At 41.0% G+C, this 144179-nt stretch overlaps 1 protein-coding gene across 1 annotated transcript; it reads right to left on the minus strand.

The window, feature by feature from the left end:
- Positions 1-4553: 4553 nt before the first annotated feature.
- Positions 4554-97064, minus strand: LOC308118763 (interleukin-1 receptor accessory protein-like 1-A). The gene is made up of 5 exons (XM_080478301.1): positions 96504-97064; positions 65621-65722; positions 15252-15537; positions 8288-8474; positions 4554-4801 (listed from the first exon to the last, which is right to left on the minus strand). The coding sequence occupies exons 2-5, from the start codon at positions 65700-65702 to the stop codon at positions 4565-4567; spliced, it is 792 nt and encodes a 263-aa protein (XP_080334427.1). The 5' UTR covers positions 65703-65722; positions 96504-97064; the 3' UTR covers positions 4554-4564.
- Between the last annotated feature and the right edge of the window lie 47115 nt (positions 97065-144179).

Here is a 144179-nt window from a genome sequence, read left to right on the forward strand (position 1 = left end):
AACCTCTATTACGAGATCGACCTCAGTTCAGATATCAGCCTCTCCACTCCCTCCAATGGAGGATGTTATATGGTGGAGCATGCTGGGAACAGAGGACACATATACGCACAATCTGCAGCAAGGCAGGGTCAAAGCAAAGGCCAGTGTCTGTCTATTGCACTATATTTAAGATCAGTTAAACTTAATGACCTCCTTCATCCCCTTGGCCTATCAAATAAACTACATTAGCCCTGGGATCTTACACATAGTTTGGCCTTTTATGCCTGCTGTCCAGGCTATGTAGGTTTTAACAGGGTGTGATAAAATGTGGATAATCGCACGCCCACTTGAGGGGATGATGGTGTAGGTTTATTAAAGAAAATGAGCCCACGGTGAGAACGAGCTCATTTGAATTCTAGTAGGATATTGCAAATTCAAGGAGGAGGTACCTTTTGATTGTATAGCCATATTTTCATAGCAAAAGCAGCAAAAAAGGAACAACAAAAAAAAGGATGGTTAGTTTTCAACATCTGTTCTGGTGTCTATGTTTTTACTGAGCGATAAAATGTGGCTGCATGAGATTTGGGTATATAAAACGTGATAGTCGATGAGAGCTTTACCTGAGTCCTCGTTTAAATGGCTTCATTGCTGTAGTTGAGATCACATTAAACAGAGATGAAATATGAATAAATATATTCGAAAATCCTTTTTACTTTCTCCTTTTAACATCGAACAGACTGTCCAAACCTTTTTTTTTTTTTCACTCCACACACACCCATGAGTCAGAGGCATGGAAGAAACTAAAGTTGGTTTCAAGACGACAGAACACAGAGAATAGGTTAGAAAAGGTTCAGTGAGACAGAAAATCAAACGGAAATGTATTGCTTTCTTTCCTTTTTGCTTAGTGTCTGAAGCACGTTCGGTTGTTGCTGCCAACAGTTTGACGTTCTGGCTCTGGCGTTATAACACATGACACAGGGATTGTAATGAGGGCTCACATGGGGAAAGAAAATGACAGTTTAAAACATACATTTCGCATCGCTTGTGTTTTTTTCCCCCACACCCTATCCGCCTCTGAACGTCTCTCCCTCTCTATCCATTCTCCCCTCTGTATCATTGATGTAGACTGTGTATATTTATTATGCAATAAAGTTTTTATTATCGTCGTCATTATAGAACATTAAGGTCACGCTGACAGGCAAGCACGTACACACAAAGATGCAGCCAAAGGACTCTGAGCATACAGCCAACATGGGATTCACTCACCAAACGTACACACTGTCTGACACACAGTATTAAACATTTAATCATAGCAGCAATAGTAACGGTCCGGACAGAGAAGATTGTGATTTTCAAGAAACCATCAACTGTTTTTCCCGTAACAATGATTTTGTGGCCCACCTTTGCATCCTCACAACTTAAAAATCAAAACACAAAAAATCTGAATCAAAAATGGAGAAAATATATCGGAATGAGGTGTTATTTCGATAATCTGATGTAGAGAAAAAAGAAAAAGAAAACTGGCCTCTTTTGGAAACAAAGCTGAAAAGCTTAACTTTTAATACTTTATATCAATGAACAACTCAGGGGTCTTGATACTGAACATTCACTTCTATTTATTCACCATTTTATGGACGATAGAGTAAATAATCTCTATTGCATATGGTTCATATGCTTTAAAATGTGTTTGGAAGGGGAACGCTTTTCAAATCCAGATTTTTTGTAAAATAAATCAAGTGTGGATAAATGTTTTATTGGCTGCTATATGTTATGGTTGACCTACAAACTGTCCAAAAAGGGTGATAAATATCATTTATGAAATAGATACTATCCCTTACATTAGCTTTATGTGCACAGTGAATAAAATCAACCACAGTTTTGTATATTACTTCAATCACGTCAAGATCGACCGGCCACAAATGACAAAACACCTTACTGTTCCAGAAAAAGTAACACTGTGGTCATGGATTCTGGGACTCAACAACAGTGATCCCAATTCTTACAGCAGGTATATAAGCATTTGATTAAATGTAATAGAACAAGAAGGTTGGATTACATTGCTCAAGGGTGTCGCTAAAGTCTTCTGGTCACACATTGTAAGATGTAAGGAGCTGAGATGTTTCAAAACCAAAGCAAATACAACACAACCAGCAAAAAACAGCACAAGGTTTGTGTGGAAAATATATTCCCTGTCAAACTGTGTGCAGTGACCTTTTAAACTGTAGCGTCACACCCACACGGGTCTTGGACCTAATGGACCCACATATTCAGACCTCTGACATATTTATGCTTCTCCTATTGTGACCCAAATTTAATTAAAACTTCGGTCTTTTTTTTTTGGGAAGTTAAACGCTGACCTCCTGGAGAAGTGTGATAGTAATGGTGATAAAACCAAATCTAGTGTATCTACTTCATTGAACTCTGCTGTGGATAAAATGCAGGACCATCAATCACAACAGGAGCAATCTCAAAGCCACGCCTCCAGGATTTCATCCTATCCTTCCTGACATCAGAGTGCTCAGGGTGATAGAAGTATATATAAATATCCTGTGGATGTTTCACTGTTAATGAAGATTTTACCCTCCTGCCACACGAGTACGATCATCCAAACAAACACCACTTCAGGTCGCAATTGAAAGCAAACAAGCTTTCAGTGTGATAAACACACATTTAGTCTCTGTTTAAATAGAAGATTCCAGTGAGTCCAGTTCATTATGATTAAAGCCTCCATATCACCACGGGTCATATTGTCGAATGATTGTTTAAATTCAAGCTTTGAACCACATGATCAATATTCAAGAGGTGCAGCGATGAGCGGATTTCAATGTGGACACATTACAAAGCTCTGAACTTTAAACACGATGATCTGAAGTATAAGAACAGATAATACACACCAGAAAAGTACAGCAAGGACAGTCCAGAAATGAAATATACATTACTACTTTCCATATTGGTGGTAGCTGAACACTGAGGCTTGGTATGGATGTGCTACTTACAAAACAAGACAGAAATCGAGAGCGAATAACCTCAGTTACTGTGAATAAGATTACTATAGTGAAGGCTGACTAAAACTGCAGATTTAAAATAAATTGTAGTCAGTATAAACAGATTGTACACATTTTGTGTGCACAATTAGTCTAAAAGCAAAACTAAATCTGGATGTTTTTCAGGATTCTAGTGTGAAATTGATCATACTTTGTATGAGTATTTCTTTATCGGTCGATACAGATGATGTGCGATTAATCTTGCTCATCCCAGCCAGAGGTGGCAAGTAATAAAAGTATTTCTACATCTGAAGTTAGGAAGCTTTCTGAGGTATTTGTACGACTGTACCTTGCTCCTTTAAAGTGCCTCGTTCTTTCTTTTAACTTCTGAGGAAGATTCAGAGTTTCAGTGAAAGGATCAAGACGGCTGACGGGAACATTTATCCATGAAGCTGCAGAAGGTGACAGATTTAAGGGTGCTCAATCTACAAAGAATGATGACGATGAATGAATTCATAATGTTTTATACAAAGTTCCTTCAGGTTATTAACAGTTTTTCTTACATGTAAAATAATTTACTTTTTTGACTTGAAACTATGTGATCCTGATCTGTGTCTTTGCTCATTATTAATCGGCTCTATCTGAACTGAAAAACTGAAAATTTTACCATAAAGATGGTGCACATGTGCATGATATACAGTCCATAATCACGAGGCCTACCGCAAAACTAAAAGAAAGCATTGTGGATCAAAAATGTGTTTATTACTTTTGTATTTGAATCTGTACTTTCTGCTTTTACTTTAGTAAATGAGTTAAACAAGTCTTGTCTCACACAAATATCCTGGACCTGGCCACATTGACCACTTCAGTGTACTTTAAATCACAGTAAAACTTGCCTACATTTGACGACCACAATGATTTCTAACTCACTTGCATTGCGAGACGATAATGTTCATCAGAAATCGTCACTTGGAGAGGCAATGTACTGCGAATAGAATCCTACAGTAAAATAAGAGTGACTGACCACAGAAATAAAGCTAAAAGTTACTCCTTCCTAGTTTGCCCTCGCAATACTTGAGCTTGACCATTATTCACTGTCACAATAACATTTAAAGAACATTCCATTAGGTTGGAGTGGATAGCGGTTTGAGGGAAACAAAATGGCCAGCAAAAAAATAAAAAAATAAAAAATGAATTCATCGGAGCACTTGACCTGGCAGACACATGAGCTCGGATCACACGTTTCCCAGGTCCCAGCACATGAATGCATTTATTTGTCATGCGCTCACCTTGCAGGCTACACACAGTGAGAGAAAGTGAGGGAGGGAGAGATGAATAGAGCCACGGTGCAAGTGTACCGTAAATCTCCTGACCTTGGTCCGAGCTCTTTACCTCTCTGTGTGAAGGGGTTTAGCCTATAGCCTTAAATATTTCAACACTGCTTGGCTGACCGGAAAGTGCTGAGTTAGAAGAAAGGATAGAGGCCAGGCCTCAGTGTTCAGCCTCCCCCAACAATTAACACAGCAGCAGGACATCAGTGCAGTGCTTGCAAGTGTGTTTGTTATAGTCCAGTGTCTTTTTTTTTTTTTTGTCTGGTAAAATTACAGAGTGGCGGGAGATTGTAAATTGCCCCTCCACAGATAGATTAAAAAAGAAAAAGACTTTAAACATGAAATGTTCTTACCAGTTACTGTGAGTTCAGTTGTCCTTCTGACCACGAAGCCACCAAACTGGACTTCGCAGGTGTAATTCCCAATGTCATCTTCCTTTACCTCTTGGATGGACAGAATGTCTCTCTTCTGGATGATACTGGCACGCCATTGTTTGGGACGGCACTCCTGCACATCGGACAGGGACAGACGTTAGAACAGCTCTTTCAGCAAAACAGGTGAAAGAGGCTCTTGGTAGTGCAAGTGTCTTCGTAATTCAAAAAAAATGGGAGGAGACAGAGAAGAATATGTCGTTTCCCAACAAATTCCAGTCCTGGAAAAATTTACAAATTCAAACAAAAACTTTGTTGTTGATGTAGAGCATTGTTCTTTCAAATGGTGGTGCAGGCCTCCCCTTTTCCCAGCGTTATTTCTTTCGTTTAGCACCCCAACATAGACAACATTCCAAGTGAAATTTTTTTGCCATATTAATTCAGAAAAGTTTTGAGTTTACACGTCAAGGTTTTGAAAACGATATCCGTTTCCATGGAAATGACGGAAACAGTGAAACTGTCATTTTCACGTTGGGCCAATAGTGGGTGCTGTTGTTTGTTTTCGTAAAGACACCATGCACAGAGAACTATATGCGAGAAGCATTAACACCAGCGAGTAGACAGACATGCACATGGATTGGCTGACCCTCAACTATAAAACTACCAAAGTCCCAGGAGAATACGGACTGGGAGTCATGACACTCTGCAGGCAAACAGTTTTGCTATTGTCCGTCTACTCAAGCATGTGTAGGGGAACTATTTAGTACGGTTGTGGTGTGCATGCAGAGTAGCAGCTTTTTAGAAAGGGTGCGTTTTGTGGCGTCCACACTGAGACAGATTCAGATCATTTTCAAAAAGTTCCACCTTGGGAGCTGTCTTCATAAAAGTTGCATTTTCAGTGGCTCCGAGCATGAGGCCTACGTCTAATACATGTGTAATATTTCAGGAAAACATGCATGTTAATAATTGTGTCAAACCATAAATGTGATAACTTTGACAGTTTCAGACTACATATATTGAAATTGGCCTTTGAATCATTTTTTTTCTCTCCATTTGTTTCATCTAATTTTAATCGTTCCTTCATTCAAAATAAATAAATAAATCAAATCAAATCAAAATTCAGTATGTGCGGTTGATTTATAGCAACTGGCTTACAGGTAGAATGAAGCAAGCATGGCAATAAATAACAACATTGGAAGCTTTAGTATTCTCACTCCACTTAATAAGAAATAAACATCATGATATTTCAAGAGCTTCAGATAAAAGCAATCAAAAGCTATCACTGAATGTTGGATAAAGAAGGAGAGACAGGATAAAGTGGAAGAAATACATATCTTGGCATTCTGACATAATAATTCCATAAGATAAAATGATAAGCCTTCACCATTATTCTACTTATCTGATCAGGATTTATTGCTCTGAACTGAATATTCTCCATTCAATATAATACTGAGGCCACAAAGGACACAGAATTTTATTTGCCGTGGTCTCTGCTGGCAGAATAAGTGTGTTTGTGCTGCGTCGGTATGAATGTGTGAGGATATGTGCACCGGCACGATGAGTGACTTCATGACATGATCCTCCCTCCAGCTCGTAGGTGCTCTGGCAACGACAACGATGGCTCGGCGGATTCGATTCCACTCTTGCTCCCGGCAACCTTCGAATTCAATCAGAGTGGCTCCGCAGTGGTCCAAATAACTCTGGGTTCCAGCACTCCCAGTCATTACCCAGACTGTAATTGAATTCTGGAAAAACCTAGAGGTCGAGCCCGGCCAGCTAATCTACTGCTGATCTGCCTGTGATTAGTCTGGCCTGAGCCCTTCTCCGGGATTCACTCTGTTGTCCGCAGGCCGTGCCTGACCTGGGAAAGGCGAGAACCCAGGTAGACGAGGAGGCGCATGCTGAATAAAGAGCAGGGAACAGGAGCATTTGGAGGGCATCGACTCCTTCCGCAGGGCACAGAGTGACATTAAACAATTTTACTCTCACAGAAGTTTTCTGTTAATTATGAAATCGATCTGCCCGCCATATAGTCATTCTGTCTCAAGGAGAGTGCAAATATTCACTGGACAAAAATATAAACACAACATTTTTTATTTTCTTTTGCGCCCGTTTTTAATGAGGTGAACTCAAAGATGTCAGACTTTTTCTAAGTGCACTACAATTCCTATTTCTTTTAAATATTGCTCACAAGTTTGTCTAAATCTGTGTTGGTGAGCGCTTCCTCATCCACCTCACAGCTGTGGCATATCAAGATGCTGAATAGACCGCAGGATTATTGTACAGGTGTGTCTTGGGCTGGCCACAATGAAAGGAAGGACACTCTAAAATGTGCAGCTTTATCAGACAGTGCAGTGCTACAGATACAGCAGATTTTGAGGGAGCGTGTAGTTTGCGGGCTGACTGCAGGTATGTCCGGCAGGACTATTGCCCATGAATTGAATGTCCATTTCTCAACCATAAGTCGTCTCCAAAGACTGGCCTCAGAACCGCAGACCCCGTAGAACCATACCAGCCCAGGATCTCCACATCCAGCATCTTCAAATCCAAGAGCCTCAGAAACCATCTCACAGGTCATCTGCATGCTTCTCATCGGGTCTCGACCTGACTGCAGTTCCTCGTTTTAACAGACTTCAGTGGGAAAATGCTCCCATTCGATGGCGTCTGGCAGTTTGGAGAGGTGTTCTCTTCACGGATGAATCCTACTTTTCACTCTACAGGGCTGATGGCATCATACTCGCCGGATATTTCACCCACTGAGTATGTTTGGGGCGCTCTGGTTCGGCGTATGCGACGTTCCAGTTCCTGCCAATATCCAGCAACTTGGCACAACTATTAAAGAGGAATGGACCAACATTCCACAGGCCATAATCAACAACCTGATCGACTCTATGCGACTGTGTGAGTATAATCGTGGTCACATCGGACACTGACTGGCTTACTGACACCCCCGGACCCCTCAATACAGTAAAACTGCACATTTTAGAGTGGCTTTTTATTATGGCCCATATAAGACACACTTCCACAAATATCCTGCTGCAAATTTGTACACCGTACTTGAAAGAAATAGGCCTTTTGTGTTTATAGAAAAAACCTTAAATCTTTGAGTTCAGCTCACGAAAAAGAGGAACAAAAACAAAAGTGTTGCATTTATACTTAAATTTATTGTAGCTCAAGTCTCTCAAAGTCATCAACTGCTTTTACACATATTGTGCCTAATAAGTAATCAGGACCCATATTTTTTAACAAGGCTTTCTAACAGCAACAAAAATGAATGAAAACAAACCAATGAAGCACTGAAGCATATTTTTCAGTTATATAATGACAAAAGCAGACAGGGGCAACAAACATCGCATCGTCTTTGCCAGAGGGCCAAATTGTAGCAGATTATTTAATGATGTATGAAAAGTGGAGCTACTAATTTAACCTAAAATGCTTGGATTTGATCATATCCAGCTTAAAAAGCATTTAGTGTCACAATATTTAAGGAATAATTGCATCTGATTTAATTTCGCTGTCTTCCGTGCATCACCATTTTTGAAAATTGTCTCGTTGCCCATGTCTGTTGAAAACCACTGATAAGGGCTCACACACTAATAAACAACTCAGCAAGCAGGCCCACCTTGTACCAGGTGATGTCCGGCTCTTTGCCGGGTTCAACGTAGTCATCGATGTCAGGACAGGCGATGTCTTTACTCTTGCTGAGCTCAGCCTTCTCGGTCAGTCTCATGTTGGAGTTGTAGCACAGGTTGGTGTCATTCTCCGCCACAGTCAGAGACATGGACACCTTCATGCAGTACGTGGAGTTCCTGTTGGGAGAGAAAAACACCACAAAGGGGTTGAGGATCCACCTCATTTATTATAATTGTACCAGTTAATCCTAATTTCTCTTTATTTGAATGGGAGCGCAGTGAAAACATATCATCATGTGCCACTTTGCTGCATTAGCAGTGTTGATGCTACATTATACAAATAATGACAAAAAGAGCTCTCTAATTAGGATGTTTCACAAACAGAATAACGCTGATCCTCTAACACGTGGTTAAACAAGCAGAAATTTATGATTACTCCCATTGATACCCTTTTAGTTATTCCTATTGTTCGCCACATCTTCTCCTCCACCTCCTGTGTGTTTGTGGGGCTTGCAATAATGACGTGTTCAGCAGCTTTGCAGAGTCAATGCCGAACGCTCATGACCACTATTGAATTTATGGGGGGAGCCGGAGAATGCTAATCAGAAAATAGACAAATGTGGAGATGGTCTCACAACAAGGAGGAGAAAGCTGCTTGGTCATCACAAGCAGTCACTCCCCACACCACCTACACCTCAACTCCACCTCCCCCAGCATCCCCGAGTCCCAGCAAGCGGCAACACATACATCTATCTACCCGGCTTTACTCTCGCCCTTTCTCTCTCTCTCTCTCTCTCTCTCTCTCTCTCTCTCTCTCTCTCTCTCTCTCTCTCTCTGTGCTGTAAAAAAACACCTTCATTACAACATGCCCTCACCACATTGCTGTCCCACAGCATCCACCTCCGTAGAAGTGAAGGTCAGTGTGCTCTGCATAAAGCCTATGCTATAAGACCCAAAGTATGCAGACACTTTTTCTTTATTAGCTGCTGCACTTTTGGAGAGTCCTTCCACAGAGTTTGGAAACTAGCTGCAGGAATTGGCAATAGCTCATGTTCTTTTTTTTTTTTTTTTTTTAATTCCAGCTCAAAGGATTTCTACAAAGCAACAGAAGAAAAAAAAAAAAAAGAGAAAGCTTTCAACACAAAAGGGCCTGATCTAATAAAAGTTTGGAAGTATAAAAATTGATTTTACAAACACACACGTGTGGAAGCTCATCATCTGGGATGTACTGTAAAAAATGCAACTTTTATGAAATGCTCCTCCTGCACATGCGCACAACCAAAGTAAACAGTTAACTAATCCTGACAATCATCCAGTCCATGTTCTCCTGGGACTGGGTAGTTTGATAGTTTGAGAGTCACTGTAATAACGATCCAACTTGTCCATACGAATGTCTGTGCACTCATCATTTTTTAATGTTGATAGTGTATTGTCCTACGCGTGCATGTGTGTGTGGTTTCATTACAAACGGCACCAGCGAGTGGCCCAACATGCTAACGACATCGTTTTTAGCGTTTCTGACATTTCGATCTAAACGGACATGGTTTTCAAAATGCTGTGTAATGCAAAACCTTTCTGAAACGAAAACGCCAAAACATGCATTTTCACCGTGTGAATGGGCGCTTAGGTAATCACCCGCAAAATAGCATGCTAACGTTACATAGTAAGATTTGTCTTGATTCCATCAGAAGCAGGCTTCATGAAGCAGACTGAAGCACTGTAGGCTCGGTGCATGTTCCTAAATGGTGGGGACAGAAGGTTTTTGTCAGAGTGATGAGGGAGGGATGTTGGAGGGAGTATGAGGATGGACAGGATGAGCGATGTGGAAAGGGGCCTGGTTATGCAGGGCTCTGTGATTGAGGAGATGTCGATACAAACGAACAGTGACACAGGGGAGGTGCTTTAAGATGAGGTTTTGTGTGTACGAGAGAGTAAGTGAGTGAGCAGGTGAACAGCAGACTTCAGGATGTAACGGGGGTTTGTTAGGGACTATGGACGATGTACCATGAGAAATGCTACTGCAGTAATTGAGTCTGGAGGTAATGACAGCATGGATCAGAGTGTCAGCAGCAGAAGCCTGGTTCCAAAACATGAAGAAGCGCCCCACTTTTCTAATGTATATCTGTCTGTGCCTCCATGCTCCACTGAGTGGCTCAGCCTGGCTGCGATCTGACTCGGTCAGTCACGCGGTCGGAAGGCTGTGAGTACAGCCATATGGGCTTTCATTTCATTTCATTACATTACATTTACGGCTGGCCAGATGCTCCCATTCACTGTAAATGACAGGGTTTCATATGATCTACTCAGGTTATGGAAGCAATAAGGGAGTCACCTCTCTCATATAAACACCTCTGACCCCCTCGGGCCATAAAACATGGTTGCAGACATATACACACAAATGCACACACACATGGCCAAAAGACAAATGTGGCTACACGCAGCTGGGGAGGGCTGGATAGAGATAGTGTGGAGACGAGGATGAAGAGAATAGTTGCTTGGAAGGAGAATAAATACTGTATACTTCTATAACATAGAGCATGACTAAAAGGGCATCTGGAAAATGCTGTTGGAAGCAAAACTAAGATGCAAGATATTGCAACACCGCTGTGCCCTCTTGGTGCTGAAATCCAACATTATCGACTCAGTACCTCCTATCTAGAGGGAATAGAGTGGGAAGATGTGATGTTGTAGGCTTACAGAGTACACTTGGACAATATATTTGTCCAAAGAACAAATAAAGCCGTGCAAACAAAACACTCGGCGGCACACACTTGCACACACCCATGTAGGCAAATTAGCACACCTACGGAGTGGACACCTCCCGGTTTGTTGACATAATGGGGAGATGATCAGAGATGACCTCTCACAGTCATGCACCTGAGCCATTAAGTTCCCCGGGGAGCCAACAGAAGACATGGTTACAAGTTAAATATGCACAGCAGGCACCCTGCGGCATTGTGGGAAGGTGTCGGTGGCGGCGCTTGATTGATGGACAGCCCGGGGTCGATGCACAGTCCGGTGGTGTCTTTCACGTCTGTCACATTCTATTTGAGTGGAGCTGCTTTGGATATTAGTCTGCAGCTCACGGTGGCCGTAATTCTCCACACATTATTATCCCACATGTTGGATAATGTAATCATCGGGAGGAAATGCACATGGTTTCAACCACTTCAGAACACAGACTCATTACGAGAAGTATTATAAAATAATTTATCAGGCAAAACGCAGAGGGACCGTGGAGGTGACGGAGAGAGAGAGAGAGAGAGAGAGAGGGCGAGCGGGGGAAGGATTGATGGATCTGAATCAGCGGTACGGACCACACGTGTGATGATATGCAGAGGAAAGTGAGGCAGGGGGGAAAAAACTGATGAAAAAAGAGAGGAAAGCGTCATAGAGAGCACATGGAGAGTGCAATGTAAACGAAGTCACCTTCACTTTGAAACTGACAATTAGACCTAAACTTCCAGACAGAGAAGGACAAAGATCACTCATCATTAGAGGCAGTCACGATGCACCGATCAGCCCCAACGTTATGATCAGACCTCTGGAGTTGTCTCTGGCACTGAGATGTTAAAAGAAGCTCCTTCCAGGCCCGAAAGTCCAGAAGTGAAGCTTCCATGAGGCCTTATACATCAATAAGCCTGTGTCCACTCCTGACCAGGTTACCATTCAGGGCTTTTAGACCTCTTTGAGTTGATACTGACCACTGCAGATCCCCCAAAAAAGCTCCGCTCATCATCACAATCTGACCCTTGTCAAATTTGTTCAGGTGCTTATGCTCGCCCAGGCTTCCTGGTTCCAACACAACAACTTTGAAGAGCAAATGTTCATTTGCTGCCTGATGTCCTCGCCCCCCCCCCCCCCCCCCCCCCCCACACACACACACACACACACACTAACAGCTGCCACAGTGAAGAGATAATCGGTATTTTTCACTTCACCTGTCAGCGGTTGTTACCTTAGAGCTGATCAGTGTGCATGTGTGTGTGGCAAAAACACACCATTGAATTGAATTGATGACCTTCATACATCTTTCTCAGAAAAACATCTGGAGGGTTTCAGTGAAAACAGATTTGCTCACAGAGTGTATAACACACCCAAAACGGTGTAGAATATAGGATACCATATGCACAAGGATATTTATATATTTTTTGGTTGTTGCTTTTAGCACAATACACAATGATTTTATAGGAGTATAATCTCTGATGTGTGTTCATATGTAGTCAAATATAAAAATATTTGCACATCTCTAGTGATTTTGTTACAACTCATAAAAGTATTTCAAATACACACTTTTTACATACATAACGATCTCCAATATAACCTGAACAACATCCAAAGAGGGAAAGAAAAGACTCCTCTCTTTGCCAGCAGGGAGTTTTAGGGGAGAGTGCTTGGGTCATATGTACTGCAATGTGTGACTCAAACGCTCGCTCTCTAACAAAAAGACAATTGATTTCAGCTCAGAGGCAAATCTCTAACAGTGTTGTGATTAGGTTATCTGAGAAGTTTGAAATCCCCTCAGCTCAACACCGACAAGACTGGGAAACACAAAGCTGGGGGCACTTCTTTTACAGAATTATAGTATTTACTGAATTTCAAACACAACATTTAGATGTGAGCAAAGACTCTTTAGAAGAAACTGTCAATATTCGAAGACAATATTGAATCAGAGTGAGACAACAGAGGAGCGTGTTCGCACTAGATTAGTGGCACCGAGTGTTGTAATGAAACACAGTGGAGGTCGGGCTATCAATGCACATAAACACACTCCCCACAGTCACACTCAATGTATCCCGCCTCTTTGGGTCTCTAGCTGGGTTTATTAAAGTCTCTCTGAAATGAAGAACCGCAATGAGCCGTTCATTGAGGGATGTTCTTCACTGTAAAGGTTAATAAGTTACTGCCACACGATTATGCATCTTGTATCACACGCCCCACGACAGTGTGTGTGTGTGTGTGTGTGTAGGGAGATTGTGTATTTTCTTCTTGTGGCTGTACACACTTGTAGCCCAGTGCCCCTTTGCATTTTTAATGCAGCCAAATCACATGCTTTTTAAAATATTTGTGGCGTACAAACCGCCAGCATCCAACAGCTTGCAGATGCTGCTTTTACACTTCCAAACACATCTTAAGTTACTGGACCAAAAAAAAAAAAAAAAAAGCTGGACTTTAACTTCATCTGACCCAGATCTTGTTCCCAAAAGAGACTGTGGCTCGTCCAGATGTTGCTTTGCATATTTCATGTGTTCACATTTTTGATGAGGGTGCAGGTAAGTTAGTCCTACTCCTGCTTGCAGTTTCCCAATTAGGATGAATTTTGTAAATCAGGAGATGAGAGGATATATCATGCACACTCTTCTTAGGACTGACTAACATTTGACTTTTAAACCTCTGCTTGGCCGCAGACTATTTATCAGAGCTGTTACACCCTTACAGACCTGTGAGCAAACTGCTGACAGTCGCCTCTGCACGAACAGAAACAAAAAGAAGACAGAGCTTCCTTTTTTGTTTTTTTTAATTAAAGAGCCACAGTCTGTCTGAGGAGCTCCGGCTCGCACCACCATCTTCTTTAAATCACTTTTACAAACTCTTTTTTATGGGAAAGCTAATCGTTTATTAGATGTGATCTACTGTTTTACTCTGTGTTGCAGTTTCTTTACTTGCTTTTTAGAAAATCTTATATGTTTTTATATATTTCTTTTCATTTGATACATAAATTAAACTTAATTATTTTGCTTTATTCTTGCTATATGTTTGCTTCTAACATTTTTCTTGGAGTTTTGCTATTTTACACGCATGTTACTGTACAGGAATCTGTAACAACTTTCGAAAAGTAGTGAATACATTTAATTTATTACTGAGCTATTTCCTTGCACTGAGTATGCATGTGTAACAGTGGTGGTGTGCAGATCCATTAAACCCAACATTTCCATTCCATTACCGATTGACGATAAACTAATAGTGGAAGCACCTGGGTTAAATATGTTTTCATGTCTATTTGTTTCAGCATACAGAAACACATTTTTTGCAAATTAATGACAAATGTCCACTTGGTTGTTTACGGCATAAAAATGCAGTTTTTATTTTGCCAAGTTTTGTTTCAAGATAAATCTTATTCAAGAGCCTGTGTTTTGATTTCTACCTTCATGAGAGTTTTGTTTTCAGTATTTTGAGGCAGTTTTTAATAAGCTCAGAGTGTTTTAGGTATACTTAGGGTTATTATTAAAAAAAAAGAGGCTGTTTTCGTCTAACCTTTACAGGTTATATAAATGTTTGAGTCTGAAGAAACATGTTGCATTGTGGGAAAGACTGAGTGTTTTAGGGTCATCAGACACTATGCAGGTACATGTAAAGAGATCGAGAAACAGAAGCAGAGGTAATCAAAATGTGTTTATCAAATCGTTGAAAAGTGATTATCGGCATCTGTTTAAGCTTCATTTTGCGCATTCATGCTCGCTGTGGGAGTCCCCACGTTAATCAAACCACCGAATGCCATTTCATAGATAGATCAGTAGCAGAATGAATGACTGTAGGGATGACGAAGTAATGAATTCACCCAATGCCACAATATACAGTGATGAAAAGACCAGTTTGGAGAGAGTTTGTGTCCCTGAGATAACCTCACCTTATTTCAAAAACCGTGTCTCTTTATTTCAAAGCCTTGGATCCTGCAATGGCTGTTTATTGCAAAAATCCAGCAAGTTTAAACCACAGCTGTGCAATCGTTTCAAATTATTTACATGTGTCAGGTTTATGAGTATCCAGTGATGTTCAATGACCCTGCCTCCTTTGTCGGACTGTGGTACTTAAACTGGAATCGACTGTACTGAAGGACAATTTCCTGGAACACACTAACATATGTCCAGGCAAATGTTTGAGAAGACCAGACTGTCAGAAGGAGGAGGTTCAATTAGGCGACATGTTAGAGTAGATCTATTCTCTCAAACCTACCGTAACACGCAGGAGTAGAGGCCCACATCTTGAAGGTCAGCAGGCCTGAACCAGATGGCGTCCTCCTCTTTGCTCATGCGAATGCCGTCAAAAGAGATTGGCTCCTCAAAGTCGCTGTGGCCGAGGCCAGAGCTGCGGTACCACATGAGGCTGAGGCCCACACTCTGCGCCTGGCTGTAGTTGGCCCGGATGTAACCATAGAACAGAGCACACTTCAGCCGCACCGGCTCGCCCTGAAGCACTCTGTATTTCAGGTAGTCCACTGACCAGTCTGTACAGCCATCCACTGCAGAGAAACACACAGGGGAAAGAAGAGTTTTATCAACACATTGCCAGGGTTTAGAATAAGTGATCATCCCGTAGTAATATATGTATGAGAACAAATTAATCTGATTGTTGGTAATTAGTGCACATACAACTAAATACTCTAGTTTCAGAATAACAATACAGCAATAATATGCACATTACTTTATGAAGGGAGTTAAGATTTGTGGGTTATAAACTATCCACAGTAATCCCCTCTCTATTTATTAGAAAACCACTCCCTAAAATAGCCGTATCAACAATGAAACACTAAGCTATACTCATTATGTACAATTATTATTGTTTCATTGAGTGTACTAAATAATCTGAATGTACTTCACAGCTATTTGCTTCATATTCTGTGAGGGCTTCTAGAAGATTGCAATTTTACTGCGTAAAGCCTGTTCTAAACACACCATCTCCCCTCTCCTGCTATACTGACATTACTCACACATTCGGAGCATGTGTGCCACTTTGGCCTCTGCAGAGGCAGCTCAGATATTCTTGTGCAATATCTACATGCGTAGCCACTTTGGCATTTGGGAATTAACTCTAAAATATCTCCATAAATGATGTCAGGTACTTTCAAATGCTGTAGGTGCACCACATCACCGGGCCATGAGAGTGTACGGCTTGTTCATTGAGCCCGGCAATTTTTCCACAAGCACTCTAAGCCATGTATTTCTTTTTCTTTTTTTACCACATGACATGGCCTCCATGTGTGACTGGGTTTGTGAGCATACCACAGTGAGGATGGGGGGGCGGGTGCTCTTTCCTACATTTAACGCAAGCAATTCAGATGACGACTGCTTGCGTGTGTGTGTGTGTGTGTGTGTGTGTGTGTGTGTGTGTGTGTGTGTGTGTGTGTGTGTGTGTGTGTGTGTGTGTGTGTGTGTGTGTGTGTGTGCGTGTGTGAGACAACTGACAAAAATCAAAGACAATGGTGCAGCCCCTCAGGCACATCTCTTCTTCTGCTATACTTGTAGCAAGAAACTCTCTCCCAGTTCCCGAGCTTCGCGATTTTAACCTATGGCCATCGATCAGTCTCTGACTAAACAGCTAACATTTGTTTATCCAGCAGGTGTATATTTGAGAAGGCAAGTGTGCATGAGCAGAGAGTGTAAGAGACAAAGAGAGAGACAGAGAGAGAGAGAGAGAGAGAGAGAGGAAGAGAGACAGAGACAGAGAGAGAGAAATCGTGATGGTGTGGTGAGATAAAGCAATAAGAACCCTGCTGTGTGCCAGTCTGTGAGTGATACAGAGCCTCACAGGGACAGCTATGCTTGTAATTAATACTCTTAATTACCAGGGAAGTAATGTGTGTGTGTGTGTGTGTGTGTGTGTGTGTGTGTGTGTGTGTGTGTGTGTGTGTGTGTGTGTGTGTGTGTGTGCGTGCGTGCGTGCGTGCGTGCGTGCGTACGTGCACGTGTGCGCGTGTGCGCGTGTGCACGTATTCCCTATACGAATGGTTGTCTGCCTAATTATGTCAGTAATTACCAGCAGGCTAAGCCACAAATGTGTGTGCGCTTACATGCAGAAACAGAAACAGAAAATGTGTGCATGTGCATGCAAAATGTGTGAAACCTTGTCTAATTATCATCCCTAATATTGAGAGCAGGGCGCCTATAGATGCAAACAGGCATGCATGTACTCTCATATGTGTTCAGTCCTCATGGCTTCCAACTTGATTACTGTAATAATGTGTTCCATTAATAGTCTCGATACAACAGACAGGTCTTTTTTGTTCACAACCAAAAAAATGGCACGCTATTATTATTTGAGGAAAAATCAAAAGAATATCATCCAAAGAGAAACATTACATCACAAGCGAGAATCTCTCCTCTGACATTGTGGTGAATTTCTCCTGAAAGCAGGAGGTAAAAGGCCCCTGCCCTCTTTGCATATCAATCTGCTAATCAGCAGGGACAGCAGAGGCTTCATTCATCTTTTTCTTTATTCACTCTCTACACCCTTAATAGATATGACCTCTGCATCTCTCTCACAATCTCCATCCCTGTCCTCTCTGGCACGACAAAAGCTGTTTCTTATAACAAGCTTCAAGCCTGATGCACAATAAAGAAAAAAAAAAGAAAAAAAGCATTTTACCCTGCAGCAGCATGCCTGTCATTCGCTTTCACCGTGCTGACGTGCAGACAGGTCTGTCCGAGAGAGAAACTCCACATGCATAAAAGTGTGTGCATGTAAACAGACAAATGCACAACAAGGAGGCCTTTCATTCCTCACAGACATCCCGATGGGAGTTGTCTAATGCGGTGGCCTTTTGTGGGGGAAACCATATTTACGTCTGAGACTCAAAACGGTTTTATCAACTCAATTAGAGGCTGACATTTCCCACATCCCCACGCTGGGCCGGAAAATCAATGTCTCCCGCTGGAGGAATACTGCAGTCCCCACCTCTCACTCTCTCTCCTGACAGCACGTAAGGCTCGTGCACGTGCACACGCCGACGCACGTTGGTGTGTACACACATGTACAGGATGTCTCCCTGCACCTCTGGGACTTTACACATTTGTACCGATTCTCCTCCTCCGCTCTTACACGAGCCCATACTGCGAAGGATGCTTCCATACGGACACACTCCCACATGGCTGTCAGTCTGAGGGAAACCGGCCTCTGCTCCTCTGAATCTTACTGCAGTACTGTAAGCTGCAGCACTCCTCCTGTATAGGGTGTGGGTATAGCTGGAGCAAGAAAATGGCAAGGGGATAATGTCAAGCTGCGGGAGTGTGTGTGTTTCTCACTGAGACCTTATTACATTCTGCATCCAGGCAGGCCTGTCCGTCTTCGCGTGACACTAAACCAAGGCAATAAATACGGACCCCCAAGCTAGAATAAATTTATCCCACATTCGTGCATACACACTCGCGCCGGCCCAACCTGGGAGAACACAATCACAGAGTGGGCTGCATGTCACCTGAGTCAACTCCTGCTTTTCTTAACCCCATAATCACATTCCCATGCGACTTCCACAGCATGATATTACTCCCGTGCTACTTACACAACCCTCACTCATGTCACTCTCACAAGTTTTCTTCTCTCATCACTACCTGCTCCCCTAATGAAGTGTAATTATCAGATGTTGGGTGGGCGGCAGGGTTTTTTTGCAGGCCATGGAAGTCGCTCAGTGATCTACATGTGGATAAGGACACTTAATAACTTTCCGTCTCTCCCATCTCTTCTGCTCCTTCCTCAATTTACACCCACTCCAAACACAAGGCTCCGTCTCTATTTCCCAGTCCAGTCAACTCATCCCTCCAGCTTGACGTTTTGGTTATAATCATCTTGAATTGCGTATTTAACTCATTTTAGTGCACATACAGCTCAATTTGACCTTGGAAAACTCATATCGCTTCCCCTTGTTAGTGTGACTCGATCATTATTATTCAAAAGTTTACATTTAATAAACACAATTTGATTACACTTTAGGAAGTTATAGGGTAGCTCGAGTACCATGATCCATCAGCTTGAGTCTCAGCGTTATCTCACTGAAACACAAAACACTTTATTAGAAAAATACCCAGTCAGTTTCTTCTTAGTCAATTTAAAACATTAAAAGGTCATCAAGTGGGCCAGATTGAACCGTCACACCGGTCACTTTCAGAGCCCCAAGCCATACATTTGTCACCTCTCATTTAAGGATTGTGTAACTGATGTTCAACATCCATCCCTCTTTGAGAGTTGCTTGTACGTTATCCATCACAGCGAAACACAGAGAGACAAACAGTCTCTAACACACTCACATTCACACATACGGTCAATTTGAGTCGCTAATTACAGTTGGAGTACCCGGTGAAGACTCTCAATCAATCCAAACAAACTCAACAGAGAAGAGAATAGAACCAGATATATTCTAGCCACTTCATCCGCTGCATTTTATCTTTATTCGTTTTTGAATAGAACTCCGTTTCCATATGAATTGGACGCTGTCTTCCCGATAGGAAACAATTTGTATAAAAGGCAACAATCAAATTACCATCACTATCTGTTTATAGAAAGTCATTGATGTATTCTCGTCAAAGCCTAATTATGAACTATAGCTCTCCCTGGTTTTCTGGCTCAACAAGTGTAGGCTAAGAGACATGTCCACCACTCAGGATAATTGTACATAATGTATTGTAATTAGCTCAATACACTAGGTAGTAAACCCTATGATGAGATAAAAACACCTGCCATTATCTATTTGCAAATTACTCCATCGTGCTGTGCTGCACACATGACTAGAAGTACTCTGTAGTGTAGTGTAGTGCAATAATTGGAACAGAAAACAGTTTCAAATAAACAGATAAATGTTCTCCCAGTACGTTATAAAATAAGTCCAGGTACCAGTCGTAACTTGCTTCTTGCCCATTACACCACGTCGCTCTCTATCTCTCTCTACTTTATCCCCCCATTTTTTTTAATCAAGGATTAATGCAGTTGACTGCAATCTGAGCGTTAACCTGTGTTGGCTAAATCCAGCTGCCTCTGCACATCCCCGGCTTTGTCATTTTAGCCAAAACTTCCACCGCGTGTCCCTGCGTGTGTGCGCTGAATTTGAATGATTCCTCCGGGTTGTTGTCCTCAAAACAGAGGTCGATGTTTCAAGGATCCAACCTGGGTGAAGCCTGTGCTACTGTCGCTGCAACTCAACCCGCTTGTTTCCAAAATGTAGTTGGAACAGGCATAGTGAATAAATCATGATGTACATGACGATGATGTGATTTAACAACCAAAACTGTGCCCACATACAGTCGTACAATAGCACTCGACACCCAACTGTTTATCCTCACACACCCTATAACTTCTTGTACTCGCATGATAGTATTGGATGGAAATGCACAGTAATTGGCACATTATTATTTCGTATTATTCACTGCAGCCAGATGGAGACTTGAGTGATTTCGGAGCCACTTAATGTATGTCAAATAATTACTATTTAGTAAGTGGTGAGGTTTGGCAAAAAAAAGAGCTTTTACTTAAGAAGGAGTAAAGCAGCCAAGCAACACAACACTGGATGAGTGTATATCTATCTATCTATCTATCTATCTATCTATCTATCTATCTATCTATCTATCTATCTATCTATCTATCTATCTATCTATCTATCTATCTATCTATCTATCTATCTATCTATCTATCTATCTATCTATCTATCTATCTATCTATCTATCTATCTATCTATCTATCTATCTATCTATCTATCCATCTAAACTTCAAAGTTTTTCTTTGATGTTACTACTGAAAAAAAACAACCAAAAAAAACATAAATGTTAAATGGATTTCATTTAAATAGTGCTTTTCAACTGCTTGGGGAGTCCCAAAGCGCTTTACTTTACCATTTATCACATTCACCCATTCACCCACCAATGGAGGCGGTTCCCATGCAAGGCACTCAGTCCAGCCATTGTGAGTGATTTGGGGTTGAGTGTCTTGCTCAAGGGCACTTCAACATGTGGACAGCTAGAGAATTGGGTGAGAAATATGATTTAGAGTCGACCGCTCTACCAACAGAGCCACAGCCGCCCCATAAATCTAATATACATACATGAAGCCAATTTTAATGAAACCTTCTAGTGCAAAATACAGTGAAATCTCCAAAAAACACTTCGTCCTATAAATGTTGCATTATGCATGTTTTTACAAAGTCACCCTGACGTCAAGGCTTTGAGGCCAGTTTGGTCGCAATGAGGAAGCTATTTTTTTAATGGCAGCATCACTGATATCTCAGCTCAGGTCGCAGTGTTGTGTTGTGTTCACTACTCTTTAAGAAATATTTAAAAAATCGATGTATTCTTTAACAGTTTTACAAGTTACTTGCTGGTTTGACCAGATTGGAGTGTCTCGTGAACCTGCTTTGGCTCACGGGCCTTATGTTTGACAGCCCTCACCTAGAGGGAGAACAAGAAAATATAAATGGTAAATAGTCTGTATCTTGTGTCTGTTTCATTGTTTTTCCTTTTTCATTGATAAGTCTTGAGGTGAACAAATTTCAAATATAATGAGGCTTGGTATGAGTGGCTTGAAATTATGTTTAATTGTAGTTTTTTCAGTCATTTAACTTTGAATACATGCTGTATCGTTCACTGCACTTATGCCACCTAAACTTTCTTCAAAGTTTGCGAACAGTGTCTTTACAGTAATTGTGTATGAACATCTCATTTCATTTAACTGGAACTGAAGAATTAGAGACATATGAAGCGGAAACATCATGTATATATTCCTGCTGCCACACTGCTATGACGTTACTGCCATACTCCACTAAATTCAGATGCATGTGCTGATCGTTCGATGAGATATTAATTGAATAATTCATTTTTTTTTGTTCTTTTAAAGTCTCATCATTTTCACTTGTCAAAAGTTCCCTCTCCTCCAAATTGTAGTGAATGACAGGTTATTTCGCTCTGCAGCTTCAATGGAATACAAATAGAGCCGAGAATATTTTACAACATCAGTTTTCACAGTGTGAGACGCGTCTCCCCCTGGGCGCTGACAGGGGGGCAAATCAGGTAAAGATCCTGGCTGAGGTGAAACTGAGAGGTGCAAGCTGATGTGCAAGAAAAGTGATTCTCACAGATGGCAAAAAGTGCTCACATTCTTCACTCAAGCGGAAGTGAGTAAAACAATACTTTGGTTAAAGTAAAGTGGTTATTTATATTCCTTTATCTAATAGCAAGAAAGTACTAACTCTAAAATGTACTCAAGTGCAAAAGTAAAAATGAATTATTAACCTTCATTGTACAAGACGCCTCCTTTAAAGTACAGATGCTCTGCTGTTATCTTTATCTTTTCCAGACAGCTCTGAGGATTTACAGTTTATATATATATATATATAAATTAAAATTGTCGTGACAAAAGGATCAACTCATGAGTCGTGAGACATAAAGTCACTTAAGGTGGCTGTAACGCGAGGGTCTGATGTGTGGAGGTTGGATCACTCCTATGAGGACGACACTGCAGGAAGGAGACGAAGACTTTCTGGAAAAATTTTTACATTAGTCTGTATTTCCTCTTTTCATTCCATTGAGATCAACCACATGTCTCAACTACCTAATGAAAACTTTCTGAGGTAAATATAGACTTTGAAAGAAACTCAAACAGGCCGATATGATGACTGTCGTTTCTGTTGTGCATTACGTGAAGTGCTGTGCTTGTCTATATTAAAAACTGCCATTATTGCTATATTTGTTAGAAAATGTATTCCCTTTAATACATTTTCTTTTCTTTTCTAATTTAGTTTTTTTCCCCTTTTTTATTGTGCTGAGCAATGTTATTGAGATGTTGGTTTTGTTTTTGTAAAAATGTAAAAATAAAGAAAAATATTTGAAAAAAAAAACCCCCAATCCAGTGAGCTCTATAAAGAATACTTATACTCTAAATATTTTTTCATCCAAAAAAGTCAGATCACGAATGTGAAAATAATTGTAAAGGCACTATACATGTGTTTAGCCATTTACTTTCATGGCAGTAGCACCGACATCTCAGTTCAGGCCTCAGTGTTGTGTTTTGTACGCCACTCTTAAGAAATCTGTTTAAAAGGAATTAAGAATTGCATTGAAATGTACAATTTGGTGAAGATATTGAAGCCCCCAGCGACATCACAACATCACTTTGCAGAAACATTAATAACCAAGTCAAGGTGCACTATAAAGAAAAAAATCCTGACTTTGCTGATTTTACAGGATTTTACAGCTGCAAAAGAGCTTTTTACGATTTTGAGATTTACAATTTAATACTTGAAATAAGATTTTATCAGCATTTTTTCCCCCCTGACAAACTAAGTGAATGATACCGTAACATTTGTAACTACATTATCTAAAAAGATGTGATGTCTATGATGGTAAGAATTTCAGTGCAGCATGTCGGATAGTGAAGAAGATAAAATGCAGAAGAGCAGATTCAGAGCAGCAACACGTCCTCGGTCCGCGGCCTTATTTAAAGGAGGTGTTTGAAGTTGCCGGCTCAAAGAGCAGAAACAACCAGTTGAGATGTCCTTCAAAGGCCTTTGCTTCACTTTAATATTTTAAGTACACATTTCGGAGCTTGTACTTTCTCATTTTCATTTTAAGAAGGAAGTTGGATCAGTATGTTTACTTTTTTCAGTCCTTTGGTGTAACTATCTGTACCGCTGTCCGTATTCCTAATCATGGAAGAACGAGTGTATGTTGCTCTTGTCAAAATGTGCGAACGTAGAAGGTAAGAAACAAGGGAGGGAATCAGTAGAAAACATGCATTTATGTTTGAGGGACCACAAACGGGACTGAAGTTTTGTCAATCCAAAAAAAGGACAATGAAAATTCATTGACATTAACTTGAAACCGAATAACATTGAGAAGACAACGGAGAAAATCCTGTTTCATTTCACTGTGTCGGGAAATAATTACCGACACAGTGAATCAACAAAATCTACTAAATCAACTGTAAATATGTTTCATACATGATCAACTAAAGGTTTGCGTGCATCAAAAAAAAGGATGCGAACCTGATATTGTTTGTAGGCACGCCAAAGCTCATCTACGAAGAGGATTGTGTCACAGAAACAGACAATAACAAACATTTTCCTTCATGAATGTTGATTATCTGGTACAAACCGGCTCGGGCTTCAGCTGAGAACCTGCTGGTATTGTGGTGAGGTTTTTGTTTTTACCTCCGGTGGCTCCTTACAACTTGTACTTGTAGATATTACTATAAGATATTTCATGTTGTTTCCTGCTTGAGTCATGAGTCTTTACTGGGTAACTGTTATTTTTCTCATAAGCAATAATGCGCTCTGAACCTTAATTTGAATGTTTCCTGTTTGCTTTGACTCTAAGATATTTCCCATTTCTAATTGCTTGATAAATATGCGACGGAATGATTTTTCTTTCTTTTATTTATTTTTTTAATCTAAATGCATTTAAATTATTTTATCGCTTTACATTTCAGACAAACATGGTTTGACTTCTGTGAACTGAGTTACTACAGTTGAACAAAGGACACCAGATGACTGCAACAAAATGGACTAAAATGGCAAAATAAACCTCCATGATCCCTACTGGTTTGCTGTAATGGTTGTATTTCATTATCTTCCTCTTTTCTTTTTGCTTTATATTGATTTTGGTTGTTTTTTCTGGCTAGTTTAGATTATTACTGCTGTGCCTTCTGCATTCGAAATGCACAGAAAGCAAAATACTAATTACTACAGAAATAACAAAAAAGACAAATAGTCAATCGCTTCCAATATATTCCTTATAATCTGAGGCGATCTAATCTTAGACGATAGTAGAATGCAATACCCTGACTGTACCTATGTGTAAGTTATGTGTAAGTGTGTCTCCACATAAGTAGAAAGTGCTCATCATATACTGCTCTGCATGGATTCAATTGAATCTCCCATTCCTTTTCCTTTTTTCTGATATTGTTTGTGCACTGTAAATTGCACTGTAATGCACAACAGTCTAACATTAAACTACTGAACCTGCACCTGAGGACCGGAGAGAGAATATGGGAACAATAGGGAAATGAAATAAATCTAATTTCTGGCAGTACATGCTGACATTTGCATACATATTGGCAGAGTAATTTCAAAGGCAACATTAAGCTTGGAGAGATAAACCCCAAAATAATACCTAAACTGAGGCAAATCCTCAAAAATTAGATTTACTTCGGCGAATCTATGCAGGTGTTCTGAAAGCATCAGAAGCCGAATGTATTTGAGATGAAGAGGAGTGCGAGAAGAAAAATAGGAGGCGTACAGTACGGCATAAAAGTGTTTCAGGAACAAATGGTACAAACTTTCAAGTTTGCCTCAAGGTGACAGTCCTGTTTCTATTGTTTCATATGGAAACCAGGATGGGTTTGTTGCCCTTGACCAAGTTCAGCATAGCTCAGTCAGATCCTTTTAATAACTCTCCAATTGACTTCAAATTAACCAGAACCCGTTTTAGAACAGAAATTTCCCCTGTTGTGTGAGAAAGGGTGTCACTGAGACATTAGCTTTTTGACTTTGCTCTCTCTCTCTCTCTCTCTCTCTCTCTCTCTCTCTCTCTCTCTCTCTCTCTCTCTCTCTCTCTCTCTCTCTCTCTCTCTCTCTCTCTCTCTCTCTCTCACTCTCTCTCTCTCTCACTCTCTCTCTCTCTCTCTCTCTCTCTGACTCTATCTCTGTCCCTCGCTCATCTTTTCTTCCTTTCTCTTGATGATAAAGGGGCTCTTTTTAAGGAGAACAGAAAGCTTGTCAGGATTTGGCCAGCTGGAGAAAGTCATTTGAGGCCCAAATTGATGTGCCCAGGACTCTCAATAGTATCTCTCCAATAGCGGGGGCAGGATAGAGGGAGATGTGGTGGCTGCGACATTGTCCCTCGTAAATGGCTCTTTATTTCATAGACGAAGTTGCGAAACGAGCAGGAGCACTCATGGCGTCTGCTATGCGGGGGGAAGACGGCCATGCGTAAAATGGAACACTAAGAAACAGGAGCCCTTAATATGTTAACAACCGAAAAGTCTGGGGCTCTCCGGCATCATGTGAAGTTTTACTGGCAATGAGAACACATGCAAATAAACTCCCTATAAGTTATAAAGTCAAGGCTGTGCGTGAACACCATCCATCATGGTGACAGGGTGTGGGCAGGATACATGGACATGAATCCATGCACAGACTGACTGGCTGCGCCAGGTTCCCTGGACCATGACTAGGTGGAGAGGCCTGGAAGGAGAAGCAAATCAAATCTCAGGAACTCTGAATGTAAAATGTGTGTGTGTGCACATTTTCACTATTTTTTTTTTCTGTGAAGAAATCTTTGTTTGGTTACGCAGGTGTCAGGCTGCATTGTTATATTAAAATGCCGTCTCACGCTGTCCCTCGCTGTGTATGCGACTGCTGGTGCTCTCCATTGTGCAGCTGTGATCCATGAGATTCAGGCTGAGCTGTCACTCTGCTAATCTCCCCCAGTAGAAATACAGCTTGGAAAATGTCATCTGAACATTCAGAATTGTGTTTACACTCGCTGCAGGTTCCATCGCTTCTAATTTGACAAGTCATTATCACCCATGCTCCTCTCTCTCTTCCCTCTCACGGCCTGAGACACAAACACAAAGAGGGGGAGGAGGAAGAACCAGGGAGACAAAACAAGGGCATTAAATTCCGCTCAGAGACACACAACAGCACTTTCAATACTCAGGTAATCCAAACACCTCGGGATTATTTGTATTTGCAATACTTTACATAGGCTATTCTGCATCAGATGTCTCTGTAAACGTCACATCTTTTGAAAAAAAGAAAAGAGTAATTCCCTACGGCATGCTTATATTTTAAAAATGCAGGAACGAGACAGAAAGCCCTCATGGAGAAGTTTCCTGGCTTCGCTGGTAAAAAGTAGCAGCTGGTGGCTATGTGTGATGGGAAAAAACACAGACTCTGGCTCACAGCAGAGCTAATGGTGGCAGGGACTGAAACACAAAGGAAGTTCTGCATCAATAAAGGCAAACCTCTTCATATGAATAAATAAAGTAAAAAGTATTTTGTTTGTCGATGCCCGAGGCCAATTTGGCATCTCTTGATTTGACACCTGAAACGGGACATTACTTCTGACAGGGGCTCAGATCCGACACAGACACCATTTAGAAATAGAAGTATGCATTATTGTAATGTAAATATTGTTTGGGAGGATTTAGAAAACTTATCTCATATTATTTGTGACTGTATACAGTATGATTGTGATCTCACGCTGTTATCGCACAACCGATGGCAATGTCTAATATGATCTGCTGCCGGAATCAAATTTCAGATTAACAAATGCAGACAAAAGTAAAGTCCTCCTTCGACAAAACTTTCTGAAACAGAGTTATCTCATCTGAAGTCTCATAGGTCATTGGATTTTGTATCCTCGGGGTGAGTGAATGAGCATTTCTCATGACCTCTATTACCGCGCGTACAACTGATAGCCTGCGGGCCGACTCCAAAATGCGCAATGTAACTGCAGACAGGGACATGCAGTGAAAATGGGGTCTTAAGTAGACGCAGCCAGTAATGGTCCAGACCAGCTAACTGTGCCGATCGCTGGAGATAAGCCCGTCAATTCAGATTTGTTCTCTATTGTGACTGTGTCCACAGAGCTATCCATGGTGCTGAACCCATGAGCGCATGAGTTATCGTGAAACAGACCACCGAGTGCAATATTCATGGTTACTTTGCTGGTCGGCCTTGGTTGTCAGGTTGATTGGGGATAAACTTTCATGTTGGTCATATATGTGTATGTCTTTAAATATTTACAATGATTCATAAAACATTGGGATGATTTATTCATCTGAAACATTAAACAGCTAAGTATCTCCTCATAGCTGATGCATTTTTCTTCTGTCTGTGTCATTTATCAGGCTGGAAAATGTGTGTGTTTGTAATTTGGTGGTGTTACTACAGTTTTGAGGCGAAGGATGTTGGTGCAAAGCCGATCTATGTCTCTAAGAATACAACCAAAAAATAAATGCTGGCCATGGTTGAATAAGAAATGTGATGGTAAATCAAGGTGATAGCAGAGGAATTGAGGTTGGTCGAGGGTGGGGGAGAGATGGAAGCAATGACCCATCCATCCATCCGCTCATTAAACAGATATTTCCAGTGAGAGCTAGCACTCTGGGCCAGAGAGTTAATGACACACCGCCCGGAGCCTGGACTCAGGCACCATTCCCATGATAAATATAACCAAACAAGGAGCTCAAGTTATTTTAATTTAAACTTGTAGTTTTCACCATCAAGCCCCCTGAAGACAGACAAGTGTCAAGGTAGACCACTTCATCTTTCAGCGAGGCCCATCCATCATCTTCCAGCAGCAGCTGAAGCCGGTTATTGACTCTTAGCACAAAGTTACAACAGATCAGTAACGTTTTATTGATATACATCACACTGCTGGTGCTCCGCTGCCACATCCTCTTACATGTTGTCCACTGTGTTATCTTCCTACCTTTAGCCACAACCCATTCTCTGTGATGAAACTGTAGATTCTCACTCCGTTCTGACCGTATGAGCTTCTTCCACCTATATCTTCAAGATTTCATCACACACTGATCAATCTTCAGTCAACAATGTGTTCCTGCACATTTGCAAAGTTGTGAACATCAATTGTTATTTCACTCTACCACAGCTGTTCGCATCCATATGTCCCCAACCAATATTCATTCCTTATCAAATGAACTCGTGTTGGAAACTGAAAGAGCATAGCATAAAAACTGAGTCATTGTACAGAGCCAGTGGAAAGCCTTGAGAGATAAAAAAGGCTGCGTTGGAAGCTGAAAAACAGAAGAATAAAGACACTGAGCATATACAGGATGTGCTATCTACAGTTTAGGACTTAAACCACTTGTATGAAGACAGAGAATAAATGAGCATGTGCTGAAGATAAAAGGACATTTTCAATTAAGATGAGTATGAAGCTTAGTTCATTAATAATGCAAAAATCATTACCCCAATTACGATAGCGTCCCAGTTTAAAGACACTGTATATGTGCACGTGTGTTTGCCTGCCAGCTTCTGCTCAGTAGCATATGTCTGGTGTGTAAGTAAAATGGATTTCTTAGTGATTTAGGGGCAATAATTCATTCCTCCTAATGGCTGAAGGAGAAATGTATTACATCTTTAAAGGAGCAGTTTGTGTATGTACAGGGAAAAACAAACGATGCAGATGCACCTGTAAGCAAGCACAGCAGCGAGTAACAGAAAGAGACAAAAATACAGAGAGCTGTAAGATGGGCAGAGTTGTCCAATGCGTTCTGCTAAAATATTCATGTGGCTGGAGATTTCTGTCCCCGATTCGGAGTCCAACCGAAGCGTTTTTCTCTAAATGAATGTGCTCGTGCGAGAGACGGGAGAAGAAGCATCAGCACGCAGCAATACAGTACGGCAAGACTAAATACACAGACATGACACTTTTGTCCACAAATGCAGCACAATAACACAAATTCATGCCCTTGTTTGTGGCTCTCACTGATTGCCCTGACAATATAAATTACTGCGCGCATTTAGCACAACAGACTACCAACATTAACCTGCGAGACCAGAATTAAAGCAATCCCATTTACGTCTGAAACCTCTGAATTATTCAGCAGCTCGCCAATAAGGACCGGCGCAAGAGAGGACGGGGCTTTTTGGTGGCCACTGTGCTGGTACACAGACCGTTCTCCAGTGGGAGATAAATTCATCTCATGAAGTCACATCATAATCGTCCAGATGGGGATTGGAGAGAATATGATGTATGAAGACGTAACATATGAGAGAGGCTTTTATCAGGAATTCTGCTAACTGTAAAAACATGGATTCCTCCATGCTGTGCCTCTCGGCTTCCTGCTCTCCCTCGGCCTGGAGTGCAGGGAGGGCAGTGCCTATGTTGCAGCTTTAAATAGGAATTAGCAGAGTTTCATTGTGATAGTTATTGAGTATGGGTCTCTGGGGTGGGTCTGCTCATTGTTACCAGGCCTTGTAAATCTACAATAATCCTCCCAGTGCAGACTAGAAACACACAAACACACATAAATATTGCAAATGTACACAAAAAAAATGTGCATGTATGCATGATTATTCCTTTAAAAGAAGAAAGAAGCAGGTGAACTGAGCACACACAGCTGGGAAGAATTAAAGAACTCGTGATTTTGTAATGTCTTACAAAATCAGAGTAATGTATGCAAGTTTTTTTTTTTCTCTTGTGGTCTTTGTGAATATTATTAAAATAACTTTGTTACTCAGACTTTGGTTTCTTTTACTAACGACTGTCCATACTGCTTATTCCTTAACATTTGGCCTCCACCCACTCTTCAGCCCACACAGGCATGCAGACACATGGTTGGTAAGTTACAGTGAGAGTACAAAACTATCATAAAGCCTGCTGAGTGCATTTTCTTGCAAGCTTCCCTCGTGGTCAGGGTTCACCTGTGTCTTCACTTTCCAGATTTGAAACCCTGCACTAGTTTGTGAACTTCTCTGAGCTACAAGACCAGTGAAAAAGCTTAATCAGGCAAGATTATTAAACACTTCAACCTGAACTGGCAAGAAGAAAAGAGGCAGCTGTGTATTTATTCAGTACCCACATAACCATAAAAAAAGACTGCATTCCACTAAACTCAGTTTACTCACGAAACTGCACAAGTTCTCCAACATACATTTATATTGTAACTTGAGTTGTAAAAAAGATAGGCTAAAATGGCTGAGCTGAAAAACAAATAGTTTTGAATTTCACATTAAAAACTCTCATTAGAACGAAGCAAATTTGTATAGATAGGGATTTTTATGAAATGATATCCATTTGCAAAGATAGAACTTGAAAAATAAAATTAATACAACATTGTCGGATTCAAATTAATCCTTTTCTTGGCAGTAAAACATACAGATAGGCAATTAAAAGTGACAGGCAATGAAACTTTAGTTAAGTATGATAAAACAGAACAGATCAGGCAATTTAATTTTTGACAATTTTACACTGTAGACAGTTTAATTAGTTATTGTGAACCTCTGTGGCAAGAAAGAATAATAGGATTGTTTTACTAAAAGTAATCATTGAAAATCATTCTGGCAGTCAGATGAATGTCAGCATGTAAAATCGAATAATCAAGATATATAACTGAACTAGACATAAAGAATACAGAAAACTGCTGAACTGCCTTAACTCAAATTGTATCTGGAAATATATAATAACACGTTTATTTGAAATAAATAAAGAAGCAATATAACCAGAAGTCATCTGTTAGCGTGTCCTGCATTCACATTTATGGGCCTGCACTCAAATACACGCACCAAATAAATGAACTCACACTGAGAAATTGTATCTGCAGCTCTCTCAGGCATGCACTTTATACACTATTTTCATATTTAAGCGCACAGTGGGTAAAGGCTCCTCTGGTGCACAGCAGGTGTTGTGGAAATAAATATTTTATATTGGTATCTAATTGCATTTTGTGGCCCTGAGCGCCCCACAAGACAATCTGCAACGCTGCTCTAATGGTCATGGTCCTCGCTGTATGTTGGGGAGACACACAGACTCAATCTCAGGCTTGCTCTCACACACACACACACACACACACACACACACACACACACACACACACACACACACACACACACACACACACACACACACACACACACACACACACACACACACACACACACACACACACACACACACGCCTCACAATCCCTAATCAGACTCAGCATTCTGGAAACTATCCCCCCATCTGTATTTAGCGTCTGAACACCAGCAGTCTCTCCAAGGCTACAGGTCATGTAACTTTGTATGTTTATATGTATGTCCGTGGGTCTGTTTATACATTCAAAGCAGGCTGAATATACTGAATATCTGGCACGATCTGTGAAGCGTACAGTGGTGTCACAGAGGACTGAACGTGCCCTTTCTGTTCCTGCTTATTGACCGGAAAAGGCTTCGTACATCCCACATGAGAAGCTTTTGAGGTTAAGCATATGCACACAACACGTACACATGCAAATATATTCTGTGACAGACTTACATAAGATCTTAACATGATGCAAAATAATGTGCTTTTACTTCGGTCTTGTTATGTATGTATCTGCAAATATCTATTGGTTTGAAGAACTGGTACGAACAAACAGACAAACATGAAGATAACTTAATCCTGTTTGGGCTGCAGGCCACACAGATTAAGTCCGGTCCTCCAGTGATGGCCCTATTGACAATCAACCGTGCCAGAGTTGTATAATCTGAGAGAAAGACCGAATCAATATCCACTACAGGATCCAGCACCTAGCACTTACATGGGGTTTTAACCCACTCAAACAGCAGTCTGGAAATACCCCATCAACCCCAGACGACAACAACCAGATACATTCCATGCCCTCATTTTTAATAAGAGACTCAAAATAATCACCAGGGCACACACTCCCTTTTGATTTGTTTTTGCCTTTCAATAGGAGCTTCTGGAGAGCGTTCAGATAGGACGCAGGTCCAGCACCTCTCTTCGTACACAGAGAGAGCAAACAAACAGATGGCCACATTGTCAAACATCATTTTCTAAAGGTCGAGCTGTTAAAACAATTCAAAACACTGACAAATGCAGTCGACAGTGAAGCTACTAAACTTCGCTGCAACTCTGTATCCAGGCCTTGTGGCTGGATACAGAGTTCCACAGAAATCCCTTCAGGATTACTCAGTATGAGTATGGCCATGCGTGTGCGTGTGCGTGTGCGTGTGCGTGTGCGTGTGCGTGCGTGTGTGTGCGTGTGTGTGTGTGTGTGTGTGTGTGTGTGTGTGTGTGTGTGTTTGCAGCCACTGTGCAGCGCAGAACTGTGATATGGCTCTCTGCTGGCACACATCCAGCATTTACATATGAATAAATATGAGCCAAAATCAAATAAATAAAAGGACAGCAGGGAAAAATAATCCTGTTAAAGATCAAACAGCAGGCTTCCTTTCCCCTCCTCCTGCCTTTCTCTCCTGCTTCCATTTTTCTCCAGTTTATGCCTATATTCCTTAGCTCATCTACGCTCCCACAACCCTCCTTATTCCTCACTTTCACCACTAATCTTCCAGGCATCTATACCTCCGTTCTCAATATTAAATTTGAGTTCTTGTCATCCTTTTTCTCTCCATCTTTTCTCCCTGAACCTCTGTCCTCCATCTCCTTTTCGATTTCATGGCAGGCCATATCTTTAATCTTGCTCTTCTTCCTTTTTGCCTGTCTGACGTTCACTCGCAAGCCTCGCTCCCTCCCTCGCTCCTTCCCTCCCTCCTTTTCTCCCTCCTTCCTTCCCTCCCTCCCTCCCTCCAGTGCAGAACTAAATGGAGATTAATGAAGGGAGTAAGATGTGTCTGTCATCCAGACAGTCTGATGCAGCCACCACAGCCAGTAAAGTACTGAATCTATTCAAAACACACTGGGGAAAGCTCTAGTGCTGCTCCAGCTGAGAAGAACGTCAGATTATTGCTCCACTTCTATTTAGACGGTTTGTAAATACTAACCATACCATTGAAGCATGCATTGCTTTCTATAGTGTCATAAAGTAGTTGCTCTCTCTCTCTCTCTCTCTCTCTCTCTCTCTCTCTCTCTCTCTCTCTCTCTCTCTCTCGCTCTCTCTCTCTCTCTCACTCATTTTTATCCTATCATTGCCGGATATTCAGAGCACACCCCAGCATCTCATTTCCACCCTAAGTTTAAATCCTGACAACTGACGGCCACTCGCTACTCGCACGCCAGTCAAACAGCTGTGATAAGCCCCGCAGGAAATTGAGTCATATTTTGGATCCACATCTTCCGCATCACATCCCTCTGCTACCCATCATGCCCTTGTTTAGAGGTCAAGTAGCTTGTGATAATTGTACACACACAGACAGTGTGAATGTGAAGGTGTGGAATGATCAATGATTCATATACCTTTAATGCAAGAGGTTAAACTTGGATACGATCACTCCTTCATACTGCTAGAAGCAGTCTCTGTTTAAGTGCTGCCTGCGTGTAAATGTTCTTCTACAACCTGATTGTATTCATTCGCATCACAATGAAGACAAACCAAAAGACTGCAATAGGAAAGTTATTAACTTCTCAGTTCAACATAAATCGTATCCTCACGATAAAGTCAGGATTGTGGTGGTTATGGTTGGACAAGTAGTTGTTATTACTGAGTTCAGAGCTGGTCTGCAGGAGACAATGAAGTGTCCCCAGAAGGCTTGAAAACAAATATTAATCAAAGTATCCATCCATCCATCCATCCATCCATCCATCCATCCATCCATCCATCCATCCATCCATCCATCCATCCATCCATCCATCCATCCATCCATCCATCTTCTCCAGCTTATCTGTTTCCGAGTGGCAGTCTGAGCACCGTCACTCAGATAACATTACACTGACTAAGAACTTTTCCTGTGGGTGGTGAGCCCACGGGAAGGTGGCGCCCGGCGTGGGACATGAACCCACTACCTTGAGATTGTGAGTCTCATGCTCCACCAACTGAGGTAGCCGGGGGCTTCAAAGTCTTTGTAAAATATCCCAACTTCACTGTCATTTCCATTATTATTTCTTCCTACCTATTGTGTGTGTACCTTACACGTGCTTTCATGCAACAAATTCATAATTTGAGTCTCTCAATCCAGCTAATCCCTAAAGGACTGACATCTGGGGGCTCCAAGGCCATCGGAGTAAAGTAAACGGAATGACCTGGTGTGCTATCCTGCAGAAGGAGCCAAGAATAAACTGTAGGTCGTAAATAGAGTGACATGGTCAGCGACATGACACAGGAAGGAAGGCTGGGTCATTTAAACAATGCACGGTTGGAGCTGAGGGCCATGAAACATGCCAAGAACAATCCCTGTTTTCATTGCCCCACCAGTCGCTCGTCAGAACTCTGGACAGTTATGATGCAGCAGAAATCAAGATTCCTATTTTTCCAGCCAGCTGTTCTGCAGTTATGGTGATCATGTGTGAATTGTGACCTCAGTTTCCTGTTCTTAGTTGACAGGTGTGGCACTCAGTGTCGTCTTTCAACATGTGTAAATGCACATATGGTCTTCTGTGGACCTTGTTGATAGCCGCTTATTTGCGCTATGATAATTTTCCTTTTGTTTTACACTGTTCAGGACTTCTCTGACCCCGAGCATCAACAAGGCATCTTCACCCAGAGAACTGCTGCTCATAAGATGTTTTCTGCTTCCAGACTTTTCTCTGTTAACCTTAGAGATGTGTGGAAATCCCAGCTGGTCATGGCACTCCATGAACATACTATGTTTCAAGTCACCTAAAAACCTTGTACTTTATCATTCTGTTGCTCGTTCTAGCCCTGATGTCTGCACAATTAAAAGTGCTGCCATGTGATTGGATGATTAAATATTTGCAATTGGTAGTTGACCTAGTGGACCAATCTTAAAGTAAGTTGAAGTATTTGTGCATTGACGAATATTGTGACTACACACATCTCCAAAACAATTTTTTTTTATTAGATATTCTTACAGGCATCAGTTCAAATCCAGTTTAATTATATATCATAGAAGCTGGAAACATTTCTTTGAAGTTTTAAGTAGCATATTTTCATATTTCATTCTGATTGTATAAAATCCCAATTAAAAACCAATTCTGAGGGAAAGTTTGGTTCTGCCAAATTTAACATCGCACATGCAACTCACCTCTTTACTTATTATAACTGGTTTAGCCTGTGCGGATAAGCAGCCTTTATTGTGAGCGATATATTCTTATAGCTATTGTTCCTTCTCTTCGCCCGGCTCGATGCTGCTTTCAAGACATGGACATTTTTCGCTGGGATTTTCATTTTGGTGTGCGTGTGTTTGTGTGTGTGTGTGTGTGTGTGTGTGTGTGTGTGTGTGTGTGTGTGTGTGTGTGTGTGTGTGTGTGTGTGTGTGTCTAGCAGAGTGAACAGCAGCCAGAGACAACACAGCGGGGGAACGGGGGGCTCATGTGACTCTACGACTGGTGAGAGGGAGGCAGAACACTGACAGGCTGGCATTCCCAACCGAGACCGCAGTTAAGACGACAGGAAGACTCCTGCGAGGCCTCGGCAGACTCGTGTGCAACGGCTGAGCAACATGAAAGCAGCTGCCCTGTTAAAACTGATTTCCAAATGCGCATGTGTTTCTGACTTCACAACAAAAAACTGAGCTCTGGACCGCAGTGACCAGAAATCCAAAACACAAAGCTGCCGCTCTGCTAAGCTTCCACAGATAAGACAGCGACCTAAAAAGTCAAGGATGAATTAAATGCCCTTGGGCAGGAAATAGCAGAACTTGCCCTTCCAACCTTCCAACTGTAATTAAAACAAGTCCAGCCATTTAAACAGCAGGTCTTGATCTTCCTCACAGGCAACATTAATAAAAGAACCAACAATGAATGTTTAAACTCTTCCAAGTATGGATAATTGATTTGATTTTCTGCATCCCTTCATATCTTTGGAGTGAAACTACTTTACCTCGGCGACATGTGCGCCTATACATATGAAACCTTCTCATAATTTTCTCATAACCTTCCTCCAGCTACCTTTTCCTGAAAATGTCACTGCAAGAGTTGGCATTATTAATTATCATGGAGCGAGCTCAATCACCGCCAGCCCCTCCCATCTCCGGTTCTTTATTTCTTTACATGCCTTCATCGCTCATTCGACTCAGCCTGGGGGCAACACCAGTGTCAAGTTTTCTCATCTGTGAATCCACCTCACATGCGACACACTCACGTTGCTGGAGACCTACTGTATATAACCACAGCGTTGAATACAGCTGGATTCAGGATGAGGTTTCACAAAACATGATATGTCTGTTTGAGAAGGAAACGCAGTAAACCTAAATCAGCTTTCACAAAATAACGCCTCTTTGCAGGCAATTCAGAGAAATAAAAGCTGTGCAACACTCTTATCACCGCTGCCGGATCTCTTTCTGAACGATCGACCAAGCGAAGGGCAGCTGACACTACTGTGAAGAGAGATGATATAAACAGATGTTGCTGATGACTGAGACGCCAGAGATGTCAGTCATTATGTCAGGAAGTAGGGAAGAACTGCAACTTTGGAGGGGAAAACATATAATCTAAGTGCAACTACACTTGAGCAGAAAGAAACATTGAGAGCAAGTCAGATAAGAGGAGCTTTGTGATCCTACAAAGATGGAAATGAGTCAAATGTGAAAGCAAGAGAAGTACTAGTTTAGCACACGGCCCCCTTTCTAGTATCAACTTGGGTTGTTTTCTCTCTCCATGCAATCACGGTTCTGCCTGCCTGTCATTTATGTATAGTAATGCTATATTTTGGTTTTTCACTCCGCCTTCATTTCTGTCTCATTGAAATGCTGATGATCTTATTTTAATTCATTTTGCCCTCCCCTTTACTTGCAGTGTTCTCTTTCGCAGCCACTGTGTTAATATCGGCATTCCTCTTACTCCCCTCGCCCCCACCTCCCTTTCGTCCTCCTTCCCCTCCTCTTTTGATCTGTGAGCTGAATTATTCAATCTTACCCAGGCTTTTAATTCTCTTGATTGAGCCAATTACCTTCTGGCTGGATCAATGTGGGAAAGGTAATGATTTAAATGGCTGCCGCATAAAGCCACATAACCACTTCAACTGGTGCAAAAGGGAGAAGGAGGGAGAGAGAGAGAGAGAGAGAGAGAGAGAGAGAGAGAGAGAGAGGAGAGTAGGAGGAAGAGGAGGAGGAAATAGCAAAAAGGAAGAGGTTTTAACGGAGGTAGGGAAATGAATATCCTCTCTTTAACACAGCCGCGCATGATTCAGCATGTACGTTTAAGTGCTTCATTTTGTGTCCCTGGCTCTCACTACGGCATGCTACAATGTAAAACCACGCAGGGGAGGCAGACTGTGCAAACCGCCGTTTCCTCGGGGATTATCTAAAATGTATGGGCTCTGTGAAAACTGGGTCAGTCTGATCCTAAATGGTGCCATCGTAGCAGAAACCCACTAAGTCAATATCCCTCTGTATCCAACAGACCCTCACTTGCTTGTCATCTTATCTCTCACATGCACCTCCAGTTCGTGTCTCTCACACACACACACACACACACACACACACACACACACACACACACACACACACACACACACACACACACACACACACACACACACACACACACACACACACACACACACACACACACACACACACACACACACACACACACACACACAAATACTTTACCCCATCATTGTGACTTGTCATCTCCTGTTGAGTGAGCTGTCCTATCCTATTTGGCCTACCTCCTTCATCCTCCTATCTATTATTGATGTAATGGAGCATTGTATCTAAATGCAGCTCTGCCTGTGACAAGCACTTCAGCCTGGAGGGAACCAGGGAAGCAGGCCAGCGGCTGTGAGCTCCTACTGGGCGCGCTCTGGGCGGCCGAGTCAGTGAAGAGATGGATGAATGATTGGGCAGGTGGTTATCTCGGGTTTGGGACTCGGCCTGACAGACAGAATTCCTCGCTCCAGCGTACCATCCAAAGAAATTTCAAGAAATACGTCACATTTACTTTACTTAATCAAGTAAATGCATTTTATAACTTGTAAAATCTCAGTTGACAAAGGACGTTGAAGCTCACTTTCTCACTGTAACTGTATCATCAGTTTAATAATAAACTCCTATGCATTTAATTCTATTCATGATCAAAAAAAGATCTTTTTGTTCAAAGTACTGTGGGAAATAATTATTGTCTTGATTAAAATTGGGCTGCCAGTTTCCATTTTCCAACAGAAAATCCACGAAGAAGAAGGTAACCTGGCTTCACTTCTCTCGCACATTTTAACGGCGTCAGCACTGACGAAAGGAGCTCGATCTCTACTTTGAGAAATGTGTGGTTTGATGACCTGCTCTGGGATGCTTCCATGAATGTACGGGTCAAGAGGAGGACTGAACCACCAATCCTGGAAATGAGAGAAGAACTGAGCCAATTCTTTTTTTTTTCTTTTTTTCCCCTCAGAGAAAATCATTTTCAAAGTGATCCAAGAACAATTGTATAAGCATGATGGAAGATGTTGAAGGTCATTTAATTAACACTGATGTCTTTAGTTGAAGCCATTCATTATTCTGCTGCAACCATAATGTTTCTTTTGTAAAATCACCGAAGAACCAAGTATACATATATTTCCAAGCATTACATTTACCTGTCAAATGTTATGTTACCTGAATTTAACAGGCGATTCAACATGTCTGAGAATTTCTTTCCTGCTGAGAGAGAATGATAGGAAATGGGAAAAAATAGGTTTTAAAGGCCTAAAATCCCTTTCAAGATTAGATTGGTCATTGTAGGCTTGAGATTTGTTCCATTGCATCGCATTAGACTGTTTAATTAACATATTTCTTTTGTACAATTATACATAAATGAGACATACGTTGTTTAATATCTCTACTCTTGGTCCTCCAATGTTTAGCAGCTAACTTCTACTCACTCAAATTATAATCCATTTAATTTTCAAATGCAAAATGGATATGACACAAACAATAAGCAAAATGAATACCTCCAGCTTGGATGGCCTGAGGGTCAAATGGGAAGAAAACCTGGAGGAAACCTTTACAGACGCAATCTGGAATAAGCTTATTCAGAGGATTTATTCCTCTTCCATATGTCTTCATCGTGCGGTAATCCAGTTTAAAGTTGTGCATCACCTTCACTGGTCAAAAGAGAAATTGGCTAAGATTAAAACTGATCATGTGATCGGTGTAAGCAGGCCCCTGCTTCATTATTACATATGCTCTGGTCCTGCCTTAAACTTCATAGGTTCGGGTGTTCTGTCTTGAAGACCTTTTCAAGAATATGTGGCACAACAGTTGACCTCTCTCCACTAGTTGCGCTGTTTGGAGTTATCCCAGTCAAAGCATCTTGTCGTAGGCAATAGCATGGCTTTTTGTTCACTTGTGGCCAGAAGGCTGATTCTGTCTAAATGGAAGGACACAATGCCGTCAGTATATGCCCAATGGACAAGAGAGGTCATGTGCCTTGTCTAGAGAAAATCAGATATACCATTAGAGACTGCGCCAGGACATTCTTTGAAACTTGGCAACCGTTAATATCCTATATAGAAAATATGGCAGCTACCAATATTATTCTGTATCCCCGTTTTGTTTTCTTGGTCTAAATTTATATCTGTATGTTTGTATACGTGTGCGTATTCATATCTATTTTTATATGCGTGTAATTGAATTATTTTTTTTTTAATCTTATTCAGTCAATTATTTTGTCCCGACTGAATTGATATTTTTGTTAGTCTAGTATGTTTGCTGAAGGCCCAGTATTTGGGGATTGAGGAATAGGACAGGGGCGTTTCCCTCTGTAACGGCTGCTGTTCAGTGTTGTTCTTTTGCAATCTCATCTGAAAATACTTTGATTAAAAAAAAAAAAGAATTCTAATCCAGTGGCCATTTGTAGGTAACAGCTAGATTAAAGCCCCTTTGTGAACTGCCTAATGTTCAAATCGCCATTTGAGCCACTTAACTAAAGACAAGGACGCCCACAGTGGACTGGCTTTCCACAGCAACTAGACGTGGTCTCTTGGAGAGGGGTTAGTAGTTATCAGCTGCCTTTAAGCAGGATGATCTTGAAGAGGGTCAGGATCAGTGAGATTGTAGCTACCTCTTCAAACACTTCACTGTCTTATTCTGTTAGCGTTTCCAATTCGAGTGTATGGAAAGACCGTGGTGCCACTCAGAACTCCCTGCTTCAATTTCTTCTATTTTTGTTGAAGGTTTGTTATTTTCTTTGGTTGTCTATTCAGCTTCTCCTTTACTGAGGAGGACCTTCAGAAAAATCACTGTTAGTATGTCAGTCCATCGCTTTAGTTTTCTTTTTAACCACTTCATCCAACGAGGGCTCAACGGGGGACTGGAGTTGATCCCAGCTGATGATGGCAAAAGGTGGGACACACTGCACAGGTCACCAGTCAAACAGAGGGCAAACAGAGACAGACAACCTCACGCATGTGCAGTTTGGAGTCACCAATTAGCCTCAAATACATTTTTTGCGGGGCTATGGGAGGAAACTGGTGTCGCTTGAGAAAACACTCCCAATGCTTCTTGTGTATCGATCACCAGCCAGTAGATTGTTTTATTTCTATATTTGCATAAGTAGAATTACATAAAAGATATGAAGCTTAAATGTTCTGCTTTCCTCACAAAGCAAATTGTAAAACCCTTAAATCATAAAACATTTGATTACTTCTTAAAACGCATTTTTTATTTGTCAAAATCAAACAGAATTTGCATTCCGGTGTTATGCATTGAGCATCGACTGTGTTTATTCATGTGCTCACCCTGAATGTCCTGAACTGGTTTTGTATAAAAGTAGGATTAGAGTCTTGAAAACTAAAGAAAATGCACATTCAATAGATCGTGGAGATGGTACGATATCACAGAAAGTCAAACAAACAAACCAACGAACAAAAAAAAATGCATACAGGCATGTTGTCACAGTCACTCACAGACAGCAGGTTCAGGCGTGAGCGCCGCGCAAGGGGGGGCAGAGTTTGAGGACGACAGAGTGAAGATCACACTGAAGTTTTAGATCTCGACAGATAAACAAGAGCTCTGCAAACCAGTGGCAGCAGTGACAGATGTAGCAGGCCAAACTGACAGGCCCTCCAAGAAAAATACATTCTCCAGTGGTTAAAGCAAGGCGTCTAAATTTGCAGTTGCTGTTTTGACACGGTAGTGCGAGGAGAGCGAGAGAGAGAGAGAGAGAGAAAGAGAGAGAGAGAGAGAGGGACAGAGAGGGACAGTGAGGGAGAGAGTCTCACTTCATTTATTTGTTTCTAAAAACAAACCTTATGTTGTGTATTTCCACTTTCCAGCTACAATAATTACAGAAAAAAATTCTCATTTGTTGAAACCACAACACACAATTCCCCTAAAAAAAACTAAAAAAAACTGCATGGAGTGCATTAAAGATAAAACACAAAAATTATAAAGCAAAAACAATAATTATATAATGAAAAAAAAAACCCACTCAGGATTGATTAGATGTGGACATTACAAAAAAAAATATTTTTATTACTGAGCAACCAGCCAACTCCTCTCAAAACATTCCAGTCAAGTCTGTAATTAAAGTGTTCATTTCTACAAAGCCTGTTTTCCAGAGAGAGACAACCTGTAGCTGTGATTGAACCAACATACTGGTGGTCCAGAGACTGGACACTGTCTTCCTGGTGTCCGGACACTGAGGTGACCCAGCTGGTTTAGAAACGTGTTAGGATGTGTTGAAAACAAACAAACAAACAAACAAACAAACAAACAGCTCGATACGAAGCCGAATTGGATTAGTTTGGTTTCAGTACGAAGCAAAAGTGATTGACAGGAAATTCCCAGTTGGTAGTTTTAACAAAAGCGTCACATCTAACTAACAGACAGACTCATTGAATGGTCCAGTCTTGATGTATTTTCATGTACTAACGTACTTTAGCAGTTAAATCGTCGAACTTCGAGCTCTTTGCTGCGGGGAAGCACTTTGATGACAACCATTTGGTATTCTGGAAAAGTGATTGACATTTTCATTGTGCCTTAGTATTTTATGCCGCTGAGAACCGAAACAGAAAGAACTGACATTTTTATTCTATTATAAAGATAAGTACAATTTGTAATTCTATTCTGAACGTGTGCGTGGTTGCAGAAGTATTAAAATGCATACATCCATAATGTAAAATTGAGTTGACTTGTTAATATGCAGTCAAACCTTTTCCTGGTCTTATAAGATGTACTGTATCTCTCAACCAGGCCTTTTAAATTAAAATCTGCAAGACTCTATTACCCAACAATACCCTTTCTTCTTACGTTTGCACAAATTCGCTTGTTTTCTTTCATTAATTCAGGATTCTTCTGCGTATGCATAATCCTGTTTCGTCTCCCAGCCAATCTCTGGTTTTCTGTCCACTCTGCATCTTCAGGCTCTTCGCTCCTTTAGCCCTTTTCCTCTATTCAGCATCCAATAATCTCGCGCTACCTGCCCGAATCCCATGTTTTTGCATTTTACCCCGCTTCCCCCGTGCTTGCCCCTCTCCTCCTGCCTGCTCCTGCCTCCCGCCCTCAGATGGCGTAATCCTTGTCATATTGTCACATTACAGGAGTTCAGATGCTAATGGCTGCACTGCTAATCCAGCTGCTAGCGAGTCTGGACCCGTGCCCACACTGGCTCTGCCCAGCTCTGCAACAGCTGTGCCTTGCTCAGTCATGCCAATGATGCATCGGGGATCACACACACACACACACACACACACACACACACACACACACACACACACACACACACACACACACACACACACACACACACACACACACACACACACACACACACACACACACACACACACACACACACACACACACCCGCACACACACACACACACACACCCAGCAGTCAGGCTGGTGCTTGGAAGGCTGGAAGTTAAAGTGACCATTACAGGGACAAAAGAGGTGTTTGGAGAAATGCAATAAACCATATGTGCACGGTGTGAAAACAAGCATCTATCCTGCAGAGATTAAGTTGAAGAAGCAAACCAGAAGGTCATTCTGAGGGAATAAGGAGATAAAAGTTGAGGTAGAACTGTAATATTTCATTAAGCACAATGAACAAAGAAAACACAGCGAATGTGAATGAAAGTCAGGATTCGCCAGAGAGGCACAGATACAACAAGTAGCTTATTGAGCTGTGGATGCGAATGAGTCTTGGCAGGCAATTATGGTCATTACTGTCTCTTACAATCCTTCAGAAAAAGAATATTCTCATTCTATGAGATGCGGGGAATGCGCTCCAGCTCCAGAGCATTCTGTGTTTGTTGTGAAGTTGTTCCAACCGCTCTCCCATCCATTAGAGACGGGAGAATCGGTTTGCCTATAATCTAAGTATAACACTACTTATCAAAAATTTAAAGTGAATTAAAACCTCCTTCTTTTCAATAAAACATCTGCCCGAAAGCACAGTCCCATTAGCCAAAAGCAGGCGTTCAACTACTTCAAAATAATTCAACTAATTTGGCGGAGACCTCTGGGTTCAATTATTGATGAATGAAACCTACAAGAGGAGAGGATGGAGTGGGACACAAAAGTGGACTGAATGCATGATCAGGGATATGAGGGCTCTTCAGGGAAGGGTGATGTGCACACAAGGGGAGGTGGTGTCCTTCACCCTTTCATCAACAGTATTACACATCACTTTCTCTCTCACACACACACACACACACACACACACACACACACACACACACACACACACACACACACACACACACACACACACACACACACACACACACACACACATACGGACAATAATGATGAGCTGAAGATGGAGCAGATAAAAGAGTTTTCTCTCCTACTAACAAGTGTGTGCCTGCGCACGTGTGTGTGTGTGTGTGTGTGTGTGTGTGTGTGTGTGTGTGTGTGTGTGTGTGTGTGTGTGTGTGCGCGCATCGGCGGTGCTTCATCTGAGTGATGGATGGCAACAGCAGGCAAACGTCTTGTTAATAGATGAGTATAGTACATCAAAATCAACTCAGAATCACATTGAGCCACTGATACAGACTGGGACTACTCTGTTAATTTGATTGGTGTGTTTCTGGGGCAAAAATCGAACCAAAAACAGGGACGGACAAATTCAATTCAAAGGCTGAAACAGAAATATTAGATATCATTAGTCAAAAAATAAGGAAACAGAGACTCATACATCACTTTGGAAATTTGCCTGCGAGATGAGAGGCAGATTGCAGCTTGTGCACGAACACAGAACCTCTCATTTCAGTCTTGCAGCGTGTGAAGAGGGAGACCTTTGACCCTCAAACTCGAGCTGAGTTTGGAGAGTGGAGCTTGAGCCTATGTACTCAGCTCCTCTGCACACAGCCATTTGCTTCCTGCCTGTGTGTTCGTGCTGTTTACATTTCATTAGACTAGGTGATGTGTTTATTCCAGTGAAAGCCTTTGAGTTATGGCCGTATGCACGTTCCATCATAATTTACTCCCGACTCCCCAGATTTCAAAACAATATATGTGTAACTGAATTTAAAAGGCACCGTGTCACTCCCAATTTAGTCAAAAAGCCAGATGATATAAGTGTGAAAGAGAAAGACACTTCCATCTTTTTGATCCTTAAATTTGCTACTTAATGGGTAAATTGTGTTGTAGGTTGTCATTTAGCAGCTTCGTGAGACTTTAAAAATCTTATTTTGAGCTGCTTTACAATCACAAATCACTTTACAATGAAGAAGTTGGAAAAAAATCTCTGAGGGCTGCTGGAGTTTGACGGCTGCGGTTTAACAGGAGAGGTAGTTAATGTATGGAAAAAAGCTTAAATTTCATGATGTAGATATATCGTCATGAGAAAAAACAAATGATAGACAAAAGGAAAACAAACATAAAACAAAGGAAACTGGCACATATAAAGTGAATAACCACCCCAATATAATCAACTTTATGTATGAAAATACTAATTCGTCAGTTAACATCAGTAAAGTAGATGACTTCAGGTGTCGTGGGTTACGAACTCTCAGGTTGTTGGCAAATAAAAAAGCAAATGAGAGTTTAAAACTGCTTTTGGCAAAAGAAAAGGTTAAGCAATAAAAACTCAACTAAACTACTCATAGTGAGTTCATGAGGGCGGCGGGGTGGTGAAGTGGTTAGTGCTTTCGTCTCACAGAGAAAGAAACTCTGGGTTCAAATAGCGGCTGGAGCCTTTCTCTGTGGAGTTTGCATTTTGTCATTGTGTGTGTGTGTGTGTGTGTGTGTGTGTGTGTGTGTGTGTGTGTGTGTGTGTGTGTGTGTGTGTGTGTGTGTGTGTGTGTGTGTGTGTGTGTGTGTGTGTGTGTGTGTGTGTGTGTGTGTGTGGTTAAATGGTGTGACTGTGAGTGTGTGTGGTTGTTTCTCTCTCTGTGTCTGGAATGGATGGATGGATGAACGGATGGAAAAAACAGGGTCTGATCTATTACAGCATTTCACGTATAAAAAATTAATGCAATCTCGACATTGTGCGCGCACACACACAGACACACACACACACACATGGAAGCTGATTAACCAACAGGATTCAGTGAGGATTGCAAAACAACAAGCAGGATGAATCAACCAATTAATCACACTTGATATCATGAATATGGAAAATAGGGCATTTACCAATTCGCATAAAATGCTGGAAAGGAGTTTGTGAGAATAACATGAAAAACATTTGTGTTACTTATGAACTTGTCTGTTTTATATGTGCTTGAAAAGTATCCGCTCATCATTTAGCAGAGATGCTTCTGTTATTCTGAGTCTCTTCAGCTGCACCCCTCCACTTTTATATGCAAACTTAATCGGAGGATATTTTCTGTGTTCCACCCATTCTTAAGTCTTGCAATCTTTTCTAAATCTCTGCTATTACTCTAGTATATTTTCCCCTAAAAAGCTTTGAGTTGAACTTTTCCCATTTCTTTTCTTTTATGTCAAACTTGTATCGTCTGCTGTAACACTCCGACATGTTTGAATTCCTCCATCAACATTTCCAACTTAATATTATCCTAGTGTCATTTTTGTTGCTTGTGGGGCTCTGCACTTCATCCAATTACTCCACTGAAACAGCAATATATTGTATAAAAAAAAACAACCTTAATTCATGCAATATGTCTGTTTGTCACTAATTGTAATTTTTTTGGTTGATCACCTAAAAAACACACCAAACTCAAAAGCACAATATGTTTGCTTCAGCATGCAATGTAGCGTGTATCTTAATAAATCAGGCCAATAATGGCATGGCGCTCTAAGGTTTCAACTCATAGCATCGATATGGCTCCAATTCAAGACGAGGCTTAGCAATTTGATGTTGTCTAACTCCAACTGAACTGAGAAAGACAAAAATACTCACTTTTCCACCTTTTTATAGAGCAACTTCATAACTGCACCTTGAATTGGGTCTGTATGAAACAAAGGTCATATCTATAAAGGATACCTTAAAAACACATTGCTCGGTTATGTCTTCAGGTGGGGTTCCAACACAGAGGAGAGCACTGACGAATGACATAAAATCATGCAAGTTTTCAGAGTTTTACTGCCGTTAAAGTATTTATTCTAGATGAAAAAAGGTTAAAAAATAAATAAGATACTGTGACACTATTAGTACACATGTACCGGTAGTTATTTCCAAATTTATTAAAAAATATATTTTTTTGCTTTAAAGCAGAAATACACTATATGAATTGGTAATATGTTATATTATAAATGCCTATCTATTCACCAGCACAATAAAATGATCCATTACAACACCATACAGCAACTGTTAAGAGGCGATAGCGGTATGTAGCAGCTGGCTAAAAGGAACACTGTTGGAGGAAATGAGCTGTTCTTGATGTGTTCACTGAGCCTTTTGAGTTTTTTCCTCTAAGGTTTCCTCCAGACAGCGATGAGGGCCCTGTGCTTGCAGGTGGTGAATTCACCCTCTCCACAAAAAGTGTGAGAGTGAAGATTTTAAAAGGAAAATTCCTGAGAAAACTTAGATGAAAAGAAAGTGAGGGTGAAAAAGGGAAAATAGAGTTCTTTCCTGTCATTGTTCAGTCTTTATTTCTGGTTTGAAGAGAGGGTCCAGGGGTCGCAGTGGTTGGGAATGAGCGCTGAGAGGACTGAAAGAGAGAGGTCCGTGTCCGTGATTGGCATGAGAGTCCCGCTGGACAATCGGTGAGGCTGGAGGAAGCCTCTGAGGCTAATCTAACATTAGCATTCTAAAAGAACTGCTGGGAATGAACAGCAACACACATTTACACACATCAACAACACCCCATTGCACCACCTACACATCCTGCGCAGAACAAAACGGCACACATGTGTGGTGACAGAGTGCATCCCGCAAAATACTCAACAAATCTATTGATAGATCAAGAAATATAGATGTTGTCAACCTGGAACTGCAAGTACTGATGCCATTATTACAATCTTTCTTTTCTCAAACATGATTTTCAAGATTTTTGGTTGTTTGTAGTAATGTAATGTTGAACCTGTTGTAAAAGACTGAAGTTGTCATGTTGGGCTACTTTATGGATGTTTTTTAGTTTTTTAGTGTGATTCAAATTTTACTCGAGTAAAGAAGTTGAATCACTCCTAAAAAAAAGAAAAAAGTTCTGAAATGTCTGAATACAAAGCTACACAAAGATTGTTTAGGTGGTAGAGTTTGTAGAGTTCATCAGCGCTGTCGCTTCACAGCAAGAAGGTCCAGGTTCGAATACCGGTCGGGGCTTTTCCATGTGGATTTTGCATGCTCTCCCTGTGTGGGTTTCCTCTGGGTACTCCGGTTTCCTTCCACAGTCATAAAACATACGTGTGATGTTCATTGGTGAAACTAAAATGCCTCTAGGTGTGAATGTGAATGTGTGTGGTGCCTCTGTGTGTTTGTCCTGTGACGGACTGGTGATCTGTCCAGGGCCCAGCCTGCCATCGTCCAGAGTCAGCTGGGCTCGGCTTCAGCACCTCGCAACCTCGCACGGCAAAAAGCGGTAAAGAAGATGGATGGATGGTGTATATGTGTGTTTATGTATTTGTACAATAATGTCAAATAAAGGAGTAGAAAAAGGCAACGATCAAAATGAATATCTGCCAACTGATCTTCATTTCTAAATATCTTTTACAAAGTGTTTGGATATTTTTGTCAGTGTGACATGTCAGTATTTCATTTGTAAATATTTCACCAAGAAATAAATCACTTATATTTTGATCATCGGCTTCTGTGTCCCAAAGTGAACATGTGACTGGAGAGACACGGGCTGTAATGCTGCTCGCCACTGATAATGAAGTATTGAGTCTAGAGTATCATTCATGCTGGTATATAAGATAAGTACAGCTTTTTTTTTTTGTTTGTTTTTGGTTTCAAATGGAAACAGGAAGTGTTATTATTCTGTCATAATTAAAGTAATTCACATCGATTAAAACAATGGAGCAGGTCAAATTTAAGAAAGGGCTTTAATCATATTCAAAGCAAGATAGTAAAATACATAAAATGCTGTGTGACGTTTGACAAGAAAACTTAAAAAAAGAAAAAAAAACTTGTTTGTCCATCTAAAAAAAAAAAGTGCATAAATTCCAGTGTGTGAGGTTCTAATGTTCAATAGTTATACACCTTTAGAAAATGTCCAAATAATAAACCATTGACAGATACTGAGTATAGGACGAGCTGTTATAATAAAATGTGGATTTATTTAGTCACCAGGTGAATAATCAGATGGTGAACAATCTAATACGGTAATCTAAAATAATCATAAATGTCAGGAGGCAAAAAACAGGAATTATTGCTGTTTGTTAATTGTAAATATATGGAAGAATCTGTGCAAACTGAATAAGAGGTGGTAAGTTATGAATTTCATTTCTAGTTTATCAAAACATTTGTTGAATGTTCAGTTTGAAAAAAGCCCTTCCTTCCTTCCTTCCTTCCTTCCTTCCTTCCTTCCTTCCTTCATTCCTACCTTCCTTCCTTCCTTCCTTCCTTCCTTCCTTCCTTCCTTCCTTCCTTCCTTCCTTCCTTCCTTCCTTCCTTCCTTCCTTCCTTGATTCCTTCCTTGATTCCTTCCTTCCTTCATTGCTTCAGCAGCTTCAGATTGGATAACAGTTACCTTCGCCTGCTTCCATCCTTTCACATTAACTCTGAATCATCCTCATAAAGGTCAAGTCAGTTTGGAGAATTTGAGAATGTGAAAGTAAAGATATTTTTCAGAATCCAGAGAGTAAAAGTGAATCAATCTTCAGGAGAATGTATTAAAAAGTACAGATATCTGAAAAACCCACTTGAGTACAGTCGTCAAGAACTAACACTTTCTTAGTGAGCACCTCCGGTTGAATTAAAACTCGTAATATAACTATACAGTTGTAAAAGAATATTAGATGAAATAAAAACATTTTTTTAAAAACCATGAAGAGGGCAGAGAAAAGGGACGGTTTTAAGATAGCTTGGTTTCAAGAAAGAGCAGAGGTTGATTCCACCAGTCCATTGTAGGGTAAACACAATGAGTTGTGCTCCAGTAATGAGGGAAGGCAGAGCTGTATTGATCACATGCAGTGGATCAGAGGACCTCTGTCAGTCCCTCAGAGCCCACTTTATACAGCCAGCGCACCCGACACAATCCCCTCTCATTTACTACTTTACATCTATCTTTCCTCTCTCCGCATCAGAATTTGTCCTTTTCAAAGGTTCTCCCTTCTTTTCATACTTTATTTTCCCCATCCTTTGTTGTCTCATCTTTCTCTTTGCTTCCATGTATCAGCATCCTTATTTATGTAAATCCATTTGCTGTGAGAATGAAGCTTGTCTAATGTCCTGAACACTGCTGCATTTCATGCCATTTCTTCCTGGTAACCGTGGAATAATGAAAATGTAAATAGCGTTAAGCTGGGTAGCTTAAGACAACCTCTTAATGAAGGCAGAGAGAGAGAGAGGGTGGGGGGGGGCATATGTTGCTACAAAGGAGTGGCAACGTCACAGGCTACAACATCACATACAGCGACTCAGTGAAGCATGCGTATGGGAACCAACAGGAAAAGGGACATTATGGGAATTCGAGATGTGTGGTAAGAGCTGCCTTTAAACAAAGCACTGAAGATTATCCCTTCAACATTTCAACGGCTCCAAACAGCACTCATCCCCTCTTTCTCCTGTTTGTTTCCGACCAGCCCTCCTATGGCTGCGAGTCGTTCTCGAGGGAGCGATCCGGGCCCGTAATCTGAGGAGACGTTAATCAAGCCCGGGCTTTGCCTCACACTGATACAGCTGTCTATTAGAAAGATAACGAAGAATTTGGTGAGAATTGATGATATCAATATTCCCTCTGCCCCACCACTCACGTTGCTTTTTACACATGCTCCTCTCCAGGAGAGTGAGGGGGAGGCGGTTACGTAAGAAGTGATCCAGGAGGGCTTCCCTGGAGCTTTGGATCGAGAGTGAAAGGAAAAGAGCAGGGAAGATGAGCGCAATGTGAGAACAGAGGGAAAGAGAGGAAACGGGGCATACGTGCACAAAGGTGACCTCACATGTGATGCCGATGAAAAGACCGAGATCAGAGGGGGGAGGGGGCAGGGAACGATGTAAACCAGAATAATTAGTGATTTCAAGCAGTGATTAAACATGAGGGAGACAGACTAAAGGAAACAATAGGAGGGGAGCAAAGGGTGCAAGTTGCAGAATGACTCAAGCTGAAAAGAGGGATTTTTCTGTTGCAAGCAGCATCACCTCGCAGCACTCCGATGCTTGCTGTCACCTTTCTAAACGCCCCGTGCCGTTTGTATAGATCGAGGATCTACATAGGCCACAAAGCAGCATGAGTGTCCTTGCTTTCCTGCCCAACCTTGGGATAACTCTGCATTAGCACATCAGGCTGTTAAGTCAATCCCAGAGCTACTCAGCCAAACAGACCATTGGCTTGATCTTTGATTGTAAAAGCCTGCCAGGCTGGCAAGTTAATCCCGGTGTAGTAGGCCAATCAAGTTGTCAGGCCAGACCTGCCATCAATAACACATTTGGGTCAAGCACAAAGGCAGACAGAAAGCCTGATTTTCCACAGACATACCTCCATCAACCCAATCAAGTACAGTATAAATTCCTAAATGAGACAGACTATGTACATAAACAAAGATTATGCATTCGAAAACAGCTCTTTTTGAAAAATGAAGCATTTGATCGATATTGGGGTCTTTGCTGGGTAACTTGTTATCGCTGCCTTTTTTTTATCGATCGCCATCTGAACTCAGTCGGTTGACGACGTGAAGCGGTGGAAAGGTTATTGTGCAGTCACCAGAACCACCCACATCTGCAGCGGCACAGAAAAATGAACTCCAAACACAACAACTAGGCAGAAGTGGAAGAAGCAGCAACAGTGAAGGACGAGGGAGGTGATGTGGCAACAAAACAAGTGCAAAGAGAGAGAGAGGAATGCAAGAAAGGAAAAAAAAAAAGAAAGAAAGAAAGAAAAAGACAAAGAAAGTGAGTGAGGCAAACAGGGAGACAGCACTATTTACGGTAGATTAGTTGTTATGGTGATAAGCAGGAGAGCAAGGAAAGGATGTAGTTGTCAGGGCGATGGGGCTGCATTGGGTTTCCCATGATATGTAAAAATAACTGTTTTCAGAAATCGCTGTACCTTTACAAAAACAGAACACAACATACAAACATGTACGTACAAAAACACACACAAGCACCCTCAGATAAGTAGTCACAAAGCAGGGTGTTTTTTTCTCTTGCATCAGGAGAGACATTCAGATTCTTCCTCAAAAATCCCAGCATGGAGTTCAGGTTTTAGTTCATTTTGGATTAATGAGGCTTGGTAGACAGATAGGCGCCAACACCAGGGAGTGTTTATTTCTGTGTGTACCCATTGTACGTCTCATCTTCAATAAAGGTCTAATACACAGCATGTGAGTGCAAATCACTTTGACAGAAGGAGATGACAGAGGACTGTGGGTAATTCTAGTTTAAAATGGCCTGAAGGAGTTTCTCAATTGCTGGCCTTTGTAGTTTCGCAGCCTGCGGTGCAACCTCTGGGTTTTTGTAAAAGCATATGATGTAATCACTTTCAAACAGCAATCAAACGCGCCTTCATATGGGAAGTGCCAATGAGTGATATCTCTCAGTCATGCCATTAGGTGTTTGTGTTGTGTTTGGACCCAGTGTTGGGGTATACACAACCAATGACTTGAGTTCATGTTCTCACTTGCTTTACCTGGTGACAATTCTCAGAGAATGGGTGTCAAACTCATTTCAGTTCAGGGGTCACAAACACCCCAATTTCCTCTCTCGTGGGCCGTACCGGTAAAATACTGCTATATTAACCTTTAAATTTAGATTTTCTTTGTTGTGGCACCGAGTATACGTGATGAAAACGCCTATATTTTTGCAAAACCAAACAATTACTGCCCAGAAATGACTACACACTAAACAAAAAGGAGAATTTAAATAAACCTTCTGGTGTAGAATACAATGAAATATCCCCCAAACGTCTAAAGCTGCTGAAGGTTTTACGAACTCACTCTGACAGCGTGATTTTGAGGCTAATGCTAGTTTGCTATCCTAATATCTCAGCTCAGGTCTCAGTGTTGTGTTGTGACCATTACTCTTAAAACTCTACTACTCTTCTTTACATATTACTTGGTGGTTTGGCGGGCTGGATCGGAAGCTTTGCGAGCTGGTTTTGGTCCACGGGCCTCATGCTTGACACCGCTGCTGTAGAGGCTTTCACACAGATACAACAGTGATGGTATTTCATTATTGAAACACTGACACGCGAGTATTCTGAAACTGTTCCAACACAATAGTAATGCTTATCAGTGATCAACTTAGAATGAACGCCATGAGTGAAATGACATTAAACAGGAGTTTTCGAATGAGCAAAACATTAAAAGACCTCAGGAGGGGTACGATGGTGTTTTGTACCAGTCGACATAAACTCCTCCCAGTTTGCTGTATTTAGGTACACACTGCCGAAAGCTACATATTCATGAAGGCAAATGCCCTCAATTGATTGTGTATGTTATTCTGCATGCCTGTCAGATGCAATCCGTTAGTGGATCAGCTTCCATGCGTGTATGTACTCAACATCAAATTTGTGCCCATTTTTCAGTAGAGGAAGCCCTTTGTTTCTGGGAGAATCTGATCCCCCCCCCCCCCCCCCCCCCCCCCCCCGACTGCACACACTGCCGTTCTGTCCTTGCCATTTAATGCAGGCTAAATTGCCTTGATGTTGATGGAAGCGTCTAGTGGCACTTCTCATTTACCAACATTTAATTACCTGGCAGATTATTTCTGTAGTAGATATAAACCCGCCCATTTAAAACATGCACACACAGTGTTACCGCAGTGCATATGCTGAATATTACACTGACGTGAATGATACCGCAGGATTATTGCTTCATTATCAGTGGAGAGCAGCACGCACATATTACACCCCAAGTCCCTCTATAGTCACGTGTTCACTTTGGAGTATACAGCCTCCAGTCTACATACACCAACAAAACACACACACACACACACACACACACACACACACACACACACACACACACACACACACACACACACACACACACACACACACACACACACACACACACACACACACACACACACACACACACACACACACACACACACACACACTCACTGGAGGGAATAATTCCCTGACTATGATGGTCTTTAAATGGAAACCGTTAAAGGGGATTTAAAGACCAGACCGATGGCATAAGAAGTACTTACTGTCATGCAGTTTTCCCATGTGTAACACTATACAGTACCTGGCCCATTACACAAGCCGTACTCTCATTGTGTTAGTTATTGAAAACATTTACAAGTTTAGCTTTGAAGGATACTTGAACTTCCACAGATCGAAACGCCCACAGCAGAGGCAGAATGCGGAGAATAGAACTTTAATTTCAATTCAATAGAAAACCCCAAACTTCCCTTGCGGCTTACATTGAGTACAAAAAAAAAGCAAGTGTGAAGGCAAATGCAATACCTTCCCTAAAAAAAACTAGAAGTATAACCTTGTGGCTTCTATATGCCGTCCAATACAGGTAGTACAGCTTTTGTGAACGAAAACAGCCTTCCTATCTGCACAATGCACCATCCAGTCTGGCTTTCCACAAGAAAGCCATTTAATCTCCAGTAGTCTGCATGTGATCAATCTCCCAGCACTGTGTTACTGCAGCGCAGGCCATTCCTCATCATTTAGAGAGAGGGGTATTGACCGGGCCAGGACAGCATCCGTAGTGTATGAGTGTGTGTGTGAGGGCATGCGTGTGTGTGTCTGCATGTGTACTAAACCAAAAAGAAACCATTAAACACGGATTTCCTTCAATTTTCCTTTAACATGCACTTGTGTGTGTTTCCGTGTATCTTTATGAAATGTAGGTGTGTGTTAAAGGTATGAAAACAGTGTTCACACATCTTCCAATGCGTCCGCTTGTTTCCACGCTGACGTCTTGTGAGTTAGTACAGGTGGCCGTACTCTCCACTTATCGTCAGTGCATCCCTACTTTGACACGTAGTGGCTCATGCCAAGAAAGTGCACCGAGTACAAGCACAGCATTGTTAATGAGCATCAGATGCAATTGGTTTAGCACAGTAATGCAAAAGAGAGAAACAGAGAGAGATGGAGAGCAATGGCTGACACTGTGCTTGAATAGAAAATAATATATAGACACTAATGTATATAGATGGACAGCTAATATGTCAATAATAAACTATTAAACCCCTTTACTGACCTCGAAATGAAGGTGAACGACTGTTCAATACGGCTGCTGGTGAGGAGACAGGCGTGACAAGTACCGACAAGGTCTACATCTTATTTGTGTTTGTCAACTTGACAGAGGGAATGTATAGACAGGCACATTTCAGTTTTCAAGTGTCGGAGAAATTGCAGCCGTATGATTTGTGAAAAGAATGGCAAGCACCTTGACAAATAAATTAACTGAGTGACTGACTGGCTGAGTTTTGCATTCCTGTCCTCTCACTTATCGAGTGGCTATTCAGGCATCAGCTCCACAGACTCCATTCCCCACACTGCCTTGGGGCCATGTCAGATTTACAGTTATCCATGACGGGCTCTTATCAAGGATTTGGAGCAGGACTTTGCAGAGTCATCTAGAATATTGGCTATATCGGGTTTTTTTTTTTTTTTTTGTCTTTTTTTTTTTTTTTTTGTCTTTTTCTTTTTTTTTCTTATCCCCCCCTTTCAGAGAAACACCGAGAGGCCAAGGTTGGGGTATGACAAGTCATATAAATACAGTGCACGCACGCACGCACGCACGCACGCACGCACGCACGCACGCACGCACGCACGCACACATGCACGCACGCACGCACCCACGCACGCACGCACCTATGCACGCACACACATTCCTGACATCTCCTGCTGGGATCATTGCGGTAGCAAAGTCCTGTCATAGCAGAGTGTGTAGACAGTGAGCTGACTGCAGTGTTTTTGCTGTAGTCTGAGTGAGCAGCACTCTGCAGATATGAGGCTTATTTGTTTTTACTGTGAGTTTGGAACCACCAGGTAAACAACAATATGCGCCGCAAATAAAAGCACTGATAATTTTCTTCTATGTTTATAATTAAAGGCTCATTGTTATGCTGATTACTGCTGTATATTAATAAATAGTTTTTTTTTTTAACCATTTATGAGGCAAGTTACTATTTTTCTTGATATCTGAGAATACATGCTCACACGCTGATGCCAAACATTCACTCGTTGCGTCCAATCAATCGTATTTAGTGGACTTTTTTAAATACATTGACACATAATAAAGGACAGTAGCACTCAGTAGTTTGTGAAAATGAGAATAGTTTATGGACATTCTGTAAAGAAATCTTTCAGTTGTGAATGGTGGAAAAAGTCATGATCCTTGGGTCTATCTTTCAAAAACGCCCCGTAATAGGTTAATTTAAAGTTTTTCCAATCAGTGTCATATAAAGGGCTATAAAACTTTGCCTCACAGTGGTTAGAGTTTCGTATTGTCGCCTCACAGTAAGAATACCCTGAGTTTGAACCGAGGCTGGGCCTTACCGTGTGCAGTTTGCATGCCCTTCCTGTGTGTACATAGGCTTGCACAAACAAGAACAAAAATGACCAATTGAGGCTAATTGTTGACTCTGAATTGTCTGGAATCATAAATGTGAGTGAGTCTGTGTTCACCTTGTAACTGGATGGCGAGATAGAGTCGTACACTAAACAGATGCATGGATGAAAACGTTACTGATGAAACCAAAGTTGGCCGTGATTGTATCCCTCTTGAGTCTGAATTTCCATGCTTGCATGATTTAATATATTTAAAAAGGGTCAGGGAGTCGCAGTAGTGACTTTTCTGCAGCAAACATCTGGTTGCTTCCCTAACTTTTAATCCTCTTTAATAATACATACAATATATACTACTGTATATATAGTACTGTTTTAACACTATGTGTACTGTAACATGTTTTACTGTGACTCATAATCTCCTTTAATGTATAAATGGTACAACATAATTAGAGAAGAGTTTTAGAAAATATTCAATTTAGCAGTCTTATTTCTGTTATCACATGTCTTTATTTCATATCATGACAGTTTTTAATAAAAAAATCTAAATAGCATTTGTGTCTTTTACACTTTTTTTGTACAAACAGCAGTGACTGCAATAAATTAGGCAGAATTATTACGTGGGTAAAGTAATAACCCTATAATCCGAAAGGCATTATTATTCTAATTAAAGATGTGAGCAGATTCAGGTGTTATATCCACGTTTTTCCATTTATCGAGGTAGAGATAAACCTTCCCCGCTTAATCAGGGACCACAGCAGAGTGAACAAACATTTGATTAAGCCACACACTCCACATACAGTATTTAATGAAATCTGCTGGCTTAAGAATGAGACACAGTGAGGCACCCATTCTTGTATTTGAGCTGAGTGCAAAGCGTTGTTTTCCACTGCAGCATGTTCACTCATCCCTGCAGGCTGTGTTTAAAAGCCATTATTCCGGCTAACAGACCAGTCAGCAGGCCCTTGGATTTGTTTAGTGATGTGCATTGTCTGGCTCTCTTATGACATTTGGAGTGCATAAATGGACAAATTGTTCATACAGTGTTTTATTTTTCACTTCAGTGTGGCACATCAGAGGTTGTGTTGGCGTGGAGTTGCAGCTGTGAGCTATTCATGATCAAGGCTATTGCCAGCTTATGTCACGGCGGAAAGTCGGGCATGAAAGACAACACACTGAGCCATGTGCAAGTTTTTATGTTTACTCTCTTTCGACCACAGGACACAAATTGATGTTGTTGTGTCCAATGCTCAATGAAAATATCTCAGGTGCTAAAAACAAGAACAAATAGAAGTTTTTCAGAATGAACTCATGAATTTTTACTCAAAAACTAAATTAAAGAGTGATACATCCGCTGAAATGTTAGTTTAAAGTGTGTGAAAAAAATGGTGGCCATATAATTTTCGTGTTATTACTGACAATATAGATTTTTTTTAATGGAATATCATGACTGGATCAGGATTGCTTGTATTCTGATAAACTATTCAAAAGATTACCAACACAAAGTAAGAATATGGGTGTCAAACCACTAAAACACATCTATCATCTCCTATGCTTTAGCCACTTCAGGGTCAAGTGTGACTGCAGCTGATGGAGTAAACCAGGGACCGGTAACCTGTTCATCATTCCAGTGAAAACTCAGGCATGCACACGGAGAACATGGAAACTCCACACAGAAAGCTCACAAACTGAAGTCAGAAAAGCAATTATTTCGCTGTGAAATGAGAGCACTCGTCATGACACCAGAGTGAAGCAACCTCTGTGAAAATAATAATGAAATATAAAAAGAAAAACCATGTTCATGTTTTGTTTTGTGCTGGGAGTCAGCAGTAAATTCACATATCTTTTAACAAGGTAATTCTTCTTTATACAGCCACAATTAAAACCACGGTTTACAACCTGGTGTAGTTAGCCCCAATCATTTTACTTTTTTTTGTCATAAACCTAAGGCTGACATGCCTGGGTAATGCTTATTTCATGAATACAACAATATGGCTATGGGCAAAGAGCCATGTCAAAAAAAACCATGCAGGCAGAATCAAAGGCTATTACTGAAATAGTAGATGGACAGAGCCAGGTAAAGCTCAGTTGTTAGGACACATTACAGTCAAATAGGATTTCATGGTTCTCTGTGTAATCCAGGAAAACGGATCGGGTGTCCAATTGTGACACCTCGGTTTGACAACCATCTGAATCAATCAGGTAATGAAATCGATCACGTAATGGTGGGAAATAACCCTGATAATTGGAGTCTCTCCATCTCATCTCACATGACTCATACAAACTGAATACTCCCATTCAAGTGGCCACTTTACAGGGCTGGTTGGACCAGCGACCGAGCTCCCGTTCGTCTGCTTGAGTTTGACTTATAACTCAAGTCTAAAAAGAGTGTAATTGAAAAGTTGGCCATTTTTCATCAAAGTAAGTGTGTTTGACTAAACAGAGAAGATTGTTCTCTGCTCTTCAAAGTTTTTTGGTTGACTCAGTAACTTCAAGCTTTGCCGATACAACCTCGGCTTCTCATCGCACTCACTTTTTAAATTGAGGTGCAGAAACTGAGGTGGGCTGGTAAGATTAGAGTCAACAGGTGCCTGAAAGGATTCAGAAAATGCCTCCAGGAGGAGTTTTTATTTTTGTGTGTGAATTCCTGTGAACTCACGCTGAATGTTCAGAGGCAGTTTTTAAAGACGCGGTATATCAAAATTAAATGTCTGCTACTTTGTGGGAGGTTGTGTTGATCTATGCACAGGCCATAGCTGTAGATAAGATTAAATTTTATACATGACTGATGAAGAAAAGTAAAAGATTTCACACTTTTTTTCTTGGACTCCATCACCACCTGCATGACATTAACAGATGGACTGGTACAGTTAACATTTGGCCTCAGACCCGTTTCCTCTCTCCAAATACCTTGTAAGAAGTGAAATTACATCTAAAACTCTTCACTCTGCTTGGAAAGAGCTGGAACCTTGTGATGAGGATGTCTAACAACAAACATTGCTATAGGCTGACGAAGACATGAATGACAAAACACACAGGCAGCATATGATGTTTAAAACCTTTGTTTTTCTTTGTACGTCCACCCACGACTTGTGTCTTGATGTTCACATCAACCCCAAGGGATACGCTACTGTCATGTTTCCAGTGTCGACGCTCTTTCATCAGGCTCTTGTTGCCTTTTCTCAAAGTTGATGTTTTTAGAAAGACTTGATGTCTCCACTAAAACACACATTGTGTGTCAGTAAACTCCATATGCCCGTATTCAACCGTAATACAGATTGTCTTTCTTGGAATCCAATCTCAATATCTTGCGATAGATAAAGCATTGACCCAGAAGATATTTACACACATCACACTAAATAAAGATGTCACATGGTTGTATTGTGTCATTTTGAATTGTTTATACACATAAGATATGTGAAACTATTCAATAGTCACTTGTTTTAAAATACAAAATATCATCTTCACGCCTTCTGTTTTCTCTGACAGCTGTTATGAAAAACATCATTCAAAGGACTAAGTAAATCCAATTAGGGAAAGAAGTTCATCTCAAAGATGTTTGACGGTTTTATCGAGGGAAAACTTTGATTTAATGCAAACGACAGGAATTTATTTCACTCGTGATTTAAGCTCTCAAACCATCTTCTATTCCGACTGAGTTCACGGCAAACAAGGCAAACACAGAAAGATTGATAAACACACATTCACACATACAGCCAAATTACAGTCACCAATGATCCTCAAAATGCATGTTTTGGACCATGAGAAGGATCCAGGGATGAGATACAAACTCCACATATAAAAGCCCTTAAGCCAGGACTTAACAGAATTTTGTGAGGGAGGGGTTTTAATTCACATTGGTGATAAATAACTTAATTTTGGTTTTGTTACAGTGTGGAAACCACTGGGTTTAGTCCTTTTTCAGTTCAGACCCATAATCAGTAACATACAGTGGAGATTACAGCCTGCTGCAAACAGAGAACTCCGTTTGCAAGCAAACTCAGATGAATAGACCGTTGGCTTTTTTTCCTGTCTGATTTAAGTTTAGATCTGTGTGGGCTTCTTGTCCAGCAGGGATAAAACAGCAGACTTGTTGAGGTTGGACCAGACTGGGTCAGATCACAACAGAGACAACTGGAGTCTGATAGATGGACCCTGACAGGTTGTTTCTGTCAGAGAGCTGCTCACGGTCCCTGGGAGTGAATCTCTCGCAGTGTCAGCATCGCCTTGGTCAGTCCACTGCACAATCGCACTGAGGTGAGCAGAGCGCCTGGAGTAAAAACCCTCATTTGCAGCAGCAGCAGCAGCAGCAGCAGCAGCAGCTGTATACCGACTCCAAAGATCTGGGTCACAAAGATGTGTGTATGCACAGCTCATACACGGAACCAAAGACCCATGTGGACACACGCACACGTACACGTACACGCACACGCACACGCACACGCACGCGCACACCCACCCACACCCACCCACCCACACACACACACACACACACACACGCGCACACCCACTCACACACCCACACACGCACGCACACACACACACACACACACACACATTGCAATCACAAACCAACAATAGCAGCAGCGCACCCTGTCTGATATTCAACTCTGCAGAGCTTGACTGGTCATTAAAAGCAGGAGCAGCATCAAGCATGGCAGCGAGAAGGAAGGAGGAGATGCGTGCAGCATCCACACCTTTGGGAAACTCATTAATCCATGTAATACAGGCCCGAGTAGATTCCTCATTGAATAATTATAGGATTGTGGAGTGCTACAACACTGGGAATGCCATCTGGACACTGAAAGGAAAAAATCAATTGAACAGTTGCTTCATCCAGTCTCTCCTGAGGGCTAATCAAGCCCTCATAGCTGATCCCTTACCCATAACTATTCAAGGTTGTGCAATCAAATCCCCAACTCGTTCTGCTATCCCACCAAAACAATAGGGTATTCCCCTCTGAAACAACACAGTGCACAAACAAACAAGTCATTAGAACCCAGAACCAAAAAAAAGCCTCTTTGTCTCTTTGTCCTGAAACTTGCTCCTTCTTACCCTCTTTCTCAGTGGTATTCATAATAATAATAATAATAATAATAATAATTTCTTTAACCAGCATTGACCTCAGTTTCAGTAGAAACCAGAAGCAGTCCTTTGAAGCAGCTTTAATAGCAGTCAGGAGAATCCACCTGCTCCATCTCTTTCATCTCCGGCACATGAAGACAAATGTCCCAAACCTTTGAACCGGAAAACAATCACACACCAGGGGCTTTATCAGCCAATTAATCTCTTCCACCACTACATTTCATCCTTAATACAGAAGACTAACCTCCACACTGTTCCGTTTGTCACCGGTTATGATGGAGAGGTGGTAAAGATCCTGAATTTTTCATTTAAATTAAGAAAATAGTGCAAAGAAACGTCATTTTGGGGTTTCAGATTTCTAATGGAAAACAGAAATATTCAGATGTTTGATGACTTTGTGTGGAATTATTTTCCCACATTGGGGTCTCTGTGTCTGTCAGAGTCTTTAGACCTGATTCAAAAAGATCTTGTATGAAGTCTGTTTAATTGCATCCTCAAACAAATAACCGTTTCATATCAGTTTAGGTGTGTTTTGTGGGCCATAGACTAAAAATAACACCATGATTGCAAACAGGATCATTCAAATGAGGGCTTTGTGTGCCTGGTTGTTTGTGTTGATGGAGTAATGGACTTGTTTATGGGGGAAACTATCAAACATATCAGCTAAAGCAAACAAATATCAATTTGGGAACAAAAAAAAAACTGTAAAGTGAAAGATTATTTGTCAGAAAGTCAAAACTGTGGAGAAAACCGCAGGAGAGATTCAGAAAAAAGAAGCAGAAAAAATAGGTGGGATGCAAGTTGAGAAAATGTCTCTCACCACAGTAACAATAGAAACTGCTGGAAGCTGAGCTGATTTGCAGCTGCTGTACATTGTGCATATATTTCCTCAGAATGTCCTGTTAGTAGAGCAGCTTCCACTTGTATATGTGTGCAATATCAGGTCATGTCATGGATAATGGCCCTATGTTTCCCAGTATGCAAGGGCACATGTCTTCACAGATACGTTGTCATCTGTACATATGAGACACAGCGACAGAATGCAAGGATGCCTCAAACTGCAAGTTTTAAGTAAGCGTGTTTCAATTTCCTCTTCTCCGTTCACACTCCCTCAGGCAGAAACAGGAGCATTTTAAAGTGGCATTAGATGGCCAAACTGCACTGTGGCAGTCAATCACCTTTGACCCCACACTTGGGAGGTAGTATTGACTTTGCTCCTATCGATATTTGACTGAAGGACTTGGAGGACCTGGCTGATTGATCCGATGTGTTGCCATGACTCTGATCTATGTGGAAATCCTGCACTAACTGAAACACACAAGAACAAAGGGAGCAAACCTTCTGTGTGGGCACAAAAGGGGGATGCAGTCAAACGCATGCGCTTGAACAAACACATACATTTTAGATAGACGTGAAATCAACTGTTATTACACAAACACACACAGGTAGCCTGAAAACAACCAACTCTAAAGCTGCAGTATTCATGAAAACCTGTGTTATGAGTCATCATTCAGTTGAAAAATAGATATGATAGTCAATCCCGAAGCCTAGATGAAAATTATGTGAATTCATATATAAGACATATATCTTCATGTATAAAATTCAAAGGGATAAGTACTATATACGATAGAAGTTCAGAACAAGCTTTAGTATAAAATCTATCACCAACAACCGCTGTTTAATGCAAATAATGTTTTCTCTTGTCCCCTGCTTAATTTGATGTACTTTGGCTTGTTTTCCCCATGGGATGATTTATGTGGCAGATTATCGTGCGGACGAAAACGCAGACACGGTTTCGAGAAAGGGCCCCACAAGTTAACTGCAGAGATAATTGCTCTTGGTAGAAATATTGTGCAACCGTCAATCTGACAACCAGCTAACTTTGTGTGTCTCTCAGGTCTGTTCGGAAATTCACTGTGGTGTTTTCATTTTCTAACTCACTTAAATTCCAGTGCCTTTCTAAATAATTCTCATAGTATTTTTCATTCTGTTAGGGATATTGCAGCAAAGCAAGGTAAAAATACCTTGACAATAAAGCTTTCTTGGTTACCTTCAGTCCACTTTTAGAATCATCTATACTTAAATAATAACTATTTTACCGCTCGACTGGAAACCGGTCATTTCCTGTTGTCTTGATAATTGTCTGTTGCTTTGGCCAAAATCACACGACAAAGGAAGAAGAAATCCATCATTGACTTTGATAAGTCATCCTAGCATATAATGAAAGTAAAACACAATAGTAAACTTTACATATAATCATGCAGAGGCATCATATGTGTCTTGGGGAAGTACAGTGTTTCACATCATGGACACCAGCAACATGTATGACTTTCCTGTTGATACCAATATTATGCCACTTAAAAGAATCAGTTGCACTGGGTAATGTCGTTTGTAAGCATCCTTAACGCAACTTTAAAAAAGAAAATTAAAACAAAATAAAGCAAGAAATGCATATATTACAACGGCAGGTGTCCATTATTATGGAAGAAATGGCAGCCAATCTGCCGTGTGATTAGTATAATATTGTAACGTTAGAAAGTAGAATTTATTCATCAGTTTGGCAAAATAATTTGTCTGCAGTGAACAGATCCTATTAATAGTTAACCTTACCTAAACATACAGGAGCTGCTGGGAGTCAAGAGTCTTGCTCATGGAGCCACAGTGGGATTCGAACCCACCAAGCCCGGCTCTCTAACCTCTAAGCCTGCTTGTTTCCTTGTTTCTTGATTTCCGGGTTTTTTTCTAATCATTTCAATATGCATATGGGTTAGTGTGTCTGTTCACCAATCACTGTTGTTGGATGTTACCGGCACAACAGTAAAAAGTTTAGTGTGCTTTCCTCTCAATATAAAACCTTTTGCTGAAGGTCAGTCTTTAAATCTTCAGACATGTCCACTGCAGAACATGCAAGCTGAGCCACATGATGCGAAGCCCAGAGAGGAACACACACACACACAAACAACACACACACACACATAACATTACCTTTCCCATCAGAGTCATTCTAAACCCAGACATAACCAGCATTTGCTGAACACTCACCTACGAACATATTACCAATTATCATTCACGCTTTAATAGCTATCGCAAAATCACATCTACTGCCTGCAGATTTATTATTTCGTTTGAGTGGCAGTCTGTCTTCATTGTGTAATAATTACCTCCTTAACACCACAGTATTCATGTCATGAAAAGTTTCTACTTTCAGTCTCTTTGATCTCCATTTTCTTTTTTGACCTTTTTGCTTTTGTTCGCCACTGACGTTCAATTTGCTGGCATTTAGAGTCAAAATGAGTTTCATATTAACCCCTGGTGACCCAGTCACTGAGCAATTTGGATCATCTTGGAGGTGTCAGATTGAGGCGTGTCTGGCTAATTCCGGGACATTAATTTATTTCTATCTTGTCTCTTCATCTGAGACTCAAGCTGAAAAAACACATGCACTTATAGCTAAATTGCTCGGCTGCACTCCCACTGTGCTGAGGGCAGCGTCCTTTGCAATTACCTGCCCATCATCTTTCTGAAGACTATTTATTTTTTTTAGCATGAACCCTGACCCAAACAGCACTGTTTTCTAGTCCCGCCTGGAGTCTGCAGAATTAAGGGGAGGAATTCTTTACTGTGGCAGGAGGAACACAGTCAATAACAAACAACAACTAAACCCAAATTTATAGAGAAAAATAACTGCAGCGCAAGATCGACTCATGCATCCATCTTTGATACTTGGGGAAGCATGGGGCTGAGCCTTATGCAAGCCGACAGGTTGAAAGACGGTGCTTTCAGTCAACAGAAAATCATGTAGGTAAAATCATTTAAACATTCGCAATAGGAAGTAAGGGAGTTGCATCAGTCAAAAAACAGCAGCCTCAACAGAACCAGCTACTTCTCGTTAGAAGCTGCTGTAAATAAAAGTGGAGGCATTCAGCCATGCTCTCACAGAGGCGTATAAACAGCCCACATACATAAACCGATTCAAGTGAAGGACTGGACAAAATACCTGAGCCTCTCTTGGAGACCACCTTTACGCTCTTGGATAGGGTGATGTACAGCAGGATCAGCAGAGGGCTGGGAGGTCTCATCTTCCCCCCGTCCTCTCAGCCTGTGAAGGGAAGAGTGAAGGACAGAGAAGAGAGAAGAAGAGAGATGGCAGAATGGAGAGAAAGAGAAAAGGAGCCATCAGTCAATGCCTGTACACGAGATCAAGTACCTGCTTGTTGCTGCTCGACAGGAGGAAGTGTCAGTGTGCGGGGATGTTCTGCAAACACCACAGCAAGTACGCACGCACGCACGCACGCACGCACGCACGCACGCACGCACGCACGCACGCACGCACGCACGCACGCACGCACGCACGCACGCACGCACGCACGCACGCACGCACACACACACACATTTGCACACCCATATCCTCGGACTTTAAGATCAACACACCATTTTGTCTATTCCCGTGAGGGAGCCGGGTGGGAGGGTCTTCCTTTTAATGATTTCCTTTCACGATTGCAATTGAGACGAGTTATCATCACGGGGAGATATTTCATGAGAACCATTCCCAAAGATGCTGACGAATCAATAAAGGAATAATTACATGTGTAAGAAACACCACTTTTAATCGCCATTTTCATTAAAAAAGGAGGAGACCTTGGGGGAATTTCAAATTATCACCTTGTGATTCATGGAGATGTGGCAAGTATCCCACCCATACCCCTTATCGACTCATATTAATTGATGGAGGTGACTCATTCTCAACTTCTCATCTTCTCTGAGTAAATGACACAATCTAACATGTAGTAATTACCATCTAATAGCCGACTCCTGAGAAAGTGCCGGCGCTACTGTGTAAATTTGATGTTGAATGAAAAAAGAATACACTCATCAAAGGAAGTGTTTATTAGCTTATGGCGCGAGCCGGCGGCAATACCCTTCGACGTCAGCCACCATCTAATTGTAGTAAAAGATTAACAAGTACAACAAAGGACAGAAGAAACATGAGCTTGAAGGTGAAAACGCAAAGGATTATATTGGTGGACAAGAAAAGGTGCATACAAATAATGCTTCTAGAAATGAGAGCAACAATAGGAAATATGAAATGACTGGGAGTCGTTTTATTTTGCTTAATGATTAGAAAAAAGGGAAAATTGCTGCCCTGACTTTGAAGTTAACTCAGACTCCTAAAATCGCTTCCACTGGTTATGCAATAACACTTTTTTTTTTTTTGTAGTTTCCTCTCATTTACTATGTTTGTACACATTGTGGCATGAATTAAAGTAATGAGATTTTACTCAGCGAACTTTAGGAGCAAATTTGGTGGCTGCAGGCAAACACCAAGCAACCTTTAGCTTCTGCTTTTCAGTGGCGTTTAGGTAAAGCAGCAAACTGGCAGCAGCTCAGTTTTACCACACAAATATGTAAAGGTTATAATTCTTCATGTTTAACTCTAGGCAAGTATGTAAATGGCCTTGATATACAAGATTTTTATTCTTTAATATCTGCAGTTTCTAAATGATGACGGCTCCTGCAAATAACCAGATAATCGACCATAGCCAGTAGTTTTCATTTGTACTCTTTTCATATTTTATAATAAAAAGAACCGAAGTACAAGCAATCAAGGAAAGTGACTGGGTTTGATTTGTATTGATTACAAGAACAAACCAATCATCATTTTATTTAGTTTTTGTAAGGGATTATCTCTCTGTCATAAACAGGGTACAAACCCGGGCCTCCCACACTTGAGAGTAAACTCACACCACTAGGTGAGACAATTATGAGAAAAAAATTAAACAAACTTTATACCACATTTCAAAAGAACATTTCTTTTTATTCAGGGACAAACACAAAACTTGTGATTCCCAACCAGCAATGGACAAAATTAAGGCTGAGAAACTCGACCACAATGCATTTTTGGATGCAATCTATCAAACGTTAAAACTTTTTTTAAGTGTCTTGTCACTCTTAGTTAGATATAAAAACTATTTCCTTTTTTTTTTCATTTTTAGCTCTGACAAAACAAGTTCAGGAGTTCACAGACGGGAAATCTTCTCAAGATCTGATAATATCACGAAGTAACACCTCAGATAGACCAGACAAGCAAAAGTTTGGAGGACAGGACCAGTCAGATTTATGTTTCCATCAGAAACCAAAGCAATACAAAGAGGACACAGAAAGTTAACTAGAAGAACCTGAGAGGAAAGGATGTGGCCGTGGCCTTTGCGAGACAGAAACTAGAGCCAGAGCCAGGAGGGACTGTGGAATCTGCAGCGAGTCACGTGCCCTCCAGATTAGCATAGCTAATGAAAGGAGCCTCTCTCAGGAGTTGCAAGTGCCGTGTAAACACACACTGCTTTAAAAGGAGGCCTTTCTCTCTTCCTCCATCACATTCTACTAGGAAACAACTTTCAGTTTATAAACAGAGCCCTGCCAATAACATTCTGGCAAATGCCACGGCTGAAGGATTTGCTCCTCTTTGTACAGCTAAAAAGCCTTTAAAAGAAAACTTTGTGAGCTTTAATGTGAGTTTGAAGCTGCAGCTGTAACCTCACGGCCGGGTTTATGACTGTACACACAAATAACCAATGCAGACATGAAACAATCTTGAAGGCCCAAATCCTACTGAGGCCAGTGCAAATGTTTGGAGAGCTTTGTGAGCATTGTGACGAAGGAACAGACGAGTGAAGAAAATCTGGACAAAGAACAACTTGTGACTAACCCTTCCGTCACGTCGGGTGTGACAGCATTCAGAGTGCTTCACATTCACTCCAGACGACGCTCGTGTCTCCACCTGGAGCAGCTCTGCGTCCCTCCACACGGACAAGATGTCTATTATTCACAGACGCTACGTCGAGTTGTGCAGAGAAGACTGAGCCAGGCAGGAAGTTGCAACACAATAGGCATCATGAATCCGGTCACGTTATGTTGGCTGAATCATTTTTCACTTCATTACTTTTACATTATTTCAGAGGTGATGGCCACAGGGCAGAAGTAGGCCCACAAAATCAAGAAAAACCAAAAACAAAGTCAACAAACTGTCTTGCTCGAGTGAACTGCAAAAAATAAAAATAAAAAACAAGGCAGAGTCACGACCATTAGAGGCAGGAGAAAGTGAACTGTTATTCTGAAGAACTAATCTCAAAGCAAAGGGATGTTTGTATCCTACATATTGTTTTCACAATGCCCAACAACATCATGATGCAGCCCTAATTAAAATTGAGTCCGGTGTCCCGAGGAGCTCACTCTGATTCCAGCTGCCTAAATGTGACAGGCAGTGTTCATTCTGGACAGGTCACCAGCCCACAGCTGGGAAAACAAACAGACTTACAGTCAATTTATAAACACAAATTCACCCAAGAAATGTCCTCACATGATGAAAGAAACCTGGTGTGACCACAGAAAACGGGGACAAGCTCAACACAGGCGCTGAACTTTTCAAGCCATTTCAAGTGAAAACGCATCACTTTTGGTTTAAGAAATCAGTCTGTGTTTAAGGAGCAACATTTTGAAAACCATGTCCATTGAGACAAAAACAGCAGAAACACAGACAACAATGTCGTTATCGTGCCAGGCCATTGGTTGTTTTTGTCCTGAAACCACACACACGCTCGCAATGGCGAGTACAGGGACATTGTGGACAGATGATGTTGGATTGTTGGATTGTTGTTACAGTGACTCTCAACTCCAAAACTACCAAGTCCAGGAATAAAGCCTTGGAGTCATGGCACTCTGGAGGCAAATATTGTTGTTTTTGTCCATCTACTAGCGCGTGTGCAGTAGCAGCATTTCAGAAAACTACAATTTTCTAAGTTTCCAGGCAGTTGGAGCGTTTTTCAAAAGTTTCACCTTGAGAGGCGTTTTCAAAAAAGATGCTACTTCAGTAGCTCTGAGCTTGTCAGAACCGGAGTGCTAACCACTGCTCATCCATGTGAAGCCACTTCATATTCATTTCAGCTTTTTATGCTTATTCAACCATAAGCTGACTAAGATCCTGCATGTCGTCAAATGTAATTGTGGTTTATGAAAAAGCATAAATTATGTGCACTAAAGTACAGGCCGTGGTCATCTTTCAAATATGACTCCCCATATTTCTTGTCAATATTTCAAATGTAACCTAACTGGCAAAAACCCTTCAAAAGGAATAAGTTTGTGTGTCAGTCTAGTGGAGTTACTCAGTGCGACTGCATGATTGGCAGTCTGTGTGTTTGTGACTGCGCGATGGAGCGATGCCCCCCCGTCACAGCCTAATTCAGCAGAACAATGCCAGTGACCCTCGTCTGTACCCTAATCATGTCACGCCTTCACAAGCTCGGTGGGCTTTGGGGTCGTGCCAGCCATGACATCATCAGCCTGCCATCCACACACACTGGGAGCCTTTGTGTATCGCCCGTGAGCCCTGCAAACACCACACACACCTCGTCTCCACACACCTCCTCTGCCTCTCCGCTCCCCTCCATTTCCAGCATTCGCAGCACAAAAGGCAATACAAAAGAGCTCAAAAGCTACTTCTAATGTTTAAAACCTGAGCGGTGCACAGGTCAGACCGACTTCTTCTTCTATTGTCCAGAATGGACTGTTTGATGGACTCCTTGTTGATGCACTGGGAGGAAGCATTAGCACATATTTGAAATGAGTCTGTAGAGTCACTAAAGCATACCATTAGAGCTGCTTTCCTGTGCCCGCCGTAATAAATGTAGTTTCTAACAGGGAGTAAACAGAGACAGGCTCTTCTCATTTCTTACATCCTTCAAATTTAAAAGGTTCTGTCATTTCCTTATTTATGCTCAGAAGCAGCGAATACTGTGTCGGAAAAATATGATGATGTTGTCTAGTATTGCGATAACGATATGATAAACACTTACATATATGGTGGTAATGTCTCTGTGCTGAGTATTTTTTATTCAAAATAACAGCACTTTACTGGCTGTTTTTTTCTTCTTTTTTTTTTCACCTCATGCACAACATTGCAATTGTGATATATTTTAACACAATGGACCTGATATACTAAAGGTTTGCAGGTGTAAAAATGTGTGAAAATTCAGATGTTGCACAGATGAGCAAAATAACACATAGAGTACATAAACATGGAAAAAAACAGCAGGTATCCTTGTGTAAATAGCCTAATGCAAGCACCCTCATTTGAATACTCCTGTTTGCACATTATGTCACTGATGGTATTATCTTGCATGAGCAGGCAATTTATTTTTATACAGTTTATCAGAAAACCATCATGACCAGCATTTTGTGTAGCAACTACTGGCGTGGCTCACTGCTCTCTGTGTGCATAATAGACATATTGGACATCCAGTGGCAGTAGGGCTTCATCAGACTGGTCAAATATGTTGACATGCAGAGTACATCAGTGCATTGAAACAGAATTTATCTCAGTTATGTTTGTGTCATCAGTCATCTAATAATGATCGATCTGTGATATCGTGCAGCTCTACCATAAGCCCAGTGAGGCTGACCATCTCACAGCAGCTCAAACCGCATTTCCTGACTCTTCAACGGTAAATTCAAACTAACAAAAAGGGTAATGACATGGCAAAGTCATGTCCTGTATTAGAAAGCAGTGCATACATATCTTGTGATCTTAGCATGACGGTCTGGCCAGTTAACTATGGTCAAGCTCTTCCCTCTAAGGCGTCGGGAGCAGGTGTGTCTGTGGAGGCACACAGAGGCATGGCGTGATATCCACGCTTCAACGATGCATGAAGCATGCACACATCATCGCACACTGTAGCACACATGCCGTTTGCCTGCTGCTTTTTACCAGAAAATGAGGGGCACGGCCCAGCAGTGGCTGCTGACTCGCCCTGACAAAAGGAGCAGAGGAATTTACTGTCTGTTGCCATTGTTGTGGGACTGCATCTTCCAGGATGGCTATGCCTCTTCCCAAATTCAATTATCACCTCCACGCTATTTGTTGCTAACACAATTTCTCTGCCGTATGTAATGGACTCTCAAACTCCCATTTTTTTAATCTCTCAGGACTTCACAGGAGAAGCAGGTCCCTATGTTGGTTTTTAATCTCTCTCATACTGCTGATGTAGTATGCAGTTATGCCATTTTAAAGCAGAGGAGGAAAGCTCCGCCATCTTGGCATAGCAAGCAGTGTGGGTGATAGATCATGTGATTTGGAGAGTTAATCCAATTTAGAGGCAGCCTGCACTATAGTCTGAGGTAAAGCACATCATCCAAATCTGACATGGTTCTGTGGCCCTGCAGGACCAGAATATAAGACACTAAAAACATCATTCTGAAACGTATTTGTCAGAAACCTCTTTCCGCTTTTCTTAAAATCATAACCACATTATACCATCGAGTTTTTTTCAATATGAGAAATGAATAGCTTCAAGTACATCTAGTATTTATGGGATGTCAAATTGTATTATCCTTAAGACCGGGCAATTTGTTCATCAAAGTGTAGAATTCATTAAATTGAGCGATTGAAGAAAGAGTAGGAAGAAAGAGTCTCGACTTCATCTGCGATCTCTGCTGAGTGCAGCGAGGGCAACGTGATTCTCAGAACTAGGTGATGATAAGTGCTCTGCTGTGTTTACACAGTACACACGAAGCATTAAACCTCTCACACGGAAAAAAAATGTACACTGTGACAAATTTTACTGTGAAATAAGAATAATACTAGCAGCAGGGACACACCAGTATTTTACTGTTATTTTACAATGCAACTACAGTTATTCATTTTAACAGTATATTATTTTGAATTACGGTATATGATCGTAAAATAAAGTGGCAGTTGTGGTTATTTTACAGCGCATCTACCGTAATTTATTTAACAGTATAATACTGTTTTTTGGATTACGTGACATGATGGCAGGATAACAGGGTTGTGGTAATTTTACAGTGCATCTACTGTAAATTATTTAACTGTATATTAATTGTATTACAGTACGTGACAGAGGGAGAACTGCAAGTCCTGCTATGTTTGCATTCGTATAAATCCTCCCAAATTTTCAAACAAAGTATGCAGGGCTTATCAAAAACCGAGACCTAATCACTGTTCATCTGTCTGTGCTCAACTGAGGAAAAGTAGCAGGAAAGGTTAGTGGAGGACATGGTGGAGGAGATTAGCAAAGCATGGACAGAAAGATGAGCGCTCACTCTGACGCAGTTTTCAGGAACCAAGAACCAGAACTCAGAGCAGAGCCCTCACTCTAACACCGTTTTCCAGAACCGACAGTACAAAACTCTCACTTTAAACTCATTCAATTGATAACTTATTTCACTTAATAAACTGTCTCAGCTGTATTTTCCTCAGTTTCTATCATCAACATAGGGTTTCTATACATGCTGACTCAATGAAGAGACATATTCATAGCTGAATGTTTTTATTCATGCCAATCTTTCCTAACCTCTGACCTTGAATAAAACTCAGATGCTGACAGTTAATAAGTTTGAGAGCCCTGGTATAGAACACAAGAGAATATATACATTGCTGTAGTTTATTAGAAAGTACTCATTTACACAGCAGACTTTGTAAGATTGGTAACATAGAGAACATTTGTATTATAAAAATGTCAAGGTATTGCAGAACATAACCTCAGACTCTGATTTAAAATACCACCTAGAACAGTGTAACAGAACAGTCTAGCTTGAGAACAAGTCTTTTACATGTGAACAATAACAGTTTACATGGAGAAGGAAAAGAAGGGGAGAAAGAAAGAGCGAACACTGAGTAGTTGACAGCAGCATTCGGCTGGTTTCCTCAGTCAGCGATGACGAGTGCCTGTAAAAGAATAAGAAAAATAAATACAACACAACGTCTGGAAAAATATAAAAATATGAACGAGTAAAGAAAGGAGAAAGAAACATGAAAATGAGGGGAGAGAGCAGTTTAAATGTGCAGACTTGTCTATATGATTAAGCAAAGTTAAGGAAGCTGATTTTTTTCCTTCTTCATTTTCACATATTGAAAAGACAGACATCACTACAATGGAGTAAATAATATGTGTTTGATGTGTGATGTGTTTTTAATGTTACAAATGGCAAGAACACACTTGCACACCTTGCTTCACCACCTGTTGAGAGACTGGCGATTGTAGGTCCTCACCCTCACTCCCTTCCTTCCCGTTTGTGGTTGCACAGTCAACTAACCACAAGTTAACACAGGTTAGTCATATCGTCACAAAATTGGTGATTAACTGTAATAACAGAACAATCCCTAAGTTGTTTATTTAAATAAATGGTTATCCCACTATCTATGGCCTAATGGGGTAACACAATAGTGAAAGCCCATGCATTTGCAGTGATTGTTCTGTCAAACTGCCTGTGAGCTGCTTCTGCCTCTTTCTCCACTGTCAACAAGGATCAGGTGAAACAAATTAACTGGGGGCTCAACTCTCTGAAACTTCAGGGGTACGTCCGAAAAGTCCCTCCTATCTCCTTATCTATCAACTTTTCCTTAACCTCGCGGATGACGTCACGGGGTTAAGGAAAGGTGTTAGAGGGCTTCCTAAAGGAGTTAGTGAAAGGCGATCACATTAGTGTGGCAGTCGGACAGCACTTTCACTTAGTGATGTCATAATAATGCGACGGGGGCGCAAGTTAGTGACGTCTTCCATGGTGGGGAAAGAACTACAAGTTTCCGAAAATGGACTACAAAAAGCGCATTTGGGTTTTATATGATTTAAAGTTGTTCAGGGCAGATTATTGCTTTGGTAACTTACATGATCTGCTCCCTTTTTACCGACATCGTGAGTTCCCCTCAACGCTCGGATGAGCGGGTCCCTTTAAATGTTGTCGCCGCAAGGCATTGTGGGGCAGCATGAGCTCGCCTCCTTTGCGAAAGGAGGCATCAGTGGTTCTTAAGCTAAAGGAGGCTCTAAAGTAAGCAACATCCTCCTTTCCTTTGCTTATTGGGAATTCGGACAGTCCTTATCGTGGCCGCCACACAAAACACTTCCGGGGTTGAGGAAAAGTCGATAGTTAAGGAGTTTGGAGGGACAATTCGGACGTATCCCAGGTATAAGATGCTTGCCTGTCAGGTGTGCAGGAACTCAATTGCAGAGCTCACCTCGCAGCAAAAAACTTGTTCCTCTCCTGATTGTGACGGGACTGTGGCGCGCAAACTCGGATAAACAACTGTTTTTATACCTAAAGAACTTTAGCCTGCTGTTTCAATAAAGAAAAAAAAAAGTAATTTGAAGGTCTAGTTCTTCCAGAAAGCCCAGTTTAAAACATCCCGTGAAGAGAAAGCTCTTTTCAAGTCAAGACCAGCACAACAATTAAACGGAGTTGACAGTGACACAATAATGATCACTGGTGACTTTCCTGGGACTTTTTCAAAGACCTCACCCAGGAGAGGTTGGTCCGTCAAAGAGGGAAGACAAGTATTAATGCTGCAGACCTACATGTGACGCTCGCTTGAGGTGAAGCCACTTGGCGCGTCGCCTTCTGTCTTTCTCTGCTCTATTTCGGTTTAGCCAACTGCTGAGCCACTGTAACACCACAGCTCTCACCACAGAGAAAGAAACTGACATATAAGAGATTATCTTCTTTACTGCCTTTTTTAGCTGAATTCAAATGAGTAAGAAGGATGTCCTACCTTATTTACAAAGATATTTACTGAAAGGCTGGAAAACTAGTGCGCAATGAAATGAAATTAATACATGATGAGATAATGAAACATACATTTTCCATTAAAAAAAAAACTTTATGAAGGTCAGCAACACCCAAAGCTAATTGAGCTCAAGCTAGCTTGATTCACTTAGCGCTAGTTAGCAACCTGAGCTGATGAAACATCTAAACTGTCAACAGTTCAATAATCATGCAGACAAAACAACACTAGACACGACCAGATTCAGGAGAAAAGCATAACTTTACTTTACCTGCTCTGTTGAAGTCCACATGGACTTTTCTGGATGGATTGATATGAAGAAGCTTTTGGTTTCCGAAGTCAAGTTCAGGAATAGTTGGGTCACATATTGTCACGAAAAATGAGCAGTTTTAATAGTTTGATCACTAAAGAAGAGTTGTCATCAAGATAGAAATATAAGCTTGCAATAATCTGTAAGACGCTGATAGATAATGTCCTGAACTTGAGAAGGGATGTTAGCACATGTCTCCACTGCTCACTGAGCAAGCAACGTCCATAGACGTCCAAGACACATCCGTCCGTCCAGGCCGTAATCTGGACATCTATTTGACAGCTAGAAGTAGTTGACAAATGACACAAAAATAAAATGATCGACATCTAAGACACCCAGAATCAGTTGAAAGAGTCATGTCACAAGCTGTCTGTTAAGTCCAACTGCCTGTATAATTATTGTTTCGTCTTTAGAATATTGAGGGAAGTAGATAATGACAGGCAAGAGGAGACAGCATGTGAAGTTTAATGCACAATGTCTGAGTTATGACCATTTTTTGTTTTGTTCGCAAGGCATTGAACTTTTTAAGTCTCCGCGGAGAAACTCGCCACTTTCATAACCTTTCATCTTGTGAATCCAACCATGTACATGAGCAAATGTTTTATCAGCACTGTGAATTCTCATTGGTTGTTGTCTCTTTGGAGCACTGGTTTGTGCTCTTACTTTACAGAAGATCATGGGTTCAAAATCAGTTGTAGGTTTTTGTGGAATTTAATTGTGTGTACATGGGTTCCCTCTGGGATCTCTGGTTGCCTCCCACCGTCCAAAAAAACAATGTGATTGTAATTGGTAATGCTAAATTGCCCGTCTGTGTGTGTCCTGATGGCCTGTCCTTTTTTTTTTAAATGTCTTTTCATTGACGTTCATATGACGTCTAGACAAGACGTAAATACAACGTCCAAGAAAGGCGTCTAGAAATCCTTCATTCTGGCTCGTCTGAGGACGTCTTCGGGATGTATAGAGAGTACATCTGTCTGTTTTGTGCTGTTAAATTACAGTTATTTACTGTTATTGTGAAATGACTGATTTTACTGTTAATTTACATGTGAGGGATGAATATTTAAAAGTATTTTACAATTATTAAATACAGTAGGATACTGTTGCAAATCCACCGTAAATTTAAAGCAATTTGTTACAGTGTAGTGTTACTTGATCAATATTGCATGAAAGAAAAATAAAAGTAATTCATATAAATACCTCAGGTGGAAAAGAAAAAGAAAGTCTTCAGCTCTGTTCATATCATAGTCCTTGTATTGTAAGATGGAAATACATATGAGGGATTCCTATACATCCTCATTCTATGTGGATAGTACATTATTTATGTGTTTGAGCAGTCACCAAATGTGGAGAATAACCTTTGAAGCTACGCTCAGTTAGACAATATAAAACAGGTTCAACAGTAGTTAAACACCACAATTAGACGTCATATGAAATTATACAACAGTTAAAATATATGTTTTTTTCAGTTCCCACTGTGTCAAACAGAGACTCACGTTGGGGTTGCTTGTAAAAGCCAGAGCACACTGCAGCTATGCAGTAGGTCTACCTGTTCTTATGTGTGCACAATGTGACATCATGTGTACGTGGGATTTTGCTTCCCTGTTTGCCAGATGTGTCACAGTGTGATTCAGGCCCCATGAGTGTTATACCGCTGTAGTAAAGTGAGTCACTCCCTCAGAATAATGAAAAAAGAGAGAGAGCTCAGAGGAAGGGTGAGTGAGCTTTCGTTAAAACGCATTTGACCGCTTTTGACCAAGGCAGGCCCTTGTTAATCTCCAGAGGCTGGCCATAGGTGGTTAGAGTTAATGAGCAAGGTACTGTGAGCTATGCACTGCCTCAGTCCCAACATGCACCTCTTCACTGAGTGAGATTAATTACCACACAAGCCAATCTGCACCCCCTGCCGCTCTCCGAACGCCGTGCATAGAGTCACACAGAGAGCATACGCATGTAAAGAGCATATTTGACCGCCATAACAGCAACGCTGGGCATATAATTAATTAGAGGAGCTTCAAGGCAAAGCGAGGAGCAGAGTGGTCGGTTGATGAGGTCTCAGTTCAGACCAGTTCCAGCAGAGAAGCTTTTTCCCCCAGTTGTTGTTGATTGCTTTCAGCTTGGTCCCCGGTGCCCAGGCCATTGTCAGCTGTCCAAGGATGACTGGCTGCAGAGACGCTCTCATGCTTCCAGTCAATGCTGCCTTTGATGGAGAGCAGGGGCCAACTCTCTTCTCACCCATTTAGTGTACACACCCCGCTGGGGATAGCTGGACCACTACTCACACACAGACACACTGGATACAGTGTCAAATACAGGCACGCAGCAATGATAAATGTGCGCGCACACACATACGCACACACACTCTCACACACACTCTCACTCTCACACACACACACACACACACACACACACACACACACACACACACACACACACACACACACACACACACACACACACACACACACACACACACACACACACACACACACACACACACACAGCGACAGCTGCCACGCAAGGTGGTCACACACCATCGGGGCAATTTGGGGTTTGGTGTCTTGACCACGAACACTCCGACACACGGTAAAGAACTGAACTCCTCACATTCAGACCTGAAGACAAGCCGCTTCACCAACTGAGCCCAAATGAATCCTTAGATTTCCTTTTATCAATGCCATTACGGTTTACTTGTTTGCGTTCACATCACATATGAATAAAAATAAAAATAAAAATTAAATACGTTGTATTCACTTTACTGTGTCTCTGCACAACGGTAATAACACAACTGTATTTGAATTTTAATTCACTGAATAGCTATCTTACTTTACAGTTATAAGCTTTGTAATTATTAAAGAATAAAGATGAAAATAAATGTATATGTTGAATGGTTTATAATGTGTTAAAAGGTGGAACATTGTCAAACTCTGCTTTACAGATTAATTGCAGATTAATTGTCTTGAGGACATAAAAAATAATAAAACAGCAGCTTAGACATTATATTGAATGTTGTGTAGATACTATTTTCTCAATAATCACTATGAATACCCTGCAATTACCTACAGTGGCCCTCTCAACTGCAAACAACAACACACACGATGCAAGTTACCTTACTCTCACCACATGTGATTACTATTTCCTACCTGGAGACACACTTTTACAACATGAGTGTGGGTGGACCAAGGTCGGTCTTAATAATAAAAAGCAGCGCTGCTTGACACATGCAGCCATGCAACAGGGTCGGCAGAGCATCTGTGTAGATTTGAAAATTGGTGTCCTCTCCTCAACTTAAGCAAATAAAAATACTAACAAATGGATATTGATTTATTTAATAGGGTTCTTATTTTATCAGGCGTGGAAGATAATATCCTTCATTTGCCAAACCTGCAGTCGGATATTGACATCTGCTGTGAGGGGGCATCCAAATATTCAGTTCAATGTCAACCAACACACTAAATGTGTCAATGGGATGCAATGCAATGCTGTACATGATGAATGCTGCAATTACACATACTGGTAAATGTATATACATACATACATACACACATACATACATACATACATACATACATACATACATACATACATACATACACACACACACACACACACACACACACACACACACACACACACACACACACACACACACACACACACATATATATATATATGTAATACATAATACATGTTATATATTTACATCTGTACATTTTACAATACATATTTGATCCTTATGCAACTCGCCAGTGTTTCCCCTTAATGTGGAAAGTTACTTATTGCGTGCCTGTCAGGGATAAAATGTAGCGGGGAAAACAAAAAACTTCCCAGAGACCTTTCAATCCTAGAAAGAAAATGAGGGCCGTGATTGGCTCTGCACGCTCGAGCAGGCTGACAGACATACAGCTGCTATAGAGGAGCTCCATCCCCCTGATGGGGAATCAACAGCCTCTGTTTACAGTAGAAACACGCCGCCATATGTTGCAGACTGCACAAAAACTGTGGCAGTGATTTGAAAGTGATAGGTGGCTCACAGTAAATCACATCGAAAATGAAGCCCATACATTTGCTCTATACCTCTCCAATCTTGCCTGCAGCTGTGAAATGTGCTGGATGTGCCTATATTATCAGTGTGCGGAGCAGCATTGCGGTCTATCCTCTCAAACGGACAGGTTTTTTTTCCCTTCTTTTTTTTAAAACAAAGCTCCCCGAAGACAGGAAATGCTGGCCTGAGCAGTTTTCAGCTGGAGAGTGCGTTTGCGCTTTGGTATCCATGACAGACTCTATCCTATTGTCTGGAGAAGCCATCGTAGTGGCAATGGAGCCTAAATGAGGCCAATAATGGTTCTGTGCTCGGTCCCCGGAGTCTTGCCTGTTTAAAAATCGATTCTCTGCTTGACTAGGGACAGCCTGGGAATAGAGAGAACTGGAAGAAATGGAGAGGAAAGCAGGGGGAAGAAGGACTGGCGGCCAAGAAATGGTCAAAAAGACAAGAAAGATCGTACCAATGAAAAGCCATGTCAATTATTATGCTGAAATTTATCAAAAGGATGTCCCATTAATTAAGTTTTTGTGACAGAGGAAATTCTTCTTCTTGTTTGTCTGGCTGCTCTGTACGGCACAATGTTAATTGTCGCAGGCAAACATAGATGCATTTTGATAATTTGGACTCACATGGAAAAGATATTACATTTATAAGATATGGACTAGAATACAATTTTTAAAAAAGGCTTGAAACATCTCAGTTTAAGTCTAATACGTCTAAGATTTTGTGATTTTTTGGCGTTTGAATTGAATTTAAGTTTAAACATTAAGTTTGCAACTGTATTGTAATTTCTTTAAAGCACACCATTATACATCCACATGCTGAGATCTTGAAATAAAAACACTTACAGATATAGAGAGGGGCATGAAAACAGTTGTGATGACTGTATAAAGTGAGAAAATTCCATCAAATAATCTCTGCACAAGTTATTTTTTCCAACTTTTGCACCATAGGTTTTGTCCCTTGTGCATATTATTAATTGAGATTTGACTGGAGCTACACGTTAAGGGATACAACTGGAGTTAGATGCGTGTTTATACACGTGGCGAATAAACCTAATTTTGCTTTAAATCAATCAGTGTACTCCTCTCTTTATGTCTCCTATTGCAAGTTAGAGCAATTGATTCTCTGGTTGAAGTATCTTGTTTTGATTTGTATGTCACACTTGTCTGGTCTGTGAAACGACTGACAGATGGCACGTCCTGCAGTAACCGCGGAATACTAACTATTCATCAAAAGTTTTATTTTGCAGAAGAGACAATAAAATCAGTGAATCAGAGGGCAGACATTGGATATTGGCTCATTTCTCATCGCAGCTCAAGCAATATTTCCGTGCATGCACATCAATATGAAACAGTGATAGGAACTTTATGTACCAAAACCTTAAGATCATTCTGATGAAAAACCCGGCAACGTTTGACTCTCAGTGATGGATTACTTGTACAAACTCAATAAAAGTTTTACGAAAATGTTTTCACCGGAAGAATTGAGCACAGGACTTTCATAAAACCAATTGCAAATGTATCTCAAATCACGTACTGAGCAGATAACATATTCTATGATGCTTTATTCAATTCAAGGCTGGTGGGGGTTGGAGCCGATCCCAGCGTGAGTGAAGTCGCGGTACACCCGACACAGACCACCACGAACCACTGCATCATCTGCATAATGCCAGAGCATTTTCAAATAATCTATAAGCATTGGTTAAATTATTAACATAATATTGAGTAAATGTCTAAAAGAGGCTAACTCACACCCCAAGAACACCTCAACTTACCAAAGGATGAGCGAGAAGACAGCGCTGACAGAAAATCACAGCCGTGGATTGTGGAGGAAAAGAGTCTAATATTCTGTCACTTTTGACTGAGAAAGACATACGAGCTTCATCAGAAACGGAGCCAATGAGGGCATCTTGTCGGTGTTGCAGAATAATAGCTGCAGGTTTGTTTGCTCACCGAGACAACAACAGTATATATATATATATGTGTGTGTGTGCGTGTGTGTGTGTGTGTGTGTGTGTGTGTGTGTGTGTGTAGGCCTGAGTGGAAAGTGTTACACCCTCACGGGAGATGGATGGATGGTAGAAGGGGGATGTTTAATTGAACATGTGCTCACATCGTTATCTGTTGCTCTTATTGACACTCCCCTCTCACCCGTTCTGACTGCAGCGCTCCTCAGTGAATTACACCCCATAATAACATCTCCGTGACCTTCATCAGTCTCACGCGTCTTCCCCCAATCTTCAACAAGCTTACCTGTTTGCTTCGACCAAAACAGAGAATGTATTTCACCATGCGACACAAAGGGACTTCTAATCCAATATACTGACAATGCACGCCTATAGCTTTGTTCTTCTTTTGTACGAAATATGCAAATGAGTCCCGATGCGGGGCGTGCCTCAAGGCTCTATTCTGGGTCTCAAATTATATTCAGTATGCAAAAAATGATATTACAGATTCTGCTAGAAATCCATCATCTTTACAATCGTGACACTTGGCTCTTTATGCAAAGAGACTCTCATCACATGCAATTCTCCTGTCACTCCATTCTAAACACCTGAGCAGGTTTCTGAATACAAATAGTGCGTGTGGGTATTTGGCTAGACAGCCCTCTGTCTTCTCACAGTGAGGTACTGTGCAAAGCTCAATCTAAACTTCCGATAAAGGATGCGCTCCTGCTTCCACATTGGTCAACATCACAATCCTTCCCATGTTTGACTATGGTGACACAGTATATCCATCAGCTCTTCGCTGGCTCCATGTTATTCATCACTCTGCTCTCAGAACACGTCACTGCACACTGTATTCCTCTGTGAATTGCCCATCTTTACACACCCGTTGTGAAATCCACTGGCTCATGCTCATCTACAGAAACCATCCCCAGTCTGCCACCACCTCACCGGTGTAGCTTGTTACAAATTGAGATCTGCTGATGACAACACCCGCTCTGCTCACTCTGTTCTGTTGAAAATTCCCAAAACACACTGCGTTACTAGTCAATTCTCTCTAACCCACTGCACCAGCAAACTGGAATAATATACAAAATACATTAAAATCAGACAATTTCATCTTGAAGTCAGAACTCAAGGTCTCCATAACAAACATTCAAACTCATATTTTCTTGGTATATTGTACAGTTTTCCTACTAATTCATAATTGTATCTGTTCATGGCTATCAATGTTAACATTGCACTCTCTTTAGCTCATTCCCCTTCTTATTCAAAAGACCTTTCCATTTGCCAGGTCGCCGTTATGAATAACAATTTGTTCTTAATGCTTCACCTGGTTCAATAAAGGTTAAACAGAGGTTAAATAGAATGAAAAGGTGAATAAAAGAAGAAAATACACTAACGTCATTGTTCCTATTCAGGGCTGCACAGTAATTTCTAGAGCACCCTATCCTAGCGACTCTGTAGAATGAATATGGTTGCATTATTGGTATTTTTTATCATTATTTTCCAAAAAAATACAGCGAGCTGCAACAAGTAGTTCAGCGGTGTCGTGGAGGGACAGTGTCCAGCATGGCATCCGTACCCAAAACAATCTATGTGTCACGAAGTTCTTCAAAAAGCCAGAAACAGAAGCACTAATAAGAACCAGGTGAGTCTGAACCTGGATTGTAGTTGAATTTATGTGAAGGGTAAACAGAGGATGAGACCTTGGTTCAGTATTTTGGGAGAACGGTTGTTTACTTTCTTGTTGGGAGCTTGTGGCAGCAGTCATTCTGTAAACCATCAGAACTTGATTTCATGCTGTTTGTTGCACAATCGTCACAATATTCGCCCACAGATCCATCTCATTGACACAAGGCCATCGATTTCATCTAAACCACGACAAGCGACAGCAACACAATTCCTTATGCTTTTCCTATTTGCTTGGACAGGTGTTTGTCTCTCTGTTTGCCCTTGTGATGGACTGGTGAACTTTTGTGTGCACTGCCTTCACACATTGTTGGCTGGAATTGACTCAAGCACTCTGCAACCTTGAACAGTACTGAAGATGTATGATTACATGGATGTTCTGTCGCATACCACATCATCCACTGAATAAACAACTAGAAAAGCATAAATATATTCTTTAATGAGGAATGTTGTCATGTATTTGTTTATTTTCTTTTGTCATAATGCTCTTTGTTGTGATACTTGTTCTCATGTTTTGTGGATTAGATCTTGCAGGTAAAATATTGGCACAGATTTGTTTGAAGAGTCCGTCTACTGAGGTGAAAGACACTGACTGCAGCTCCTTCTTCTTATTTTAATGTACTAAGGGATTCAAATCAACTCGGCTCTCATTGAAATATTAATCGCAGGTGGAAATGGCACCTGTTTAATATCTACCATCCACTTTGTCTGGTGATTCAGAAATGTTGTTCATGGTCCTCAACGCACAAATTCACATTTCCACACAGAGTCCGTGTCATTGATTGTTCTCCAGCCATCTCATAGCGCAGCTGCTGTGGGTCTCAGTGAGGGGGAAAGGCCCTGCAGGGAGCAGTCCAGTTATCTCAGATGAAATCTTATTACAGGATTTATGTGAACAGAAACAGAACTCTATGACATGGTGTGTGTGTGTGTGTGTGTGTGTGTGTGTGTGTGTGTGTGTGTGTGTGTGTGTGTGTGTGTGTGTGTGTGTGTGTGTGTGTGTGTGTGTGTGTGTGTGTGTGTGTGTGTGTGTGTGTGTGTGTGCATCCCTACAGTGAGGTTACCCAAGGTTTTGTCAGTGAAATTGTGAAAGGGACTCTGTCGAGTACAACTCTGCCTTCAAAAATAGCCACAGCATCATGCACTCGGTGTCTTTTGTGTGTCACATTATATTTTGGTCCAATATACTGCCACATTACTGTCATGCGATAGCAAAACACCACAAAGAGAGCCAGAAATGATGAGACATAACAAGAGAGAGCCTGGGTGGAAGTCCAGTTAGCTCTGACTCCCTTTCTGACACCCTGCAAGAGCCTGGGCAGCCTGATCTACACTGGTGTGTGGACAGAGGGAGGGAAGAGAAGGATGGGAGGACTAGGAGGAGGAAGAAGAGAGAGAGAGAGAGAGAGAGAGAGAGAGAGAGAGAGAGAGAGAGAGAGAGAGAGAGAGAGAGAGAGAGGCATGGCAGGGGCTGCAGGACTCGGAGACGTGCCAGATCACTGCTAGAGCCAAGAACAGGACTGACTGGGCCTGTGTGTCAAATCAGAGCACACACACACACACACACACACACACACACACACACACACACACACACACACACCCACACACACACACACACACACACACACACACTCAGGCATATGCAAGATGAACAGCCACATAGATGTCACTGACCTTCCACAAACACACTGCAATGTCACAGCTCTGACCAGTGCTCAGATTTACAAAGTAACACTCAGCTGTGAGGTCACTACTTCCTGGTGGTACAGTAAGCGATTACTTTAAAATGATTTAGTGATGCAATGCCAGTTAGTGAAGGTTAAATAGGCTCATTGCTTCTCGCTTTTGTCAGAAAACAGTTGGGGTGCTTTGGACAGCTCTTTGCTTCGTAACCTGACGACCGGCCGATTAGCTGAGGCTACTATCTTTACTCAATAGAGGCTCTGTGATTGGTTCACTGGACTCAGGAGGAAGGTTGTCATTAATCCTGCAACTGATTCCTTCCTTCTGACAGAAACGTGAACTATGTCTGACCATAGGTAACACTGACGATAACGAATCTGCAGGAAGTGGTGGGAAGTAACCGAGTACAAATACAGTATGAATGTATTTAAAGAAAGAGAGGAAAATGGCGTAGGGTTGAGTAAATGTACAGTTTCTGATACAACAGAAACACTTGCAGCAACATGGACAAACTTCCCATTTTATAAATAAGATATTGATTTAAACTGGCTGTTAAATTCTGAAATCACTCGAGGCGATTTCACGACGGGCGGTCACAGAAGGCCTCCATTCTGAAATTATTGGTAATTCTATGTATTTTGCTTGAAGTTGTCTCACTTGTTAAAACTTAGTTTTACTTAAAACTCTAAAAGTGTGTTTTACCAACAACATATTTACTCAAACTGACAACTCCATGGTGGCACAGTGACACACTACATAAAATACAACAACAGTTGCATTTGTATGGATACAAGCATATAAACCAGTACCACACCCTCATCATGGATCAATTTTTCTTTTTCTTTCCATCACATTATCTACTTTTGTCCTTTTGCTCAATTTAAAGAGTTAAATCAGTATTTTCACCTTTATCAGAATCTGGTCAACACTCCTGTCTGTAGAACAGTGCTGCATTAGCAGCGTGATTCATTATACATGTTTGTAGTTCAGCTCCGCCATACGTTACTTCACTCCATTGATTTGAAGTTACTAGTAACTATAATCAATTACTAATTAATAGACTATAACACTTGAGTGGTTCTCTTCCACAGATCGCCCATTGCACTCAGTTACGCCTCGTTTATCCTGTTTGTTTTTGGGTTTTTTCTTCGTATGAGCTCTCTTCATTTGTCACTGATAAATATTAGCTCGCCCTCTAACCAGGAGGCTGTTCGCTGAGTCATGCCGTGGCCATGTGTGTGCGCTTCTGTGTGAACTAGATTGGAAGAGTGTTTAAAGACCCTAAACAGTTGGCTTGGACATGGTACCCACTCATTACTGACCAACGGCACTAATAGCCAGCATCCCGTCCACAATGTGAGCCAACATCAGAGACGGCTGTTCAAAACAGTGCAGTATTTATGGCGGTCCCGTCTCCCCGGGGACTCGTTGCACATAACACAGACCACTGCAGCTGACAAAATAGCAGGGCAGAGTGTTTTAGCTTTAGGAAACTGTAGAAACACCTCTCGTTCCCTCCTCCTCGTCCTGCACCGCCCTCTCACTCTCTCTCTCTCTCGCTCTCTCACTCTCTCTCTCTCCCTCGCCAATTCTTGCATGACCTTGTCTCTGTTTTTGTCTTTCCGTCTTTATAGCTCAGAGCTCGGGTCATCTGAGTGGATTCCAGAGACAAGCTGACAAGCTAAGCAACAGAAAATTGAGATAAAGTTGTTCCCTTCTCCCTTTCTCTTTCCCTCAGACTTTTCTTCCTTTCTTTATTTTTTTGGTCCGGTCCGCTGAGAGATCAGGGCCTTACAATTTCGCCGTAGTGAGTGAATCTGGTCTTGAAATTCTAACAACTCCCTTACAAGTCAACTGGCAGCGCAGAGATTTTTCAACATCGACGTCTCAGGAGAATCCTACAACCGTGATTCACTTTCAGCACCGATTCTACACAACCAAAATGATTAAATTACACCTTTAAATACAATTTCATCCTGTAAGACGAGGCAATTTGCCAAAGCTAATCTTGTGTGTAAGTGTGTGTGTGTGTGTGTGTGTGTGTGTGTGTGTGTGTGTGTGTGTGTCACAGGGAAAGAAAGAGCAGATCCTTTCTGTGTCTCATGATGCTGCAGTGTTTCCACTTGTGAGTACTCTGTGTTCAGTACAATATGTTCAGTACCTGTACTTCAGGTGAAACTCTTCATATTATATATATATATATATATATATATATATAAATAGTGGAAAATTGGTAGGACCTGAAAAAAAACAACATAAAAAGTGGGAGCTGAGGAGATGATTTGATTATGGTTTAGTGTTATGATGATGCCAAAATCAGCATAAGAGCTAAACCTAATAATAAATATAAAAAGGGACGGTCAGATATGAGATGTATTCAAGCTTGTTGCCATGTCAGACACGATTATGTACGAAATAATCAACACTGTCCAGACTGCTTTTTGTTCTCTTCATTAGACTGGAAATTATGTTTACTGGGAGGCTAAAATCGATTCTTCGTTCTGCGCTTTGCTTTGTTTTTCTGTCTAATTCCTCTGCAGAGTCTCATTCCCACTTTGTTCCAGATGCTCTCTGTTCTTAGCATTCTGGTGTTATTGTTTTGGGTCTTTGTCCATTTCCAGGTGGATTTTGTGCAGCGTCAACTTGTCATGTTTCTGTGAACTTCACTTCCTTTTGAGATTTTCTTCTCCCATCCAGTCTGTCTGATTGTGACTCCTGTGGCTCCTCTTCTTTATTTTCCTGCTGTGTGTGTGTGTGTGTGTGTGTGTGTGTGTGTGTGTGTGTGTGTGTGTGTGTGTGTGTGTGTGTGTGTGTGTGTGTGTGTGTGTGTGTGTGTGTGTGTGTGTGTGTGTTTGTGTGTTCTCTTCCCTTGTGTTGTTTTTCACATGGCTGATTGTTTAGGTTATTTATCAGTCTTCCAGGTTCTTCTTGTCCCTCTGTTATCTGTTCTTCAGTAACTAATCTTCAATACGTAACATTTTGTTTATATCTTTGACTATTTTTGGCGAGTTCTGTTTCCAGAAGGACGTTTTAATTACATCTTTGTGTGGGTTATCTTACCTGACATGAGTCATAGAAATGTGTGTGTGTGTGTTTTCTTAATTTGGTCTTCAAAAGTTCTTACATTAGCAGACAAACTGTGACTTTCATTAGCATTTCTTTCATCGCTGTGTTGCGGCCACAGGGTGCAGTGGTTCACGCTCCGGGACAATTTGTAGAGTTTGCATGTTCTCCTTGAGAAGGTTTCCTCCCACAGTCCATAAGCACATGTTTAAGGTTAACTGGGGACTGTAATAGTTCCCATAGGAGTGATGTTGAGGTGTTTCAGGTTATAGTCAGCTGGGATCGGCTATACGGCCCCGATGCAGCCTCAGTAAGTTTAGCGGTATAGCAGATGGATAGATGCTGTGAGGATGTACTATTCCTTATTTATTAAACCCAAAATTGTGACCCTGGTGTATCTCAGTATATGTTAAGCCTGGGGTTTTGCATCCAAAGGCTCTGGAGCCATATGTGGCTCCACAAAGCCCGAACATAATTAGGTACAAATAATATATTTTGGGGGTTTCATTCAAGTCTAATTTGTTGCACGGCAAAAAACAAATCCTTCAAAATGCCTCTTGTTTTGCAGTTTCAGGTAACAAATGTGACATTTAAAGAAAGTACAGTTCACTGGTTTATTTTCAGCGCAAACAACATTGGTTTAGCTGTATGTTTGACATGCGGAGAGAGAGTTGAATTGTGTTCATTTTGTCGTTCGAACTACGTGTGTATAGATTCTTTTTTAACGACAGAAAACGCAGGAAAGGTTATTTGCCTGGCTTACATGTTTCAGCTGCGTCTGCAGCCTTCCTCAGAGCTCTGAGTACATGTCAGCCAGGTAAATAATGTTTCCTGCGTTTACAGTCGTTTAAAAATAATCCATACATATGCGGAGAGAGAGATTGACATACAACAAAAAAAGCCATGTTGAAAAATCCAAACAGCTAAAACAGTTAAACACTGCTGATCACTGCTAAACAGGTAAAATGGCTGCAATAGATTAACGGTGAAAATAACTAAATCTGATCAAATGACCATAACAGGTAAAATGGCTTGAATAGCTATAATGCGAAAACCTTTTATAATGTTAAATATGCTAAAATGAGAAAAACTGCAAAAAGCAATAAAACATTGTAATTGTAGTTCTTGGAATTCACAACATAAACCACAGCTTTGTTCAATATAGAAAAACTCTACAGAAATGTCCGGATGCTGTGTTTTCTGAATTCTTTTTGTGAAATGGTTTTGAAACTCCTGACGTATTTTATTTGGTGAAAAGTTGGTAAAAACCACTCTTTTGGTGATAAAACTTGCAGACCCCTTGGTTAAGAACACAATTATAGTCCCTGTTTGCGTTGCTGAATTGTACCCAGGACGCGCTGGTAATCAAGATTTAATTCACTTTGTCAATCGTCAGCACCTGCAAAGCTGCAAACTGTTGCAGTCAAGATTTTATTTCTGACAGATTCAGAAGCAACAGTCCGTTTTAACTTGCTTACAGCCAGAACATTATTTCCATCGTCATAATTACAGAGAAAATGACTTGTTTACGTTTTTGATGCTGATGCATGACTGTATCAAATGTAAAACAAAGAGCCGCCGTGTGTGTTTCACTCTTCCTTCTCCTCTCTGCAGACTTTGTCCAGACGGAGGAAAATAATAATGATTCTCTTGTGACAACCTCATCTGGGTACAATGGCATCATTAAGATAGCATTGATAAAATGCAGCCTTTAAGAAGTGACGTGTGTACATCTACAAGCATGCTCTCAAACAGCTTTCAAACCTGAAGTCTAAAACACAGTATATTTGGCTCGAGAGTGAAGGGAAACAAGCTTGAGTGCTTTCTTTTTACTCACAAATCCACTTCTCAATAAACACACTCTGCACTTCCAGCATGCTTTTAGTGCAGCTTTTTCACCTCTCGGTAACCTATCATCTCTCCCTTTTCTTTGTGTCCGTCTCCATTCTGCATTGATCTCAAAGCAGCAGTCGTTTTGCATGAGATGTTTACACGAACGTCAACACGTGAAGTGATGAGTAAAGTGACGCCAAGCTTGAAAATCAACATCACTTTAGTCAAAATACAAAAAAAAAAAAAGCTGACAGGTTATATTCTCATGTGACTGAACAAAAGAGGCCAAGCTCCTAAAATTCCCAGTGACGGGACTTAAACTTTGTTTACTACATCGCCACCTGTCAGATTACAGTCAGAATGAGAGGTGAAGCTTTCTGAGAGAAGCGCTCCAGGCAGGAAGTTAGGGCAGGGAAGAAAGAATAGGGAGTGTATCAGTGGGCGTGATCTCTGCTCTGTGTGGAGAAAGTGATAATGCTTGAAAGGTTATCAGAGGGCTGATGTCAGTGGAGGAGAGTTCAAGCATCCATTGTCAAGACCCCTGTGGTCGCTTCCATTCATGCCTTTACTAGTTGAGATAAAGTTATGCTCTCTGACTGCTAAAGTTTTCCTAAAGTGTGCAGCTGGAGTGTGAATAAATACAGAATTCTGCTTCATAATTCTATAATTATATAACCACAGTGTAAAAAAGAAGTTAATCTAAACCGTAAACAAATGTCAAACTTGAGTATATAAAGGATTATTTTGAAGAAACATTTTTACATATCTTACACTTCTCCTTTTCTTTTTATATGGTAGTTGGATTGAAGGTTAAATCTAAAATGCTGAGTTTAAATGTCTGACTTGTGTTTACTGGAGAACGACAGTGACTTCCAACCAGAAGGTCACGGACAAGCGTAGATCTACATTCACTACCAGGCTGGAAGGAAATAGAAAAGTAGATCATACACGAGTGTATTCAGACAACTCTTCTATAATCATAGTAAAGGAAAGTTAAAATTTCATTGTATAAGTACGGTTAAATCCACTTCTGCCTCATTTTTTTACTCCTGCACAAGGTCATACATTTTTAAACCAAACTCAATCATTAGTGATTTTGTGGTAATTATTCCTGCGATATTTGATCTGAAAGTAATGGGTCTTACAGCAGGGGGTAGAAACCTTAATCAGACGAAGGGATGGCTGTGTGTGAGGTCGTCGCAGGGCAAAGTGTGTCACTCTGCTATCATGTAAGAACATTTTGATTTACAAAGGCAATGAGAGCATGAACTCACCATGTAAAAAAAAAAAAAAGAAATCAAATGAATACTCACAACATTTACTAGAAGAGAGGTGTAAGGCCGAAACAAAGATGGATTTTTGCCAAGAAACGCCAAACGAGCACTGACCGATTCTGAGTTTAACGCAACAAGTCACACTAGATGTTAGGGTATGTAAGGAGAGGTGAGGCCAATTCACTTATATAGCACCATTCAGAATCATGGTGCTTTGCAAAGAAATCAAATATGGCGATTGTATATCTATGGTGCAATTTTTCTACAAACTATGTAAAATAATGCATCCAAACACCAGATAGGGCACGTTTATATAGAGTCATCCATACAATATAAACCCCTTACATCCAACTAATATGGGTGAAAGACAGCTTGCATGCATAATGTGAAATACAGAGTATCATATGGCGATCGCCTGCACACACCAACACCTTCAGCCAATTAATCCAAAGAATTTAACCAAGATATTTGTGTTCGGATTGTGGGAGGATGCTGGACTACCCAGAGGAAACCCATGCAGATACAACACGCAAACTCCCCAGTCCACCGCTGTATACAGTATATAACAAATATTTAAATATGATATGTGATATGATCACTTTTTAGTTTTTCCTGTGGCTTCTCAAGTCTCGGCTGAAAACAACGTACAGCGTCAGCTCAAATAAAATGGATTATCACTGGATAATATCAGTTATTTCTATAATCAGAATATGTCAACGGGAAAGTTTCTAGTGAATAGGTTTTTTTCTATTATATAAAATTCTTTTTTAGAAGCATCTGTATCCATATGGAAAAAAATAATCCCTTATAATCAAATATTATTATTCATTATACAAATTATAATCATGCCTTTAAACTTTCACAAGCAATCATTTTGACCTCTGAGTGCAACTATCTTATGAGTTCAAGTTTGGAGGTCATCAAATCAACATTTAAATGCCATCGAGCTAATTTGCGAGATGGAAACCAGATTTATTGCACAATTTTGTTTTTTTTGAAGGACATTTAATCAAGCAGTATTCTCTGTGCTGTTTACTCTTCCTTTATTGTCAATCAATGTGACAAGAGGGCTTTAAAACACAACCCTCCTCCAAATATCAATTCCAATGAAAACAGTGTGGTTGTGTGTGCATGTGTGTGCGGGTGTGTGCGGGTGTGTGCATGTGTGTGCATGTGTGTGCGTGTGCCACCGGATGAATTAATGAATTAGTTCTCAACCTATCCTCAACCTTTTTCAGCAACCGAGACACAAATCATTGACCTGTCCTTTCTGTGTGATCTGGTGATCTGAGGGACCTTGTCGGCGAACATTTACGCTAAAAGCTTCTTTTCCCTGACAAGCTCTGTATTCTACGCCTATGTTTGATTATCATATGATGGGATGCGTCAGTGTGTAATTGAACATTTTGAACCTAAGAGCCAATATGCCTCAAATGAATCCTCAGCTCCCGCATCAAAATGATTATTTCTAAACAAACCGTGTTTAATCGACTGCGTGCCTCTGCAGCTCTCTCCATCTGGAGGATGCTGTGTGACAGCTTCCCTTAAATTACAAATATCAATCTGCCACAGTGGGAGCTCAGCTGCCAGTGGCCTCATGGGGGTCCACGTCAAAGCAACCAGCCTTCAAAACAAAGCCATCAAAACGCTGTGCTCGCGAGATGCTTTGTTGTGAATTAGCCACGTTCGTCACCTCATCACAGTTCCAGTGAAAAGGATCAGATGAGTGAATAAGAAGAGCTGGAGGTGAAAAGCTAGTGGAAGCACAGAGGGCAGGTACACCGAGCTGGCTTTAATAAGAAAGCTGACCTGAAGTTGTCCCAGTGTGTGGTTCTGGGTCAGCTCTGTGTGGCTCCACCGCTCTCTCCCCCTACGGCAGGCACTGACAGACGCTAGCACCGAGGGCTCCCAATCTGCTGTGTGATCAGTGGGACTCTCCCTAAGAGAGTTCCCCCTCCTCATCACCGGCTGTCTGCCCCCGGCAACACTACCACTTACACTCTATCCACCCGCTTATTGATAAACTTCACCACAGGATCGCCTTCCCTCCTTGGGAAAGTGATGGTTCGGCGGGGTGGCCTAATTCAATCAACTTTAGGGGAAAACACACACTTCATTCATCACCAGCATAAGACCAGTTCCAGAAGACTTGACCAGCTCGGTCTCCACACTAGACGACCATTAACAAGAAAGCAAATTGCCTTCCCGGGGTCCCACTGTGCATCGAGCTGCGAGCCCTCAGAGAACCTGGTAGGGTTTATCAAACGCTGTTATCACATGAAGTCATTTTGATGCACACAGTGGATCATGCAGATCCGTAGATATACCGAGCAACAGTAATCACAGAGGAGCTATGCAGTCAATTATGAGCCGCGCGGAAGATGTCACAGCTCCCCCGGGGTTAATTTGATTTCCTCTTGGGCTGTATATCGGATGCCCAGCTGAGTTTATAGCAGGCATAGTGTACACTGAGTGATGTAACAGGCATTAAGTGTCTTGCCCTGTGAAACCTAGAAAGGAAAATAACGACCTGAAAATGTTTTTTATTGAGCACAATCATGAGCTACATAAAGAGCAAATGTAATATTTGTAATACTGGTAAAACTTCAAAGGCTTGATAATTTGAGTCTAAATTGATATGGATATATGTTTTCATCGGCTCCGCACAGCAAGAAAAGATAATGTCGTCACTGATTAATTGTTAATTATTGCTATAAAACAGACGCGTTTTATACGTTATTCAAATACACTTGTAGAAGATTAACCCTCCTCCATTTATTATTTAAGAAAGCTAAATTATTTCAAGCTATGTATCAATAAAACCTGTATACACTTGCCCCAGGAATATAAACAAAGCGCTGCATTGACCAACTGAAGGGGTAAAGCCTCACTCGGGGCTTTTGTTTATTGCTCCCCAGCCCTAATAATGCAATGGAATATCCATCCATGATTGTGATGTAGTTGTCTTTACAATACTCATGGTTTTCCCATGGCAAAGCCAAGCTCCATGCACTTCTTGATAATCGGCTAATGGATTTTAACACTACTCAGCCGACATGATGATGCCCTTTAAAAGGAACACTGTGATCTGGGGCCAAAATCGAGAAAAATGCAGGGCACAGGATATATGTGTCATTACACCATAAGCAGTGCGGCAGCAGTGGGACGTGATGTGTCAGTTAGAAGAATGAAATATGTATGAAACACATTAACATAATTTACAAGAGGCTGAAAGGATGCCGTTATTAACACAGGGAGGCTCGTCTATATTTTGTCTTCTTCTCAAAGTTGACAGCGAGGAATCGTTTCTGATGAAGACATACATACATGCGACAAACCACAGTCTCTCGTCTTTAAAAACGTGAACTATAACCGAGGGCAAAGAGAGCTTCGGCAGTCACTGAGAATTTCAACTTACAAAATCAGGCCAAGAGTTGAACAAAGGAGCTGTCTGTTTCAGCACCACGGACAGTTCCTGTCATCTTTCCTATGACGAGGCGCTGCTGGCAGGAGCGTCGGCCCGCCAGTTTCATCTGCTGCACTTTGTAACATCAGACACCAGCGACGTTACGAATTCATTATTGCAAGGCCCCCATGCTCATAAAAAATTTGGCCCAAAATCCAGAGTGACACGGAGACATTTTCTTTTTACTTCTTTCAATATTAAAGACGAGAGGTGAAGAAGGGGCTCGGTGGCCTGTGGAATGTCCTCTCTGCCAGCACAAACACATATAGGTCATCTGAGAAACTTCACAAGGAAAAAAAAAAAACGTCTGCTTAGGATTGTGGCTGTCTCAAACTGCAGCCAGTGAGCCACCAACCAGACAGCGACACCCGTCAAGACCCCTTTAGTTCTGGATCGCGGGTTGCTGCATGGAGCTATAACAATGTGTCAAGCAGTGTGCACCCCAGACAGGTCACCATGGCATAAACACAGAGAGAGACACACTCATACTCACACGTATCTGCTCTTTTAGAGTCACCAATTGACCTCACACACAGGCCTGGCCCGGACTCGAACCCACAACCCTCTGTCTGAGGCAAGAGTTCTACTTGTGTAGAGTGTAGCTGATTCTCACACAACCCAATAATCCCACAGCCCTGACAGACCTTCTTATGATCACTTGAAGTACATGTTCGGCACCTGATTGACAGACCAAAGCAATCTCATCTCTTGTTGCCTCTTGGGTTGATACTAAATAAATAAATAAAATATCTAACAATAAATAATGCTGTGATTTCCTCAAGGTTGCCACTAAAGCTCAGAGTGGTTGGACATGTCTGATCCAGGCGTAGTACCTCCAGAAATAGGATCATCGTCCATCATCACTCAGGATTCCTGCGTCATGCGTCGGCATTCGCACGTTTCCACCCAATGGACACGCGCTGTTGGGCAACTCGTACAGTATGTGGAAACGGCTGATAGAAGCCAACGTGGTTCATTCTCCTCGTAATGACATGGAGAAGCTTTGTCGGGGCAATAAAATGAAATCTAGTTTCTGGCTCATAATTTGGACTGTGTAACTACAGTGACGCACTCGCCTCTCTCTCTCTCTTCCACATGCGCGCGCGCAATCACCTCAAACTGTATTACTGCGAGTGTGTGGGCGTGCAGGTGATACACACACGCACGATAGAGAGAGAGGGAGAGAGAGAGAGAGAGAGGGAGAGAGAGAGAGAGAGAGAGAGAGAGAGAGAGAGAGAGAGAGAGAGAGAGAGAGAGAGAGAGAAAGAGAGAGAGGGGGGGTTATAAGTTTTTGTGTATTTTTTGTGCGTCTATTTCACTGTTAAATCGTTGCCTCGGTACAAGCAGCAGTCTATATCCTCCATATAAAGACAGGATCGAGCCTATAATAAGGCTTAGCGCCTTCAGGGAAAGCTGCTGCTTCGTTTCCACCTTTATCTAAATCCTCTCCTCCTCAGTGAGCTCCAGTGAGCCCGGCGGCCCGGTGTGTGTGAGACCGCAGTGCAGAGGGCTCCTCCGGTATATCTCCATCATTCAGCTCATGAGCAAACAAATCAGGAGCCAAATAATCCCCCCCCCCCCCCCCCCCCCCCCCCAAAAAAAAAAACAGGCGCAAAAGAAGAAGACGCGCACGGAGATTTCCCCTCACACTGCGACAAGGCTTAAATATTCATACACCGCTTTACCGAATGTTTGCATCCCATTAAAATCTAGATTGGAACTAATCTCATTGCTGCAACAGTAGTAGGTGCTGAACTTCTCATCCTTGAAGCGTTTGAGTCTATTTTGCCACCGTTTTATCTTGTAATTAGTCTCGAACAACTGCTGCAACTGTCCGACGCAAACCCAGACTCACATGTGAGCAGGGTTTTACTGCAATAATCGAAGAACAGGTTACATCAACTTTATGGATCAGGATGAAAATTCTTTTAAAAAAAACAACAACAAAAAAACAAACAAACACCTATGTTGTGTCCGCAAGCCAGGAGAAGAACTGGCCTACCTTCAAGTGGATTTCCAAAATGGTACAGCGCCGTTTGTCAGTCAGTGGGGAAGGCTTTGGACATCACAACTCCAGGTCAATAGAGAAAACACGTTCCCATACAGTGAGTGCAACGTAGTGATAGTCTGTGTTGCTGCCAGGGCACCCATTCAGCTGATCGTCCGGCTTAAATCCAAACAGGAGAATGGAGATTTTTGTCTCTGTCCTTTGGGGAAGAAGTGCGCCAAGCGCTCTCTCCTACGCAGATGTGACTTTGCGCGCTCGAAATGAAAATAAAAAAATAAATGAAATCTCCAAAAAAAAAAAAAAATTACCGGATGACTGGCAGAAGAAAAACCACACACACACACGCACACACTCAACTACAGGCAATAAAACATAAAATCAAAAGCGAGTTGGGGGGTGGCAAACATGCCAAATCAACACCCCCTCTAAACAGCTGACTTTTTTTTTTAAAAACGCAAATCGTGGTTAATAAGGATTCTAATCCCCTCCGAGGAGCTCGACCATCCCAGACGCACTGTGTGGTGCGATCCCCACTCAGCCGCGCCGCGCTGGAGGAGATGGGGAAAAGAAATGTATGGATATAATGGACCAGATCCGATGGGGAGGGAGGAGGGAGGAGGGAGGGGATGAGTGGGGGGGGTTTCCTCCACAGCTCCGCTCTGTAGTTGATGCACACGACGAGAAGAGTCTCTCCGCGGTCCTAGTGCACCACTCGCCGTCCCCGCGCGTCGCCGCGGCTGCACCTGCACTCTGTCATCTCCATCGATTTAACAGTGAAATGGATGAGGGGGAAAGAAATTCCAGCAGACGTCTATAACTCAAGTCAAAGCTTTGGTGATGAGCAGAGAGCGGGATGTGTAGGAAAGGATGCTTACTTGGTAGAAGAAGGAGGGGGAGAGAGGGAGAGAGGGAGGGAGAGAGAGAGAGAGAGAGAGAGAGAGAGAGAGAGAGAGAGAGAGAGAGAGATGAGGCAGATGGAGGGTGAGAAAAAGAGGAGAAAGGGAGCCATATTAAAAAAAAGGAAGAGGGATGAGGCTTAATAATTGAAACCAACAGTCCCACACACTGCTTCGGCCCCATGTTGCTTTAGAGGAAGTGTGAATTTACAGTCTTATTTCTTTTAACCTTCATAATATCGTCACATTTCCTCCTCTCGGTCAGGTCTGTTTTAAGTAGTTTTAAAGCATGGAATATAAAATGTTCACCAACTCTGTATGTTTTCCCTTTCACTGAACATTTTATAACATATTTAAACATATTTATACGTGTGTAATATAAGGGACCTAATTAACATAAATCTTTAAAAAAAAAAAAAAAAAAGCAGAAATATGTGGGCTACTGAACACCTTAGTTCACCTATAGTCATAGTGGTTAAATACATAAAACATACACAAGGAGCGCAATAAATCATCCAAACTTAATATTTTTAGATATATGTGATCAGAGTGAGGAAATGATTTTGTAACTACATCGTTTTTGGAATGGCAGCAATTACAATTTAGAAATATACACATATTAATAAAACACACACGAATCAACAAATATTAGCAAAATTAATTAGGCTGGCAAAGAGCATAGCACACAACCATACACATCATTTCCAGGCAATCACATTAAAAAACAAAGTTATAACATATTAACTTTTGAAATTGGGTCAAACTGATGTAAAGACAAGTGGATTATTAAACATCTCTGCGAATAAACACACTTCAAGACGAGTTCAATTTCAGTTTCTATTAGTTTGATCTGTTAATGCCCCTAAAAGATAATTAGTAGATGAGGACGCCTTTTAAACCAGAAGAACTGTGGCAAAAATAATGAGAATGGGTCCTTTTGAAATCAGCTTTTATAAGTAATGCAAACAACAAATATAACTGGGAACAGGAATTCAGGCAAATGCTGGCAAACACTTTTAATTGTGCTGCTGCACCAACTGCTACCAACTGTAAATTAAAGAAGAGTTTCCATTGTGCCAGCAGGTCTCACAGTGAGGCCAGAGGTTCAACTGAGAGGAGTCTGCTCTTTGTGAAGACGAGTGCCCTGCAGTCACAGGGAACTATAAGATAACCTGCAGACCCTTGTCATCAGGTCTGGAGCTTTTATAAAGGCAGGAGTGATGCAGTTCAGAGAGGCTGCTCAGACAAGCATTAAAGCATATTGGCAGAAATATTCACGGTATCTCAGTGGAATCATCAGGAAATAGTATTTGCTCTGCACAATAACAAGACACATCGAGGTAAGTTGGTTATCTTTGCTGTAGAATCCAGGTTATATATGACTAAAGGAACATTTTCAGGGGTTGCATGGTGGTGTCATGGTCGGCATTCTTGCCTCACAGTGAGAATATTCCTGGTTCGAGTCCATGCTTTCCCTGTGCATGTGTGGGTTTTCTACCAGTACTCTGGTTTCCTCAAATATTCCACAATGATCCATTTGAGGTTATTTGGTTTCTCTGAAGTTTCCCATAGATGTGAATGGAAAGTACATTTCCACCTGGAACAACAAATTAAAGAATCTCTTCTCTGAATAAGAATATGTAGGTTAAACTCAAACAGATGCATATTTCCAAACCCCCCAAAGTTTTCTGATTGATTAACAGTATTTTATAAAAGTAGTTAACTTATAAAACTCAAGTCATATGCTTATTTGTGAAAAGTAATCTAATTTGTATATATTTTGGTTGTATTTTCTGAACTCTGTCAACCTTGAAGTTTTACATTTCATAACAAAACTTCGAGGTGATGGAGTTCTGTACTTAAACATAGAATCTGCCAGTAGTATGCTCTGAATTACAAAACAATTCTGTGTCTGTTCCATTCGGCTCATCATTTTGCAGGGTTATGAAATCCACAGGTAAAATATTCTCTGTGTTCTGAGAACCCAGTATTGTCTAGTCTCCCCACATTTGGCACAATGAAATCATCGGTTTGCTGCTCTATTAAACCGGAATCATCCGAAGAAAGATATGAAAGTAGATGGGTTAGTTTGAATAAATTTTAAAGATTATGTAGAAGGGGAATCTGCTTGTAAATGTTTTAATCGATAAAATCGTTCTTGGGCATTTTTGTTTTTTTTAATGTCTTTTTGTTCACTTATGCTGTGATTACTTTTGTATTTGTCATATCAGTTTATGTGCCACCGACACTTTTCTTTCTCAAAAATGAGATTCTTAATTTCACCAAGACTTTTCTACTCAGTGGTGGACTTGAAGTTAAGGTAGAAAACGTTTAACTGGAGTTTTGCTGGTTCAAATCACACGGTTGATGAATGAACGCTGTTAACCCCCAGCTGCTCAAACACGAGCACAACAAGAACTATTGTAATAATTCCAAAAGACAGGAGCCATAATGCAGTCAGGGAGATTTTCCTGGTTATAATAAGATGAAAGTAAGATTTGTCTGCATGATCACTATGATTGTGTGGTTGTATGATATGTACAGAACCTTTTTTTGTCAATTTAAGCACAAAATCATGAAACACTCCAAACTTCTTAAAAAACTGTACAGATCAAATTTTTTGGCAAAGTTCTAAATAATTAAGACAGTTATAAAGTCATACATATATTTTCATTCAGTTATTTTATTTTAGTATCAGTCAAATGTCAATTTCTTGCAACAAAGAGGTGAACTGGAACAATATCAGACATGTGTCACACTCCTGTGTCTCCGAGTCTGACAGTCAGTCCTTTTATCCACCTTTTAATACACTGGAAAATTAAATTAAATGTTGTCATTAAAAGATTCTGGTATATTTTGTATTTCTGACCATTTCTTTCTTAATCTTTCTGGATATTTTAGGCCCTGTTCACAACAGAGGATATTCTGTGAAAATGGAAAGCCTTTGTTGAGCTTTAGGTTGAGCTTTAGGTTGAGCTTTAGGTTGAGCTTTAGGTTGCTCGGAGCCACTGAAAATGCATCTTCATAACAACGGCTCCCAAGGTGGAAGTTTTCGAAAAAAAGACACTCCGACTCCACCTCTGTGTCACCTGTCACCGAGTCACCTGTGATAGTAATCTATCTTGGTCGCCTGTCCATACGAATGTTCGTGTACATTGGTAACGTTTATGGAATACTGTATTATTGTTTGCTTTCGTGTGTGTGACTCCATAAGAAAAGAAAAAAACCCAAAACACACAACAGCACCCGCCAGCAGATGAAACAGCAACGTTTTAAAAAGGCAAAGATGATGCAGTGTCACTTGAAACGCAGTCGTTTAAACGGGGCGTTATTGTGACCAGACTCAACACTTTAGCTCTTCCTTATTAGAAAACCCCGCTGAAATTGAACTTTGACTTCACTAACAAATTCAGGAACTAATTTCTAAACACAAAGTTCGAGGATCAACATCCAAAGTGACTTTTGTTTTTGTTTCCTTCGGTGGGTTTGTTCTGCGGTAGCAGGAGGCGACATCTGCATAACAAGAACATTCAGAGGACAGGACCGAACAAAGGACAATAACCCAATAAAATGTTGGCATGAAGTTATAGTTTCATCATTAACACCCAGGCAAACATCACACTGACAAACAGCCGAACAACAACCTTCGACGGCGCACAGACTCTGATCAATCACACTGCTTATGTCACCTTATCTTACTTACCTAAATCAACACGTCTTTTCCTGCAGTTCAGCTTGTTGGTTGAGTCACCAAACAAACACAGAAGGAGGCTGAGAACGCCGCCGCACATTAAACAGCATGTAAACACACCTGCAAATGTTACTTCTTCAGTTTGTTTACACTTCAGGATAAATGCTAACGGCACCCTGTCTGCCCATGACTTTTAAGTGCTCTTCAAGTCGGTTTGATTGGACTTCCTCTCCGGTCTGAACCGTATCGACTGGATTGGCGCCTCACCGACTCATTTTAGTTCTTATTTTCATCCTGTTAAGGTCCGGCGGAACCCTTGTTGAATATCATACACTGCAATTACATTTCATAGTTTCCAACACGCTGGTCTGTCCACCTTCACCCTGAGCAGAGGTCAACCCCACCAGAATAAACAAAAATACCCATGTGGGTGTACAGGTACAAAATCAATAGTGAATGATTCAGTTCTGCCAGCTTTAGACTTAGTATGAGCCGTCAGTGGTGATGAGACGATCCATGTGATTGCTGTCGGGGAAAACGCACACACACACACACACGCACACACACACGCACACGCACACGCACACGCGCACACACACACACACACACACACACACACACACACACACACGGTGAATGCTCAAGTGACACATCGTGTTGTTTTTGAACAGTCCACTCTGTCTGCCACTCACTATTTTGTTATTTCAGGCTGGTTAATGTTTTCAGTAGGATAAAAAAAAAAATGCTTTTAAATCAATAAAAGGTAAATGTGTTTTATGGCAAGAGGTGATGTTTTGAGCTCAACCTAAAATAAGTTCGAGGCAAATTAAAATCAAAACTGGTCTTACTATATTATCAGATTTGTTTTGCCAAAATGTATACGACTTAAAACATCAAAACTTTCGCGAGAAGTGGGGATTTTTCTTTAGCAAACAGTAAATTATCATCCGAGTGAGTCATTTCACTTCAAAATGCTTTTCCTTCTTTCCCGAATGGAACAAAAGCAGCTGTCTTTAATATAACGGCAGCCAAGTCACCTTGCCTTCCTTTAACCTCCATTTCCTTCACTTTCCCACAACACAATCACCAATCCGTCACAGAAAAAGTACACAAATAAAGGTCTATACAACACTCAACAACAACTTTACGTTTCTCCGGAGGAGAGTAATGAAAACTGTCCACAGTGTGTTCTCTGGATTATCTACAGGAACAATGATGTGTGAAAGGAAAAACATTTCCTGTTTTTTGACAATTGCTATGAGCCTCACCAAAAAAACCTTCACCTGTGGCAGCTTTCAAACAGCTATGAGTAGAAGTGGTTTCTTTTTTTTTTTCTTATACTAAAAGTGTGATCCTCTGTCATGACAGCGCTATCATCCTGCTCGCCTACATCAAACATCCAAATAAACTCATCCACAACAGCTGCTCAGTCATAACTCATTCAGAACTGCTGGTAGTACACCCACATGCCCCCGGTGCAGACACCGGTTTCACTTTTAAGGAATTCTTCTCTCTCTAAATATATTCTATAAGTCTATTGTTTTACTATTTTGGATTGTATGAGTTATTATCCACCATAGTATCAAACATCTGTTTTAAATCAGCAGTACTGCAAATATATTGGCTTACCATCTTTGCTCGTAAATTTAAAATGACTGTAGAGTGACGCTGTTGTAGTTTTCACTAAAATGTCTTGATCTTTTTGTATTCTATCAGTTGCCACCGGGGCAGTTAAAGCTCGAGCAGCAGAGCAGGTCATCTTCATAATTGTTATTTCAATCCTCTCCTTCTGTCTCAATGTTTAATAAATAAACTCCTGATGGCTGCTGAGCAATGTAAATGGCAGCATTGCAATTCAATTCAATTACCGTGTGCATTAAAAATGGAATGACTTGAGCTTGTGAAGTACATTTAGACCAATCAGGTGAGTCCATGTTATATGAACCTGGCTCATTTAAAAGCTGTTTTCAAGTGTTCATCATCTTAATTGAATAGATCATCCATACACGTATAGGCACTAGTGATTCACAATACTCACTCATCAGCCACGTCGCTGATAAGACTGGTTCATTCTCCTTCTGCCATCAGAACTGCAATCATCCTACATGTCTGACTGCCGTCCTCCCGGGTCGCCAGCCTGCTCGCTTTGGACATCTACCTGCTACAGCACGCCTCAATCTAATGGTGACGTCGTCATCAAGCTTTTCAAAAAGTCACATAAAGAGCCGCTTACTGGTGTGTTTAAACCATCAGAGACCTAAAACATGCAGGACGCCGGCCTTCGTCGCCGGTTTGAGATGATTACAGGTCGTATGTCATCTCACAGAAAGAAGCCATCAGCAGCAAAGCTCACATATGTATGATGTCGGGTGGAATTTATGCTCAGTTTGTACACAAAAGGCCCAATGTCTGCAAGGATAATATCCCATATGTCCCAACATTTTGTCTTCAGTCTCTTAACATAACTGATGTGGAATATTTTGGTTTCAGCATCATATTTAGATTTCAAGTGCCTTTAAACACACCCCACTGTTGGAGAGGTCAAACCTTTCTGATGTTAGATGACTTCATGAGGCATCATAAACATGATCGGCATCCCCAGACGCCAAGTACCATGAAAAAGACAACGGATCTTAATCCAGGGGTTGTTACTTCTATATAAACTGATGAGGATCCAATGATAGTCCTGCTCAGACCTGCTGTTTTGCTATAAGTCAGCTAAGTTGTGTTTGTGTCCTTTGCAGTTGTAAATAAACCTCTTGATCGAGTTAAAAACCCCGACTCATCATCTTTGGCTCCGGCTCACAAATTTCCAGAAGAATTACAGTGAAGCCAACTGCTGGTGGATATGCCTCTAAAATTCAAGAAGCAGATCTTTTCTTACGTCTGTCTTGGATTCTAGAAAGGGTATTAGATTTTTTTTGGCATATACAAATTTAATTAGGTCAACTTTAAAAGATACAAAGACCTTGTGTCCCACTGGGACGGTGCTTTGCACAGTGACACCACCGGCATCCTTGACTACAAGGAAGGATGTGAACAAGTTCTTCATCTGACAAAGCTGCCCCTCTATCTGGAATATGTCTGCAGATACTGATACTCAGTGGATTGTGAAATTCAATCTAAATACTATATTATCCTTATAAAGCTTCAGGTTTCAGTTTTTTATTGCTCTCGCCCCATGTGGTCTGCAGCTGAAGCAAAGTTTGCTCCAAGTTCTGTTGCACGTTAAAATAAGTTTTCACCATGAGTAAGTATTTGAATTATATTTCTTTCTCCTCACAACAGGCCATTCTTTGTCCTCTGGCATCAACAAGGTAACATCACCCAGAGAACTACAACACGCTGCAAAGTTCTTATTCAGACTATTCTCTGTTACCCTACAGATGTAAAACTCCCAGTTGGTCTGGCTTCAACAATAACATCACCTTTTCTCATTGTGATTCATGGTTGGAGGAAACTTCAGTAGTGTGAGGTCTAGAAGTATCTGAACACCAAGCTGCAGCCATGTGATCGGCTGATTAGATACTTGTGTCAACCAGAAATTAAACAGGTCTTCCTCATAGCGTCTCCAGCGTACAGAATACACTCCACATTGCTGCTCACGCGTCTCCATCAGTGTCGGTATGGGTATGTTTTCTAAAACCCATTGGGATCTGTGGCATCTGTAAACTAGCTGGGAAAAGAGAGGGCTGTCTTGTATAACTGTACTTGCCCGCAGCTCAGGAAACTCGTCACAGACGTAACAGCCTCCACAGTTTTTCTTTTCCGAGTGTGAGTAGGTACCTGACCATTATTCCGCCTGCAGAAAATATAGAGGCTGACTGATATGACATAAACCCTCCTCTTCATTCTCCTTAAACACATGCGCACTCACTCAGTCACTCACTCGCATATTGCTGCCTCCTCAATATTCAGTAGATAAATGGTGCATGAGTGATGCCATAGAAACTGCTGCGAGATCACAGGACTCCATCACATCTTACTCCCACACTTTTTTTTTTCCCTCCCTCCTGCTGCTGCATTGTCCAGTCTGCTTCTGCTCAGAGGCGGCGCACAGCCACTTCTTTGACAGGAGGGGGGACAGCTCCATGTAAAATCCTTCAACAACTTCAGAACAACATCAAACGTGCTTTAAAATGCAATATCTTAAATTAGCATCATGCCCCAATTTCTTCCGCAGACAGAAATAGACTGTGCATTTGAATGCAATCAGATAAAGAAACAATTAATTCCTTTTTTCGAATTGAAAAAAATTATGTGGGCCTTAGTGAGATTCAGGCTCCAGAAGAACCAATATGGCCATGGATTTTTGAAATGTTGGAGATTCATGATGTTAGATATCATCCAGACAAACTGATTGCAACACAAAAGTCTACATTCTCTTGCTCTTGTGTCCAGTGCGACTTGCACAAATTTTAATGGGATGAAGATTGATTTTTCAACTCAGACCAGATGAGAGTTAATACATTCAAATCTATCACTGAATTAAATGTAGATTCATACTTATTGTAGGCACCAAAAAATCAATGATATTTATTTCTTATCTCTATTCAGGCATGAAACCATTATAGTTGTTTTGCTGCCCGCTGAAATACAACACTGACTTATTGTTGCCTTATGAAGCTGGCATAGTGGAAATGTTAACAAATACAGAGTCCAATATTCACTCTCTATTTTGCTCTATTTGATTTCCAGCAATTCCTGAAGGTAATATCTAACTCATCAGTTATAATAAGCCTTTTTTTTTTCATCACCTGGAAGCTTGCCAAGTCTCAACCTCACCACTTTATATTGAGGTACCAGAGCGAATATGTTTACAAACTGCACTTTCACAGAGTTTGAATAATATACATCTCTGAAGAATATGCGGGAACATCATCAGAGCCTGTTTCCATGTCACCGAAAACGACTTCTACAGGAGCTGCATCTGCAGAGCCTACAGCCTGGCATTGAAAAGTTCATGTCCCTTTGTGGAAAAAAAAAAAAAAAAAAAGGACGCCTCTACACACATTCCAAGTCACAGAATGTTATCGACGGAAAAGTTCTCGGACAAAGTTTTCAGTTCTGTTTGGATTCTCATCAGGTCAAATCACTCACTTATTCAATGTGCTTCAACAACGTTTTATCTAACCACCTCCCCACAGCTGGAAAACAAGAATATAAAGTATAAGAATCTGTGTGCATGCATGCACGAGTTTGTAAAAACAGGCATAACGCAACAGCTCCAGGAGTTTTTTTTGACATTCTGCTGTATTTTGCACCAGAAGGTTTCATTACCATTGACTTCATGTTGAGATTGTGGCCATTTCCAGTGGTAATTGTTTGGTCTTGCAGAAATATAGACATATTCATCATGTATACTCTACACCACAACATAAACTCAAGGTTATTATGGTTGTATTTTATCCAACCCTAACCCTAACCCTGACCCACTCAAGAAGAAATTGGGCTGTATGTGGCCTCTGAACTAAAATGTGTTTGACACCCCTGCAGTAGACTTGCTGTGATATGTACTTCCTACATAACCATAAGGCTCACCCTCTCCTTAATTTTAAACATCAACATTTGAACATTTCTTCACACAAACATTCAATAACTTTTCTACTATATACTTAGATTTCTGTTCCAAAAGGATGATTAGTCCCTATAATGGCACATGCTACTACATCCATACATCTCACACGCATAGTACCACTTTAAAGGAGCAATTGATCTGCAAATAAGTTCCATCAGCTTGTTTGCAGCTTTTTGAAACAAATCTTTTTGTTATAACTAACTATATCAGCTGACCATCAACACTCATTTGTCTTCAAGGTTACCAATAAACCAAATGTCTTTGTTGATGTTGGATCCTCCCTGGGCACAATTTATCCAAAATTGTATTATTTCTGTATGAAACAGTAAAAACATGTAGTTAGATGAAGGGTGACCATCTTTGTGTCATTCCTAAGAATGAGTGAGCTCTTAGCATGTTAACACAGTGGGTTGATCAAGCAGCTACCGCCAACATCAACAGTACAAATAGAGACGCCAGCAGAAGGAAGAGGCTGTAGGGCTGCTAAGGAAACTAGACAATATCGAAACACCATTTCATAATAATAACTTATGACAGAACAGGACATGTTAAACATCTAAAGGAGGAAATAACATCATAAACACAGTAACAGATACATTTGTGGCAGTAGTGTCAATCAATAATCTGTGATTTTAAACAGATTTTGTGTCATTTGTGACATTAGCAACATTTTTATTTATTAGTTTGTTGATATGCTTCTTGAGCTAGTGTCCATAGAGCCAGTGTGTCCAATGGAGTTTCTCATTGTAGAAGCTTCATCTTTTGTGAGGTTTTCCATGATGTATTCACTCAGTTTAGCCATAACAAGTGAAACCTCAAACCTTGCCACTATCCTAGACCCTCTCCTCTGTCACCGGAGCTCTGAAACCATATTAACCCTAAATAATCTGTCAAATCTTGTAGGGGGAGGGGGGGGGGATTTTAGTCTCCACAAGTGTCGAGTGAAACAAGTGCCCCACACACACACACACACACACACACACACACACACACACACACACACACACACACACACACACACACACACACACACACACACACACACACACACACACACACACACACACACACACACAGCTGTTTCCCGCAGTGTGCAGACTGATACATGCCCATTGCCTAATTGCAGGTTTATGAAACCTGCAGGCTGCGAGTGCCAAGCAGTTTTCAAACGGATGCCAAGTGGTTGCCGTGACAGCGGGTCATGACCTTCCTGTAATTGTGGAGATGATGCCATTTCCCGGCTCATCTGGTATACACATCTGTGCCAAAAACAAAACCACTGACGGCAAGAGCACACGACTAAAATAAAAGCAATGCATCGGAATGACAGTCTGCCTATTGTCATCAGTTCCTCAGAGAGTCGCTGAACAAAATGTTAACCTGTTTTCCAACTCATTCTATTTTGGGATTGATCTTCTCTGTCTATAATAGACAGTCGGTGGCACAATGGACAACGGTTTGCACTGATCTTTTACAAGAAATGGATAGGAATCAAGAATGTGGCCGTTCTTCCTTGAACCTGCATGTCGTCACTTTACTTGTGTGGGTTTTCTTAAGGTATCCCTTGGCTGTACTTGATTTGAGGACTCTGAATGTAGAAAGACAAAGCTGCTGTGTATCGATCCCAAATACTGTTGATTCTAGAGAGTCACGTACCTCGGGAGTATTGCGAGCAAGAATAGACAAACTGATGAAGATATCCAGGCATGCATTGGGATTTGCGATGCTGAAACCAGCATGGCAGTCTATGGCACTAACAATCCAGAATAAGTTGAGACTCAATGGGTCAAATGTGAAAGCCTTGCTGTTGTATGGTTTGGATACCTGGAGGATGACCAACACACTGACGAAGAAATCACAGGTGTTCATAACAAGAGCCTGAGGAGTTTCTATGGATTTGGTGGCCGAGAAGAATCGCTAATGAGGAGCTTTGGAAACAAACAGGGCAGCGGCCAATAGAGCAGGAGATAAAACGACGAGCATGGGGTTTGATTGGCCACACGCTAAGGAGGCCAGATGGACATGTGGCCAAGAGGACCCTTGAGCGGCTCCCACTGTGGAGGAGAAGGAGATTCTGATACAAATGGAGACGCATGAGAATGTCAGGGTTGGAGGAGAGAGGGATTACGTGGCATGAAGCTAAACATACTGAACAAAATAGAGCCAGCACGTGAAAGACCTATGTTCCATCAGGAGTGAAGGGGAAAGGGTCAAGTAAGTCTAAATCTAAAACAGGTATAAACGTGGGGGATTGTGTTATTGTGTGTTATTCTTTGGTGGCCTGTCCAGGGTGGACACAGACTTCTGGACTCCAGCTTCTAGTCATCCCAACTTGGATGAGGCAAGTCTAACAGATGCAAGGATGAATTGATAACAGATGACAGAACCAGGAAACATAACTTGATTACCAGTAAAGGAAATCTCAGTCTTTGGGGCTGAACAATGTACAGTACTTTTGAAAATGCAGAAAGTTTTCAAAATCACCTTGAAAGCAACAGCATCCCTTTACAGCACACAGTCGTTGAACGAACTTGTTACATTCACAGACCTTCTCTGGATTTAATCTGGCTCAGATCCATTTGTCTCTTCATGTAAAACCTGGCAGATTATCTTAAGATCCAGGCTATAACACTTCCAAAGACTTCCAAGACACAATGCTCTTCCTTCCACACACCAATAGTAGTTCTCAAATAAAATTCAGATCAAATGCCTTCCTGCTAAAATCACATGATGGATAAGTATTGAACCAACCTGCATTTTTAGAAAGGCACTCCATGTCTGTTCTTGTTTGATTGATTGTTTTTCCCAATTCGTCCTGTGGAAGCAGTAACCAAATCCCACGGTGAAAGCAGAATAGCAATGCCCATCAAAGTGGCGCATATTCACACAACAGTGCTGTGACCTTTGAGGTGAACTGCAAAGTATAGCTATCAAACACTGAAGTGTGAAAAAAGTTTTTCATAGTAGTTTCATTTCAAAAAAAGATCGAAGACAAGACAGGTTTATATGAAATCTTCAGCAGGTCATTTTTCCCTCCTTCCTCACACCATTCGCCTCCATATCCTCCCTCATTGTATCCTTAAACCTCCACTCTGACGTTTCTTCTGTCATGGCAGCTCCATCCTCTGCTTCCTTTTCCACACATCATCTCTCCTACATACATGACCAAACCAACTCAACCAAAGTGAGTTGATTCACAGTAACTCATCTGTCTGGGCCTTTGAGAGAGCCCCGCCACTGCTCGATGTTCTCAATCTAAATCATGAAACAGCCGTTGTGGTATCCTGAAGATGAGCTTTATAGACAAAAGGACTGTTTGCTTACCCTCTATGTTTACCCAAATATATAAGATATTTACCTCATGAGTAGGGAATCATCAAGACCAATTCATATCTAATGATTATTTCCTTTTTGACATCAGTCAGTCTGAAAATGACAATTTCTTTCCATGGCTTCATTATGAGATGACCTTGTAAAAACAATCAATACTTTACTGGAAGCATTTCCACAGTTTTCTTACTGAACTTTGTGAAAAGCTCCTGCAGCCTTCATACTTAAGATTATCACCTTCTGAGCACTGCTTAATATTTCAACGAGGAACTACATTTACTCTCTGTGCAGCTCAACAACAAACCATTAACTAAATTATCACAGGAACTAAAAAAAAGAAATGTGAAGGCAGACAATCTTCAAAACACTGAGCAGGAGAGAAAAACCGAGCTCATGAAAATCTGAAATGAAAATGTGTCTGTGAATGTAGGAAACATGTAGGCGTGATGCTGTTTGAGAATAGCAGGGATGATCAATTGAAGCTGATTAAATTGAAGCCAGTGCGGTGACAGTTGTGAGTAAAATGTCCAACTCAGGGTGACAGATAAGCATCCATCTTCTATACAGCTCAATATAATTCAGCGTCATGGGGGACTGAAGATGATCAGATCCCACCGGACTCCAGGTGAAGGCAGGGGACACCCGGAATGGTCCATCACAGACAACCACACACACTTATATTCACATCTACAGGCAGTGTAGAGTCACTGAATTATGTCAAATGTGTCTTTTTTGACCGGACCACAAAAAAAAAAAAAAAAACTAAATTATAGAAAAAGAAAATCCCCTAACCTACCTCGAACTCAGCAAGATTCAGAACCTTGGTGATCCCAGAGGGAGGGCATATAGTTCTGCAGCCAGTGACATATAAAAAACTGTACGGAGCAAAGAAATAAGTAGTAACCCTCTAAAAAGTGCTAATAGCCCGAGTGGCAAAAAGAACAAAAGAAATATAACAATATAACATCATATATAAAGTTTTAGGTCACTAACTAGGAGCAAAGATGAATGACATGCAATAGAAATAAACAGCAAAACACCTAAGAATGATTTTTTTGTGTGTGTGTGTGTGTGTGTGTGTGTGTGTGTGTGTGTGTGTGTGTGTGTGTGTGTAGGTTTCCTCTTTGTACTCTGGTTTGCTCCCACAGTCCAAAAACATGTGTTTGAGGTGGCCACCGGGCCTTGCCCTCACAGATAGTCAGCTTGGATCAGATCCAGCAAACTCCAAGACCCTGGACAGGATAAAACAGAATAGAGGATGTCAACACTCACTCATGTAATGGATTTGATGATTTACATTCCATTTTAATTGTATCAATGTATGGAAAAGGTATGGGGGGACTGATGAAGGATTATAGGTTAAAAGGGTTACTTTGAAGACGAGCGCTCTGGAACGGATTTGGACAGTAAATCAGTGTCTTAGCTATTTCATAATATTTTGACCTTGATGAAAATTCAATATCAAAATGTTTCCTCCTAAAATCAATCTGTGGGCTGCAGTCTTTGTGCAGACATCACTCTTTTTCCTCAGTGCTGAGACACGTGTCAACATCATTAGTCAGTCTCATTAAGATCTCCCATCTAATCTGAATTATACATCAAGCAGCCAATCAAGAGCTTGCATCCGGAGCCATCATGGGAGTTTTCCTGATGATTCCCTGTTGAGGTTTTTCCTTTTAATCAGAAGACTGGAGCAGGATCAGCATTTTCCATCCCAGGGAACATGGGGAAAAGTAGAGCAGGATTGGAAGACAGAGAGATATGAGAGAGAAGAGAACTAAAGGAGGCGGGGGTGAGCGGAACGTGGGAATCCTACAGGTGCAGCTACATATATGAAGCTTTACAGTTTAACTACCTGTTTCCTGTGTGATGTAGGGTGTTTTGGTCAGTACTCACGTGCAGTAAAATATCTAAAAAGAACAATAAAGAGAGGCTTCCGTAAAAATCTCACTTCACTAAAGAAAATCTTATTGTGATTTAGTTTGTATTTTTCCTTTCATAATCATGAATCCTAAAGATTAGATGCCTTAATGTACAATCACACCATGTTTTATTACACCTGATCACCTGGTTACGATGTACAATAATGTATAAAAAGGTCAGAAAACTTCCCACAGTTCATTTAGAGTATGTTTTCATCCAGTGTGACATCATTTGAGTTTCCATAATCTAAACAAAGATCTAGTAAGTAGTAACACCACAGTCAGAGTCACTGGGAGCAGGTGCCAGTAGACAATCCTCAGAGGCAACACAAACGCTCTCAATCATTATCATTATTGATAATTATCCATATTCCTCAAGTGCAAGTCACGAAGAGAGATGGTGCTTAATTATTTAGAGGCTCTCGACAAATCAAGTGAAGCTTGATCGCATGTGTCACAAACATAGAGAGACATGATAGTCGACTGTACATCCAACCAGCTGCCATGTTGGCCTTTTGAAACAATCGCCAGCTGATTACAGGGGTAGAATCATAATCCCAGAACACAATAATCTAATCTCTTTGTAGTACAACTGCTTGTTTAGATCAAAACGAGCTACGGCTGCTACATCTTACAAGTTCAATGCGACACGTTACGACCTTTGGCATTCATCTCAGAAAGCACATTTACTGCCAACAACTGTACTACCATTTACACTAAAAGCTTCACGATAACCTCGTTTCTGTTTTTCAATTCGCTGTAAGTTTATTCTATAACTTGTACTAAAAACATCCAAGACTTTTGACAGATGCTCTTAATGCTGCAACTGAGAGTCGAACCCGGGTCCCCCTGAAGATTAAGTGTCAAGCCCCGTTTACACGGCAAGGTTTTGAATGAAAACGCAATGTTTTTGCATTTTAGTTTCAGAGAAGTTTCACATTTACACTGCAACATTTCCAAAATAAGGTCCATTTACATAGAAACAGCAGAAACGCTGAAAACAATGTAGTTTTCATGTTTTTGTAATGAAACCACACACAAGCGAAAAGAGAAAAACACACTAGAAACAGTAAACATGACGAGTTGGATCGCTATTATACTGACTTTCGACAATTAGACTACCAAGTCCTTGGAGAAAATGGACAGGGAGTCATGACACTATGGAGGTCACCAATGTTGTTATTGTCCATCTACTCATGCATGTATAGAAATAACTATTTACTACGACCGTAATGTTTCAGAAAAGTTACATTTTCTCGAGTTTCCATGGAGATGGAGTCGGAGCGTTTTCAAAAAGTTGCGTTTTCGGTTGGTCCGAGCACCATTGCTGTGTAAACAGACAGTCAAAATGCTACGGAAATCTTTTTTTAACCATGATTTCTTCTCACAAATGTTGTTTTGTTGTTTTTTTTAAACTCTGAAACTGAAATGTTTTATCTAACCGTTGTTAAAAATTTTACTTGAGTGGCAAATAATATCTTATTTGTATTTGATAAAATGGTGAGAAAAATGACACATATGTATTCTCATATCTGTGTAAAATGGTACAGACGTTTGTTTTTTTGCATAAATGAGTATTTCAATGCACTGGGTACACATGACATACAGTGGCGAGACAATTTATCTTCATGGAAGAGTCGTCTTCAAACAGATTGTAACCTGAGTAGTATCAGATATATTATGTGGATGGCTGCAACACATGCATGGACGTCTATCCCACGTCTTAAAAAAACACCTGAAACATTTCTTTCTGAGCTCAAGTCAAAAAGCTGCCCTGAGCTTGGCTCTTTGTTTAACATATTTGGATGTGATTCAGTTCATGTTGCTTTTCTAGTGTGTCTTTGTAGCTGTCCATGTTTTAATCCATGTAACTTTAGTATGTATTATTATTATTATTATTATTATTATTATTATTATTATTATTATCATCATAGAGAAAAATATTAATTATGAGGTTTTGACTGTGTTGTTTCTTTTTTCAGACTGTTTGTTGTGATTCGCATGTCCAGAAAAATGTTAAAAAAATAAATAAAAATTGTTTACATATTTTTGTATGTTAGATTTCTGAATCATTCATGTTATGCTGCTGGTGGTGTTGTGTATGTGGGAATCAGTGCATTGGTAATGGAGGAGCCACAGTGGAGTTGTTCTTGTTGTCACAAATGGTCTTTTATGAGGAGTACAATCATGATTACAGTTTAGGGCCTGATTAACAAAAACGCTTTGTGAGCAGCACGTACACACAGATCATAACTGGTGCCAGCATCCAGCTGCACGAATGACTGTCGGTCACACACTGCAGATACATTTACAACTTCCACAGTCGTCGCCTGCACTCTGGCACTAGTCAGAATCGCAGGGCTTCTGTTCATGACTGGAAACTCATGGCGCAGCTTTCAGGGAGCACATTTCATGAAACTGGGCTCCGAATGACAAAACATGAACACACATAGAAGTTAGTAATAATGGTACGGGCGCAGCCCAGAAGCACCAGAGTGCAAGCAGAGGGCTGCACACAGGAGGAAACAGTGAAACATCAGAACGACCGCGTGAGTTCAAGGACGACGTTGGTGAGGAAATTCTGACCGTGAAACCCAACTGCTCTCAGCGGAGGGAAACTTACCTCTCTCTTCAAATACATGTATGCTCCAGTTGTGTTCAGTCTGAGTTAGGGAATCAAATCAAAAAATTAACAAGTCACTTCTTTAGAATCAACACCCAAAGCAGTTTTATTTGAAGGTTAAACGTGTCTGATTTGCTTTGTTTCCTCCTAAAAGGTGTAGTGAACTCTGCACAACATGATGAAAACACTATTTGAAAATGGTGACATAGCAGTAATATTATAACAGTAAAAATACACATTATCATGGGGCATGTGTGGTTTAGATGAAATGGTGTTGAGTCATCTAAAATGTCTGAACCTCCAGTTGATGTCAATGGTGTGAGATTTAACTGGTAAGTCTGACTGATCAAGACCGTAAAGTGATAAAATGCACTAAAGTCCTTTCAACTTATTTTTGGTGGAGCTTTTCATAGTTTATATATGCTGGATTGAACAGATGAAAAATGAAAAGTGAGGGATTATTTTAGATGAATTCAGTTCCAGTAACATTTTAAAAATGGAAACTTGGTGGGCAGACAGAAACCTCTGCCACAAACGGCATAAATGCACCAATCATGTGACAAAGTGAAACAGCAACATGAAGAAGTGAATCTCAGCTCCAAGACCATATTTTTACTCTAACGCCCAGTGAATGAGGCTCCATTTCTGCGACGTTTTAAAGTGGAAATGGAAATCTTTTGTTGTGTTCTGGGTGTCTGTTTACGCGGCAAAGATGCTTGGAGACACTGAAAACGAGCTCCCAAGGTGGACCTTTTCAAAAACACTGTGCGTGGTTTCATCACAAAAACAAATGACAGCACCTACTAGTGGACTGGCATGCCAACAACAGTTTTCAGCGGGTACCGTGTAAATGCGAAACTTTTCTGAAACGACCGATGCAAAAAGAACGGCGCCACTTCAAACATTGTGTAAATGGAGCCTTAAATATATATCAAGAATATCAGAATTCATGTAGGATAATTTCACGACAGACGAGCACTACGCCACTTCATTTAATTGTAATTTTGCAATCAGATCTTATACTTGCAGAGATCAAAACCTACTTTGGATGTATACAGTAGCTTTTGAGCGGCAGCCTAAACAACAGGCTTGGTTCCAAAGGGTTACTGGATCACCTGCGGAAGCGTATCACGTCACGGCTGCAAACTAAAGCATTTTTACAGAACACACGCTCAGCTGGTGAGGAAAACATGTTTTTCGCTCTCACGCTTACATTGCATGCTGTTTAACAGCCACTCCTGCTCCTGCAGACGAGTTATTACTTTTAGTTGGTCTCCTACTTGCTCACAACTTTTACTATTTGTTGCTGTTTAGGATTTTTCGCAGCAGCTTTTGGTTTTCACCTGCTTTGTTGCAATATAACTTTATGAAAGAACATAAAACAAAGATCTTCTGCATGTCCTCATTGTTACGAGGAGCATCTGTGCCAATGTCTCTATTTGGGAGGTTTAATGTTGGATTTCCATCTGGTAGTTATGTGACAATGCTGCCGATCACAGCAGATGAAATGTGGCAAACGGCTTTCCACAGCAAGAAAAAAAGTAAGGAGTTCGGTCTAATACATTATTTTCTTCACTGGTTACTTGGTGACAAAGCTTGCAGCTTAACAAACGGCTCTTCTTATGTGACCCAGGAGAGATGAGACAGCAAGCACAGCTGCAGAGGGCATTTGTAATCTTAAGTCAGTCATTTTTCCTCTTTTAACACAAGGTTACTTAAGAATCTTTTAATCGCATAAGTCCTCTTTGGAACATCTACTTTGTCTGAAAACAATTGTGCCCTCCCCGTCCCTCCCCGTGCCTCCAGTGATCATTAACATAGAAATTGACGAGCCACAATTGATGCTCTAAAGCAAAGTTCAGACAGCAAGGTCAGCCAAGAAACAGTAATTAAGCCAGTCCTTAAAGTGCTGTAGATCTGCTTATTAGCGGCGCAGGCCAGGATTCATCCACATAGAACTGAAAATCCATCTCATTGCGGGGGATGCCTGCAGGACGTCAGCGCTCGGCGTGTAAAACAATTATAGACTATTATGGAGAGGGACATGGGCTTGACTCTGTCTCCTTCTCCTTGCCTATAACTGCCTCACGCCCCGTCTTCTGAGGGCAGAAAGTCCTAAAGTGTGCTTGCATATGCAACATCGTCTTTCTGAAGTTTACGTTCAGATATAGTTGCGGCTTTTATATGAGGAAAGTGAAACTAACTTTGACAAAACTATGTGAAGCTGCTCGCCTACTGCAAAATGAACTCGACAAGAAAGCTGTGACCCTGGGACCCAGCCAGACTGAGATTGAGCCTCAGATAGGCGCCTTAGAATTGATCAATTACCTGTCATTTCAAACTCAATTTGGACGCAGTATGAGGGGAAAAAAAACAACTAGAACTACCACATGTACGGACTTCTCCTTTCTGCCGGGTCTCTCTGCCTTCTGCTTTCCCACATTAAAAAGCAATAACAGCAAGTGTTTGAATGATTTGAAGGACAAACGGGGTGCTATTAAGTGCAGTAGAGATGATTTATTCATGGTTTTAAGCTGCACTGTATCAGAGGCTCTACTGCAGGTGGTAGCGACGGGCTACATCTGCACTTAAATCATTTGACACAGGCGTAGGCAGGAGTGCATTTGCTCTTTTACTCTCTATTTCCCTCTTTCTCCTTCTCTGTCATGACAGTCTGCAGTTATAACTGATGTAACGACATCCGGCATGTGAGTGGAGATTTTCACACCGCACTTCTTCATTAATTTAGCTTTTAGGCCCCAGGGCTCCCTCTTGCTCCGCTCGGCTCTTCAACTGGACTGCTGTTTCAACCAGTTTATTCCATTCTGACCCTTTGAACGCTGAAATAAGTATAAACATAAAGAGTGAATTATTTAGCTGTGATATGGCAATCATACAGATTCACCGTTCCTTACATAGAACTTCTACTGCAGTGATTGTTGCTCGTATGGAGCGGCAGCGGCAGCGGCAGCGGCAATAAAATCCAACCGCTCTGCTGCAACAGGTCAACACTTGGTTTATCATATGAGGCCAGTTTGCTGTTACGTCAATATCTAAAGGGAACGTTTGACCCAGTTAACCTATTTTCAAGGAGACTCTGGGTCTGGTTATAGCCTCTAATTTTAAGTAGTTATTCGTATTAGCAATATTGATGTAACATCTAATGTGGTTATGATCCGACCACTGGCGTCAACTTGAGGTCAACTTTTTTCAAATGTATATCTATCCATTTCATTTGGTGCGTTTCGGCTGGGGGTCGGGTAGTGTGGTGTAGAAATGCTTTGGGAGGCTGATTCCAGCCCAAAACGTGGAGGATAAAACTACAAAATGTATTTTTGATAAGTGTCAGTGTAAAAGGTAACATGGCGGTAAAATTCATGTTGAAAAACCAGCACACGCCTGTCAACCATGTTCTATCCAGCTTTGAAAAGTCTCAGGCTTACTAGTAGAATATGAAGCCTCCAGTCCCCTGGGGTCTTCAAGAAGTGTTCCCAGAGTCAGAAGAAACGAGGTGAAGCAGCTTTTAGTTGCTGTGCTCTTCACCTGTGGAACAAACCTCCTGATGAAACACTCACTTCTTTTAAATCAGGACTTAAAACAGGAGTAGCTGCTCAGGCGTTCCAAAAAACAATAGATTTTACTTTGTATATTACCTTAATCTTGATAAAGCTTTTACTTTATTCTCCTTTCTTATGCATTTCTTAACCATTTTGTTATCACATGTTTCTTAATCTTAATCTTAATCTTCATCGTTATGACGAAGCAACCTCGTCACTAACTGGGCAGTGGCACACGCTCACACACGCTCACACACGCTCACACACGCTCACACACGCTCACACACCCTGCGTCACGCAGGCAGCACACAAACATACACGTCACACACAGTTTCCTCACTCCCCTCCGTATTGCGCATCAAGTCATTCATTTAGTTCATCTCTCTCGTCCCCAACTGTTAACATAGTCGGCCAGGGGTGCACACCTGACTGCGGTGACATGACACCTCGGAGCAGTGGACACTCAAGACGAGGCGGGGTTAACTCCGTGATTATGTAGAACAAGAGCGCGGGATTGCAGATCATGTGACCATGGGTTATTTTGATTAAACATTAATTTACGTTTCTGAGTGGGATTGTTTTCGGATTTGCTTTGAAAAATGCTTTTCTTTATTGTAGTAGAAAAATCGAGTATCCTTTAAAGAGGAAACATAGAGGATAGATATTTTCATTTCTTGATGATTGGTTGATTTAAGTCTACCACACCCTTTAGGGGGGTTTACCTGTTAAAAGCAGGGTGGGAAGCTGCATGAAGAGAGACGTCCCTCTGGAGTTGCATGTGGAAGCAACAGGCAACAGCAAAAGGAAATTTCTTGAACCGGTCAGCTGAACGCAGAGCTGAGATCAGGTTGTGGTTTGTTTTTTTCCCTCTCTTGCTGTAAATATATTTTTTTCACTGTAAATATTGAGCACCGGAACAAATAAAGAACAAGTCGACTTGCCATATGGATTGTGGTGGTTATTCTTTTGAACTGGAGTAGAATCCCGTCACAATTGTTTAAGACTAAGATTCTTAATGTCTTTAATGTATTTCTTTTATTTCTTTGTGAATTGTCTTGTGTCTGACTGGGGCTATATAAATAAATATGCCCTGCTTTGCCTTTTTTTGTCCTTATCAATTCCATTAAATGATTTTCCGTGTGAGGAAAATGATGGCAGCATTGTAAAACCCCAGCAAGTTCCCATCAACAGAAAAGTTATAATATAATATATATTGCTAGTATATTGTCTCACCCACAGTTCTAATCTGGCTGGATTATGGCTGGATTATTGCCACAATCACAACAATTCAATGTATCAATCAGTCGGCTCTCTACCAATCACAGTTACCCCCGAAATGAGTGGGATTAATGTCAGATTGTTGCACCTTCATCTTTGGCTTGAGGGGTCATAAAACAAAAGAACCCCCCCATAATTTATGTTTTTGACTTGATTACATGCTATGTAACTCAAAGAAGCCCAAGATTGAGATTGTTGTTTGACAGCAAACCTTTTCAGCCTCACAACACCAAATGAACAACAAATCTTCTTATTACAGTAGATGTATTCTCAAACAGTATAAATAAGAATTCAATTGAATACTGAGGGAGAGCACTCTTGCCCCAGTGGTTAGGTCGCATTATGCATCACTCCCATTTTATCACCCTGGAACTGCTTTGTCTACATGTGAACCTTCAAACTTGAATCAGCGCAGATTAAAAATAAAAATATGACGGGCGACTCTCTAGATAAAATGATTAAAGTACATACTGTATATGCTGTACTGTTCTGTTTCCATTTAACTCAGTTTTATTTATATGTAGCAACAACATACTCAACTCAAGGTGCTTTCACAGAGAAAAACAAATGAGCGAGTGTATACGGATAGGAGAAAGAACTTGCAGAGCCTTTTGGAGTACAGTTCCAGTTGGAGTGAGGGGATAGAGAGAACAGAAGGTGACAGAGCAAAAAGCCATAAACAAGACATGATGGGGCAGGAGACTCGGACCAGCAACTTCCAGTTCGACTGTCAGAGATCCTGCAGGGAGGCACAGAGAGGAGAGAGCTGGAAGCTCTATCAGATAGAAAAGTCTTAATCCAAACCTTAGAACTAAAGACTCTTTCAGCTCACTGTAGCAATGCACACAAACACATATTGACAGTAAGGCAAGTTAAAGTCACAATCTCACAGAAAACTGTTATAGAACAAATTAAATAACAAACTACCTTGTCCCCATCCCAGCTCGGTGTTCACAAGTTGATAATCAAGCGTGTGACCCGTTTCTCTCTTCCGTCATATGAATTTTCTTAGCGTTTTGGAGAGTTTTACTTTATCAAGTAACTGCCTATCAGATCTATACTTCATGAGTAACAAAATAAAAGCCTGAAAGATTAAAAAAAATACACCTAACTGTAACAGGAAGCTGGATCCACATGAGAAGCCTTAGAGCTGAAAGCGCAGCCCCCCATTCTACACTTAGGAAACCTCTGGTGAGCCAGCACTCTGCTGGGCTAATAACAGCTCTTAAGGATATGATGGAGCCTCGTTGTTAAGAGGTTTTGATTAAATTATTATTGTCATTTTCAAAGATGAAGAATGAAGAGGAGCTATTATTGGAGTGATGTGATCTCTCCTGCATGGTTCCTTTATGTTTTTACATGACAGTATCAGCACATCAAACAGTCAGTCAACACAAAGTGAGTGTCGGTTCACTGTTTGAGTCATAATGACAGAATGAGTCAGTTTGAAATGATTTCAAGGAAACACAGACACACACACACACACACACGCACGCACGCACGCACGCACACACACACACACACAACGTGGACTATTATGACAGAAGCAATTCACATTCCGGTTATAGATTCATCACAGATGCAGCGGTGAGTTCAGGGACTGACAATTAAAAAAGAAAAAAGAGCAAGTATGAGTTATGATCATGTCCACAGCTATTAAAACAAATACTCCCGTATGCAAAGAACATTTACAAATCACAAGCATTGGGTCAGCGGGGATTACATTGAGAAAACAAGAGCTGTGACCATGGTTTCTCTTTCGCCAGTTCTCCTCAGTACTTCCTGTTTCATCAAGGAAGAAACAAATGATTTATAGTCTACTTAGTCTTTTAACATATTGAACAGAACTGTAACTGTAAATTATATACATTTTGAAATATAGGTGATGCATTCAATTTGAAAGAGTAATGAATGGAGTGTAAAAATAACACAAAAACTACCAATTTGAAAGAAAATGCAACACAATGATAATGCATCTATCCCAATGACTTCCCTCAGCTTTTACTTTGAATGTAAAACCCTCTAACTAGGAGTAAATATCATCTATAATACTGCAAATCTGAATTTGAACCAGAATTTTTCAACTTGGCTTGGGGCAATAGTTGTTTGTAGCGTGAGTTTAGAGAGTTAACGGAATGAGCTTCACTCTCTATGTGAGATCTGACAGACATTCATCTGACATGTTTACATGAAGTGGCTTTCTTCACTATGCAGGGCATAAACATTTCATTTTTTATTTCCCACCCAACTAATCGCACCTTGGTTGTCCGTTTTTGCAATACAAGCCTGTAATTTGATTTCCCGGGAGAAATCATTGGCTTTTCATCGCCTTCTCTGCATGGAAAAGGTCGTCATGAGCTCTTTTGTTCATAAAGTCTTAAAAAAAACCAAAAAAACTCAACTTTGTCAAATCCAGTGTCGGTAAAGAGAAAAAAAAAAAATCCTCACCTGTGGGCATGCATGTTAAACTAGCTTTCCTGAGGGAACAGCTCCACTCTGTTCTCTCCCCGTTAGATTCAGAGCCTTTGCAGACAGCTGTGGGAACATATGTTGGCGCTGTGTCGCTCGTGCATCACGAGTCTTCAGCTCATCGAGGCTAATGGGTCAAAGAGACAAGTCGAGATGTATTGTCCATTATGTAGCCAGACCTCCTCCCACAACCTCAGCAAGGAGAAAAAGCAAGAAATCAGCAGAAGTCTGAAAGCAACTACATCATCACAACGTGTTTAATCTGTTACTGCCATGGCCTGCTTTTATCGAATGAAAAAGAAGAGGACGCTAATTTGGTTGGGACATAATAACATATGTGGGGATTATTCCAACCGAGAGTCAGTAGAGGAAGACAATACACGATCAGACTCGTCTGAGTACCAACGCCGAACACTCCCTCGCCATCACATCACCATTAAACTGTACATTATCTGTTTTAAAGTGCACAAAACAAGAGCATTTATAGAACATATATCCTGATATAGCATGGCGTTTATAAGCACATTTCGTTATCATCATCATAAAGGCAGCACGGAATGTGTCCTGTTAGCGCGGAAACAGGCTTATCCTCCATCGCTTTTCGATACAAGCAGCCATAAACAACATGGGCGCAAGCTGAGAAACAGAATGAGAACATCAGCATGGCGGAGAAAGAAGGGAGAAAAGGAGCCAATCAGCCAACTGTAATGCAAACAAGGAAACCTGTTGTGGCTGTGGAGGACAGAGAGTTACTGAAGGTTATATACAACAGGCTGAGCGAGGGAGCGAGGGGAGGACAGAAGGAGAGCAGAGATAGCCTCCAGTGACAAAAGGAGGAGTGTTAGATGTTTGCCACTTCATCGTTTTGCTGCGAATGATTTTGCATGAATTTGTATGATGATTCAGGAGATGCTGTGATTGATTTGCTCTGCGGCAAAATGCTTGTAATTAGCTACTGAAAGATATCTCGGGTGAAAAAAAATAGAAGAAGACGCATGAAAACCAACAGATTGAATGACTTTCTGTCAGAGTTGATTTGTTGCTTGTGTCACTTGGTCATCTTTTTAAAAGTGAGAATAAAAAGTAAATGTATCTTCGGGACGATCTGTAGTTACAATATGGGTATTAATCATAGGTCATCAAATACATACTCATTAACTCTGCATGTCTGTGTGATCATGGTGTTATTGTTGTGCTCATAAGTTGGGATGGAGAGCCAGTGTGGGTGTGTCATTAGTAGAAAGCTGATCTGGAGTGAGGGAGAAGAAGTATCCCCCCGGCTCGCTCGTGTCTGACAGCGGGAAGATTAGTATGAAGGATGTTCTTCATTTGTTAAGTGCTGATGCTAATCCCATTTGTCTATGTTATGAAGTGACACTCAGTCTTCATCCAGCCTGGACACCATCTCCAAGATCAACACTGACGGAAATTAAAACCAGAAACCTGCTGCCCTCATTCAGCCGTCAGTTACACAAGCCTGTGTGAAAGTACAGCGAGCTGTTTGTGAGACTGCAATCGCCGCACGCTGTGCTTCAGAGGGAGTCCAACCAGGAGAAACTCTCCGGAAACATTGTAGTGTTGTAACAACTGATAGCATTATATCCATCCATTCATGTCCTATTCTACTTTATTCAGGTTGACTATGTGGATGAGACGTTCACTGGTCCATCGTAAACAAATTACCCATAAAGCCTATGAACCAGACTCGAACCCTGGTTTGTCTTCCTATGAGGTGGCAGTGCTAAACACTACACCACCATCACCGGGGTGAACCAACAAAATACAAATTATATTTTTTTTGTTCAAGTATTATTTTTTTAATGAAGTTTCCATTTTTTTTTTTAAATTTACAAGACGGAATTAGTGAATGAGATTTTTTTCCCCACTTGAAACAAAAAGGTTATTTCTTTTGATACAGTCCTGCAATCTTTCTCATTTAACCGTAATATTTTTGTCAATGTAGGTCAATGAAAAGCAGTAAACTATGTTTTCACCCTGGTTGTTTGAAAGGTCCCGGCAGGTACCTCACATTTCCCAGACGTATCATAACAGAAAAATTAAAAGGAAAACGCTCCTGCTTTTGTGCTTTAACGGTTAAGTTAAATAAGAACATATATCAATATCAAAAGAGATTATCGTCGATCTAAACATATACAAAGCCTCTCCAACATGTTTTTGCCTGCTTGAATCTAAGTTAAGACGGTCAATTCAGAATCAACTAAAAGTTCTATGAGAACAATTAAAAAAAAGAAGTCAAACAAGTGTCACAGAGAATCAAACATGGTGAGAAAGCAGAAAGACAAAACAGCCGAGCATCCATTATGTCAAAATGTGCAGCTTAGAGTTCCGGAGGGGCCGTGATATCTCAACAGCAGAGGGTGTCGGGACGTTAATGTGCCAGCTGATGCAAGCCAGTTCATAAATAGTCTTGTGCTCTGACACACAGAGCTGCGGCTGTTTGCAGCGCTGCTGAACTTGGAGGATCCTTAGTGAATGAAAGTTCAGAAAGTGATGAGGCCCACCTCCACTGTGCGGCCCACACGGCCGAGCCCTCGCAGCACTTTATGTAACCACTGACGGAGATGAAGAGAGGAAACAGGGGAGGCAGGGAGACAAAGAGGTGGCAAAACACAGAGGAGGCAGGAGAAACAAGGCAGGTAAGAGAAAGACGTATATAGAAAGTAATGAGTAAGAAGCTTACTCATGCTCCTTGGACCTACATAGTATGATGACAACTTTGTCGTAGGGAGCCTTTGTCAAAAAAAAAAACGCATGCTAAACCGACACAGTATGTTATTTTCTCACAGCAAAACATGAAAAAATGAAGTTATCTGTCTCTCTCTTTCTCTTTTCCGGTTTGTGACAATGACTCCATTTGAGTTGAACAAAACTGAAACCTTTATAAAAAGTCTGTTAATGCATTGTTGGATCATTTCCTCAAACAGCTGGAAACCAGTTTTTAGCAAACATTACTCAAACATAATGAACAGCAATCCAATTTTGTTTTATTCACAAAAGGGCATAAAAAAGTTGTCTTATTCTTTATCTGGTATTTCTAAACTCACAACATATAAACTAAAACTTGAACATCTGATCTTATAACATTTTCAGATATTTTCCGATTAAGTGTATTTGCTTCCCATAACTTATAGGCAAAAAGAGATAACGCAAAAATGGCTTGAGTTCTTTCCGTGTTTGAAAAACCCTAAATCTCTATAGATGTTTCACAGTTTCAATTAAATTACAAGAACTCTACATTCCTGAGCTGCATCAGTGTAGCAGGTAGTTACAACACATTTCATAGTATTTCACCACAGGATGCTCAAATCAGGGGCTTTGATCCACGGGAGGACCTCGGAACTATTTTCATTCGTGGAGCGATACACACATGGTGCATCACAAACTGTGTGACGCATTTGGACCGGGCAGATTGATTTAAAATAAACTATGGTGTCATTTCGATAAGGCAAGGTGTCACCCAGCGAAACATAACGGCTCATTAATGTCATTAGTGCTTGTGAAGGGCTGCGGCACAGTGGAAAAATCTATATCAGGCTTTGGCTACACAGGTAATACTTGTTAGTGGAATCAATTAATCGCTAGCTCTTCACGGGGGTTGTCGACAAGAAAGAAAGTGTGGTATATCTGTCATTCCAGTGGATCCTTCTACTTTACTTATATAGTGCATTCTATGGCTTTGGCAAGCTGAATTAAGTTTAGCTGATCACATTCACCCATTTGCTCACACGTACACTCCCACATGCACGTAGCTCTCAAACCATTTGGAGACATTTTAATGCTTCTGCACGGTTCAGATCAACTGGTGGGTTTTACAGCCCATCAACATGGAAGCCATCAATATGGGAACTCGAAGCTCTTATGAACTCTTGACAGGGTGACACACCCAGGGAGTAAAACCCCTTTTCTACCCACCATCTACAGCAGTAGTAGTAGACCCTGTCAAGGCCACAACATGATCTGATGACAGGTCTTACAGCTTCCAAGACCAGTGATGCCGGTTACTCTCATATGACCACTTTTTTCAGTAATGAGTCATCTAATGCGTTACTATTTCCACACCAGTAATCAGATTAAAGTTACTTCTCCAACTCACAGGACGTTGGAAAGGAAGACGAGTTTATTATCTGTAAAGCCGCTTTATTACTTACTGAACAGAACCAAACGCACCAACCACACACACACACGCACGCACGCACGCACGCACGCACGCACGCACGCACGCACGCACGCACGCACGCACGCACGCACGCACGCACGCACGCACACACACACACATGAACACAAGATAATTGGAACCAACCAGCATCATCATTAAACCTTAACAATTCAAGATGTTATGATATTTTTGTAATTTTCCTGAATTTCCAAATTACTTTTTCAAAGTAACTGTGGCAACACCGTCCAAGACATATAATCAAGTCCAGTTGATCTGGTCCAATTGCTATGAGATGCCTCTTACCTAGAGCAATGCATTGACATATTTCTCGACACTTCACACCTCGGTTTTCAGGATATAATAAGATGAGGAGGGGGTGGAGGTTATCTCTCCTGCTAGTTTTCACAAGGCAGGATGATGAAAACAAAGTAAGTATAGTGAGAGTTAAAGGGCAAGGGATCATCTCTGGTACCTTTTTCATGTCTTCCAGTAGGACTTCAGTAGGCTTCCACTCCAAAGTCTGAAAAACGGTACATTAATGATCTAAAATAGCATATTTACTAAATGTAAAATTTGTAATAGTTGGGGAAGAAAAGCTAAAATCTTTTCATGTGTAAAACATCCAACACCACTGAAAGACTTTTTTTTAATTGGACTCAAAAGTTTTGCAGCTCCTTCGCCGTATTAATGCACTTCACTTGAGTATTCACATTCATCCATACAGCACACACCAGTGGTTGCAACGCAAAGTGTTTGCATACCATTGAAATATGCAACAACAGATAGTTTTGCCGAGTGTATCCTCGAGTTTTCAGGGTCGTGATTCCTTCCTGCAGAGACTGCCGAAGGGAATTCCTTCTGCTCATCAACCTATAAATAAGCATGGCGGACTCGTGCTGGTATGACTCGCAGTCCGTATTCTAGTTTTATCGTCCATATCAGTAGTTTGATAGTTGAGACTCACCCCTGATAGCATCCGATTCCTCATCAGTCCATACGGATGTCGGGTTCTCTCCATTTTCTTCACGTTTAAATCGTATTGTTCTCTGCACACGTCTGTGTGGTTTCATTACAAAAACAAGCGACAGCGCCCTCCCGTGGCCCGGCATACTAACTACATCATTGTCAGTGTGTCCGCTGCTGCAGTGTAAACACACTCCATTTTTTTAACGGATTAGGTGTTGTCACGTGAATCGTTGTCGTGTAAACGGGGGCCTCAAAGTGGGGTTCAGTGTCCTGCTCAAAGACACATGGACAAGTGTGACTGGGTACTGAACCACCAACCGCGGTCTATCAACTGAACCCCAGCGCCGCCTGTGACTGACATTTCTTTCCCATGTAGTGTCATCACCTAACTTTAACGAGCATTCTATACAGAAAGGAAACAGCATTTCTAAAATCACCAGACTGGTCATTTCCAGCAATATAACCCAGCTTTTGAAAAGCGCTGTCGCACAAACTTACACACAGTCATGGTAACTCACACAGCCTAAGTGGTGATAGGGGTGCTGGGATTGAGCCAAACACCAGGCCTGCCTGAGGAGATAAACTTCTCTGCTCAGAGTCCCTCTACTTACTCATCAAACAGTCCTAATGGTTCCTCTGTGGCTGAAGTGAGGTCGAGTGTGTGCGTTCATGTGTGTGGACGGGTATTAGGGGAATACGTTGAGCAGTGCTGGAAAGACACGAGCATGTGCAAACAGATTCCCGTCCACTCATGAGTCTGTTCTATTCCTACTTTACTCTGTTTTAACTGCGCCAGCATATCAGGGAGAAAATGAACGATTTATTACTATAGTCACAAATTCAGTTGCTAAATGCAGTGTTCAACAAGTACACTGTGCATAATTAGGTGAATTACATTTGGCAGGTGTTCAATCAATTTCACATCCGTCAATCCTTAAGGTGAGCCGCACTCTTCTTTGCCTTCCTCTGTCACTTACTTCTTCTGTTCGGTAAGCCGCAGTTTGACGGCTTGTCAAATATTACAGTAATGCACATAATACACATAAACACACACACGCACGCTTGAACGCATGCACACACACAGATGCAAAAGCTTTTATTTATGATTGTATGGAGAAAGAAATGACTAGGGAATTATGCATCATTACATCAAAAAACATTAAACAAATTCATTCTCAAGGAAAAAATGCAATATGTTAATATAGAAATCTTTCATGCCCAGGAAAGTCTTTGGTGAATGAAGAAAGTACATTAACAACCATAATTTGATTTCAGTTACTCAGACAACTATTATCTTCATACTCTTCTCGGTGTTGGAAACTGTGAATGATGTTGTGTGTTTCACATGAACAATAACATTTATAATAATACAATACTAATAACATCATAACAATAATACAATAATAACATTTCTAGTCAAAGTTTGTCCAAAGAGGCCGATGAATATCGTTGCATTTGACCCGTGGGGGTCAACACTAGCAGCTTGGCTCTCATCAAACACCTTTCCCGCTGTTCACACAATAGTTTTGAGTGATGATTGTGAAGACTGGGGACTTGTCAGTCTTCCGTGGGTCAACCCTCCAACGTCCTGTAAGCTTTGCAAAGCGGTGATAAAGTGCAGGAGTCACGGTTTCCAGTGCACGGAACAGAAAGCTTGTCTCTGCGAAGCATTAAAATGAGGTCACGCTCTGCTCTCTGATCTACTCCATGCGGTTACATTAGGAGAAAAAAAAATGCTCAGTTTCTTTTCCTCACCTTCAGACACGCAGCATACAAACTGAATCTATATGTGGATGTTACAAAACATTTGGACATACGAGCGCAGCGAGTTACAAACAAATCGGTGATGCATTTTTCCTTTGAGGCAGTGGGATTGTAATGAACATGATGCCAGTCATGAAGACTCATGCTGACTAATATCAGGGAGATGATGTGAAGCATAAGTGTATATTGATGGAGACAGCATTGTTATCATTACACACAGTTTTAATCAATCTCCATCTTTCCAATTTGTTGTTTCTTATAAGAACAAGAGTCTCTGACAGAGTCTGGTAATAACAACCTTGTTTGGTGGTAGTAATATTGTTTGCTTTCAGGTGACAGCAGGCGAGATGGGGATCAGCTTAATGTCACTAAGAAAAGATCATGTGAACCTTTCAACCTTTGCTATCGATTCCTGAGCACCATGATGCCATTGACTATCACCACTCAGATAAACAAACTCAGCTTGGGAGCTACACAACTGAAATTCAGAGGAATTTGTTTTCACCATCAAGACCAGGTCTGAACTGACGCGGTTATCGTGTGATCTCAGCGTGATTATCTCGTATTGGTACAAAATACTTGGCAAATTGTTGCATGTCAAGCAGAATTGCCATGCAGAAGCCATTTAATCCCCTTTAGCTGCATGTTTAATCAGTTTCTGTTCAACTGTTTATTCATCAGCTGAACCTACAGAACCTTGTTGAGATTTCCAAAAAACAATAAACGTCTATTAAAGTTTTTATATGTGTTGAGTTTGTATATGGTGGACAACTGTTGCTGTTGTGTTGTGACTTTTGTTGTTTCGTTGTGGGTTTTTGTTGTTGTGTTGTGGCACTTGCAGTTGTGTTGTGCTATTGGCCCTTCCGGGCCACCGTATTAATGCTATCCAGGTAAAGACAATACGTTAAAATGAGTTGTATGTGGATTTGACAGCGCTGCTGTTCAGGGTTATTCATGGGGAGTCGGCTCGGCCTTCACAAGAAGATTGAATTAAGAATCTGGAGTCAAATTCTAACCAAAACGAGCGACTGCATTACTTATTGTGTTTACTGTGAATCACAGAGCTCAGGGGAAAATAAATAGTGAGCAAGAAATAATACAGCAGAATCCACAGTGACAGCATTAGGAGCCAGATGTCTGCCAGTTCGGGGGCCTAAAAATTCAATTTGTTGCACTACAGAAAATTAAAAGCTGGAGTTAATCAATAATGTGTTTTGAAATTGAACAGTGACACTTCAGGGGAGTCGAAATAAAGTGCATAGTAGGTAACACAAGCACACAGCGAAAGCTACCCAGTCACTTTTCCGACTTTCTATGCTCCAGTAGTCTATGTAATATGTTAAATCTTCACCTGATTTGCACCACATCTAAAATCATAATCGCCTGTCTGAAGTTGTTCTCGGAGAGTGGATTTCTTGAAGGAACTTTAAGGCATTGCTGATTCTCACGACGTGCAATAAATATCAGTATGAAGAGAGTTGCGGGACAGTGTTTGTAAGGCTGCCTGGAGAAATACAATAACACCTCTTATCTACGCCTGGCCACATTAAAGGATTCATTGAAGCAGTCACATAATGAATAACAATTAGTAACAATGTCAAACACAATGAACTTAGTTGTTGTTTGAGCTTACAGAAAAAAAAAAAACAGCCTGATATTGATATTCAACATATTTTATGTCCTATATCTCAACAAAATAAAAATAGAGTGGCTAAACTGTGTAAAAGAGTCCAGGGGTGCTTTGAGCATGAAGACTTGTAACATCCAATTCCATAAAAACAGCCAATAACACAGTCAATTTGACTATTCTGAATGTAATGAAGTCAATGAGGTAATGACTTGCCATTAAGGCAATAAACATGTATGTGGGTATGATTATAAAACTGTAAGCGACTCCTGGTTTCTGCTGTTTCTGTGTAAAAAAACATAGTTTTGAAATCGTTACCATGTAAACGCAAAATGTTTCTGAAAAGAAAATGCAAAAATGATGACTTTTCACTTGAAATGTTGTCACGTAAACTGGGCCTGAAGCATGTGAATGCTCTAGACGAGGCATATAAACTCTATTGTTGGAAGTGTGTCTGTGGCTCTTTCTGCATCCAGAGCGAGAGTGAAAATGGAGCAACATTGTGTATATGAGGCTGGAGGAGCAGCGGTTTTCAAGCATTTTTACTTCCAGATGCAGGGACTTCAGCACCACAAGCATCCAGGGCCGACATGAGGAAAAGCAATAAACTGTATAGAGGAGCAGCATCCAATGAAGGTGTCCTTCCTGAATTAAAACTGGTTGTATCATCCATCCCGTTGATTTATGTGCATTTGCCAAACAATAAAGTGAATTATTTGGGACAATGGAAGAGTGCTCTGTGTGTTGTAACAGAGTAGTGTTTTTATGGCTTGACTTTGCAGCAGCTTCTTCCCCTAAGCTATCAGGAATATGAACTCCCTCAGGGTGTTGCCTCCTCACCACAGAGTGAGCAGACTGCACGAGCGTGCAGCGGCACTGCTTTTATTGAAGTTTTTAGTTTGCACTGTGGGGAGTAGCTGCCAGAAGACTGCTGCACCTGCTGTTTTCTAATGGCTGCTCTGATTTTTGTTGTCTATTGTCCATCGGATTGATTTTCATTTTGATAGCACCGTGCGGTGGTTTTTTTGTGTGGGGTGGAACTCTCCCTGGGGGGCGACAAAGATGCTCTCGGGGGGGCACAACAGCAGGAGAAATCTGAGGGTCAGAACGATGAATTTTCCTTGCGTGAATGTTCTCTTTTCATTTTTGAAAGGAAATTGTTTAATTGAATCTAATGAAAGTGTACTAGAGACCTAATAACAGTTATATGTATTAATATAGTGACCAGAAAGAAAAGGTATGTTGTTTCCTCATCAAGCAGCATCAACTACCAAATATTGGAGTTCTTGTATACATGGCAGTTGAATTTAAGGGTTGGAGTGTTTATGTGGCGTCCAGAAGTTTGTTTCTCCCCTTACCAGTGTCTTTATATCATGTTTTGAATCGACTGATACATCGGGGGATATTACTGACCTGAATTGTGCTTTACAAATGCACTGATCTCGCTTCAACAAAGCTTGTCCCTCATGGCTTATTTGGCCCTTCATCTTAGATTACACGTCCGGGCGTTTTAAACCTGCACTGTCTCCTACATTTATAAAACATGCATGGAATAAATGAGAGGTCCATGCTATGACAAGGCTGGCACTTTTTTTTTTTTTTTTTTAAAGAGCTGACTGTTCCTGTTAGATGAACGCCGCTCACTCCGCCTCGTTATATATTATAGTGTTGAACCAGAATCAGCCCCTGCATACCCCGGCACTCTCACTCCAGGCAGCCCCCCCCCCCCCCCCCACCCCCCCCAAACACACACACACTTCTCTCCACAGGTTCGATTAACAGCGTCCGCTTTGTTCTGACCCCCCGGGGCTCCTCTCATTGCAGAGCACCTGTGTGTGTGTGTGTGTGTGTGTGTGTGTGTGTGTGTGTGTGTGTGTGTGTGTGTGTGTGTGTGTGTGTGTTAGAGGGAAAGAGCAGAAAGGGAGTGAGTGAAGTACAACGCATGTGTAGAGAGTCTTTGAAGAGGGAGAGGGGGAAAGGAAGGGTGCCAGAAACGGATAAACAAGAATACCAAGGGACAAAATAAACCGATGATGGTGAAGTAATTGTACTCGGAATAAGAAGGATGATGAAAACTTTAAAGAGTAAGAGCAGCGAAATGAGGTCGCTGTCATTTAAACGACACGCAGAATGGGACTCGTGTACGTCACAAGCCTTCACCTTCTGCACGTCGTCTTTGTGGAAGGACTAAACAACATAATGTATTTGGTGTTTATACATGTGCAGTACTATCTTAAGATCACAAGACTCCCCACTGAACATTCAGTGAAACAGCTGACATGTTATCGCCTATCTTGTACCAGCGTCTCTGTGTAGCTGATGTAATAACCTGTAAGCGCCGTTTACTGAGAGAATCCTTCACACACTATCTGCATAGGGTCTGGCCCGGGCAGATGTTGCTCATATCAGAACACAATAGAGGTGAATACACAATTAATGCCGCATTGTATCTTGAGATACTTGCAAAAAAATGGTAAGCCATCAATGAAGTGCAATTTTATTCCCACATGCTTGCACAGGTGTGTGAATCTGGCTGCGTCAGAGCTCCCGCAGAGACGCTTCTATAGAGGCACTAAAGACCTTTTCCATTCTGGCACAGCACGACACAAGATGGAAATCAGGAGAGATGTAGACGACTGCAAAGATTTCACGATAATCAAGCATGGTTCATTACTTGGTTTTGTAGTCTTCTCCCTGCAGAGAGGTGATGAAGATTCATTTTGGAGCAATGATCACTAATGTGGGCCTTAAAACTCCCAGTCACATCGGAAAATACTGACGGTCATTATTGCCCTTTATATTTTGCAGTAAAATTATTTTTTTAATTGAGTAATATGGAAATGTTTGCCCTCAGCAACTCGTGATAATACCACGAGAACACGTTTTTAGACTTTTTTTTAGACACTCAGTGAAATAGTTTAACTGCACTATTTGAGCAGTTAATCTCCTTTTTTTTTTAACAGACGTGAAATCTTTAGGTTTCCTCCACAAAAATTCGACATGATTTAAAGATATGTTCCGACTCGTCAGAATTAACCTGATCAAAACAAACCCATGTGAGAACCCCATGTCCGTCCAGTATATATTTAGACGTGTCAGTGTTTCCATCTCCGCGCTGGTGCTCGCCAAACGAGCAGACCTCGTCTCTCTATCCGCTTCCAATTGATCTGGGATGGGGTTTGTTTGAAGTCTGAATGTGGCACAGACCAAAGACTTCTAAATGGACCGAACACACGATGTGACAGGCTTCAGAGCCACTGTGTCATTTCTGCAAATTGTAGTTGATGTGCACAATTGAGAAATTCCTGCAGTTTTGACACCTTCATACATCTTTCAAGCTGCTTGTGTGCTACAAGCTCCACGAGTTTGGCTTCTGTGTTAAAAATGTTGGAGGCGAGTCAGTCCAACATGCAAAGATTTTTCGTTTCTCCAACTTCGGTCAGTGGCAGTGAACCACAAATGTGGGAAAAAAACAAAACTGTCTGAGTTTCGTCTTTGGGTGAACTACTGGAGACTTCTCCTGAGGCCCCGCCAGTCCGATCGTCTTGTCACTGACGCTGAGAAGCATCCATTTTGAGTGTGATGCTGATTTCAAGTTGCCTCAGGGTTCAGGAATCCAAGCTTATTTGTTGTGTTGTGGAGCAGAATGAATGAACCCCCCACCACCACCACCACCACCACCACCACCACCCTTTAAGGACGGCGTGTCGTAATAAACATGTGGCATCTTCAAAGACGTGGAGTTTCATTTTCAAATCGGTTGAACGCAGTGTGACGTGAAACCATTAACAGTGTACGTCAACATCAAATCTGATGACTGTGAGAAATTATTGTCATAATCAGATATATGAAGCATTTCTATGCACTTCAGAAGCAGAACATCCAAACAAACCCTGGTTTATGTGTTTCAGTCTATTATCCGATTCATTACAGAGTACGAACAAACAAAGAATGAAACTTCCTATTATTTTAAAACATCTGCTGAATGACCTTTTGGAACCTGGCCGTAAGCAACACCATTTTTATTTCACTTGAAACGTCTTCACTCTAGAAGATGCTCTTTATCAACTTTCCTGCTGCAAGTTTTTTTTTTTTTTTTTTTTTACACATACACAGGAATGAAATGATCTAAACTAATGAGTATACATGCATGAAAACAGCGTTTTTGGGAGTGTTTATTTAATCAGATTCCTCATAATCAGTTGACTGCCAATATTTGATAAAAGCAGTTTATTGATTATATGATCACTTTGCTTTTCCCTTTTCTGTTGTTTGGTTTCAATAAATGTCAGTGTTTATAGTTTTTCTTCATGTTGCCACGACGAATACGTTGAGCAGCAGGATCACAAAATGATTCTTAAAATAACAGTGCTCTTTCTCTTGACCCTAATTTACACCAGCTGAGGCTGAATTATTATTTTATTTCATTTGTTTTGGGTTTTTTTCTCCCTATTACACAAGCAGCATTTATTTTTTGGGAGGGATAAATCATTACAATATTTTCCAATAAAGCAAATTATCACAGTTTTTGTTCATATCTCTATTTCTGACATTTTAATTTGCAAATCAAAACATGAATGCAAAGTGCTTGAAAATGTTTTTTTTTTATCAGTTTATTCAGTCTTTTGTGGCATGTCTATATTGCATTCTGTATGTTCAAATTGCAATTAATTTAATATATATTGTGCAGTTCTTGTTGCCACAAATGTACAGTCTGTTGGTTTTTTTTAACTTTACGCACAGAATTAATCTTCTGAACGGAAAATGTAATTTATTAGGTTTAAAGAGAAGTATGGTCTATTTGTTGCTTGCTTTTCCAAAGGTTCGCCACAGCATGTGGTCGCAAATATTACTGCAGACTTGGCGAGTTGAACTTTTCAGCCTGGTTTATAAACTCGAGGTCAAGACCAAGGAGGCCAATCCATTCAATTTCATCAACTTCAAATAAGTTATAGGAGTTGTTAACCTCAGTTCAATCAAAACAAAAGGTCTTACTTTCCTATTATTGTGTTTGATTTGTGTTGTTTTATTGAAAAGTACTTCTAACAACATGAATTATGCTAAACTGTGAATTATTGCACCATGGGTTTTTAAGCAGCAGGACATTTAGAATGTCGTTTTAGGAAAGAAATAAAGCTCTGGCCAAACACAACCACAAATAAACAGGAGGAGATATTAAACCTTTGAAATTCTCACACACACCCGCACTTCAATAGTATATGAAATAAGCCACACGATGGAGAAGTGGCTTTGGCTCTCCAGTCATTAAGAGTGCTTGTTACATCCCTGGGGACATAGCAAAGTGCAGGGTCAAGTGAATAATATCAGAGTCAGTAAATGAAAAAGGATTTTTGAATTTTTTTTTTGGAGTGCAGCAAGAGCTTCATAATTTCACAACCAGGAGACAAACAGCTTCAGCCATCTTGCTTTGCTCATCCAGTGTGCACAGAGAAGAAGAAGATACACGAACAGGTGGGAGGTTCCTGCTGCTGAAGCAGAAACCAGACAGTGGCTGTTACGTCTGTTCACTTGTGACTGTGGGAGGTGTTTTCATACACCTCCGGCGTCTCACTGGGTGTCAGTGCAGGTATGTACGCAGGAGCAAGCAATCAGGTGAATCACAGGAAATCATGATGATTCTTTTTTTTTTTTTTGCAGCACACTTTGACCAAAGTTACATGTGTGCATGCTGATGTTTTCATAGTAAAATTAACATAACAAGAAAGTTGCTCTGTTTTCATTGTTTCATAAAGATTCTTTATCGTGCTGTTGGAATCGTTTTATTAAATATAAAGAATCACCAGGCCCTTACTTTTGTTCAGACCCAAGTTATTCACTGCTGACATGGGACATTCACCCATTTCCAGCTGAGTGGGAAGTTTTGGTCTGGATAGGCACTGCTAATGTTTGGACAGAATTCTGCCTCAAGCATTTCTGAGGATATACTGAGGCAGAACAGTGTAGTGAAAATATCCCCAGTTGAACGTCCAGGCTTGAGGAGCTCTGTGTGGGGGGCCTGCATGTTCTACCTTAGTGGCCGTGAGTTTTCTCCCACGGTCCAATGGCTTGGTGAGTCGAACCTTCCTGCAGGCATGAATGAGGCCCCATTTACATTTACATTAACATTTTAAAGTGGTTGTGTTTTTGGGGTCCGTTTACACGACGACAATGCTCGGAGCCGATGAAAACTGGACCTTTTGAAAACGGCTCCTAAGGTGAAACTTTATGAAAATGCTGTGACTTAGCTGTCATAGCTCCCAGTCTATATTCTTCTTGGACTTGGTAGTTTTATAGTTGAAGTTCAACAGAAATCCAACTTAGTTGTCTTGTTCATACGAATGTCTGTGTACTCCCATCGTTAATGTTTATAGCATATTGTTCTCGGCGTTCATGCCTGTCTGGTCTCATTGCAAAAACAACCAGCAGCACTAACTCGTGGCCCGGCATGCTATCTACAGTACATCGTCTTCAAAACGTTGCAGTGTAAACGCAAAACTTTTCAGAAACGAAAACCCAAAAACGAGGCGTTTTCACTTAGAACGTTGTGTAAACGGGGCCTGAGTGTGTGAGTGATTCTCTGCCTGTCTGTTTTGCTCTGTGATGGAAAGGTAACCGATCACGTGTCGCCTCTCTCCAGTTCCCTGCCACACTGAGAACAATACAGTACAGAAGATAAGTAGCTGGAGAGAGACCTTACACTAAGAGTGGTGCAACCGAGCTCATCCAACCAGATAAAACCAGCAGGTATTTTATGTCTATAAATATATAGATATATAGGTATAATGCATTAGGAATCTGTTGTTGTTTTGCCACATTGTACAATAAACCCTCACATTGGTACAATTACATAAACTGCTTCTCAAAACTATCGTTCAAATGTGTTTGTTTCAGTGTGTCTGTGGCGACACTGCCCACGTTGGCTCAATGCTGTTTTCCTATATGTTCACATTTTGATGCTCTGCGTCGTCCAGGCAACAGTACAAATCCCTGGAAGAGTCGATTCCTGAGTTATTGAGTTATTGTTGACACGCAGCACGGTGATTGGTGCGGCTGTTTGTTAATGATGAGAATTGTGATGTGTCTGCCTGAGAGCACACCTATTAATCACCGCGATGTTCGATCTAATTTTCACTCCGCATGGCCTTTTTATGCTTTGCACTGCTTCACATAGATGGAACAATGCTTTGGCGTTCAGTTTCTGTGACACAACAGCTCTAAATGTGAATTTAGTTGCTCATTTTAAACAGATCCAAACATGATCCAATTAATAAAACAACTATTTACTGTTAAAGTCAAATACATGATCCAATAATTAGTTGATATTAATGAAGTCTCTTATTGATTGATGTATTCAAAGATTGCAAATGGTTGCTAATTAACAATTTTTTTAATGTCACTGTCAGTAGGGTCATTTTCTTTATTATTATATATGTTGCAGCATTTATCACCGAAGGGTTTCTTATGATGTGTTCATTGCTCAATCCAACATAATCTTTTCAATGTGAATATCAGTGTGTGAAGTCTAATTAGACTCTCACATGAAGCAGGACATACCTCATTTAATGAGGGTTTTTTTCCCTCCATATTTCAATTTTAGCCCTTGTTTTCTCATTACACCAATACAATGATAACACAATATTAAAGGAGTAATGAGCTCCAGCATGTGCTGAGGTACACACACTAGTGTGGGCTTGTGTCTATATTCATTTCAAATCACTTCTCATTGTTTTCATCTCTTCCTGTCATTCTATGACTTCGCAGAGAGGATCTTCTCCCAGACAGCATTTGACAAAAGGATAATGAGCTGCTGGTGATAGAAACATGCTCTAAGATACGCACACAAAGTAATCCCATCTCTGTGTCCACAAAAGACGTTGTTTACCATACGTGATTATCGGAGACATGTGATTAATAACCCGGGTTCATTGTGTGATCCTCCTGCCAGCCAATATGTCCCGTATGAAAATAAATGTGCGTCAGCGCACATATGAAGACCATTTCCAGAGGCCAGATCTCAATAATGTGATCCTCCAGTCTGACCTCAACTCCCAAAGAAAATGATATACACGCAAAAGTGCATATTGCAGTAGATAAATATACCGAGCATGCGTGTGCAGACAAAAAAAAAAGCCAGACTCCAAAACACAGCGGCGTCATCACTCAAGACAAAATCTCATTACCATGTTGTGTGTCCATGGAGACGACCATGTTGAATCGAAGAAAAGCAGATTTAACAACACACAAATGGCATTTACATACAGATTGACCCTGGTAATAAAATCTCAACTATACATTACACTTTACATTTTACTGCCAGTATCAATAGAATCTCAATTTTAAAGTGCAGCAGCTGTATGCCTTTCAATTTAGAGGAAAATAAAATAACTTACTCAGGAGGAAAAACTGAATAAATCAAACTTTGGAGGAATGATGTTCAAACAGAACAGCATTACTTACAGTTACAGACCTGAATGGGGAGTTAAATGATGAAGACGTCCTCTATCTTGATAGTGCTTACTGGGGAGCTTGGTAGCCCAGACTCCACATAACTACGTCTCGTATATGAAAGGAAACCTGCTTCTGAATGGATTTGTTTTGATTTCTTGGCAGTAGAACAGTAAAAACGGTGCAATGATTGAGTGTCTCTGCCCCTTTATATAAGATGACTTCAACTTTCAATACCTGGAAGTTATTGATTATCACTGAGAATCTCATCTGCAAATGTTTGACATGCTGGTGATTGAACAACCTCCGTGGAAGAACAGGAGCCATGTTAAACACTAGTATGTGAACACAAAGCTCAACTTCTCTGCTTTTAAGTTAAGTCATATTTTTCAATAACTTTAATAGCCGGAGTTTTGGTTTTAAGGAGTCGGCATGTGAAATCCTGGGAGTGGCAACATCATCGAGGAAATAAGCACTAACCTTTAACTTTTAATAGGGTGACAGACTATTTTTGGTTACTTCCACTTTTGTTCCCGTTTCTTCCAAACTGATTTTGAGAAGTAGATTATAGCCATAAAATACATGAACAGTCATAGTGAAGAAGACGGTCCAAGCTGTCTCACTTTTTGATGCATCCGTCTTAAAAACATGAAGAAAAAAATCTAAATATATAGAAGTGCTTGTCAAACAATACTGCAGGGTGGTCACATACAACATAGGGTGGTTTTTACAATGAAAAGCAGTGGGAAGGTTTGAAGCCAAGTGTGAAGCCAGAAAAAAAAAAAAGAGGGAGGACTTTAGATTAGAGTTCAAAATTCTATTATTGGAATATAGAGTTGGAATTTCAATGGAATGACTGTCCAACAGAGGGTTAAGATGCTAATAGCATCCCAATGCCTTTCTTTGCAGCACTCACCAACAGAAGTGGTGATGGAAAGACGATGCATGTTTAAAGTACAATCTTGTTGGTCTGTGCTGCCGTTCTTGTTGAGAAAAGACTGAAATATTTTCTGGACAGTGTCTCCAGGCAAGATTTCAGATTTTTTTGTCTTTGTGTTTAAATAATCACAAGGGTTCCTTTTGTTCGCACGTGGCACCAGACAATGAACACTCTGACTCAGTCATTTCCAAAGCGGAGAGAAATCCACCCGGGCGTATCCACTCCTGGTCATGTGTGGCCTTTATATAACTTAATGCACAGCCTACAGTTGGATCGGCTGATTCATGCAACTCATTTACATTTTCCCACTGACCTTCCCTGCTCTCTGCAAGCCCACGCGTTCCTAAATCCAGAGCGTTGTATCCATGCACAGGAGTTTCACTCAAACGCATGCATACACGCGACGTAAGATGCACAAGAAAACATGAATCGTACATATTCAATGATGCCACACTCCTCCCTCTAATGTACATCTGTTCTGTGCCTTGTTTTACAGAAAGCTTCAGAGAATGTAAATGTACTTCTGAGACTGTCTGCGAAACCTTCCTACGCAGAACCAGATGTTCAACTATATGTTATCACCACTGGGGCAGCCTGGCAGGGGCTTGTCATAGGCTGACATTGTGTGTGGATAGAAGAAGTAATCCCTGATTGTGTGGGTGCGGATAAGTTCCGAAAAGTGTTTTTCTCCTCGGCTTCAAGAGCGGGTTGAAATGAGCCCGCTAAGCCATTTCTGGTGCTGTGCTTTTCTCCTTTCCCTTTTTGTCTCCTTTTGCACTCCGGGCTCTTACTTAACTTTTCGTCTCCCTCTCACCTTGGCTCCCCCCCTCTCACGCCGCATGATTTCTGACATGCGAATTTGCTCCCTTATTGTTCCATTTGTGTCGTTACTCTGCGAACATACACCGCCCTTCTCTTGGCTCGCTCACTTTTCATCCCAGCTTTTTTCCCTTGAAACTACTCAGCTGAATCCTTTCCATTAGAGACTGTGAGAGGGAGATTAGTGTTGTATCGGTGTGTGTGTGTGTGTGTGTGTGTGTGTGTGTGTGTGTGTGTGTGTGTGTGTGTGTGTGTGTGTGTGTGTGTGTGTGTGTGTGTGTGTGTGTGTGTGTGTGTGTGTGTGTGTGTGTCTTTGGGGGTGGAGGGCCGGGAGAAAGGATTTCCAAGGCTTTCTTAGTAACAGTAAGACGACAACCAGGAATACCATCATTGTCTAGAGGGGTTTGAGGGGGATGCAGGGAAGTAAGGGGGGATGCTTTATTTATATCTAAAGTGGCTGCACCCACTGTATAGCAGCTCTGTCATTCCAGGTAATGTTTCATATATATGCAAATATATATATATATATATATATATATATATATATATATATATATATATATATATAGTAAAAAAAATCCATATATCAAACAGTACAAAAGAAGACAAAAAAAGACACGTTAACATTCATTTTAAAACACTTTGAGGTTGAAGGCTATGCTTTATACAAGGGTATCAATCACATTTTCATCACCCAGTACACCAGCAACATAGTGCCATAATAACATTTAAATCTAAACTTACATTTTGTGTGGTTGTGGCGCAGAGTAAATGTGATGTAAATGTCCATATTGTCACAAAACCAAACAATTACTCCCAAAAATGACTAGAAACGTCAACATAAAGCTCATTTAAATGAAGCCTTCTGTTGCAAAATATGGTGAAATGTCATAAACTCACCCTGACAGCATGGCTTTGTGGCTAATGCTAGCGGGCTCGCTTTCATGGCAGCATCACTGCTCGGGTCTCGGGGTTGCGTTGTATCTCCTACTATAAGAAATGTGTTTTAAAAAGAATCTGTTTTCTTTGAACGTTTGTTGGTTCTGGTGGGCCGGACACTCATGTTCACACACCATATTTCAATGCCATTAAAACATGTCATCATAAAACCCTAGTGCTTCAAAACCCATAATATCACTGCGTAAACCGATTTAAGATCCTCCAAACAATTTTAAAAGCACGTGCTCACTGTGTGCCCCTCTGCATCTGCAGAACACACGTGACCCAGCACCCGTCAGTACAGGGACACGTGTGTTGCTTGGAGACCAAGAGGTCACCCCAACAACAGAAATCACACAAACCAGGTGTGACATCTGTTCCAGCGCAGTGGCCACGACCAGCAACTGGACTCCTGCCTGCAAATGTAGAGCAGCCGGTGAGGAGAAGACACTTGACAGCGACAACATCGATGCCTTTTCCAGGCACTGCAGGAAGTATCTCCAGGTCTTAACTCACCCAGCAAAACAGAACTGATGCTTGTAGTGACTTCAGGACTTACTTAAAAATATTGTCCAAAAAATATTACATCTTTTATTTATTCAGCAAAGTACTATTTATCAATTCATTTTTGTCCACTACCTTCATGCTGATGTACTCCAAAGACCATGAGACGTGGTACATGAACAGAAATTTATTTCAGCTTCACACCTGTTTTCTTCTTCAACTTATTTAATTTAATGAACTTTTACCCTGTGGTGTTTTTACAAACAACCTCTATGGTGTGTTTTCACTATAGCTTTACGCTGCCCGTCACATTCACGTCTGAGATGCCATGCAAAGCTGTAACCTTCACCAAGAACATCACTGGCGGTCAGGATTCTGTTGAAGTGTTAAACGATCCGTTCTTCCACCTGAGCCACAGCCAGTCTCTGCTATTGTTGTTTTTAAATGGAAGGAAAGATCAAGTCAAGGTGTCATAAAGCCTTTAATTCATGCTTAGGAACTGAAACTATTTCATTTGATATTTTATTTGTACACATTTTATAAAGCTAGAATTCTCCATTTGCACTGCAAAAGTCAGCAATAAGGTTAATACCTTAGAACATGTTTATTTTGGGGGACTAAACAAAAAAAACACACATAAAGGGAGAACATGCTAACTCCCCGCTCCCAAGCCCGGACTCACACTGGGGACTTCCTTGCATTGAAACGAGATTGCCAATCGACAACCTCTCTAGTTGTCAAGCTCCATAAGCTCCATGTAATCAGATTACATTTAGCCACACTTTAGGGAAAGGTGAGATTCGCAGTTGAGGGTTATTACTGACTGTCGTTTTTGTGTAACGTGTTATACAGTAGCATATTACTGTAATCCCATTTTTCTGTCATGCAGAAATGAAATATATTAAAATGAAAAACCATGTGTTTTTATTTAGCCATTTTTATTCATCTACAACATCAGCTAATCAAACTTTTTATGGCGGGATCATCTAAAACCAAGAAAAGTGAAGTCTGCATACAACTGAGCTTTTTAGTGGTTGCAACCCTTTTCTGAAGCACTTTGTGAACTGCTTTTTATCGGTGCTGCTGCCTGGCTATGCAATAGTGTGTAGTTTACATAAAATAAATAAAATAACATTTTGCACACGTCCGTATCGCAAGACAAAAAATCTGTTATGTGGGCTTATAGAAGGTGTTATGTTAATTGTTCTTTGGCATGTCTGTGAAAATGCATCTTTGCCAAAGCTGCAGAAAAAAAAAAGTCATACAGTGTATGGGATTAGTTTCCAACAAGTATAAATGAAGAAACATGATCATACTTGTTGAGTCCCAAAGAATTTATTCATGACTTTCAATTTTGTTGTTGTTTAAGACCTTTCATGGAAAGATAACTAATATAAAGGCAGATTTGTACTTAAAATCAGGGATACATATGTGTTTGCTTACTGGTGGTGGTGAGATCAAGAACAAATGTGTTTCTGGTCAGGACGTGAAAATTTAATGAAAAATTTAAAGTCCTAGAAAGAGAGAAAAAAAGCAAGATTATATATAATTATTTTTGATCTGTATTTACTTCAGAAAAACTGTTAACTCTCGTTCATTTTAATGGGAATTTGCCAGATTCAGTGATATTTTCTCATTCACAATGATGGAAAGTGGGGGGGAAAAGGATTTCAAGTGTAGACATGGAATCAGGAAGTGAAAGTATTCTTTAGTCGAGATGAAAAATCCTAAAACAGAGGATTGGAAACACATAGCAAAATCCAAATTACACAAATAAGCAACCACAATCAGAGTCGGGAAACAGGGCAGCTGATACACAGAACAACTGACAAGACCGACAATAGCACATATACACGGTTAAGTCAGGAGGTAACGAATAACAGCCGACAACTATCAAGAGTGACAATCGGATGAGATACAGGAGGCGGGAGCAACAAAACACTTGAGATGAGGGGAGGTATGGTCCACATGAACATGAACCCACAACATGAACAATAACATGTAACGTGCGAAGCATTAACTCACAACATGAAACACAAGGAGCCACAAGGGGAAAACATAAAACTGAAAGATCGCAGCACACGATACAGTACGCCTTGTTAAAATGGAAAGTCTATAAAGGTATTGAAGCTACTTCACTTCAGG

The sequence above is a fragment of the Lipophrys pholis genome, assembly GCF_963383615.2.
Source record: "Lipophrys pholis genome assembly, chromosome: 13".
Classification (NCBI taxonomy): domain Eukaryota; kingdom Metazoa; phylum Chordata; class Actinopteri; order Blenniiformes; family Blenniidae; genus Lipophrys; species Lipophrys pholis.

Excerpts from the sequence above, each read along its gene's own strand:
- LOC308118763 (XM_080478301.1), bottom strand. The coding sequence starts at position 65,702 with ATGAGACCTCCCAGCCCTCTGCTGATCCTGCTGTACATCACCCTATCC. Across the intron at positions 8,475-15,251 it reads CTCTACTCCTGCGTGTTACG|GAACTCCACGTACTGCATGA; the intron begins GTAGGTTTGAGA and ends CTCTCCCAACAG. Across the intron at positions 4,802-8,287 it reads CGGACATCACCTGGTACAAG|GAGTGCCGTCCCAAACAATG; the intron begins GTGGGCCTGCTT and ends TCCGATGTGCAG.